The 121,896-nt window shown below is 41.6% G+C and overlaps 1 protein-coding gene across 1 annotated transcript; it reads right to left on the bottom strand.

Annotated features, from left to right (window-relative positions):
* Positions 1-385: 385 nt before the first annotated feature.
* Positions 386-67,603, bottom strand: homer1 (homer scaffold protein 1; the record flags this gene model as incomplete). Its single annotated transcript, XM_080848211.1, has 9 exons — positions 386-574; positions 668-748; positions 928-1,038; positions 1,268-1,427; positions 27,281-27,417; positions 47,739-47,831; positions 48,094-48,225; positions 66,721-66,877; positions 67,590-67,603. 9 exons carry the CDS (start codon positions 67,601-67,603, stop codon positions 386-388), a joined length of 1,074 nt encoding a protein of 357 aa, XP_080704337.1.
* Between the last annotated feature and the right edge of the window lie 54,293 nt (positions 67,604-121,896).

The following is a 121,896-nucleotide window of genomic DNA, read 5'->3' as shown; positions in this document are numbered from 1 at the left end:
CTACATACAATTATAATAATAATGACAAATGAAAATATCCTGAACAGGGCACTGTGTCCCAGCATATAACAATAGGAGAACCATCAAACGTGCAGGATATAAATCCAATCTCACTCAGAGGAATCTTCTTTGAATGCAAACCGGGTAGGGATATGAAAAAGAAACAAAAGTGAAGAGAGTGAAAAAAAACTTCTTAGGTACCAGGGTTAGGGGTATTCTCACAGGGATCCTGTGTGAGGGTGCATGTGTGGAGTTTCTTTCTCTGTGCATGTGAGACACATGTGCACACATATGTGAACATGTACAGGTGTGTATAATGTATTATGTGTAAACAGCATTCAGGTGTGCCTCTATGGCATCATTAAGTCATCTCTGCCCACAGACCCTAGCTGTCCTCGATGAGCTTGGCGAGGGAGTCACGCAGTTCTGTCAGCTCAAAGATCTTGCCATCCAGCAGCTCCAGGAGAGAACGCAAGCTCTTCCTGAAGACTTCCTGCTCAAGCTGACTGCTCTCCAAACGCTGCTCTAGTTCACCAAGTTGTCCCTCCAGGTCTTGATTATGTAACTCTGTCTCCTGAAGGAGACAGCCATGCACATTGACCAAAGATCAGATTATGAAAAATAGAAATGGAAAACTTGTGAATCGTTCTTGTAAATGCATGCTTACCTGAAGTTTCTCAGAAACTGAATCCCTGTGTGTCTGCAGGTGATTGGCATGTTGGACTTTTTCCTTTAGCTCCTCCAGTTCCTGAAGACACAGATGGTGTAATGTTAAAATGTCAGACACTTTTACCCAGAAAGGTGAATGAACAGACAAAGAAAGAATGACAAATTCAGTTTAAGGGTTAAGGATGGAGAGAGAGATGAGAGAGTTTAAGGAGACCAGTAATAGGTGGCCAGTTAACAGCGTTAGGAAGTTGTGGTGACCTCTTCCTTGGCTTTGAGCGTGGCTTCCAGTTCCTCTATAGTTTGATTGAGCTCTGTCTTTTGGATCTTAAAACCACTGGCTTGGCTGCTGACACACTCCAGCTCCGTAACCTTGGAAACAAACAGAAATACAGATTTTGAAACACCTGATAAAGTAAGAGCAAGAATGACCACCCAGGTAAAGGAACTCTCCTGCAGAGAAATCTGTCAGTGAATGCATGAGGATCTCTCTGTGTCTCTGGGCTGTTGGGTCCTCAGGCTCATATGAAACAATATGAACACAAAGTACAGATACAGGATACCCAGGAGTGGCACTGAACGTGCATGATGTGCCTCTCACCCTCTTGTGCAATCGTTCCGCCTCCTCCTGGTAGGCCGACAGCTGCTGCTTCCATTGCTTGACGTTGGCTGTGGACTCCAGCAACGCTGCCGTCAGCTTGGCGTTGTTCCCCTTCAGGGCGGCCAGCTCCGCCTCCCAGTGCTTGGTTATCGTGGCGCTGCTGGAACCACAGAAGCATGAATCAGTAAAGGAGCCAGCAATTCTGGATTGTAGCTCCAGCCATTTTACAACTCATGAATTAATTTTTTCCTAACATTGTTGTTTATGTGCTTCGTCCTCGATAGTTGAGTTCTGTTCATTGCTGAGGGAGCACCTGACTAAAATTGAGTTAGCTGCATTGTTGTTCATGTGCTTCGTAAATCAACTAAAATTGATTTAGCTGCGTTAACTGTTATATTCTTGGTGCGTGATGTCTTCACAGTTACTGTTCTATACTTGGTGCGTGATGTCTTTACAGTTACTGTTTTATTCTTGGTCTTTAGATGTCAAGCAGAGGTCCCTCAAGTAAGTTTTCAGCTACCGCACTCATGCACTCCTTTGACAACCCCTCCGTCATAAAATGTTTTTTTTATGTTGACCCAAAGTCCAAGCATTCTAAGGGAACATTTGTTAGCACGTTTTTGGGCAGTGAATAAATGTGTTTCTGGTGGATGGATCATATTGGACTCCATATTGGATTAGATCGTTTATTTTCTGTGCATTCAGTTCGAATTTGAGTGGGTATGTTTGCTTGAAAGATTTGTGCTTCGTAGTGGCGCTTCACATTGCCTCTTTTAATAATCGTCAGACTCTCGGAACATATGACACATACTGGTTTTGAACTGCCCCTGGGAAGAATGACCATATAATAGTCTGTCCATTTTTTATTAAAAGCTCTGTTTTCGCTGCCTACTTTTCACGCCGTGTGAAATTACTTTTCTCTCTCAATTATTTCTCCAACTACTATGTCACGTCTCGTCTTTCCAATGAGTGTTTATCTCACTCACTGACTCGATGCGCAGTGCTTATCGGGATGGACAGATTTGATTGGCTGAGTAGTATCACGTTCAAGTTTAAGTATTTTAGTTGTAAGTTGCACAGAACAACACTGAGTCAGACTGGGCACTGAAATTCTTTAGACAAGACCCCCACAACAACCTACCACACCATAGCATAAAATACAGTACCTTGCATAAGTATTCACTCCCTTGGATGTTTTACCCTTTTATTGCTTTTATAAATCAGTCATAGTCAATATAAGTTGGCTTTTTGGACAAAAAAATTCACAAAAAAAACTTTAATGTCAAAGTGAAAACAGATTTCTACACAGTTATGTAAATTAAATAAAAATATGTAATGAAAATAAGTGATTGCATAAGTATTCACCCCCTTTATATAGACTGACCTAATTCAACAGAGGTCCAGCCAATTGGTGCTAGAAGTCTCACAATTAGTGAAATGGGGATCAGTGTGCAGTGAATGTGTCTCAAGTGATTGTAGTATAACGACACCTGTGTCTGGAAGGTCCATTCACTGGTCAGTATTCAGTAATACTACAATCACTTGAGACACATTCACTGCACACTGATCCCCATTTCACTAATTGTGAGACTTCTAGCACCACTTGGCTGGACCTCTGGTGAATTAGGTCAGTCTATATAGAGGGGGTGAATACTTATGCAATTACTTATTTTCATTACATATTTTTGTTTAATTGACATAACTGTGCAGAAATCTGTTTTCACTTTGACATTAAAAAGGGCTTTTTTGTGAATTGTTTTGTCCAAAAAGCCAACTTATATTGACCATGACTGATTTATAAAAGCAACAAAAGGGTGAAACATCCAAGGGGGTGAATACTAATGCAAGGTACTGTTACTGTCAGTATTTTGGACTCTGTTTCTGTTTTGACATGCCATGGGTTTTTGTTTTGTTAGCCTTGTGCCTGTGTTGTGGTAGCCATGTGCTACATTCAGTGGCGGACCTACCATTGAGGCGAACTAGGCAACTGCCTTAGGCCCCCACCCAGCAGAAAGCCCACGATAAATTGCCCACCCAGGCACCGATGGGCCGATGCGATGGCACAAGTCTATAACTAACCGGCCCTCCCGCAAATATCGTTCGTTGCGGCAGCTTTCCTTGCTTCACCGAATACATAATATACCTCTAATGACAATCTGAAGGAATTACTGTCTGTTATTTATACTACTCCTAGTGACCTGTATTCACACTCATGGTTACTATTTTCTTACTATTTTCTAATCTCCTCCGTCAGTCTTACTATGTTTATTTGTTATTAAATGTCAATCACTCTAGCCTAATACTTGCGTGTCTCGCTCGTAGACACCTTTAACACCCCTACACACACACATAATCACACACCCAGCATGCAACACTACCATTACCACTGATGTTTACACCCCATCGTATGTTCTGTTCTGTTCATTTCTACAATAAAGTTCTAACCAGTGGCGGCGGACCTTAAGGGCGATTGTGGCGACGAACTGCTTTCAGGAAAGGGAGATTTTTTTTTCTCTGTCGGCGTACTAATTAAGATAAATTGACAACAAAACAATTAGGACTTCCTACACCAAATGTATCGATTCAACAGGTTTCTACAAAGGGTGGAACCCTACATGCAAGAATTGGAACGAAAGAAAATCATGGCTAGCACGCTGTGAAGTGGCTAACGCGGTCTGTATTTCTTTATTTGTAGGCTACCCACTGTCACTTTTCATAGGTTGTACAGTGAGGATGTTTGCTTTTTGCCCTAACACTGAGTTATTTTCTTTGTGAAGACTTATTTAGCTTTTGTAAGCAAATACTTTCGAGACAATAAATACGGTTGGTTTTTACTTATATGTTGCCCCCTTCTTTACGTTGTCACTGGACATATTTTATGTGTCCTGTAAAGCTATGTTGCATCATACAACATTTGAGACATGTGGATAATAAAAAAGTGGGATAATTTAATGTGGAGCCAAATCATGTTTGCTTATGAAGGCTCCTGAATGCAACTTTCATCCATATAACTAGCTACTGTAGCTATGTAGGTAGAGGGGAAATATTTTGATTGTGTGCTGCCATCTACTATACAAAAAGGTATTGCTGTATGAGTTAATCAGCCTACAAAAAAAATGATATTGCTTAATGTAGGTCGCCCTAATCATTATCAAAAAAATTGTGTACTCTTTCTCTGCTGACATGTATTCCTATAGGCTCTGTAGTTATACATATAGGCCCTAACCATCTGATACTAGCCCAGAGTTAAGCATATTCATCTAGCAAACTATACCTACCTTGGAGTGTTACAATAGCCAGTATCATTTTATTCCATGTGTCCATCCAGGCAAATTTGTGGATCCAAATGTTATTAAAAAACATATATAATGTTATTTCTTTGTAATCATCCAAAATTATGTTAAGTGTATGGGTATTTTGCATACATTGAGCGGGCAACGCGCCGTATATTAAGTGGGCCGCTCTGACAGACAACTCCCGGGCCACTTTTTCCCCCCAGTCCGCCCCTGCTTTGAGGTGGCCCTTTTTTTTTTTTTGCATTAAAAGGACGGATGAAGAGGGCCCCTGGCTATGTTCGCCTTAGGCCCCCAAATGACTAGGTCCGCCACTGGCTACATTGTGCTCTGCCCCTTGTCTGTCCTTGATCTGTTCCACCTGTGCTGCTCCTCACCTGCGCCCAATGATTACCCTGCCTGATTACCCTGCCTATTTAAACCTGTCTTGAATCTTGTTCCCTGTCAGATTGTCGCTTCTGTTGTGCCACCCTGTACCGTGAGTTATCGTGTTTTTTGGAAAGTAACTTTGCCTGCCTGCTTTAGTCACCTTGAAGGAATACTTTTTGAACTATTAGCTTACAGAAGCTTTTTTGTGTTTTTTGCCGTGGAAGCTGCCTGCCTGCCTTGAAGGAATACTTTTTGAACTGTTAACTTACAGAAGCTTTTTGTGTTTTTTGGCGTGGAAGCTTACAGTGGTCGTGTGCCCTGTTTTTGTGTTTGCCTTTTTGATCCTCTGTGTTTTTTGTGGAATAAATCCTGCTTTAATCGATCTGCGTTTGGGTCCTCGTTTGAATCCTGATAGTAACATAACATAGCATATAAGTACTCTGAAAATAAATTACACATATAATAAATCTACAAAATAAATATACAATACAATCTGCTGCAATATGCATATAATACACATATAGAAACCTAAACTTACCTAATAAACATATACTAACCTAAAGACAAATGAAGTGTGCCTGGTATCAGGTAGGGGTGGGAATCTCTTGGCACCTCACGATTCGATTCCGATTCAGAGATTTCACAATTTTTTTTTTTTTTTACACATCCATTTAATGTTGAAATGCAAGCTGCATCGATTATTGCATTGCACATAGAAAGTCAAAATTGTGACAAGAAAAAGCTTTTTCTCTAATAAAGCAAATAGAGAAGGTAATTCATCTGTTGATTTTCTTTAATTATCAACACAGGTCGGTAGTGGAGCGCACTTGGTGCTGGCCTTGGTGCTGCTGCCGCAGATGCGGCTTTTGGTGCTGCTCGTGCCGCAGGTGCTGGTGCTTCGGAGACGTGTCTACTACATGCTTCAAATACTTTGCTTTTGCCATTACGCCACCAGACAGGCTTTCTAACGATGTTTTGGCCCGCATCTGCTGTTCCATCAGCAGAACGTCGATGTCAGCTTCACTTTAATTCTTCTGTTTACATGTTTCTTTCTTGCTTGCCACTGTCACAGAGAGTTTGTGCATTGAGGATGCACTCTGTTTGTGCATTAAAAATATGCCGATTAGATTAAATAGGGGCGTTTTGAGGGCAGAGATTCAGTTGCGCACAATTTCACGACCATTTGTGATTTATAACCGAAGGATTGGCGTACACGTGTTTTTTGTGTGTACGTCTGTTTTCTGTGGATCTCACTTACGCTCATTTCAGGAAATGTCTTAGACAAAATGTAGGATGGTTTCTACGCAACGTTTTATAAATGAGGCCCATTGTCTGTGGAAGATGTCCTGCAGGGCTTGGAGCTCCCCGCCGATGATGAACCTCGCAGACCTGACCACACTGCGTACACTGCAAAAACTGCTTTTCTAACCTAGTGTTATAACTCTTATATTAAGATAAAAAATCTAGTTGGTCTTGTTTCTAGCTAAATTGTACTTACCTAGTGCTTTCTTGGTAAAGTTATTTTTACCTATTTCAAGCAAATATTACTTGGGCTGTCTTGATAAGCACATTTGTACTTAATTTTAGTTCTTTAAAACTAGATTTGAGAACTTTATCTTAAAATAATCCACTTTAAGTATCATATTTTAAGTTGAAAACGTTTAATTTCAAGCATAAATTTGCTTGTTTTTTTCTTAACGGAATAAAGGTCATAATTCAAGTTATTTTCAAATAGATATGAGCTTTAACAACCACTTAATTGCACCATGTAGTAAAAGTGACCTAAATCACTTAAAGCCCCATTATGCAACAATTATACTTCAGGATTAGGGTTAAGATAAGCAGTTTAACCTTAAAATCACAGCTTAAAAAAAATTGGGCCGCTACACTGCAAAAATGCTTTTCTAACCTAGTGTTATTACTCTTATATTGAGATGAAAACATCTAGTTGGTCTTGTTTCTAGCTAAATTGAACTTACCTAGTGCTCTTTGGTAAGGTTATTTTTGCCTATTTCAAGCAAATATTACTTATTTTAAGAAATCTTAACAAGCAAATTTGGCTGCCAGTGCGTTAAGCAAATTTGGCTTAAAACAAGCAAATTTGGCTGCCAGTGCGTTAAGCAAATTTGGCTTGTTAAGATTTCTTAAAATAAGTAATATTTGCTTGAAATAGGCAAAAATAACCTTACCAAAGAGCACTAGGTAAGTACAATTTAGCTAGAAACAAGACCAACTAGATTTTTTCATCTCAATATAAGAGTAATAACACTAGGTTAGAAAAGCATTTTTGCAGTGTACAATGACTTTTAATATGGAGGATTGCGTCCGTGCCATTGTCATACGAGGGTCCATAGGCATATAACAGGGTTCTGTAGTTTTGCCTGCCGCAGCCCGCCGCCCTGACTTGTTTACCTTCTGCTGATCTAGTAAGTAGCTTATTTTGCCTTCTTGCTTTGTCTTCTGTTGCACTTGCTTGATGTTTGACTGTGTAAGGACAGTCGCTGAGTAACTACACTGCAAAAATGCTTTTCTAACCTAGTGTTATTACTCTTATATTGAGATGAAAAAATCTAGTTGGTCTTGTTTCTAGCTAAATTGTACTTACCTAGTGCTCTTTGGTAAGGTTATTTTTGCCTATTTCAAGCAAATATTACTTATTTTAAGAAATCTTAACAAGCAAATTTGGCTGCCAGTGCGTTAAGCAAATTTGGCTTAAAACAAGCAAATTTGGCTGCCAGTGCGCAAATTTGGCTTGTTAAGATTTCTTAAAATAAGTAATATTTGCTTGAAATAGGCAAAAATAACCTTACCAAAGAGCACTAGGTAAGTACAATTTAGCTAGAAACAAGACCAACTAGATTTTTTCATCTCAATATAAGAGTAATAACACTAGGTTAGAAAAGCATTTTTGCAGTGTAGTTTGTCATAATGTCAAAGTCAGCACATTTCAAGAGATTTCGTTAGTTTTAGCTGCTAGCATACCTTTAGCGAATAGCTATTGATCCGTTGTGCTGCTTTAAAAACACAGTCAAATATACTTGAGATACTTGTGGATTAAGATGCTCAGTCAGAAGTGTCGTCATAAACCACAAGTTTTCCTCAAACTTGGTGGCACTATCGGATTCCCTCGAACACATCTCAAAACGTCTCTGAGGCTGCATGCCAGTGATGTGAACTGAAGCAAGTACAACAGCTGAAGAAAAGATTGTGCCTTTCGACTTCAAAAGCTAAAGGTAAGCTCACATAATTTAACTTCTGCCTACTTTGGTAATTCGTCAGCAATATTGAAAACCAAAATGTATGTAAATGACCAAGACCTATGGTTGAAGTTATAAACTTTTTAGCAAACAAAGCTAGCACAGTTGGCGTCAGCTAAGACGGCTAACCTAGCACATGAAATTCAATTGAAGCAATTTCGACTGAGCTAACGTCTCTCATATGTTTTAAACTAGTGCCAGGTAATACAATGACAGAAAGTGTCACTATTAGTCTTGTCTGTAAAAAAGTAAGCAAGTTCAGAGGACTAATTTACTGTGAATGTTGGTGATATAATAGCTAGAAGCTGCAGTTAGCTCTTAGCTGGCTAGCTACTCTATGGGCCCTATTTTAAAGATCAGAAACGCAAGTAGGACAGCGCCAAACGCAAGTAGCTGTGTGGGCGGCTCTATGGCGCAATTGCTATTATAACGGCGAAAAAAACACACTTGCGCCCAGCGCAAATGTCAAATTGGTTGGTCCAAAGGAGGTTACTCAGCCATAGGTGTGGTTTGGGCGTAATATGCAATAAACCAATCAGAGCGTCATCTCACATTCCCTTTAAGTGTGAGGAGCGCATATTCCATATCAGCTTGTTATTATAATGGCGGAATTACCTGGAGGAAGACCGTGAGGGCACCAGAACGTGTGTTACCAGAAACAATCACGGCAATATTTTCCCATACTTGTTTGGAGAAATGTTTCTACTTTTCATTTCTCGTTTGTATTTTTGCAGTTACAAGCATTCGTTTTTTGGTGGAAACATATTTGAAATAAAAGTCACAAAAACATACTTTCCGATGTTTTGGGTTCACCCTCACTGAATCACTAGGTTATGTATGCATGGTAATAATATTGCACCCATCGGCACATGCAGTTCAACCTCACGTCTTCTAAAGTCCTCTAATCTATCCTCATTTATGTCATTGACACATCCATGATTCTTGGCAATGTTGTGTAAAACACTGGGGGGGGGGCACGTATGTGAATATGGGTGCAGTCTATAGCGCCAAGGACGCCAGGGAACCCATACTTCTCCCAGAACGCCTGCTTAGTCCTCTCTTGGCTGTCGAGTGTTACGGGATATTTTATGAATTCCGCAGCATGTTGGACTAGACCTGACGTAACTGCATGTATAGCCGAACTTATCGCAGACTGTGATAGGGACAGTGTGCGTCTGTCCCCAGCTCATCTGCCAGAGAGAGAGCGAGTGAGTGTGAGTGTGAGTGTGTGTGTGTGTGTGCGTGCGTGTGTGCGTGCGTGCGTGCGTGCGTGCGGCCAGCCACTGATCAGGCTCTCCTCTCTTCCGATCTCTCCCTCTCCCTCCCTTTTCTCCTTATCTCGCCGCAGACTGTGATAGGGACAGTGTGCGTCTGTCCCCAGCTCATCTGCCAGGAGATAGCAGACATCAGAACCGCCATTACAATTAACCTGAATCATTTGGGTCAATGTGTACGCTGGATGTATGCCTATTTTTAAAATATCTTGGATATGGATATCACAATGATTTCGTCATGTGGTAAATACTTTATTTTCCTTGTAATTATATATGGCTTGCCAAAAAATTGGTGTAAATCTCTTGTGTAGACGAGAGAAGTAAAGTGTAGCCTACTGTGCAGCCAAGCACGCGTCCTTAAAATAGCGTCTGAATACCCGCCACAGACTCTACACAATGCGCCTGTGACCTTAGACTAGCTTTTTTCTGGTCAACGCCGCACTTTCGTTTTGAAACTGCAAGATACCACAAAGGAAGACTTGCGCCCGAGAAACGCCTTCTCTGTTCCGCCCTGCCCATGTCAGCGCAAGTTCATTTCGACGCGCGCCTCTGGAGGTAAAATCCCGCTGTGCGCCGGGTGCAAGATAGGAATGATACATGCGTCGGTGACAATGTCAATTGCGCTGGGTGCAAGATAGGGCCCTATATGTTAAGGATCCCCCACACTGACTGAAGCTTTGACTTGAAGTTCAAGATTTTTTTCTTTCTGAAAGAGTAAGAACCCTTTTCTTGAAATTACAGATGGAGCAATTGGACAAGACAACACAGTCACTTCTGGAAGGTAAGTCTATGATAGTAGATATGATAGAAGATGGTTGTATAGATAAAGCCAAAGATTGTGGCTAGACTGGCTATGCATGTTTTCCCTAGAAGTGAGTAGTTACCTGGCTGGCATGGAGTGGCAGTAAGACATGTAATGACAATAGTAATACAAACTTAAACATGTGTAAGGGATAATGTACAGTGAGGTGGTCATTATCGCCACATAGCCGATATGCTTCCACTCTTTTTCTTGAATCCTCAGTGCTCTTAAGTATCCATAGTTTCAGGGACATAATAATATCGCTGATTAACTCTTACCACTTTGTTTGCAGCTGCACAGATCATTGCCTTGTTGGAGGCGCTCCCAAAAATGTTCCCTTCCCCAGCCGTCCCTCCAAGAAAACTCAAGTCGGCAAGTGATGCATGGGTTTTAGTGACAGTACATAATGCTTTCATTTGTGAATTTCATATGTTTGGTTTAACTTCATTCTGCCCCCCTCCCCCAATTTGTTGCTTTCAGCCATCTGAGGACCCCAATGTCTTCTTGCGTAAAAGGCCGCTTAGCAGTCCTTTCGTCATCATCGACTCCAACAATGTGCTTCCGGCAGTCAGCAATACCCCACTGACGACCTTGCCAAGGGACATGCTTCTGGAGTCCCTCATGATACTGATGGGATGTTGCTATGTGTGCCTGTTCACCTATTCCAAGTGAATAGCTACGCTATTGGTCATAATACAAACAGATGTACTGAAAGATTCTATTGACGAGAGTGAAAAGATGACAACATATAAAAAGGTGCTTGCTAACCGGCAAGAATTCATCCAAACCTAGTCTGTCTCTCCCTCTCCTCTTTGTCAACCTCTCTCTGTATGTCACTCTTCTCTATGGCCCACCCCCCCTCTATCTCTTTCTCTATGTCTGGAGGTCAGGACAGCACACAGTAACACAATGTCCAATGTATTTCCAGCTAAATTTGTTAATTATTTGTTGGCTGTTGGATGATTTATATGGAAAGCCAAAAATGACATAATTAAAAAGAAATACATATGTAAAAATGTGAGTCATAAATAAATAAAATGACTAAAAATGCACCAAAGAAAAGCATTAGAAAAAATATATCATGCAGTTATGTGAATGGAAATGGAAAATGAGTCCTTTTTATTTACTGTTACATTTATTTACGCTTACATTAATTCCCAAATACATTTCTTCCTCCTTTTATTTTTCTATTTATTTACACATTTTTTACCGTACTATTTCCCGTACCGTATTTATCTTTCTCGCGCCTTTTTTAATTTCTTTCTCCTACATTTACATTTCTGGCTGCATTTATTTCTGTATTCATTCTTGTCTCGGTATGCAAATGAGGTGGGCTATCATTGGCCGGCGCACCCTCTCGCTCATTGGTCTCGCCATACCTCTGGCCTGAGTGTAGGTGAGAAGCTGTATCGGAAGAGATTGAAAACTATTTTGATGCAATTTGAATCACAATTTTCTTTTAATGAATCCACCGATCACTTGGAGTATGGTGGCGAGGGAGCTTCGAGGCTTCGCAGAGATGGCTGAGACCTTGACTCCAGATTTCTTACCCTGCTCGCTCGCTACAATACGCCATACTCAAACAAAGATGCCCGCTACCTGTTGTGCTGTGGGATGAAGCAACAAAATAGGGGACCCGAACGTCTCATTGTATAGCTCATTTACGTCTCATTTTATAGCTTTGGTGTATAGTACTTTCGTTGTAGATGCAAGACAGTTCATTTCCACGAGGGATAAATAAAGTTATTACAATCCTCACGTTATGTGTGGCCTGATTTCATGGGTTTGGGTGACAAATCCAGCGATTTTTTTTCTCACTTGTCATTAGGGGGAATATTGTGTTGACAAAGCTCTGCAGAAGCTATATATCACGTCCTGCAGTTCACGTTACAACCGAGCTGACGAGAGCGGACAAGGATCTCAACTGCTGATGTGCACTGGTTGTGGTTAACTTGCTTAGCTTCTGTTAGCTAAACTAACGGTGCACTGTTTAACTTGGTAAGCTCCCGTTAGCTAAACTAACTGTGCCCTGCTTAGCTTCCGTTAGCTAAACTAACTGAACCATGGCAAACAAAACGATAAACCTCATACGTGTAAAGTTGAGGTTGACAGCTTGGGTATGATCAGTGTGTGTGAAGGTGATATGTGTGTGTGAAGGTGACTAACGTGAGTTAGCTGGTTAGCTTGCATAACTTTGGTTATAAGAATACAGATAGGGGAGAGTGGGGTAAGCAGCTCGACCAATGAGCGAGACGGTCAATGATAGCCCACCTCATTTGCATACCGAGACAAGAATGAATACAGAAATAAATGCAGCCAGTAATGTAAATGAAGGAGAAAGAAATGTAAAAAGGCGCGAGAAGAAATACGGTACGGGAAATAGTACGGTAAAAAATTTGTAAATAAAAGGAGGAAGAAATGTATTTGGGAATTAATGTAAGCGTAAATAAATGTAACAGTAAATAAAAAGGACTCATTTTCCATTTCCATTCACATAACTGCATGATATATTTTTTCTAATGCTTTTCTTTAGTGCATTTTTAGTCATTTTATTTATTTATGACTCACATTTTTACATAATGTATTTATTTTTGAATTATGTCATTTTTGGCTTTCCATAGATTTCCGACTGTTTGATGTGTTGCTGAATTCTCATCGTTTATGGTAGATGTCAATGTACCTTATGTCTGACGGTTTACTAAAATCGTTATGTGTAATATGTAATTAAGTACATTTAACACTTCCAACCCCAAGGGCTTTTTTTGACTCTGTTAGGGAGTTTGCCATGCCTGATATTTTTGTATATTTCATCTAACTAAAAACCATTAGGCAAAAGTGGCATTTATGATTATATTCTAGAACAACTCAGCAATAATACAATGAGAGTAAAAGGAATGTAGTAAAACAAGGTTTTGTATTAAAATAAAATATAAAGACACTAAAATGAAATCTAGTTTTAGAGGTGCCTCAGACTTTGTACAAAAACACATTGTAAATATTTTGGAAGTTTTATTTTTTACTCTGAACCTTATAAACAAAGGTGTTTGCTCCAAAAATGTGAGTTTAGCATTCAAAAAGTGTGTGTGGTTTCTATACTTATTATAAGTAATATAGAAAGTGACACTTTTCTTCACTTAGACCACTATGCATATTGATGAGAGAGGTGTGAACATTCTGGGACACCTTGGTCAAAAGACAATGGCCATGACGTAATAGCCCTGGAATGTCTTTGTGCCCCACTACCCCCTACAGGTTTTCTTGACACATCAGGAACCAATGGTGATCACTGAATAACCATTCCCTTATCATATGAATAGTTGTCATTTGCTAATGGGAGGGTCAAAACCTCACTCAGAGGCTGAAATATGCAAGGGATTAGTTATATCCTCCTTACGAAGTGATTATTTATACTTTACTTTCAAACTGTATATATTTAAAAAGTAAAGGGTTCAAGGTTGCTGTGGGTGTTAGTTTTATGTTTGTGGAACAAAAACTCGCGGAGATTTAAAATTCTATTAATAAAAATACCACGGGGCACCTTAGTGCTGGAAGGGTTAAGCATTCTGATGCTTAATATTGTTCATTATTGTCAAATGCCTGTTATTGGTTTTCTTCATTAACAGGGTAATACAACAGTGATAAATAATATGTTGTGAAATGTTTCCTGATTTTAAGAGCTAGTGGTCTGCAATACATGCAATACCCCCCTAATCAACAAAACTGGGCTACAGACAGCGTATGTTGTACCGTGTAGGAAGGCCTTTACGGTTCCCGGGTACAGCATACGGCGCGTGTTGCGACTGTCACCAGCCAAATGGGCACTGCTGCCCTGCAACCCTAACAAAGCTTACGACTAAAATCTCCACATATACCAAACTAAACTAAATGCTCAATGCCAGCAAAACTAAAACATATCTAAACACATGCAATACCCCCCTAATCAACAAAACTGGGCTACAGACAGCGTATGTTGTACCGTGTAGGAGGGCCTTTACGGATCCCGGGTACAGCATACGGCGCGTGTTGCGACTGTGACCAGCCAATTGGGCACTGCTGTGTACCCTGCGACCCTAAAGCTTACGACTGATATCTCCATAAGTACACTACTAAACTAAATGACAAATTGCCAGCATTACTAAACTTATCTTTTCCCTTTCCCTTTCCCTTTCCCTTTCTCTTTCTCTCTCTCTCCTTCCTCTCTCTCTCCTTCATATTGCTTATGCCTACAATAACACTGATAAAATAGCCATATTGCCTACTGTTAATGATGTCTACTAACATAAATGTTCTCTCGCCCTTATAGCATGTTCCAATCGCTGATGGTAATGGAAATATTGCTCCTCACCCCCACCACTCCTCATCTACGCACATGGACAGCTGAACTCTACCCACTCACTTTCTCCCTTCTCTTTCCCTACTAATCAAGACTATCTCCCCATGGGACACTGCTGTACTCTCTACACCTGGTCTACCTGGAGAAACCCTCGGCCAATTGCACCCACCGCCACTGCATTGCCGTACACTCTACCCCATACCCTATGCTAGCATTTATATACAATATTCACACTGCAAAAATGCTTTTCTAACCTAGTGTTATTACTCTTATATTGAGATGAAAAAATCTAGTTGGTCTTGTTTCTAGCTAAATTGTACTTACCTAGTGCTCTTTGGTAAGGTTATTTTTGCCTATTTCAAGCAAATATTACTTATTTTAAGAAATCTTAACAAGCCAAATTTGCTTAACGCACTGGCAGCCAAATTTGCTTGTTTTAAGCCAAATTTGCTTAACGCACTGGCAGCCAAATTTGCTTGTTAAGATTTCTTAAAATAAGTAATATTTGCTTGAAATAGGCAAAAATAACCTTACCAAAGAGCACTAGGTAAGTTCAATTTAGCTAGAAACAAGACCAACTAGATTTTTTCATCTCAATATAAGAGTAATAACACTAGGTTAGAAAAGCATTTTTGCAGTGCACTATTGCCACCACTGAAATGTTTCTCTGTCCCTACCAGTGATGCGCGGGCACGTGTCTAAATGACCCGCGACTGCCAGGCGTTTTCGACTAACTCGACCGAAAATATGAATTATTGAATATGAATATTGAATTATTAGAATTTTGTACCCGCCCCGCTTATTATTTAAAAAAAAAAAAAAGACTTGTTTATGCTGTTGTTTAGCTAGCGGTATTTGGTTATGCAAAACCCAGTAGGCCTACAGATATCGCATTAAACGTGTACAATGACCTTAAATGCTCAGCTGTTTGGCGTGGGGAACCAGCATTATTTGTTTAGCCTATGCCTATTGTTTTCATCCCGCAGCTTTCATGCAAAAGTTAATAAGGATTTCCGTCAAAGTGGATGCTCCGTTGAAACCCTCCCAAACACAAAGGCAGGAATAACATATTTCAAAAAACTTTATTCACGTCAAACAGGTAGGCCTAACCTAGGCTATAATGTGCATTCGTGCAAATAAAAAATAGGCTACACAAAACGAAAACTGAAGATAGCCTATATGATAAGCCTAACCTGGGCTGAAACAAAGAAATAGTGTTAATTGCTGATCAAAATAAGCTTGTAAAATGTTCACAAAACGAAAATGTGTTGGTCAAAATAAGATAGGCTTAGTCACAGAATATTTAAAACAAAGGCAGCGTGCGCAGCATATCACTGCGTGCAATTTTTACACATGAATTAAATTGGACTAATTAGTTTTAGCTTTCCTCGCGCTGTGAAGAAATACAATAGAATGAACTGTCTCTGGGTTGAGACGGTTCCTTCTGGCCTCGATTACACGGCCTGCAGAGCTGAATGCGCGCTCACTGGCTGCACTTGAAGATGGAACACACAGGATCCTCCTCGCCAACGCACGGAGCTTCGGGAAGGTGTGCGCCTGTCTCTCCCAAAATGTATGTTTACAATATAATTAAATACAAACCTTTCGTCGGGAGTTTTTTATTTATTTATTTTCACCGGCTCGACCGAATGCGACCCGAATATAATTAAAAATATTTTTTGATGACTCGTTACCGCGGGTTACCCGTGGGTGACCGCTCATTTTGGATCAGCCCGCGCATCACTGGTCCCTACGTCCCCTACCCCTGTAACAGTAACCCTATTAGTTCAGTAAACTGGTCTTGCCTGTATCATGTATTTACCACCGGATGTCTTTATACATACTATGTCCCGCGACTAATTGCTGGCTGTGTACAACCCCTGTTGCTTCCTTTCCCCTTCTGCCACACAACCCTCCCCCTTTCCCCCTTCCCACCTTCCTGTCTCCACCCGGCCGACCTCAAGCAGATGGGTCCCCCCTTATGTGCCGTGGTTCTGCTTAAGGTTTCTTCCTGCCTAACAGGGAGTTTTTTCTTGCCCCTGTTGCCATTGTGCATGCACTAAGGGGGTCTAGGCTCTGGGCCTAGAGGCAATTGTATTGTTATGGCGCTATACAAATAAAATTGAATTGAATTGAATTGATTTTAAGTAACTTGAAGCTTAAGAAGTACTCCAGGTTTGAGTGATGACAGACTTCTTTGGAAGTTACTATATGACTTGAAATCAGTGTTGTAAGTCTAAATTGTGGTCTTATGTAGAATCCTGAATTGTTTCTTATTTCAAGTACTAATGCCTCAGAAGATCACTAGATTTGAGTGACATCAGGCATATTTTGAGGTAACGACATGGTTTGAAATAAGTATAATTAGTCTTATTTCAGGACGTTCTGTGCTTGAATTGTCTCTTATTTCAAGTACTAATGCCTCAGAAGTTCACTAGATTTGAGGGACATCAGGCTTATTTTGAGGTAACTACATGTCTTAAAATGAGTGGAATTAGTCTTATTTCAGGATATTCTGTGCTTGAATTGTCTCTTATTTCAAGTACTAATGCCTCGGAAGTTCACTAGATTTGAGTGACATCCGGCTTATTTTGAGGTAACTACATGTCTTGAAATGAGTGGAATTAGTCTTATTTCAGGACATTCTGTGCTTTTGGAGTAAAGGGGCAGCCTGTCTTATTTTAAGAAATCTTAACAAGCCAAATGTGCTTAACGCACAGGCAGCCAAATTTGCTTGTTTTTAGCAAAATCCTGCTTAAATATGTAATTATTTGTCTTAAATCTAGAGGGGCATTTTTTGCAGTGTAGGACCTTACGGTCCTTGGCTGTGCAGCTCCCACACTGTGATGCAACTTGTCAGGGTGCTGTCTAAAGGACATCTGTAAAAGTTAGTGAGGATGACTGATTCCATACCAAAATTCTTCAGTCTCCTCAGGAAGAAGAGGCGTTTCAAGGCCGCTTTCACCACCTTGTCCGTGTGAGCAGACCAGGCTAGATCACTACTGATGTTCACCCCGAGGAACCTGAAACAGCTGACCTTTTCCACAACAGATCTGTTGACGTAAAGGGGTGCATGCTTTTACTCCTGTCGTCACCTATAGTCCACAATCATCTCTTTAGTTTTGCTGATGTCGAGAGAGAGGCTATTTTCCTGACACCATGTTGTCAGGGTATCAACCTCCTCTCTGTAGGCTGACCCGTCAGGAAGTGGGCACAGGGATGATGGGGGTCCTTTTGAAGCAGCTGGGAAGTACAGACTAAGGCTAAAGGAGAGGTTAAAGATGTCGCTGAAAACCCCTGCTAGCTGGTCAGCGCAACCCCTGAGGGCCCTACCTGATATGCCATCTGGGTCAGGTGCCTTGCCAGGGTTGATCTTTAGCAGTGCCTCACCTCAGCTACGGTTAATTTGGCAGATCACTGGCTAGGCCATCAGGTACACTGCAAAAATGCTTTTCTAACCTAGTGTTATTACTCTTATATTGAGATGAAAAAATCTAGTTGGTCTTGTTTCTAGCTAAATTGTACTTACCTAGTGCTCTTTGGTAAGGTTATTTTTGCCTATTTCAAGCAAATATTACTTATTTTAAGAAATCTTAACAAGCTAAATTTGCTTAACGCACTGGCAGCCAAATTTGCTTGTTTTAAGCCAAATTTGCTTAACGCACTGGCAGCCAAATTTGCTTGTTAAGATTTCTTAAAATAAGTAATATTTGCTTGAAATAGGCAAAAATAACCTTACCGAAGAGCACTAGGTAAGTACAATTTAGCTAGAAACAAGACCAACTAGATTTTTTCATCTCAATATAAGAGTAATAACACTAGGTTAGAAAAGCATTTTTGCAGTGTAACTCCACTCCACTTCCCTCTCAAAGCGAGCGTAAAAGGCATTCAGCTCGTCTGGATGTAGGATAGAGGACTTGGTCTCACTGTAACTCCTTTATAATCTGTGATGCCTCTTAGTCCACTCCACATGCGCCTGGGGTGATAGCCATGGTAACTGGACTCCACCTTAGTTCTGTAAGCCCTCTTTGCTGCTTTGATGCCCCTCAGAAGGTCGTATCTGGCCTTCCTGTACTGATCAGGGTCCCCAGAGTTAAAGGCAGCAGACCGGGCTCTCAGGTTGGCCCGAACCGTGGCATCAACCCAGGGCTTCTGATTGGGGAAAGACCAGACAGCCTTCTTGGGAACGACATCATCGATGCAGTGTTGGATGTAGCTTAACCTTTCAGAACGTAGTTTTTTTTTTTTTTTTACAAACCTACCGCAGTGGGTGAGGTTTTTTTTCTGGGTGCTTCACGAATGTTCTACAGAATGTTCTATACGGGAACATTCTACAGTTATTGTTAAGGCTGTAAGGAAATTATTATACAGAGTTTGCCTGATCTGATCTGCTATCTTGACGTTTTTATTAGTAGTATATTCGTTACAAATATTGTAGAAAATCCTAGACTAATCAACAAGTGGTACGCTCTCAACCGTGTGACGTCATCGTAACAACGTAGGACTACTGGTACGTGCACGCTTGAAGGGAGTTCGCTCGTGGCAGTTACCAGTTAGTCACACATCGCTGCCTCGCCCAGAACAGTCGATGTTTTTCCTCACTTGAGCAACGGGTAAGTGACCTAATAATTTATTTCGTTATGATATCCAGAAAAACAGCAGAGTTGTAAATTAGGCTATAACGATTGATGTTAAACTGTTTGTAGGTGAATAAAGCTATCTAGTGAATATGACACGTGTGAGTGAATGCAATTACGTTCATGCTAGCTAGCTGAATTTGACACGTGTGCATGCAATGCAATTACCTATATTACCAACCGTGTGAATGCAAAACAATACAAATGTGAATGTAATCCATGTCAAACAGATTGTAGGCAAATAGAGCTATCTAGCTGTTAAATAAATGTGAAAATATACTCCAGAAAGTGAACATCTCATTCCGTCCATTCAACAAACAAGCTCATCCTATTTAGCGCAAATCCACAGCTAATCAGATGAGGCGAACGAGAAGAAAGGTGCACAGATATCACATATCAGTGCATTACTTTGTGAAAGTAATGTAATCAATCTCAAATAGAAGGAAGTTTAATTTAGATGTTGGGTGCATGATAAATGACGAACAGTAATTGTGATGTTGTAAATTTGTAAATACTGAATTGTGAGAAAAAGTTAGGCTAAATGACAAAAAGTGTGTACAACTGTGTAAAAGTCAGTAATTATTTTCAAGAGCAAACTTTTTGATTAATGCAACCAGTACCCTTTATTGTTAGAAGAGGCAAATTACATGTATGCGCTCATATGTGCATGGACTGTTCTCAATTGATTCATACGTGTTGAGACATTAACTTCTCAATGTTTTATTGTTTTTTTCCAGACACAAGGGGGAAGTAGTTGGAACGGCTGGGCTTCAGGATGTGGACTTCACGCTTATCCTGCCATTTTGTGGGACCTCTGCACCTCACCCCTGCACAACCACCCTCACTCATGCACCTGCACCCCCATCCTCACCCTTGCTCCTGCACCCCCATCCTCACCTCTGCTCCTGCACCCCCATCCTCACCTCTGCTCCTGCACCCCCATCCTCACCCCTGCTCTTGCACCCCCATCCTCACCTCTGCTCCTGCACCCCCATCCTCACCCCTGCTCCCTCACCCCCATCCTCACCTCCGCTTATCCTGCCATTTTGTGGGACCTCTGCACCTCACCCCTGCACAACCACCCTCACTCATGCACCTGCACCCCCATCCTCACCTCTGCTCCTGCACCCCCATCCTCACCTCTGCTCCTGCACCCCCATCCTCACCTCTGCTCCTGCACGCCCATCCTCACCCCTGCTCCCTCACCCCCATCCTCATCTCTGCTCCTGCACCCCCATCCTCACCTCTGCTCCTGCACCCCCATCCTCACCCCTGCTCCCCCACCCCTGCACGCCCATCCTCACCCCTGCTGATAACAATCTGCCTCTGTGTTATTATTTAGACGCCTAATGACACCAGAACAGCCCATTTGCCACTCAAAAAATGAAACCTCACCCCTGCACCACCACCCTCACCCCTGCACCCCCATCCAAACCCCTGCTCCCTCACCCTTGGATTTCCCAGTGTACACAATAATGTCCTGTACATACCCGGTCTGGACATCACAAACAATTGAATACCGAAGCGGTGCCTCCCATCCTCACCCCTGCTCCTGCACCCCCATCCTCACCCTCACCCCTGCACCCCCATCCTCACCTCTGCTCCCTCACCCCTGCACCCCCATCCTCACCCCTGCACCATTATTGAGGTTGTCATAAACCGTTTAAAACACTCTGCCTCCCTGGCAAAGGTGAACAAGTGCACAGATATCACTTAACTTTTTGATTGAAGAAACCAGTAACCTTTTTAGTAGAAAGAGGCAAATTACATGTGCTCATGCGGGCATGGACACGCATGAACAATGACCATTTTTTTGTGTGTCTTTTCCAGACACTCCCTGTGGCATAGTTCACTTTTCCCGTCCACACCATGGTCCCAGAATGCCTCATCAGAAGACTCACCTCGCCTGGACAGCGCAAGGCCGCCTGAGGGGTCGTTTGAGGTGGAGTTAGAAAAATGTAGGCACCTCAAGAGCCTCACCCCTCACCCATGAACCTGCCTCTGTGTCAAAGGCAGTGGCGGTCCGTGCATTTCACGACTGGGCCTTCAGCGATGTCCTACTACACGATGTTAAACTGAGCGAATCCACCTCCTAATACTATCATTATGACGCCATGGCTCTCGAACCATTATATTTATCCAGATAGGCAGTATAAGTGAGCATTGCATCACCTTAACATAGTCGAGTACAACAGACTTTATTAATATTTCCGGAGCATTTAAAATCAATACACCCGTATTAACAATACATTGAGAGTAGTAAACTCTCAGTTATATGATCGCTTGGATATTACTGTCACAACTTAAAAATAAAAGGCGATTTTCAGGGATTAGTCTACAAAGTTTTATTAAGTCTACCGAAAGTAGCCTATGAGAGCTTAAACAAGTTTGTCCACTAAACATCGCATTGTCCCACCTGCAAAGCAGTTTCATTAAACTTCCCATCCTCACGATATCCAGTTTTTCTTGAAAGTTCCGTCTTGAAAATGGCGTTGTAATTGTATCAAAAACTGGAATTATGAAGTTGGTGTAAACTAGTTTATTTGAGTTGGTTAATGTAATTATATTTAGTCTTACCAATTGAAACAACTAGCATAATAAGCATTGAAACCGATGTTCGTCGTTTTCCGTTTTCGCATTAGCCAGCTAAACTGAGCACTGAAGCACTGCACCGGTCTGCCTCAGTATCCAATCAAAGGACGTTTACGTGTCACGTTCAACGCGAGGAAAGAAATATTCCGGGCCTTCTAGAAGGCCCAGTGTCGCCAACTCGAAATCTGATTGGTTGTCACAACTGTCTGTTTCAGTTCATTCAACTTAAATGAACTGAAACAGCCAGTTGTGAAAACCAATCAGATGTACACGGGCCTTCAATGTGAATTCTGAAGGCCTCAGGGAAGAATTCTGTTCTCGGGGAAGGTTTCTCGGAGCGTGGCAACACATGATAGCTGAAATATGATTGGATGAAAGCTCTAACATAAATTAACAACGCTGGAAGCTATGAAATGAAGATAATGGACTATGAGGAATAATTTAATACATATTTATGAAAAGAAAATATTAAAATTAAATGTATTTATTACATTTATTTTCTGATGATGTTTAGGCCAGCAGAGAAGGCCTTGAAGGCCCTGACGGACCACCACTGGTCAAAGGTGATACTTTTTTTTGTGCACAGATATCACATATCAGTCTATTATTTTGAGAAGCTACTATAATCAATTTCAAATAGAAGGAAGTTTAGTTTAGATTTTGGGAACATGGAAAACTGTAAAATGTTGAACAGTAATTGTGATGTTGTAAATTTGTAAATACTGAATTTTGAGAAAAGGTTAGGCTAGTAATTATTTTCAAAAGCAAAGTATTTGATTCGAGAAACCAGAAACATTTATTGTTGGAACACACACGCACACAAACACACATGCATGCACACAAACATGTACACAAACATGTACACACACATTTTTTTTTAGTAATGTCAGTAATGCTTGAGGGTGTGGTACTCCTCAAAGCAAGGTGTGACACACAGTGGAATGTCACACTGTACACAAATGTACTTGGTGGCCTTCCGCATCTGTTGACGCCTTGATGTCGTTTGGCAGACCCTACAATGGCGCCTGGTCTTCACACCCTGCTGATCTGTCGGGGTCACCAGCGTCGGAAAATGTCGAGCTGAGAGACGGAGTGGGCCATCCAGCGTGGGCCGCCCACCACATGAGGGCCTTCTGGGAGTGTGGAACTCCTTAATTAGCTGGCTGGCCAAGTTTGGTAGGTCAACTTTGGTAGGTCAGCTCCTGCCTTGTCAGCTGGCGGTGCACAACAAAGCTATTAAACACGGCAACATCCAAAACATAAAAGAAAAGCTTCCTATACCACTTCAGGGTTTTCCGCGCACATTCAACAAATGTGTTGCGCAGGTCCAGGTTGTCCACAGAGCCCATCTTACGGTTATACTGGAGCACACACCAGGCTTGTTGACACTTCTTCCGGTGGCATAGTCTGCTTTGCCTGTCGGAACCATGGACCCAGAATGCACTGTTGATAGCATGTGGACGTCACACTTATCGTGCCATTTTGTTGCCAGCAACTGTCCTTTATTAAAGTGCTCCACGTCCCCCTTGGACATTTTCCCCTTGAACCTGGGCATTCCCTTACGGTTTGGTCTGACTGTGCCACAGGTACCAGTGTGGTTTCGAAGCAAATACCGAAAAAGGGTAGGGCTGCTGTACCAGTTGTCAACATAGAGTACATGACCCTTGCCGATGAAGGTCTTCATCAAAGTCCTGACAACCGACCCCGACATACCAAGGTCTGTATGCATTGAAATGTCTGTGGATTTCCCAGTGTAAACAATAATGTCCTGTACATACCCGGTCTGGACATCACACAGCACGAAGCGGTGCCTCTTTGAAGGGATGAACTGCTTGAAGGACAGCCTTCCCTTCCACTTAACCATGGACTCGTCAATACACAGGTCTTGGTAGGGGTAAAAAATGTCATTAAAAGATTAAAAAATTGGGGTGATAATAGATCGAATTTTTCGGAGGGGGTCGTTTGAGGTGGACTGAGAAAAATGTAGGCACCTCAAGAGCAGGAGGAAGCGGTCTTGGGGGAAAAGAGTTCCAAAGGAAGGAGTGGAAAAAAGGGGATTAGTGGTCCAGTAATCTCAGATGTTATATTTTTTAATAAGACCCATTGAAAAAAAACCTGCCAAAAACACTACATTTCGGCGGCAGTTGTGTCCACCCACTTTGCTAGCTTCCCATTGCTAACTTTTTCTTTGAGGGTCTGTGCATATTTGTTCGTTTCGGCCACAATCATGTTCATGATTGAAGTTGTAATAAATAATTTAAAACAATCTGCCTCCGTGTTATTATCTGGACGCCTAATTACACCAGAACAGCCCCTGACAAAGTTTACTGGGCTTGGGATGAAATTTCCCGTTTGCCACTCAAATGATGAAACCTCACTGTCTTCCAGGTCCAGCCTCTCGTCCACTTCGTTCAAGGCTGTCAAATTTTCTGGCAGCTCATCGTCCGATGAGTAGTCAGTTTCAGGCACATCTTCGTCGGCATCAACGAAGACATCCTCAGGATCGGCCGTGAAGATGTCCCGAATCTCCTCGTCAGTAAGCTGACGCCTCCTCCTGTCCATCTCCATCTGTCAGAAGCTATGTTTTTCAATGTGTTGCATGTTGTGAGTGCGCTGATAATGCGCAAGCAGGATTTGTGATTGCCCAGTGAAGGTAATGTGAAAAGATCGACTGCGCAGTTAGTGTGCATCAATGATGAGACATAAATTATGCGTATCCTGAGGAGAATATGCCTCTAAGCTTGTCAACTCTCGTGAAGCATTTCATGTACGGTATTTTCCCGCTGCGATGCTGGTTTTCATCTCGAGCTGTCGCTGACATGATATTAGGCTGAACATTGAGTAATGTACCACTCATTTTATTTTCCGTTATGTATATTTAATGTACCATTATTTCCCTACGTGGATTAATAAAAGTTTCATGAAAAAAATCACTTGTTGTGCTTGTGTTGTTGTACCGGAGGTCATGTCTTCCCTATACTTGCAAACGTTGTAACTTTGGCTATGTCTCCACGAGCCCGGTTATTTTTGAAACCGGAGTTTTGCTCCGCGTCCACAGGAGTGGTATAATAAAAATACTCCGTACACACGCAACCGTGGAAGCCGCCACCAAGTGACACAATGCACGTGTAATACACATGCCACAACCATAAGTTGCGATGTAAGGTAAAATGGGAAGGCTGTTTTAACCAATGAAAAGATACCGGGAAAAGAAAATCACCAAATACAAACAACAATGGCGCGCAGCAACTGCGTGTGACAACCACATAATGCCGACAGCATGGCAATAAACAACATCCACTTCATTTTTGAAAGAGCTCACGTCAACTTCTGCTAACCGCTGCTGTGTTTTTCCTGTTAACGTCATTGCTGTGTACGTGCTGAAGTGAAGCAGGCTCGCAGCTATGACGTAAACGTAAACGGGAAAAACATTCACGGTTGCAGTGTCCACACGCACCCGGTGAAACCAACCCTGGCCGAAAACCCCACCCTGGACTCCGGTTTCAAAAAACCACGGTTTCAGGGTTCCAAAAACGCGGTTGCTTGTGGACAGGACATACAACCAGGAACATCTGTTCATGGTTTCAAAAATAACCGGGCTCGTGGAGACATAGCCTTTGTCATGTACAATTGGACATGGACCACACAAATATAATAAGCCTTCATATGATCGAAATAATAATGACAAGACTATTTTAAGAGGCATAATGGATGAAGGTGGCTGAATGTACAATGTTAGCTCACGTTAGCGAAGTTAGTAGTAACCCACACACAGGCTAATTGTTACGCGGCTATTGGAACTCTCGTATCGCCAGATTCGATCACACCCGTGTGACGCTACGTCTTTGCGGAAAATTGGCTGCTGTCACACCGGTGTGACACTACGTTCTGAAAGGTTAAGACTGTGTCCGTATATTCATTTATGTCCCCATCGGCTGCCTCCCAAAACATCAGGCAGTCAGTGGTGTCAAAACCGTCCTGGAGAGTAGCCAGACTCTCGTCACTCCAGTTATGGACTGTCCATGCAACAGGTCTGACCTGTTTCAGCTTTTGCCTATATGAGGGGAGGAGAAGAATGGAGGAGTGGTCAGCCTTTCCAAAAGCAGGATGGTGGAGTGGTTTGTAACTGTCCCGAAATGCTGTATGCTGGTTGAGGGTCTGGTCTCCATGTGTGAAGAAGTCTATGTGCTGATGGTATTTAGGCAGGACTTTCTCCATATTGGCTCCGTTGAAATCTCCAACAACAATGAAGGCTGCCCCCAGGTGCACATTCTCCAGACCATTTATAATGCCATACAGTTCATCCAAAGCAGCAGCCTTATCTGCTTGTGGGGGGAGGGGGGATTGATTTTTACAGTTAGCAGCTCATGGGCCGGAGAGCAGTGACATGCTAGTACTGCCATATTCGTAGCCCTTAGAAAGTTAACCATAACACAGACCCCTCCGCCCCTGTGCTTGCCTGAATCAGCTGTTCTGTCCTGGTGGTATATGCTGAATCCCGATCTTCGGGACGAGCCACGTCTCGACGAATGCCAATACACAGCAGTTCCTGATGTCCCGTTGGAATTTGATACGTGCATAAAGTTCATCCATTTTGCTGTCGATGGACTGAAAGTTAGTAAGTAGGATGGTTGGCAAAGCAGGTTTGAAATACCGTTTCCTAGTTTGGACGAGGACTCCAGCACATTGGCCACGTTTCTTCTTCCTCAGTTTTGTAGGTAAACAAATGGCCCACTGCAGTCCGAACTCATACTCTGGAAAGTTGGATTAAACTTTGTAAAATAGTCCTTTCCAAGTGACGATCTAATATCCAGAAGTGTCTGCTGGTCGTACTGAATGAGTGACACTGCAACATGGACGAAAAAAAACTTCTAACAATAACAAAACAAACAAAAAGCTAGGTAGTAGCAACGGAGATCTCATCATTGCGGCCATACTGCAGGCGCAACCACGTGAGATTATTTACAACTAATGCAATTGTACTGTGAGTTTCCTGGGCCCCTAAACCAGTGCCGGTTTAAATAGAAACACTCAGTAAAAATGTTATTATTCTAAGTAATTTATCGGTTATAGGTCCGGGTCAGGATAGGATGACGCCTATTAGTGACCTTGGACATAGTGCATATCCTGGATGTCTAGTGGGAAATACACGGGTGTTTATCTGTCCTTCACATGACCATATGCTATCAAAATTAATTTGAGGATGGTACAAAGACTAGTTACCTATAAAACCATACCTCAAAAAGTGAACCATAGTTCAGTTTGATCCAGACCGAGACCACCTCTTTTGGTTGGCCAAATTTTGACTTTGGTCCGGACTGTGGTCCAAGGCACCTTTCACACGTGCTATTGTGGTTCAAACCAAACTTCAAAGTCCAAAGATCCGGACAAGTTGGGGGGAAAGCACCTTAAGACTATCAGCAGTTGCATGCTGAATTCTGTGCCACTCTGCTTACCTGTGGGGGAAGAGCATTGAGTTGGTCTCTGGCCGCAGGTCTGTGTTCTGGGTGGAATCAGAAATCAGCCTCTCGTCTTCAGTGCCGTTAATGCTCTCTGGCGTCAGAGGTGACTGGAGGTCATGTGTGGCTGATTCCTTTAACAACAACAAACAAGAAAACCATCCATATTACATATTCAACGGTTGGTAAGTCATCTGTACAGACATAGACATTCACTGCATTTAAACGTCTTCACGTAAGAGGTTACATTGGCACCTCTTCCTGTCCACGCTGTTGGTAATGGGTGCTCCCTAGTAGGGAGTTTGGGAGGGAGTTTTCATTTCATGCATTTCTTCAGTTTATCAGCTCTTAAGAGCCTTCAGATGATCATTTGGTTTAACCCTCTGTGATTGAACTGAACTGAACAGAAGTGGATCCAGAGTCTGGTCGGAGGTACCCATTCAGACTTGCACCTTAAGTCAGGGAATTGTCTTGTCTAGGAATTCCCCTTCCCTTCACTGCATTTCATTTGCTCAGTTAGTCTGGCGAACTACTAAATGGAGGTCACTGATTGGACACTCCTTTAACCAATCAGACCAACGATACTATACAACGATCGGTAATAAAGCAAACACATCTTTTTTCTGTATGAATTGTTCCAGGGCAAGTTTCTGTTCTATTTTTTTATGAAAAAAAAACTTGCCTTTGAAAGCATCCAAGACAGCCGCGAGAGCAGTATCGAAGTTTTGCTGTGCTTCCCTCTTTGCCGTCGCTTTTGTTACGTAGTCGTGGATAGTTTAAATCTGCCAATGGCGCGCCAGGTAGCCAATAGCCAGTTTGTGATTGGCTCCAAGGATCCTTACAATGCTGAACTAAGTTTGTATAGCCGCCTCGCCAGACTGAATCTGAAGGTAAAATCAAATTGGCCGGAAGAAGAGGGGCTGGACTTCCCATACTAGGAATTGTCTGCTTGCATCATGTTAATACCAGCAGGAAAAAGACCGGGGCAATTGAATTAAAAAAGAATGGGCCTGAAGTAGGGGTTTAAATCTCTCATGACAAAAACAATTCGATTCGTATCTCGATACATTGGCACGATACGATACAAGAAAAGATGCATGTTGATAAAAAACAATTCAGTACGAAACGATTCGATGCGATGTGATGCGATTCGATGCAGTTCAATTATTGAAAACACTAAGTTGTGAGGAAACAATGGACCTCATTCTCGAACAGTATCTTGAGTGTCATATTAAATATCTTCATACCAACCTCAGAAAAGATCTCCACTGGATTCATGAACACCTGGATATGTGTTCTAAATTGAACGCGCTTTCTCATGCACCTGAACTTGCATACAGAAACCCCGCCGCCAGCTCTTTATAAGGGCATGCTACACAGGTAACGCGAAAGCAACTTCAGAGACTGATCAAAATCATTTCAAAGCAAGCACCGTTAAACCCAGCTGCGTTTCCGTTGTCCGAAAAAAAAAAAAAATCCCCCAAACACAATCGGAATTTCAGAATAACCCTAATATTTAGAGCTATAAAGCAACATGCACTGCTGTTATTAAACAACACGTATGCTGCATTTTAAATAAAGCGCCAACCGTCGGTTATAAACAAGGAGCGATCTGAGTAAGAAGGATCTAACATGGCCAAGCAGACTAGCCTTAAAAGCTTTTTTCAGAGGACAAACGCAACTGATGAGGGTGAACCGTCTGATTAGGGATGAACATGTAATACCTGAAGCCATAGATGTTCGCCCAGCTCCACCAGAGAAAAGCTCTAAGTGTCGGGCTGTTGAAGGTAACGATAAAATGTTCTGTTCGCACTGTGAAAAGGCATGACGACGCAGCGGTTTGACCTGAAATATTTTTTTCTAGCGGAACCTCTGAAACTCAGACCTAATTTCACCAGGCAGAGGTGGAGGTACTGTTGCAGAATGTAGTGTCCATTCTGTTCCACTATGACTATATCCACACGATTGAGTTTAGTGCTTATTCATTTATTCACTGCCATTTGCAGTGTTAAAAAAAGTGCTTGTATTTATGTTAGGACATCACAATGACTCGGCAGTGGTGGAATGTAACAAAGTATTTCTACTTCGTTACTGTACTTATGTATATTTTTACGTATCTGTACTTTACATAAGTAAAAATAATAGTGCATACTTTTTACTTTTACTCCGCTACATTTTGCAGCTATTATCTATACTTTTACTCCGCTACATTTCTACAATATGTGTCGTTACTCATTACATTTTATGAACACAGTTTCGCCAAAAAAAGAAAAAAAGATTGCGTTAATGTTTTGGAAGTTTAAACCAATCAGGCGTAAGCTCCAATGATAGCAGAATGTGCGTTTGGTAGCAGCACTAGTTAGTCTTGCATGTTATACTAAACATTCAACAGACAGCCTGACCAACTGCCTATTCAACATGGATCTAGAGTCAGCCTCAACTGAGCCCTGAATGAGCCACACTGCCCTATTTAAAAGATATGTTTGAGTTCAATGGGCCCAAGAATGATTCGTGTAGGTTTTGATGCGTTTCCTGTCTCCCTCAAAAAAAGGAGTTGCTAGCCTTCAAGAATTCGAAATTTAAAGTAGCATATCTAGGTAAGCAGAGTTCTTGCTATGCTAAGTTAATGTCCCTGACTTTTGATTATTAATTCGGTTACTGACATGATATTATACTGTTATCAAGCGAAATGCATGGTGACATACAGCAATAGCATCAAAATAGCATGCTTGTATTTTTGTGAAAGTGTGAAAAGTATTACAGAGGGTAAGCACAATAAGTACACCAACCTTTCCTATAAACAAATGTTGGGTAGTGACTTCTGTAGTATTACCAGTAGCTATATCTGCATTCTTTATCAAAATGGCACAGCCCTAGAGATTGACAACCCATTGCGTGAGTACTTTTACTTTTAAAGTAAATTTAAAAGTAAGTACTTTTTACTTAAGTAGGATAGTCGTGGTAGTACTTTCACTTTTATTTTCCTGGGTACTTGTATTTTTACTTAAGTACTAAACTTCAGTACTTCTTCCACCACTGTGGCTTGGTCTCAGAATCATGACTTTTAAATGTTAAACATAATTGATAATGATACAAATATTCTCCTATTTATTATTTTATAATTATTTGAATCCGAGGATGTCTGTAGAAACACGCAATCAACAACTATGTATCTTGCTTGGCTGAGGTAGCTAGCATAGCATTGGCCACTGAAAATGAATAACGTAGCTAGCATAGCATTGGCCATTCAAATGAATGAGAGTTGTAATCTGTCATTCTCTCCAGGTCTTGGCGTTAATACTGAGAATACAGCCTGATTGGTTTATGCTATGCGGGCTTTAGCCAATGACAGGCTGTCATTGTTCTGACTGAGATCAAATGCAACAGGCCAGCAAGTGTTTTGTGTTTAAAAAAACGGAGGGACAAACGCTTGTAAACCGATTCATAACTTTTAAGACCAGTTCACGAAATTTTAAAACCGATACGGGACTTCCCCCATCGATGTAGTCGTATCTTACACCCTAAAAATGGATATCGATACGTATCGGTTATTTTTTACACTCCTAACATGAAGCTTATGGCACCAAATCATTATTTGTTAATAATTTATTCTGACAAAATTAAGCTTTCAATAAAACACATTTAAAACTATTTCTACATCTAAACATTTGTTCTCTTTAATTCTAACACAAAAGGGCTTTGCCAAGTCCGGTTGCCTAGTAACGGTAAACAACTCAAATAGAGGCAAGTGATTTAAAGTTACCAGCAAGACTCACCAGAGTAAATGGTTTGGTTGAAGGTAATGCTTTAATTATAGCCTCACATTAGTCTGTCTAGGGTCGAAAAAGCTTGAAGGAAATCAATGAAAACACAAATAACGATTCAGATGTTGAAAATGTTTTCTCTGTTGAACGAACTGTAGCGTGCAGTGTTACTGCAGCACTTCTGTATTTTGATGCTCAAAGCATACAGTGGGGAAAGTAAGTATTTGAACCCCTGCCGATTTCGCAAGTTTGGCCACTTGCAAAGAAATGTGTGATCTATAATTGTAATGGTAGGTGTATTTTAACAGTGAGAAACAGAATATCCAGAAAACTACATTTTATAACATTTATGACTTTATTTGCATTTGATGCAGAAAATAAGTATTTGAACCCCTAGCAAAACATGACTTAGTACTTGGTGGAATAACCCTTGTTGGCAAGCACAGACGTCAGACGTTTCTTGTAGTTGTTCACCAGGTTTACCCACATCTCAGGAGGGATTTTGGTCCACTCCTCTTTGCAGATCCTCTCAAAATCCTTAAGGTTGCATTTTCAATGAGAGGGAATGAGGTTCAAGCCCAATATTCCACGTTACATGGCCCCATCCATAGTCCCCTCGATGCGGTGGAGTCGGCGTGTACCCTTGGCAGAGAAACAGCCCCAAAGCATAATGTTTCCACCGCCATGCTTGACGTTGGGGATGGTGTTCTTGGGGTCATATTCAGCATTCTTCCCCCTCCAAACGCAGCAAGTCGAGTTGACGCCAAAGAGCTTGATTTTGGTCTCATCTGACCACATCCTATCTCCCAATCTTCCTTAGAATCATTCAAGTGTTCATTGGCAAACTTTATACGCCCCTTTACATGTGCTTCCTTGAGCAGGGGGACCTTGTTCTGCAGTACTTCAAACCATTACGGCGTAGTGTGTTGCCAATGATTTCCTTGGTCCCCCTCCCCCTGTGTAGTTCTGGGGTTATTCTGCACCTTTCGGATGATCACCAATACCGCACGAGGGGATATCTTGCATGGAGCCCCAGACCTAGAGCGATTGACAGTTGTTTTGTGTTGCTTCCATTAACAAATAATCGCACCAATAGTTGTATGCTTCTCACCAAGCTGCTTGCCAATGGTTTTGTAGCCCATTCCAGCCTTGTGCAGGTCTACAATCTTATCTCTGATGCCCTAGGACAGCTCTTTGGTCTTGCCCATGGTGGTGAGGTTGAAGGTGTGAAGTATGATACTTTGGACAGGTTTCTTTTATACATCTAATGAGGACTAATCTGTGTGCTTCTTGGGCACATAACTGGTCATTGGGAGCCAGAATTCTTGCTGTTTGCTTGGGGGTTCAAATACTTATTTTCTGCATCAAATAAAAATAAAGACATAAATGTTATAAAATTCAGTTTTCTGGATTGTTTTGTTGATATTCTATTTCTCACTGTTAAAATACACCTACCATTACAATTATAGATCCCACATTTCTTTGCAAGTGGACAAACTTGCGAAATCGGCAGGGGTTCAAATACATTTTTTCGCCACTGTAAGTTGAAACATATAAACCTATTAGCAGCAGTTCATGCATGTCTGTCCCATCCAAACAGGGGTGAATGTACCACTAGGGGCCTATGAAGTGTCTGTTTATGATGTGATTAATGTTTTCATGGGACTACGATGAATCTATGGTGTTGAGGTTTTGCCTGGGGAGGGGCGAAGCCTTAATCGGATCTTGGCTTAGACTAACCTAGTGAATACTCCTGTGAGGTTGAAGGAAGTAGAGCTCTGTAAGCAGGATTTGTAGATATAGCCTGGTAGAGCTAGTTGCCCATCGAGGCCAGTTTGTTTGTTTGTTTGTTGGTTGGTTTGCTTTTTGGACAGGATTTTGTTTGATTTGAGAAAAAGGGGAAAAAATGCACTGCTGGCACTACTAACCTCTGGTCTGTATGTCTCTTTGTTCTGCACAACACTCGGCCATCTTTATGCCTAAAATGGAGGTCTGTTATAATATAGTATAACAGTGGTGTTTTCACACGAAATCCGTCAGAACACTTAGGTCTTTTAATCAGCGCTTCCACCCAGTTCCACGCGCGTTCATAGGCCTAAATGAAAGAGATCTGAAATACTTTATAATATTGATATTATATTATATTATTATTATTATATTATTGACATTAAAAAAGCAGACTCTCCGACAATAGCATCGTAACATCCTTATCCATCCTCTTCACAATCAGCTTTTGTGTTCTTAAGTAAAATATGAATATAAATAAGTATCTGAACATCAGATCTGTTCATTACTAAAATCCTTTACCAAAGAGTTTTTTTTCCAGTTATATACAGGACAAGATATAACATTCCTTGTGCCATTGGTTGGGGACTTCCCACAGTTGTCAAACCTTTCACCCAGTGGTCAAACCAAAATACCTAGACTGTGAATTATCTATTATTGCATCAGGGTGGACCAACACTATCACACTGCTACTAAAATATACTTAATAACAGCAACAACAAAGACATACCTTCAGAGTTGTCAAGTGAGCACCTTGTTTGTGTTTCATTGATTTAGTCCTAGGCTACCTCTTTCAGCAGCCTTGGACAACTTCCTAACAGGTCCTTTAAGTATATATCCTTGGAAACCACGATTAAACAGAAGCAATGGGGTTGATTTAGCTACAAAGACTCTAACCCAGGGGTCTCAAACTCAAATTACCCAAGGGGGCGATAAGCGTCCAGTCTGGTCATTGGGGGGGATTTTTGTTGGCTTGCCTATCACAACACTGTAGATACCACTTTAGAGTTGGCAAATCTACCATATGTGATGAGTGGTAAAATGGTTAGTGTTGTTGAATAACAAGTAGCAAGAGGCTGACCTGAGTTTCAATTCCGGGGCAATGCAAGATGCTCTTTGGATAAAGGTGTTTGTTAAAGTTGCTCTTTAGGATCACTTTGTCCCATTGATAGCACATAACTTACAGCAGTAATAGTGGGATAATGTCTTCATCGACCACTACATCTATATTTTTTCCTTCATACATGCACATCTCAAAGAAAATGCTGTACTGCACCACTTTTTTATGTTGTTAACAAGGCTGCAAACAAACAAAACAAAGCAGAAATCTGAATAAAGTTTCAGCAAAAAGATGGACCATTTTATTTTATAAAATGAATGTATTATTCCACGGACCGACTTCAATGACAGACCAACATGCTCTATTGCGTCACACAGTTTCTCAAATACATCCTTGGCTGTGGTACGGCCTTACATTGTTTTTTACAAAGTCACTTCAAACTGGTTGTTAACACAGCGGGGAAAAAATCGCGAGCTAAGCATTATCATTTATGTCAGTACTCTCGCCCAGAGCCACAAAATACGCACTGAATCTTTTGCCTTTGACACGCAGGTTTATTTTCTGATAATGGCCGCTGGACTGTACATAATCCTGTTTATTATTTGGTTACTTGTCAAAACATTACAAGACATTCCTCCAAAATACCTATTTAGAATGATTTTGTTGCCATTTTGTGACTTCCGCTAAGAAATAGTTCTTCGTGCAGATAGATCTTTAAAATTCCAGGGGCCTGATTTACTAACAGGATTGCGCCCATTTCTGGCGTAAAATAGCGGTCGTAAACATAAAACGGCATTTACTAAGGGGGCGCATTTGAGTAGAGTCGCATATTAACACTTTGGGGGTGTGAACGTGGGAGGGCACGGAAACGTGGGTGGAACGTGGGCGTAAAGCGCAATTTAATGGGAGGAGAGAAGGTAAGTGCCCCTAATGATGTATTGCGTGGTATTTACTAAAACTGCCTAGCTGGCGCACGTCTCTAATTTGCGGGATAATTCTCTGCCTCATAAAAGCACGTCTTAACCAGGAAGCGCATTTCCACTGAGTCTGAATACGTTGATATGGCAGCAGTTATAAGAGCAAGGCGAAGACATAGACAGAGACAGCGCACACAAATATTTTTTTCAACTTGTATAAGAATTTTTCAGTTAAGCGAACCACAAATCATTAGACGGTACAGGTTAACCTTTCAGAACGCAGGTTTTATTTTTACAAACCTACCGCAGTGGGTGAGTTTTTTTTCTGGGTGCCTCACGAATGTTCTACAGAATGTTCTATACGGGAAACATTCTACAGTTATTGTTAAGGCTGCAAGGAAATTATTATACAGAGTTTGCCTGATCTGATCTGCTATCTTGTCGTTTTTATTAGTAGTATATTCGTTAAAAATATTGTACAAACCCCTAGACTAATCAACAAGTGGTACACTCTCAACCGTGTGACGTCATTGTAACGACGTAGCTTTTAGGGATGAAAACGTCGTGACCAGTAAGTCAGTCACACATCGCCTCCTTGCCCAGAAAGAGTCGATGATTTTCCTCACTTGGATTGAGCAACGGGTAAGTGACCAAATAATTAATTTCTTTATGATATCCAGAAAACATCAGTGTTGTAAATTAGGCTATAACAATCGATGTCAAACCGTTTGTAGATGAATAGAGCTATCTAGCTGAATTTGACACGTGTGAGTGCAATGCTAGCTACCTGAGTATGACACGTGTGAAATGCAATGAATATTAGCCTGAATATTAGCTAGCGGAATATGACACGTGTGAAATGCAATGCAATCTTCTGGATGCAAAACAATACAGATGTGAATATAATTAATGTCAAACAGATTGTAGGCAAATAGAGTTAGCTAGATGTGAAATAAATGTGAAAATATAATCCAGAAAGTGAACATCTCATTCCGTCCATTCAACAAGACAAGCTCATCCTATTTAGCACAAATCCACAGCTAATCAGATGAGGCAAACGAGAAGAAAGGTTATTTATTTTTTAAGTGCACAGATGTCACATATCAGTGTATTACTTTGTGAAGCTACTATAATGAATCTCAAATAGAAGGAAGTTTAGTTTAGATTTTGGGAACATGGTAAATGTCAAACATGTGTGATTTTGTTTCTAGGTTGAATTTCTAAATACTGAATTTTGAGGGAAAGTTAGGCTCATTGACAAAAAGTGTACAACTGTGTAAAGTTGGTCACTATTTTCTAGAACAAACTTTTTGATTTAAGAAACCGTTAACCTTTTTCGTAAAAAGAGGCAAATAACATTTATGTGCTCATGTGGGCATGGGCACACAAATGCACAAACACATGAACAATGACCGTTTTTTTATTTATTCTTTTCCAGACACACTCCCTATGGCATAGTCCCAGAATGCCAGCCCACCCTCACCCTGCACCGCCTGGAGGGTCTTGGACAGGAAGGGATGGCACTTCATGGACACTGAGTTTTTCTCCCCTCTCCTCCTCACATCTCCTCACCTTACCTACACCCCTCCTCTCCTCCTCACCTTACCTCCTCCTCTCCTCCTCTCCTCTCCTCCCCACCACTTCAGCATGAAAACATCTAAGGAGCAGTAGGAAGCGGTCCAGTATTTATATTATTCATTCACCCTTCCTCTCCTCTCTCCTCCTCTCCTCTCCTCCTCACCTTACTAACACCCATCCTCTCCTCTCTCCTCCTCACATCTCCTCACCTCTCCTACACCCCTCCTCTCCTCCTCACCTTACTAACACCCATCCTCTCCTCTCTCCTCCTCACCTTACCACTTCAGCATGAAAACACCGACCGTGTTTACACCAGGCTGCTTCATGACACCTGAATCCCCAGTAATAATGACAGGCCTTGGGGTGATGTTTCAGTATTTCTATTATTTATTCACTCCTCCTCTGCTCCTCACCTTACCTACACCCCTCCAGTATTTCTATTATTTATTCACCCCTCCTCTCCTCCTCACCTTACCTACACCATTCCAGTATTTATATTATTTATTCACCCCTCCTCACCTTACCTACACCCCCTCCAGTATTTATATTATTTATTCACCCCTCCTCCCCTTATTCACCCCCAATTGTCCAGGTACAATGTCCCTTGCCTAGAAAAGGCTGAATCAAAGTGGTCACGACTGACCCCCCCCCCCCCCCCCCCATCACCTCATTCCTTCAGCTCCACTCCCTCCTCCATAAGCCTGCCTGGAGGGTCTTGGACAGGAACGGATGGTTTTTCATGGACACCCGAGTGCACAGGTATCACTTATCAGTGTATTTCTAATGTTAAGTTATGCTAAATGACAAAGAGTGTGACAACTGTGTAAAGTAATTAATTATTTCCAAGAGCAAAATAATTGATTTAAAAAATCAGAAACATTTATTGACCCAAGATGTAGGTATGCACACACACACGCACGCACGCACGCACGCACACACACACGAACGCACGGAAGTGGCGGGCAGAGAGTCTGAGTGGAGTGTCCAGAGTTGGCCGTCCACCACATGAGGGCCTTCTGGCAGTGTGGAACTCCTCCAGCAGCTGGTGCACCAGGTTCTCCCTGAACCGGGGGTAAGTCAGATCCTGCCCTGTCAGCTTACGGTGGACAATATAGCTATTGAAAACAGCCACGTCCAGAACATAAAAAAACAGTTTCCAGTACCATTTGATGGTCTTCCTTTGGCACTCAACAAATGTGTTTCGCCGGTCCAGATTGTCGACTGACCCCATTTTTTTATTGTAGGCCAGCACACAGGAGGGCTTGGTGAGATTTCTCCCAGTGGCATAGTCCACTTTCCCCGCGAGCTCCATGGACCCAGAGTGGACAGTGGACAGAACATGGACCTCTCTTGTCCCTCCACTTGGTGGCTAACATGTCGCTGTTGTTATAATGTTCCAGGCCCCCCTTGGACAATTTAGCAGTGAATTTAGGCATACCTTTCCTGTTTGCCCTAACTGTACCACATGCTCCAGTTTTTTGTTTTAATAAATATTGGAAAAGTGTGGGACTGCTGTACCAATTGTCCAGGTATAGTACATGTCCCTTCCCTAGAAAAGGCTGCATCAAAGTTGTCACCACTGACCCCGACATCCCCAAGTCTGTGACAATTGATATGTCAGTGGATTTGCCTGTATAAACAATGATATCCTGGACATATCCTGTCCGGACATCACAAAGCACAAAAAGTTTTACCCCGAAACGGTGGCGCTTTGACGGGATGAACTGTTTGAATGACAGCCTCCCCTTCCATTTCATCATGGATTCGTCTATACATAAATCTTGGCTGGGGTGAAAAGTTTGGTTAAAAGATTTTACAATAGGGGTCAAAACTGATCTTATTTTTCGGAGAGGGTCAGTGGAGGTTTGAAAAATGAAAGCATCTTAGGAGAAGTAAGAAGCTGTCCTGAGAAAATATTGTCCCAAAGAACGGAGTAGCTAGGAGGGTGTTTGTGGTCCAATAATCCCTTATGTTACTTTTCCTGATTAGGCCCATGGCAAAAAAAAAAACAGCCAAAAAAACATATAACTCTGCCACAGTTGTGTCAACCCTGTTGGCTAACTTCCCAGCATTTCTGAATTTAGCCCTCAGCGACTGGGCATAGCCGTTTGTCTCAGCCACCATCAGGGCCATCGTGGAGGATGACATAAACAGCTTGAAACACCCCGCCTCCGTGTTTACACTAGGCTGCCTCATTACACCTGAATCCCCGGTAAAAATGATAGGCCTTGGGGTGATGTTTCCCTGTTTCCAGGTTGTCAAAAACTCACTGTCCAGCCTGTCATCCATCTCCTCCAACTCCAAGGCTGCCAAATTAACTGGCAGCTCCTCGTCCGACGAGCTGTCGGTGTCCGACTCCACATCCTCCACCTCCTCATCTTCTCGATCGTCAGTAAAGATGAGACGAATTTCTTCGTCTGTCAGCTGTCGCCTCCTCCCTTCAAAAGTGTTTGTCTGTCTTTTGCTGTCGCTTTCTCTCTTTGTCTGTCTTTGTCTCTCGTTTTGTCTCTTGTCTGTCTTCAATACATGAATGAGATGCCGATATCTGTCAGTCGCTATGTTTTTCAACCTGTTGCAAGATGTTGATATGTGATAATGCGCAAGTATGATTTGTGGCTGACAAGCAATTGTAATGTGAAAAGGTATCTGCGCAGTTTCTGTGCATCAATGATGAGGCTAAAGTTATGCGTATCCTGAGGGGAATTTTTCTAAGCTAACGTTATTGCACGTGAAGCATTTCTTGTACAGTGTATTCCCGCGGTAATGCTGAATTTCATCTCGAGCTCTTGTTGGCTATGATATTATACTAACTAAACGTTGAAAAATGTATCACAAATTTAATTTACCATTATGTGGGTAATATATGAATTCCCTGCGGGGAATATTTTATCACTTGGTTAGCTTGTTTTGCTGTACCGGAGCTCATGTTTTCCCTATACTTGCCAACGTTGTTATGTATAGTTTGAGCACACAATTACACAATTATTATAACACAAATAGACTTAGTTGGCTGAATGATAGTGACAAAACCATTTTGAGAGGCATAATGGGATAAGGTGGCAGAGTGTACAATGTTGGCTCGCGTTAGCGATCAAGTAGTAGTATATGGCCCACACAGGCTCATTGTTATGCTGCAATTGGAACGCACGTGTCTCTCCATTCAAAGTCACACCCGTGTGACAATACTCTTTTAAGGACAGGCAGAGGCTGTCACACCGGTGTGACAATACGTTCCTAAAGGTTAACCAGCCACCCAATACTTCAATTGCTGAACCAGATCAGAGACGACATCGAACCCTACAACCGGAGATCACATTCCATTCCATCAGTTGTTAAACTCCGGACAACATTGCAAATATTGGCATCGGATCATTTCAAACAGTTAGCATCAGCAGTTGGTATATCTCAGCCTTCACTCAGCCAAATATTCACCCAGGTACACGACGCATTGCTACGGCGCACTGGTCAATACATTTCCCCTCTGCCATAGCTGAAATTAGAGACATCAAACAGGACTTTTTTTGAAATCGCAAACTTTCCGAACGTAATTGGAACCATTGATTGCACCCATGTCCCTTGTAGAAATTATTAATCTCGCCTTGTACACATCTATATTGTTATAATAGACAGTTTATGCATTAATGCCACCAATAGCATATTCTTTATAATCGTGTTCTTTTAAACATCTCGCTGTAGGTGATGGCAGGCAGAACAACAATATAACAGCGCACACATTGAATCAGGTTCAGTGATTGAGCGAACGTGAACCAATATATTTACCTCCTCTTAGCTGAACCTTCATTTTCTCTTCCTAAATAAATACCACGGAAAATACGCAAAAACACTGTGCGTTAATGTGCGACCGCAGATTAAGCTGCGGTCGCAATCTTAGTAAATCAGGCCCTATAGGGCGGATTAAACACAGATTGCCCAGCGCGGATCTGGTTTGATAAATACCACGGAAAATGCGCAAAAACACAGTGCGTTAATGTGCGACCGCAGATTAAGCTGCAGTCGCAATCTTAGTAAATCAGGCCCCAGGTGTTGCATAGCAACACATTACTGGTTGACTTCAATTCAGTTTCCATTTTGTTAAATGACTGGACTACTTGCGGAATCATATGAAAGACGTGAATAAGAAGCACAAAACCCGTTGCCAATGGCAGCGGTAAACGCCCATTAAAATCAACTTTTTGAGGAACTTTCTGCACATTTCTGAGGAGCCGGTGGGCCGGATAAAATCGTTTGTCGGGCCGGGTTTGGCCCGGGGGTCTGAGTTTGAGACCCCTCCTCTGACCCTTTCTCCACTGGTCTTGTGTGTGCTCAGCAAACTCATTCCCTTTCTACAGCTACAAGGTCTGCATACTTCAGCTTCTTTCTTCTAAAGGCTTCCTTATTTGCATCTTCAAAGGGAATCGTCAACTCAATTAAATGGACAATGTCGTCCATATAAATTCATTGGAGGAAGCCTAGTGCAATCCTGTAGCCTCTTCATTACTCAATATTTACTTCCATTGCCATGGTGACAGACAATGGTGCATCCAGCCATGATCATGCACCCCTTTCTTGATGAACGAAGGTATCTGTTAAAATGTTCAAAACTATTATAAATAATAAAATAAAATCAGTGTAGTAATACAAACAAGAAGAACTAGTAGGTCTGTGTCATTCGGGTGCAATCCTGTAGCCTCCTCATTACTCAATATTTACCTCCATTGCCATGGTGACAGACAATGGTCCATCCAGCCATGATCATGCACCCCTTTTTTTGTTGAACAAAGGTATCTGTTAAAATTTTCAAAACTATTAGAAATAATAAAATAAAATCAGTGTAGTAATACAAACAAGTAGAACTAGTAGGTCTGTGTCATTCAGATCATCACTGATCAGACGGTTTACAGAATGACACATTTTGTTTTGCTGAATGAAAATTTTAATCTCGACAGGCAGTTGTTTGGCCTAAACCTCATCACTAACATCTACAGTTTACTAAGACTTTTGACCGAATGACACTTCAGTCTGTGACGTATGGTACCTCACATGGAAATGGTGAAATTGTCTGAAACTTAGTAGCACTCTAACTTGCGTGGTCTTCATAGGTCTTCTGAGTGATGACCAGGGTTGGAAAAGTGTCGCTAAAGTGCCCTTTAGGGTGCCCTTCATGCAATAAATGATGAAGATGTGCCATCTAGGGCAAGGACATTCTATAACTTGGCTTAATGAGTGTGCTCCTAGTGGAGGAAACATGATGCAGTGCCATGTAAACTGCCATTCAAATGTTCTTAACTTGATGATCCCTATGGGTGACCTTCAAATGGAAAAGGGTGCCATTATAAAGTGCCCTCGATGCCGCCCCTATACCTGCCGCCACCAGGGTGCCCTTTCCAGACGTGAGAATGGGATGAGATGTCTGTATAGGGTAACTCCTACATGTGTGAGAATGGGATGAGATGTCTGTATAGGGTAACTCCTACATGTGTGAGAATGGGATGAGATGTCTGTATAGGGTAACTCCTACATGTGTGAGAATGGGATGAGATGTCTGTATAGGGTAACTCCTACATGTGTGAGAATGGGATGAGATGTCTGTATAGGGTAACTCCTACATGTGTGAGAATGGGATGAGATGTCTGTATAGGGTAACTCCTACATGTGTGAGAATGGGATGAGGTGTCTGTATAGGGTAACTCCAACATGTGTGAGAATGGGATGAGTGAAAAGTGAAAAAAAGTGAAAGTCCTCTCTATGGCAGAGGTGGTGTAGACACACACACTCTGAAATCCACCTCTGCATTTAACCCATCCAGGGAAGTGACACACACACAGTGAAGTGAGGTTACACACTAACCCGGAGCAGTGAGCTTCCTTTGGCGGCGCCCGGGGAGCAGTGATCGGGTTAGGTGCCTTGCTCAAGGTCACTTCAGCGTGGATGTGGGCATGGGAGAGCAGTGATCTACCACTTCCCCCGTCCACATTTTCCCTACTGGTCGGGGATCATCCGGCCACCTTACGGTTTCCGGCCTGTCTATATATGTCTATATGAGGTGTCTATATAGGGTACTCCATGTGTGAGAATGAGATGCGGTGTCTGTATAGGGTAACTCCTACATGTGTCAGAATGAGGGTACATTTCCTAATGGATGCCACTCCAGTGGAGAACATGTGATGTGGTGTCATATCTAGGGCTGTCAACGAATATTCGAAGTTCGAATTCGAGTTCGAATAGTATCCAAAAACGTGAATATTAATATTCGAATGTGAAAAAGACACTCCTGCGGTACAAGCGCCTCTATCTGCTTTGTGAATGAGCCTCTGTGTGTTCGCGATGTCCCTCATAATATTCGAATGTGAAAAAACACTCCTGCGGTACAAGCGCCTATCTGCTTTGTGAATGAGCCTCTGTCTCAGCCAATTTCATTACTGCATAGGGTGGGTTAGGTGCAAGTAGGCTATATCTGGAATTCCCCAAACCGATTTATTTGGTTTCTGCGGGGGGAAAAAAGAAATCCTGAGACACACTTAGCAAACAATAAGGCAGTGAGGCGCAGTTGTCCATCTTAGTTCAATTGTCTCACATTCGAAAAGCCCTTTCCCACTTCGCAGATGTCAGGGAAGCAGTGCTGCTTGCGATGATCGTTCTTATAGCCAAATGTTTTTTTTTTCATTGAGAATAACCCAGCAATTTAGCCACGGTTGCACTACATTACAAAATCATATAGCCTACGTTCATAATTTTTGTTCCTGGCGATTTCAATTGGTTGTCTGTGCAAGACAACTGACATAGACATTTATTCTTTCTTATTCACAACTGTTCTGAGCTGGACTTACACAGGCTATGCCATTCAATAAGCATCCGAAGTAGAGCTCAGGGGAGCTAGTAGTCTGGTTGGTGAAAGCTGCTGTAACGCAATGTTCTCGGCAAAGTCCGAGACAGCTTTTTTTTCATGAATCCGAACGGTGCGTAGTTGTGCTGGCCCTTTCGCTGGCATGGTGGAAGACGTAGGCGACATGCATTTTTTTCTTTATCGATTTTAATAGGCCTACTCGATAAATGGTAAGCAAAGCAAGGAAGGTTACCAGTAGCATACTTTGTAACATTCAGAAGCGGGTTTCTTCTTCAGATTACTATAGTTTGCGCGCTTGCAGGTGTGGTGGTGAAATGCAAGCGATACAAAGTTGTGGCTTTTCATGATTAGGCCTACACGTTACTGGGCTGTTTATAGGATATATACAGGGTGCGATTTGTCCAAAAACCAGAGGGGGGGATGTTTTTTTTTTTTTTTTTATCATGAAAAAAAAACAAGCAATACATAGGCCTAATTCTTTTCATATACATGCATATGTCTATCATGATATGATAAACGCTGCTAGACGCTCAGTTCTTGAGCTTCCTCTCATTCACGTTGAAATACTGAAACCGAAATTGAAACTGAAACGCAACTGTTTTGGACAGAACTCGCTAATTCAGTGAACAAATATTTTCATATTCATTGTGCAGTAGCCTATACACGGAAATTAGCAAAGCCAGCGAATTCTGAGAATGCCGACAGTTCGGGTAAGGTGAACGTTAGTGCCAGCGATGTAAGCAAGTGTAAGAAAACGCTATCACAACCGTCTGTTTTTTCATTGTTTTTTTAATAATTGAGGGTTATCCCCCCCATGTATGAAATTCATCCAGCTGAGGTGGGGATGTAAAAACCAGAGCCCATCCCCCCCGGCAAATCGCACCCTGGATATATATATATATATATATATCCCACTAATTTGAACCATGGTTTTGTCGCATTATTGACGTATTGACGGCAACTGCATAAAATAGGCAACCAGATATTCGAATAGTTCGAATTCGTGATTTTTTTCCAAATTACATTCGAATGTCATTTTTGAGCAATTTTGACAGCCCTAATAGGTGCCCATCCAAAAGGATAAACTGGAGGTTCCCTACAGTGCCAACTCACAACGAGCACTCTTAGATACGAGAATGATGAAGTGCCCTTACAATGGGTACAATTTTTTACAAAATATGTCTGAAATAAATCACCTAAACTGCCTTTAAAGCCCTCAAAAATAGTGTAATCATATAATGTTGATCAGAAACACAAGTATATTTTTAAGGAGCTCATCTACTGTACGTCACTTTGTATGCATAGAGAAAGAGAAACAGAGAGAGCACTGGTTACAGGGCTCGTCATTGTTGGCATTTAATGGTAGCTAGCTAGTTAGCTAGCTACTTCATTGAGGCAAGAACTTAAAAACTAAGGATTTTGGAAGCTTTTTCAAAAAGAAAAAAAAGGATGAAGGCAACAGGTGGAAGTAGAGCAACAGGCAACAGGTGAAGGAAGAGTTATCTCCTGTTGCTGACCATGTAGGGTAGTGATGTGTCGTTCGTGAACGATTCGTTCATTTTGAACGAATCCTTACAACGACTCGAGAGTAACGAGTCCTCTCAAAAAAAGATTCGTTCTTTTTCTCGTTCATGACCGCGCATCGGGACAACTGGGACTGTTGCATTGGCTAAGCCAAGGAAACAGAAATGATTTGTTGAATGCAGGTCACGTAAAATGATCCAAAGACCCGTATCCAAGAGACCCAGTCGGAAAAAGAACGAATCATTTCTGTTTCCTCTAGCTGACTGTACTGAGCCTATGCAGGTCACGTGGAAAAGGATCCAACGACCCATATCCGGCAGATGAACGAATCATAGATCCAAAGACACGGTTGTCAAAAGAACGAATCATTGAACGAAACAGACACGTTTGGCAAAAGAACGAAACATTGAACGATCCGGCAAAAGAACGAATCATTGAACGAAATACCCATATCCGGCAGATGAACGAATCATAGATCCACAGACACGGTTGGCGAAAGAACGAATCATTGAACGAAAGACTGATATCCGGCAAAAGAACGAATCATTGAACGATATCCGGCAGATGAACGAAACGTTGATCCAAAGACGGTCGGGAGGTGAACGATTAGGTCATCTGCCGGATACAAGTATTTGGATCATTTTTCACGTGATCTGCATAGGCTCAGCATGGGAAGCTAGAGAAAACCGAAATGTTTCGTTCATTTTGACTGGGCTCTGGATATTTTTTCACGTAACCTGCATAGGCTCAGAAGAGGAAACAGAAAGGACTTATTAACCTAGTTCACTTCCGAGTGTCTATGTTTAATAGACGTGAATGATATTCGTTCACAAGAAATAATTACAGGTTTAGTTATTTTAACTTTTTAAAACTGTACTTACAGTTCAGTGCAGCGTAATTGTTTGCCGTGATCATTAAATGCTTATGTGATAATAAATGACCATTTCATCCAAACTTTCATATAATATTATTTGAATGCTGAAGTATCTGCTGGTTTACATGTAGTAACCTCCATGAAAATATGATACGTATTTGTAGTGGACGCCAGTGAATTGGCTATAAAATGAAAAAATGTTGAGTAGCAAACCCCCCCCCCCCCCCCCCCCCCGTTAAAATGAACGAGTGACTCGAAAAAAGATTCGTTCATTTTACTGAACGAGATTCAAAGATTCAAGTCGGTAAAATGATCCGGACTTCCCATCACTAATGTAGGGCGAAAGCTAGGTAAAAGGTAATGAGAAACTCAAACTAAACCTTAACGTCTCCTGGTTTAAAGTCAAATCTCCAGACATGACTCTTTAGAGGGCCACCTTAACTTCAGTTTACCAAACAAAGGCTGACGTGTTTTCAAACAGTATGATCCTTTGTTCACAGGAAATGACATATCTGCCAATAAAAACCTTGTTAATGTGTCCTCCATTATTAAGAACTTTATAGGTGTCTTATGGCTTATTCCGTCCTTTGCCTGCGTAACATAGCAAGTGTTTTATGTAGTCAAGCATTATGGTGTAATAGATGGGGTCATGTTCATGTGAGACAGACAGACAACAGGCCCTACATGCTAAATGGTGCATTTAGCTGCCAGAATTTTCAAACCTTCACTGGGGGAGGATGCCCCCAGACCCCCCAACAACATTGCATAGTAAAGAGTTCCTTGTGTTTTTTTAATCATAGAGGTTGTGCTTGTGGATGGTTGTACTTTAAATTCAGATCGCCTTATTACATAATATTCATCTTAATTAAGGATTAAGACTATTTCCTCATCGTGGAGTAGGTGCCCTTTTAATTGTATTGCCTCTGGTCCGAGTTGATAGCAGGAAGCATGTTTGTTTTTAAACATACATACCACCCACCCGCACGGAGCATTATCCAGAGTTCAATGTAAATCTAAAAACGCCTTCACATGCTGGACAGCCATGCTCCTTTGCTCACAGGAAATGTTCACAGGAAATGTTAATTAAATTGGCAAGAAGTGGTTTATTTAAGCAATAAGGTTCGAGAGGCAGTACGGTATCGTCAATAATGTACTTGTTCGAGGGAGTTGTTAGGCCCGTCGCGCAGCAGAGGGCCGGCAAACCCTCGAACAAGTACATTATTGACGATACCGTACTAACTCGAGTACCTTATTGCTTTTATAACACGGTTGCCAGCGACTTTATAGATATTAAGTACAATTAAAGTAAACAGTAAGCTGCCTTTCAGCACAAAAAAAGTTGTACACACCAAACGTTGTGTATCGCATTTCAGTAGCCAAGAGACAATAGTCCCCCTTTGTGTGGCTGTTGCTATGCAACAGACAAATAGCATTGGGAAATTCACGTCTGTTAGACCTAGCACAAAAGCTACGTGTGTTTCAATGGGTTTTTGGTCTAAGCGCTAAAAGTCACCTACAAATAATATTCGAGACTTTCAGTAAAGACTTTCAATACTCTGCAACATTCGCGTAGCACAGAAACAACTAACCGAGTCAATTTAGACATATAAAAAGTCGTGTAGATAGCTTAATTCACATGAAACATTCCCCACTACATTAGCCACAACACGCCGCCATCTTTGATAGATATTTCCTTTTGAGTGCGCACTGATATGGAACGCTCAGGTAGATGAAAACAGGTCGTACAGTTACTATACCGTTGAATATAGCACACCCCGGAACTAACTCTCAGAATGGTGGATTCCATCTACCCGTGTTATAATTCCATCTACCCGTGTTATAGAATGATTTATACACCTGTGTGGGAGAGGGAAGAGTTACTTGTGAGGGAGAGGTTTATAATGATTTATACGCCTCTGTGGGAGAGGGAAGAGTTACTTGTGAGGGAGAGGTTTATAATGATTTATACACCTGTGTGGGAGAGGGAAGAGTTACTTTTGTGGGAGAGATTTATAATGATTTATACACCTGTGTGAGAGAGGGAAGAGTTACTTTTGAGGGAGAGGTTTATAATGATTTATACACCTGTGTGGGAGAGGGAAGAGTTACTTGTGAGGGAGAGGTAGCCAGCTCCATCTTCTCTTGGGACTTCTCTTTCGCCAGACGTGCAGCCTCCTTAAACTCTGCAAATTTCTCTGCAAACTATGAAACATACTCAGTCATAGGGGAGAAAAAGCTAAAGTTACATATTGAGTCATCGGGGGGGGGAAAGCTAAGGGCTTCTTTAAGGCTGAAGCTTCATCCTGATGATGTACAAACACACACACACACACACAAACACACACTTACACTGTAAATGCTGCCAACAACTTGCACCAAGAATCACGGACACAGCAGTACTTCTTAAAGCTAAAGCATTCTACATATACCTACAATCAGTGTTGAGACTACATACAGCACTCACCTTAGCCAGTTGACCCTCTGAGGAGAACCCAAGGCCGTAGACGGTGTTGGCTCGACTGTCAGCCCATTGGCCAAACTTCTGAGATGTTTTGGTGAAAGTCATGTTGGGGGTGATGGTACTGTTAATGATGGCCTGGAAAGTGCAAATACTGCATTACATTCACTAATTTACCACATCATATAATTGTTTAAAAATTTTTTTTGCTATAGTCAGCACTGCTCCACAGGAGCTGTTACCACTATACAGTATTTGTTATTACAAAAATGTTCAGTCAGTCAAGCAATACAAATTAAGATTTGGATCAGCTCGGTGAGGCATGCAAACCGTTGACATCATCTTTACAACATCCCATTCACACCAGGGTGTAGTTATAAGTGGTTTATAAGAAACCTCAAAATGTTGTAATGTAAAGGCTTCTTGCAAGACACAAGTTTATTTATTTTAAGCCCACAGTCAATAAAGATGTAAAAAAAATAACATTGTTCATTATTTTGAAAGATAACAGGATGATTCATGCATTAACAATACCTTCTGTATCCGATTTTTGCTCCCCCCATTCTAAAGTGAGCAGTATTTATACTTTATTTAAGCTTCACAGTCAACCACAGCAGGTGGCTACAACAAGCTACAGCATATTTCACAGTCAACAACAGCAGGTGGCTACAACAAGCTACAGCATATTTCACAGTCAACCACAGCAGGTGGCTACAACAAGCTACAGCATATTTCACAGTCAACAACAGCAGGTGGCTACAACAAGCTACAACATATTTAAGCTTCACAGTCATCCACAGCAGGTGGCTACAACAAGCTACAGCATATTTCACAGTCAACCACAGCAGGTGGCTACAACAAGCTACAACATATTTCACACTCATCCACAGAAGGTGGCTACAACAAGCTACAACATATTTAAACTCCACAGTCATCCACAGCAGGTGGCTACAACAAGCTACAGCATATTTCACAGTCAACCACAGAAGGTGGCTACAACAAGCTACAGCATATTTCACACTCATCCACAGCAGGTGGCTACAACAAGCTACAGCATATTTCACAGTCAACCACAGCAGGTGGCTACAACAAGCTACAACATACTTAAGCTTCACAGTCATCCACAGCAGGGGGCTACAACAAGCTACAGCATATTTCACAGTCAACCACAGAAGGTGGCTACAACAAGCTACAGCATATTTCACACTCATCCCCAGCAGGTGGCTACAACAAGCTACAGCATATTTCACAGTCAACCACAGAAGGTGGCTACAACAAGCTACAGCATATTTCACACTCATCCACAGCAGGTGGCTACAACAAGCTACAGCATATTTCACAGTCAACCACAGCAGGTGGCTACAACAAGCTACAACATATTTAAGCTTCACAGTCATCCACAGCAGGGGGCTACAACAAGCTACAGCATATTTCACAGTCAACCACAGAAGGTGGCTACAACAAGCTACAGCATATTTCACACTCATCCACAGCAGGTGGCTACAACAAGCTACAGCATATTTAACAGTCAACCACAGCAGGTGGCTACAACAAGCTACAACATATTTAAGCTTCACAGTCATCCACAGCAGGTGGCTACAACAAGCTACAACATATGTCCCTCTGGTCCCTCACATGGTTTGGACTATATGCTAAATACATTTAGTCTTTAAATCCTTCTGTAAAAAAATTCTCAATAACAATATTCATGGTACTCTTTCCCCTGTTGAAGCAGTCAGACCACTCGATCTTTTATCATAAGGGGCAGTTTGCACATTCTGCTTGGACCCTGATTGCGTGTGGCTATATTTAAACTAATTGGGCCTCATTCTCGAATATTTTCTGAAGTTTTTCTGAAATGTTTCTTACGGACTTCAAAAAACCACCTTAAGAAAAACATCTCTGCCAGATTCATGAACACCTGAAAATGTGTTCTAATGCAGCAGAAGTGTTCTGAGCTATGCTCCCCCGGAAGAGGTTTCTTAAATTCGTAAAGGTTTCTCGTGCTATTTCGACTGCAGTTGAGAAGAAATTAAGAAGGAAAATTCTCTGTGTTAGAAGTGGCTGAATTTGTGAGAAATCGTTGGTGAATGCATTCACATCAACTCTACATACATCCTCGGATTCAAATCGTTTTAATAATAATAAATATGAGAATATTTGTATCATTAACAATTATGTTTCACATGTATAGTCATAATTCTACAACGAACCTTGATGTCATTAAATAAATAAAAGGACTACACCAGGATGCGGCGCTCGTCTAGTGAACGTCGTTTGGCACTGCCGTCTGTGCAAGTACGGCAATCCAGACTATTCTCATTTGTAGTTCCACGTTGGTGGAACAAACTGCCTAGCACTACCAGAGCAGGGGCATCCCTCTCTACCTTTAAGAAACTTTTGAAGACCCAACTCTTCATAGAGCACCTCCCTTCCTAACTGGCACTTCGACTAGTGCTTAACTTGCATTTACTTTGCATTGGCTCCCCGTCGAAAGTAGAATCGACTTCAAAGTACTCCTGCTAACATATAAAGCCCTAATCGACCTGGCTCCAAACTACCACAAGGAATTAGTCGTCCCCTATAGCCCTCCAAGGCTGCTCCGTTCCCAGAGTGCAGGCCCCCTGGTAATTCCAAGAATATCAAAAACCACAATAGGAGGCAGAGCCTTTAGCTACCGAGCCCCTCTCCTCTGGAACAATCTCCCTGCCTCCATCAGAGATGCAGACACCGTGCCTATATTCAAATCAAGACTTAAGACATTCCTCTTCAGTGCAGCCTATAGCCAAAAGTAATCGCGCCAACAAACCATACCATAAACATATCTAAGTACCGCAACATGCAACAGGCAAACCGACACACAGGCGACATGTCCCTGGTTGGTGAAATGTTTCATCTGTGTGTTTGTTTGTGCTGATTCCTGACTGACAGACCTGCAGATTGATTCGTCATTTCCTGTTTGTTAGAATAAACACATCTAAGTACCGCAACATGCAACAGGCAAACCGACACACAGGTGACATGTCCCTGGTTGGTGAAATGTTCATCTGTGTTTTTGTTTGTGCTGATTCCTGACTGACAGACCTGCAGATTGATTCGTCATTTCCTGTTTGTTAGAATCACTGCAACTTGCCGATTTGTCTACCCAGACAACACCAGCATCGCCCACGACGCCCTGCTCCCCATCCTGGGCCCTCAACACAGTCATCATCCCCTCGACGACCTCTCCCGCTGGATGTGACAACCACCACTCTGGTCATCGGCAGCTCCATGGTCCGAGATGTCCACATCCCCCCTTCAACAAGCGGCCCCTGCAAGGTCCACTGCTTCCCCGGAGCCAGGGGCCGTGACATTCAGCGTAGACTCCCCAGCATCCTCGCTGGTTACACCAAGCATGTCCCAATCGCTGATGGAAATGGAAATATTGCTCCTCACCCCCACCACTCCTCATCTACGTATATGGACAGCTGAACTCTACCCACTCACTTTCTTCCTTTTATTTCCCTACTAATCAAGACCATCTCCCCATGGCTCGCTGCTGTAGTCTCTCCACCTGGTCTACCTGGAGAAACCCTCGGCCAATTGCACCCACCGCCACTGCATTGCCGTACACTTATTCTACCCCATACCCTATGCTAGCATTTATATACAATATACATTATTGCCACCACTGAAATGTTTCTCTGTCCCTATGTCCCCTACCCCTGTAACAGTTACCCTATTAGTACAGTAAACCGGTCTTGCCTGTATCATGTATTTTACCATCGGATGTCTGTGTATATACTATGTCCCGCGACCAAATGCTGGCTGTGTACAACCCCTGTTGCCTCCTTTCCCCTTCTGCCACACAGCTTCCCCCCTTCCCACCTTCCTATCTCCACCCGGCCAACCTCAAGCAGATGGGTCCCCCCTTATGTGCCGTGGTTCTGCTTAAGGTTTCTTCCTGCCTAACAGGGAGTTTTTTCTTGCCCCTGTTGCCATTGTGCATGCACTAAGGGGGTCTAGGCTCTGGGCTCTGTTAAGCGCCTAGAGGCAATTGTATTGTTATGGCGCTATACAAATAAAATTGAATTGAACTTACAGCAGTTACATTCCTGCACACCTTTTTTATTTTCTATATTTTTTTTATAATTTATTGTTACACTAGGTCTCTATTGCTCGTAGGTTGACTGTTCTCTCCCTTGTACGTCGCTTTGGACAAAAGCGTCTGCTAAATGACTAAATGTGAATGTAAATGTGAATGTAAATGTACATGAACACTGCAAATGTAAGCGAATAAATAAATAAGCACTAAACTCAATTGCGTTAAAATAGCCATAGTGGAATAGAATGAACACATCTACATCCTGCAACAGTACCTCCACCTCTGCACCGGTTAAGTTAGATCTGCGTTTTGTGCTCGCTTTCCCCTTTGACATGTCTAATAGTGTATTGTTGGTGTTTATTTAAAATCATTATTCTGATAGTGTATTGTTGGTCTATATTTAAATTCATTATTCTAATAGTGTATTGTTGGTGTTTATTTAAAATCATTATTCTGATAGTGTATTGTTGGTCTATATTTAAATTCATTATTCTAATAGTGTATTGTTGGTGTATATTTAAAATCATTATTCTGATAGTGTATTGTTGGTGTTTATTTAAAATCATTATTCTGATAGTGTATTGTTGGTCTATATTTAAAATCATTATTCTGATAGTGTATTGTTGGTCTATATTTAAAATCATTATTCTGATAGTGTATTTTGGTTGTTGTTGTTCGCCTTGCCACTCCAGTGGCGCATAGGCCATCGATAGAGAGTTTCCACCGGATTTGGTACCCACTTATTCTCGTGTTTTGGTAATTCAGTAAATCCACTGAGCGAGGGATTAGCCAACCCAGCTTCAGCTAATAGCACCTGGTCTTCCCAGGCAGTCTCCCATCCAAATACTAACCAGGCCCTTCACTGCTTAGCTTCTGAGATCCTAAGAGATCGGGCGTACTCAGTGTGGTATGGTTGTGAGCTGATAGTGTATACCTGTTATCCACTGAAAGACATTTACATTTTTACATTTTATTGACTATGGGCTTACTATCAATACACAATTCAGTTAAATTCCTTTTTATTTATATAGCCCCAAAACAGTAAAACTGTCTCAAGACACTTTACAGAGCCCAGTGCCTGTACCCCGCTTAGAGCAAACAAAATGGCTAGAGGGTCAAGAAAAAACTCCCTGTTAATCAGGAAGAAACCTTAACAACGGCACATAAGGGGGGACCAATCTGCTTGAGGTGCAAGTATGCTATGCATGAATTAAGCATTTATAACCTTTTTAAAGGTCTTATGAACTATTTTTAAGTAAATCTACTAATGTTATCTTATGTCTTGTAAGGTCCTGTAAATATTTAACTAACCATTTTGTAATAACCTGTAAATGGTTTATTAACACACCTTATTATAAAGCATGACCGTTTGCTGTGTTATAGGCCTGTGTAAAGTCATAGGCCTGTGTAAAGTCATAGGCCTCTGTAAAGTCGTAGGCCTGTATAAAGTGATAGGCCTGTGTAAAGTCATAGGCCTATATATCATTTAATTCTTAGTCCTAGTAGTGCCGACATAGGGCTACATAGGGCTAATCTGTGTAGTGGAGGTCATTTCCTGTGTAGTGGAGGTCATTTCCTGTGTAGTGGATGTAATTTCCGCCTAAATCTAATCTCTCCTTAAACCTCATAACACAAGGTTTAATCTACCATGCACACAAAGTGACCTCTAGTGGCGGTTTCCTGAAACACAACAACTGAACCAGAGTTGAAGGTTAGACCACAGGTGCTGATGAAACATCACTGGGGCTTGAGAAGCCACATGACTTCTTCTGCAACATGAAAAATTGAACCTGTGTTCAATTCTAAAGCGAAGAATAACTAACAACAGAGCCCAAGATTACTACCAAAGATAACACGAACAAAAGGAAACAAACGTGTCATTAGAGTATAAGAAGAACATTAAAAAAGGTGGGCCTTCATGCCTGGACACCTAACTAACTTAACCCCTTCTTAACCTAAAAGATGTTATTTGTCTCCCTTGCTTTAAGGGTGTTTGGTGGTGTAGGAACTAGCAGTCTTGATCGTTTGACTGGTGAACAAGGATTCTCTTAAATACCAGGCAATTTAAGAGTAGAATGTGATACCTTCTTTGTATACATCAAAAGAGGGGTTAAATAAATTGGATTGAAAATGTATGTGTACATGTATGTATATGTGAGAGTACATGTAATAACTGAATGGGTTGCCATGGCGCAGTGAGTGGCAGTCTGTTTGCGTAGCCTGTTTTAGCCGCTTTCCTGCTTAAAAAAGAAAAACCAAAACCGCTCTCCTGTTAAAAAGGAGTTTTTCATAGTCTTGCTTGGTCAGGTGGACGTAATTTTGTCAGAACTATGGACACACCTGCATTATTTTCGCTATTTTAAAAATAACTACATTGGTTGCCATGGTGTCGCCGTGAGTGGGTGCCTGTCTTGGTGGCTCTCTTGCGGGTGGACCATGGCCTGGTGACCTGGATCGCGGACTGCTTTGCCGGCTGACCAAAGTGCCTGGGACTGCGGGCCAACTTGTAAGTTTGCTGGTGAGCACTGCAGCACCGGCGCCCCGCAGGGAACTCCATCATCGGCTGCATCGGGGAAGACAGCGAGGCGGAGTGCAGAGCTCTGTGTGGGGCGGTGTGGCACCGATCGCCTCCAGCTCAGCGTCAGGCAACCGGCGGAGCGGGAGGAGGAGCCCCCGAACTCCTAACTGGATGGTCTGGAGACAGTCAGGGAGTAGAGAACTCGAGAAGGCTGGACTGTTTTTATTTTTGTTGTTTGTTTGATTCCTATCTTTTTTCTGTTGTATGTCTGATTCCTACTCACTTCATAAATCTTGCTGCTAGGACACCTGAATTTCCCTAACTGGATTAATAAAAGTGTATCTTATCTTATCTTATGTATGTATATGTGAGTGAACATGTAAACATAGCACAAAAAGTAAGGACATTTGTGTTTGGTAGATTGTTTCTTTTTTGTAACAATGCTTTTTGGCAATACATCTAATAGCGTTGAAAAACCTGTTTATTTACCTTGTAAATGGCGCCACATTTGTAAGGAACATGCATTTGTTGGATGAGCAGCAGAGCTGAGTATGTGGATTGCGCCCATGAAAAATGTGCCAAATCTTCTCTGCCACTACTAAACAGATTATTTTGCTATTGTTTGGTGTTTGATGGATTGGATGACTGGAGTTTGAAGAAACAAAACGTATTGAACATTTAGCAATTTATTAATTTAACAAGTAGCGTGTGGAAGAACCATACACATCCACAGCAGCCTGGCACCTTCTCCTAATGCTGGTCACCGGCCTGGTCACACACTGCTGTGGGATGGCATCCCATTCTTCAACCATCATTTGTTGCAAGTCAACCAACGTGGTTGTGTTGGTCACTCTGGCACGAATAGCAAGCCCAAGCTGATACCAAAGTTGTTCAATGAGGTTAAGGTCAGGACTGCTGGCAGGCCATTCCAACCTCTCCACTTCCAAATTCTGGAGGTAGTCTCTGATAAACCCAGCTCTGTGGGGGCGAGCGTTGTCATCTTGGAGGATAGAGTTAGGTCCCAGACTGTGGAGGTATGGGATTGCCACTGGTTGCAAAATCTCATCCCGATATCTCGCTGCATTGAGATTGCCTCCAATGATGACAAGCCTTGTTCTTCCAGTGATGGAGATACCGCCCCACACCATCACACTGCCTCTGTCAAGCTAAAAAGGCACCGGATGCCTAAAAGAGCCCGGATGATGTAATGTTGACTTTCGAACGACTCTTGAGTGACAGTTGCTATGCCAACGCCAATACGTCACCCTAACGCGATTTACCTCAGAGCATCTTGCATTGTACTTTGCTACCTGAGACCAGCTTGCTTGTATTTGACCTACAATAAACCAACCAAAACAACCATGTGCTTGATGTTTGACTTTGGTAGGAAAGTGGTTGATTCGCTAGTTGGTTATAGTATCAAAGTAAGCACATTTCATTAGCTAGCTCGTGCTAGTGTAACGAGCTATCTTGTTAGCTTGAAGCTATTCATCTGTTGTTGTGCTTAAATTAAGAAAGTCCTTAATGTGTTGTGATTTTAAGACATATCTGACGGCACCCACAATTAAATTTGAACAAAACAGGGCATTGTTTGCACAACATTTTACTAAAGAACAACGGGGGCTTGCTAGCTTTGACATGCTAGCGGACATTGCTAACTTACAGGTTACCAGCAGGCAGGTGTAGCTAAAACTTTTTATTCGCTTAATATTGTGCCTAAACGGATACTATGTACCCCGACACTTTTTGGCTATCAGTCAGAGAGTCTCAAGAGTAGTTCGAAAGCCATCAGCTACGTTTTAGTCGCTTAATATTGTCGCACAAAAGGAGGAATTGCTATTAGCAATATAGATGCTAGCGCGCGAAACCTGTTGATGTGTGCTTACTTACAAAAGACCGGCAGCCAATATTAAGCGTGTAAAAAGTACCTGATGGCTTTCGAACAACTCTTGAGACTCTCTGACTGATAGCTAAAAAGTGTCCGGGTGCGTAGTGTCCGTTAAGGCACAATATTAAGCGACTAAAAAGTAGCTGATGGCTTTCGAACGACTCTGAGACTTAAAGCTAATAAGCGCCCGGTTTACGTGGTGACCGGATTACGTAATGCTAACGTTGGCATAGAAACTGTCACTCAAGAGGCGTTCGTAAGTCAGCATTACGTCACCCGGGCTCTTTTTGGCATCCGGTGCCTTTTTAGCTTGACACCTCCACTAAAAGCTGTTACTCTATCGGTGCAGCAATCAGCATAGTGCTCTCTGCGTCTTCTCCACACTTTGACCCTACGATCCAACTGCTGTAGGCAGAATCTGGACTCATCGCTAAACATAACATTCTCTACATGTTCAGGTTCCACCTGGGGGTACCAGAAGCTCAAAACACCAAAATAAGCTGTTTACTAGTGGCAGAGAAGATCTTTTCATGGGCGCAACCCTGCTGCTCATCCCCAAAATGCATGGTCCTTACAAATGTGGCACCATTTCAAATGTTAATAAACAGGCTTTCCAACGGTATAAGATTCATTGCCAAGAAGCATTGTTACAACAAAGAAATAATCTACCAAACACAAATTTGCAATAAGCTGTTTAGTAGTGGCAGAGAATATTTGGCACATTTTCATGGGCGCAATCCACACAGGGGTTAAAGTGGGCCGGAACGCTCCGGTACTCAGTACCGGCACCTCAGATAAATTAATAAATAAATAGATTCAAAAAATTTTTTAAAAATTTTTAAAAAATATGTTAAGGCCAGTCTCGTCTCGTCGCGAATCTTTGGTCTGAATTGGCCTTTACGTGCACTGTGAAAGACTCGCGATCCTTCTGAAGGAGTTCATCAGCGTCTCGATCAAATCAAAACGTAATATCGTCCCCTAGCCCCGCCTTGTTCATCCCTCTGACAAACACGCTTCGCGTGAAAAAAAAAAAAAACAGTTAACCTGTCAGTTCAGTTGAGAACGCGACGCTTTGCGGTAAGTGTTTAGACTGTTCCAGTCAGAGCGAGTGCATGTTGGAGTCCAAGGTGAAGTAGTAAGCTAAAGTCTAACGTCTATATTTTAAATAGGGCAACAAACACAACTTACAGAAAGAACCAGGCTTTTAGTTATTCGTTTTCTATCACCCTGGCCCTGACTGAGAATGACGAACATTAACAATGGTTAACTGCAACTAGTTGGTTATTGGCTAGCACGTCAGCTTGTCAGATAGACAAAAACACGTATGGGAACACAAGTGTAAGAGTAGTAGATTTACAGTAGCCTAGGCTCATTTCTTCTGCTCCATTTCATGTAGCCTAATCAGTATTTTTTGTATCATTTTTTTAATGATAAAGAGCTCTGTAACCTTGCGTGGTGGATGGGTGTGACCGGCATGTCTGCAGTAGGCCTGTCACCATTCAGAGAGAAGACCTACAGTATATCACTATACTGTATATGTAGCCTACTAAAGAACTAAGTGGTTTACACATTTACAGTATACAGCATAAACATCTATCTACTATAGGCCAACATTCTAAAATGTGTGAATCGCTTAAATGCTATGAGTTTCAAATCTAAATGTCAGCACTAATTGATCATTTCCAGCTGGCCATCCCCAAAATGCACCAGAATACAGGAAATCATTTTTACCAAATTCAAAACTTTCTCATGGAAACAAATAGGGGCCCAAAGGCTCATGATCCATCCCTGGTTTAGGTCTTTGGTTTGACCTCCTTATATCACTGTGATTCAAAAAATATAGTAATGGGTGATTTCAACGCCGCCGCCACCAGATCCACCAAATACCCCCTGCCACGGCCGCCGCCAGATCCACCAAATACCCCCCCGCCGCCGCCACCACACCGGAAAATAGAGTACCCCCACCTACCAAATCCCACTTTAACCACTGAATCCACATACTCAGCTCTGCTGCTCATCACCTAAATGCATGTTCCTTACAAATGTGGCGCCATTTAAAAGGTAAATAAACAGGCTTTCCAACAGTATAAGATTTATTGCCAAGAAGCATTGTTACAACAAAGAAATAATCTACCAAACACAAATGTCCTTACGCTTTGTGCTATGTTTATGTATATGTGTGTGTACTGTACATGTTTATACAGTATATGTAAGGTGATAATGGCTTAGGTTAACATATAAACAGCAAGAGTGGGATTGGATAACATTAAGATTATCTCTTTATTACCCCAATTCCCTATTCCATTTGTCCCGTCTCTCTCTCTCCATCCTACTGCTGTAATAAATGTGTGGGGTACATCCACCTACACACCAAACGCCAGAGGCAGTAGGGGGCAACAGCTGTTATGGACCTGCCCTCCTAAATACCCCATCTACTGTTCAGCAGATGCCCAAAGTAAACCGGAGGAGTAACTACAGGTTTGGTGTACCTCAGATACTGCATGAAAAACTAAACTGTCTATAGTGTTTAAAACTATAAACTTCAATACAGGTGCAGTCCTCATTTCTGGCCAAAGGTTGTTGATATTTGAGGTTTGAACAGCCAATCAAATGTACCCCTCCCTCCTGTGATCCTGAAGCAGCACAGTTATAACACATGTGTGTGGATAGTGTGGGGCTCAGTCCCAGCTATAGACCCAGAGTTATAACACATGTGTGTGGATAGTGTGGGACTCAGTCCCAGCTACAGACCCAGAGTTATAACACATGGGTGTGGATAGTTACGGACTCAGTCCCAGCTATAGACCCAGAGTTATAACATATGTGTGTGGATAGTGTGTGGCTCAGTCCCAGCTATAGACCCAGAGTTATAACACATGTGTGTGGATAGTGTGGTACCCCAAACTACCCTTGGGGTCCCACTAGAGCTAGGCGGCGACACAGGCCCCTAGGAACAGTTGTCAATGGCATATACTACTCCAGGGCGGTACTTAGCTGCCTTTAGGACCCAGGGGAGCTACCCAGGAGCTGAGGAAAGCCGGCTACACAAATTCAAAGGCCCAGGTGTAACCAATCAATCAAGGCTGCTACTGAGTAGCAACCAGATAAGATGGGCCAGGGTAAAGTGGGCACGAGAGAGAAGTGAGGAGGGAGCCACGCGCTGTGGTTCTCTGTGACTAGGTTTGCTGTGTCTACTAAACCCTGTCTTTCCCTGCACACAGGACGACTGAGGAGGTGAGAGGACAGCTGTAGCCATAAGGGCCCGTCCACCCTCCAGCCTGGAGACAGAAGACTTGTTTCAGTTATCGTTTTGCCAATCTTGGTTTATGAGTTTAAAGTTAATAAAATAACCACATGGTTAACCAGAAAACCCTCTCTCCTGTCTCCTGAGTCTCGTGGGAGTTCACATTTGGTGGAGAATGCGGGCAGTGCGACCCAGCTGACGTAAGAGAGAAACCGAAGACGACCCAGCTGACGTAAGAGAGAAACAGAAGTTACCCTGCTGACGTGGAGGAAGTACGCAATGGATCAGGCATTAAGAGAGCTGTTTTCCACCGTCCTGCAAAGCCAACAAACGCTACAGAAAGCCGTCACAGAGCTCTGCAGACAGACGACAACCAAATCGGCGCACACAGTTCTAACAAAACTCACCGCCCAAGACGATGTGGAATCGTACCTGGAGCTGTTTGAACGAGTGGCCACCAGAGAGAGATGGCCGAGGGAAGAGTGGGCCAACACATTGGCACCCTTCCTGACTGGGGAGGCCCAGCAAGCTTGTAGGGATCTGTCCACGACCGAGGCGGCTAACTACACCCAACTCAAAGCCGCCATCCTAGCGCAGTTTGGCTTCAATCTGCCAAGCAAAGCCCACAGGGTTCACCAGTGGAGCTACGACCCCACTGCACCCGCTCGCCCACAGGTGAAAAACCTACAGCGACTGGTGAGAGTATGGCTCACAGAGGGAGAAGGGCCGTCAGCTGTTGATCGAGTGGTGTTGGACCGAGGCCTTAGAGCACTCCCCAGTGAGGCGAAAAGGTACGTAGCCCAGCAAGGCGCCGCTGACGTGGAACGTTTAATCGCGTTGCTGGAAAACCACAGAATAACCCAGGAACTGGTCAAGCCCCCGAAGTTCGATGCCCGAAGCAGCCCTGGGAGGCCAGAGGAAACTCCCACTGTGCGACCATCTGGAAATAGTTATAGGAAAGGCACAGAAGATTCCGTGAGCAGTAAGTGGGCACGTTCCCCGACGAGAAATCCCTTGTGGCCCGGAGATCGACGGTGCTTTGGGTGTGGCAAAGAGGGCCATTTCGCCAGGGACTGCCCAGAGAAGGATGAGTCCATGCCAACAGCGGGAAGTGCCCTGCAGTCCCTCATGTGTGGAGACCCTGTCGCATGTTGGGCGAAGACCCTTGAATCGGCCCCCCGCTTTCCAGTGAGGGTCATGGGACAAGATACAGAAGCCCTATTGGATTCAGGTAGTGTCATCTCCCTAGTCCGTCCAGAGCTGGTAAAGGAGGCCCGTGGCAAACCGGTGTCAGTAGCGTGTATACATGGGGACACCAAGAGCTACCCCACGAGCGAGGTCAAAATCCAATCTCCCCGCGGAACAGTAACCACGAGAGTTGGTGTGGTTCCAGGCTTGCCGGTGCCAGTACTGATAGGCCGAGATTGTGTCCTCTTCGTGAGGTATTGGAACACTCCTCAACTTACCTGGAGAGAGGGACCAAAGAAAATAGCCAAACCAAGGGAAGCACCAAAGAGACCTCACGCCTGGGCGGCCCCCTCAAATGATGAGTCTCCATCCAGCCCAGGGGAAGAAGAACAGGGACCCCAACGCCCTGTCCGAGGAAGGCTAGCAGCAGAACTGCGTCCACAGGTGCAAGGGGAGCCCTCAGGAAGCGGAGACGGGGATATGGGCGAGTGCTTTTCAGAGTTTCTGCAGATCCACAATGAGGCCCAGGCAGGTGCCACAGAATTCAGCCAGAGGCAACACGAGGACCCGAACTTGGCCCAAGCATGGAGGTCGGCGGTCTTCGACAGAGAAGAACAAGGCAGGGTGAGTCAACTTAAGCGTCCCTGGTTCTCTGTGAAAAACGGGCTACTGTATAGGAAAATGAAGAGAAGAGGAGAGATAATTAGGCAACTGCTAGTGCCGAAATCATATGTCTCTAAAGTGCTTTACTTAGCCCACTCCCATGTCCTTGGTGCACACCGTGGGGCCAAAAAGACTTATGATCGAGTAACCTCCCGGTTCTACTGGCCAGGGGTAAAGAAGGCAGTCGAGGATTACTGCCGCCATTGTGCTGAGTGTCAGCTTCATAGTCCTAAAGTGACCTACCGCAGCCCACTAATCCCTTTGCCAATCATTGACGTCCCTTTCAGGCGCATTGGGAGACAGTCTACTCTGGTTACAGGTCATGCCCCTCTGAAATGGATGTCTCAGAGGAAGGACAGAAATTCTCGGATGACCTGCCGGTTCTTGGAGCTGGAAAATTACAAATTCAAGGTGGAGCCCCGGGCGGGTAAGCGTAATGGGAATGCGGACGCACTGTCCCGAAGATCAGAATGTCTGTGGTCCATTTTCCATGGGAATGGCCATGAGTTGAGGGGGAGGGTATGTGGTACCCCAAACTACCCTTGGGGTCCCACTAGAGCTAGGCGGCGACACAGGCCCCTAGGAACAGTTGTCAATGGCATATACTACTCCAGGGCGGTACTTAGCTGCCTTTAGGACCCAGGGGAGCTACCCAGGAGCTGAGGAAAGCCGGCTACACAAATTCAAAGGCCCAGGTGTAACCAATCAATCAAGGCTGCTACTGAGTAGCAACCAGATAAGAAGGGCCAGGGTAAAGTGGGCACGAGAGAGAAGTGAGGAGGGAGCCACGCGCTGTGGTTCTCTGTGACTAGGTTTGCTGTGTCTACTAAACCCTGTCTTTCCCTGCACACAGGACGACTGAGGAGGTGAGAGGACAGCTGTAGCCATAAGGGCCCGTCCACCCTCCAGCCTGGAGACAGAAGACTTGTTTCAGTTATCGTTTTGCCAATCTTGGTTTATGAGTTTAAAGTTAATAAAATAACCACATGGTTAACCAGAAAACCCTCTCTCCTGTCTCCTGAGTCTCGTGGGAGTTCACAATAGTTACGGACTCAGTCCCAGCTATAGACCCAGAGTTATAACATATGTGTTTGGATAGTGTGTGGCTCAGTCCCAGCTATAGACCCAGAGTTATAACACATGTGTGTGGATAGTGTGGGGCTCAGTCCCAGCTATAGACCCAGAGTCATAACACATGTGTGTGGATAGTGTGTGGCTCAGTCCCAGCTATAGACCCAGAGTTATAACACATGTGTGTGGATAGTGTGGGGCTCAGTCCCAGCTATAGACCCAGAGTCATAACACATGTGTGTGGATAGTGTGGGGCTCAGTCCCAGCTATAGACCCAGAGTTATAACACATGTGTGTGGATAGTGTGGGGCTCAGTCCCAGCTATAGACCCAGAGTTATAACACATGTGTGTGGATAGTGTGGGGCTCAGTCCCAGCTATAGACCCAGAGTTATAACACATGTGTGTGGATAGTGTGGGGCTCAGTCCCAGCTATAGACCCAGAGTTATAACACATGTGTGTTGATAGTGAAAGACTCAATCCCAGCTATAGTCCCAGAGTTATAACATATGTGTGTGGATAGTGTGGGGCTCAGTCCCAGCTATAGACCCAGAGTTATAACACATGTGTGTGGATAGTGTGGGGCTCAGTCCCAGCTATAGACCCAGAGTTATAACACATGTGTGTGGATAGTGTGGGGCTCAGTCCCAGCTATATACCCAGAGTTATAACACATGTGTGTGGATAGTGTGGGGCTCAGTCCCAGCTATAGATCCATAGTTATAACACATGTGTGTGGATAGTGTGGGGCTCAGTCCCAGCTATAGACACATAGTCATAACACATGTGTGTGGATAGTGTGGGGCTCAGTCCCAGTTATAGATCCATAGTAATGACACATGTGTGTAGATAGTGTGAGGCTCAGTCCCAGTTATAGATCCATAGTCATAACACATGTGTGTGGATAGTGTGGGGCTCAGTCCCAGCTATAGACCCAGAGTTATAACACATGTGTGTGGATAGTGTGGGGCTCAGTCCCAGCTATATACCCAGAGTTATAACACATGTGTGTGGATAGTGTGGGGCTCAGTCCCAGCTATAGATCCATAGTTATAACACATGTGTGTGGATAGTGTGGGGCTCAGTCCCAGCTATAGACACATAGTCATAACACATGTGTGTGGATAGTGTGGGGCTCAGTCCCAGTTATAGATCCATAGTAATGACACATGTGTGTAGATAGTGTGAGGCTCAGTCCCAGTTATAGATCCATAGTCATAACACATGAGTGTGGCAGTGTTGTGCACGTTCACACCTCACATGAACTCGTTCAAAGTTCAGTTCATACAAGTAAATATGAATCGTTCACGTTCATAGTTCACCATTTCAATTCTGAACTCGTTCATAGTTCAGTTCAGTTAAGTTCATTTTCATTTTTTTTTTTTTAATAATTGCTAATTTTCCAGGAGGACATAGTTTGCACAGAAAGGTGAGATTTTTTACTGTAGGAAACTTTATCAGATACACAGCCCTGTTGTAGGCTACCATTTAAATAATGAATTATACAGGGAACTAACGGTAAGAATGCAAACCTCTTAAGCAATGATATGCGACTGGCTTAATCTAAGATAGACAAGAGCATGTTCAGTAAATGAATGACCACTCAAAAGTTAGCAAAGGTAAACCCTGTAACACTCGTATTTGTACATTAGCAGTTTATGCTAAGCGACTTCACGAACAGAACCATCCTGCTAGATTCATTAAGTGACGGTGCTCGTAACAATTATGAGCAAGCTAAACTATAACAAACACGTAATGACAAGGTAGGCTACAAAGTCAAACTTACGTATAGGCTACATGGACGCACACAACTTCAACAAAGTGCAACGTTCAATTATGTGAAAATATTCCCGATGTTAACTGCCACTCCAACTAAATAAGCCGTGAAGAGAAATCAAAACACTATCACATGACCAACGCAATTACCAAATATGGTCATTTGCCTAAACATGCTCTGTCTTGGCAACTTAACAAACAATTACTATGGCCTTTTTAACAGGTACTGAGCAATGACAGGTTGCAAGCATTCGATTTAAACATCGTCTCTCCTCAGTAGAAGGAAAACGTCCGTAACGTTTTAGCTAGACCTAAGTTGAACCGGACCCAGATAATATGAACTTGTTCACCGTTCAAATTCATTATTTCTAATTAAGTTGGGTTCAGTTCACCGTTCTCGTAAAAATGAACGTGTTCAATGAACGCGTTCATGCACAACACTGGTGTGTGGTTAGTGTGGGGCTCAGTCCCACTTATAGATCCATAGTAATGACACTAGTGTGTGGCTAGTGTGTGGATAGTGTGGGGCTCAATCCCAGTTATAGATCCATAGTAATGACACATGTGTGTGGAATGGATAGAGTGTGGATAGTGTGGAGCTCAGTCCCAATTATAGACCCATAGTTATGACACATGTGTGTTGATAGTGTGTGGATAGTATGGGGCTCAGTCCCAGTTATAGATCCATAGTTATGACACATGTGTGTGGATAGTGTGGGGCTTAGTCCCAGTTATAGATCCATAGTCATAACACATGTGTGTGGATGGTGTGGGGCTCAGTCCCAGCTACTTTGAGTTTCTCCCATTTTCAAAGCCAGGGCTGTGTAGGAACCTTTCTGCACACTGCAAAACTGCACACTGGACGGACAGATTCCTGCGCCAGCTTAGGAAGTATAACCTCCCTCAGGAGCTGCTGATCCTATTCTACACAGCAGTCATTGAGTCTGTTCTTTGCACATCCATCACCTGTCTGGTTTGGATCGGCAACCAAACTGGACAAGAACAGACTTCAACAAAACCTCCAGAAACAAAAACAGTTTCTTCCCTCTTGCTGTCTCTCTCCTGAACAGCTGGTTGTTAGATTCAATTAGATACATAGGTTTTGGTTTACATAATATAATCTCATATGCCTCATGGCAAGGCCCATTCTGTGAATATGCATATGGGTCTCACAGACGGAGCGTCAGGCCTGTTTCCTCCCTGACCATTTGATGTTTGAATGAAACATCAAGGTAGATCCTGTCTTTTGTCCAGGGCCTTAAAGACAGCTGGAGATCAATGGTTGTATGGGACAAACACTTAATTAAATTAGACATAATTAAATTAGACCAAATTAGTTAATACCTCCTACTTTCATTTATGAACACACCTTTCATTTCTCGGTATTGTTTACATGTTAATTCTATACTATAAAAGTCACAACCTTCTGTAATGATGTTGAAAGAATTCTCTCGTTTACCGCAACTTGCGAGTTGATTGTGTGATGCGTTGGAATAAATGTATTATAAGCTATACATCTTTCCCGAGTTTCCTGATTCTCTGCGACCGAACCTTGGATTAAGGATAACAGAACCAGCTTACTTCTTCAACAGCTAACCTTCTGTGGCACTGTAAAAAATAACTCATTGTACAATTACCCCCGCAACCATATCTATTTATTCCACCCTTCCTGTATAACCGTCATACTCATACCATATAGTATTATTTATTCCTGCTCTTCCTGGACTTTGCACTATTGTTTGTATATACTTTTTAAGACTTATTGGATTGTTGACCATCGCACTGTTGTATTGTATTGTTTTGCACTGCTGTATTGTTTTGCACTGTTGGATTGTTTTGTGTTGTGATGTATATTTGTGTAATATGTGTAAGCACACTGACAGCCACTGCACCAAGACAAATTCCTTGTTTGTGCAAACTAACTTGGCCAATAAAAGCTGATTCTGATTCTGATAGCGAAAAATGGGGAGAATTTCACACAATTCTGTTATTATATAATTATAACCAAGATCTGCTCCTCCTAGTGAAAGTTTTTTAAGGTCCAAATATTCAGTTTGATCTGTGTGAGCGTGAGAAACTGCATTAATTAGTGATATGTGGTGTACCAGTATAACACATATTACATATCCAGTCTCAAATGGACTTATTGTACACAAGGTCAATGCACACACATGTAAACAAACAAATACACACAAACAGACCTTGGAGCCATCGAGGCTGATGATGCGGTAGACATTGCGTGTGCTGTCATAGAAGTATGAGACTGTGACTGCATGCTTGCTGGTCGGTACCCAGTTCTTCTTGGTGTTGGGATCAATCTGAAAGACATGGGCCCGTGTGCTGAAGATCGGCTGTTCTCTAGAGGGAGAGATATACAAAGAAAGAATCAAATGATGAAGTGACCTACTAATGAATCTACACTATGATCATTTAAAACATGTCTGATCCCTTGAATCTCCCCGACTTGTTTTCCCTTTTTTTTCTTCATCCATAATTTACAGGTCTTCAACTGTGTGATGGCCTTACTACTAGAGTCACTGGAGTTATTTTAGGAGTATACAAACACACACACTCACACACTCCACACACACACACTCTCTCACACACACAGACAAACACACACACACACACACACACACACACACACACACACACACACACTCTCTCTCACACACACACACAAACACACACACACACACATAGACAGACAGACAGACACACACACACACACACACACATACACACTCTCACATACACACACACAGACAGACAGACAGACAGACTAACACGTTCTTATTCCCAACTCGTCAAAATGTGAAGCTTGGTCAGTGGCCCATAGAGTCAAAAAGTGACGCTAAAACTACCTTCTAGCGTCATTTTTCAACGTGCAAGGTTGTTTGATTGATTCCTATTAAGCGTAATTTTTCGACGTCCAAGGGTGTTTCATTGATTCCTATTATACCGAAGCTGTCAAGTTCTCTAGCGTCTCAGCCAAGGCTGTGTGCTCAGCCCCCTCCTGTTCTACATGTTCACACATGATGTTGTTCACACATGGCGTGCGGCAACGTACTGTTCCAATCTCATCGTTAGGTTTGCTAGTGACACAACCATTGTCGGCCTCATCACTGAGAGTGACGAGTCAGCCTACAGAGGGGAGGTTTATACCCTGACAACATGGTGTCAGGATAATAACCTCACTCTCAACATCAGCAAGACTATGATCTTAAGATCTTTAGGAGATGGCAGGAGGTGGAGCATGCACCACTACACATCAACTGATCTAAAGTGGAAAAGTTCAGCTGCTTCAGGTTCCAGGTTCCTCTGACCATTTTTCTGCCATGTTTCCCCTCCCCTATTACCACTTCTAAGGAGACAATTTAATTGTTTTTGCACTACATGAATTAATTTAATTGAAGTCAGTGGTTTAACAGCCTTGGTCAGTGAAGGAATCATTCATATGACGAAGAGGTTGAAATTATAATGCTTTTATGTGCGTATCAATATCAATATAAAATATAACCTCTCTGGGAAAAAACTGTAACAGGACAACGTAACATGCTTCTTGTGTATTGTAAATCCTCATAGTCATAATAATAAATGCACGTAGATCATAAAACTCTGAATATAAAAACGACTCGGGTGAGAAATGTAAACGCTATTGCGCCTTTTATTCTGAAAAAAAAACACAGCTCCGTTGCAGCAAACATAGATATATATACAGTGGGGAAAATAAGTATTTGAACCCCTGGCGATTTCACAAGTTTGGCCACTTGCAAAGAAATGTGTGATCTATAATTGTAATGGTAGGTGTATATTAACAGCGAGAAACAGAATATCAACAAAAAAATCCAGAAAAATGCATTTTATAACATTTATAACTTTATTTGCATTTGATTAAAAAAATAAGTATTTGAACCCCTAGCAAAACTGACTGACAAAAATGACTTAGTACTTGGAATAACCCTTGTTGGCAAGCACAGACGTCAGACGTTTCTTGTAGTTGGTCACCAGGTTTACACACATCTCAGGAGGGATTTTGGTCCACTCCTCTTTGCAGATCCTCTCCACATCTTTAAGGTTGCGTTTTCAATGGGAGGGAATGAGGGAATGAGGTTCAAGCCCAATATTCCACGTTACATGGCCCCATCCATAGTCCCCTTGATGCGGTGGAGTCGTCCTGTACCCTTGGCAGAGAAACAGCCCCAAAGCATAATGTTTCCACCTCCATGCTTAATGGTGGTTATGATGTACTCTTGGGGTCATATTCAGCATTCCCCCCCCCCCTGTCAAACACGGCAAGTCGAGTTGATGCCAAAGAGCTTGATTTTGGTATCATCTGATCACATTCTGTCTCCCAATCGTCCTTAGAATCATTCAAGTGTGCAATGGCAAACTTCAGATGGCCCTGTCCATGCGCTTCCTTGAGCAGGGGGACCTTGCGAGTGCTGCAGTACTCTAAAAAATTACGGCGTGGTGTGTTGCCAATGGTTTTCTTGGTGACTGTGGTCCCAGCTGCCTTGAGATCATTCACAAGCTCCCCCTGTGTAGTTCTGGGGTTATTCTGCACCTTACGATTGATCACTGATATCGAACGAGGGGATATCTTGCATGGAGCCCCAGACCTAGAGCGATTAACATTTGTTTGGTATTGCTTCCATCTACGAATAATCGCACCAATAGTTGTCTGCTTCTCACCAAGCTGCTTGCTAATGGTTTTGTAGCCCATTCCAGCCTTGTGCAGGTCTACAATCTTATCTCTGACGTCCTTGGACAACTCTTTGGTCTTGCCCATGGTGGTGAGGTTGAAGGTGTGTAGTATGATTCTCTGGACAGGTTTCTTGTATAAACGTCACCAGTTGAGATCAGGTGTACCTTGTTAGACCTAATGAGGACTAATCTGTGTGCTTCTTGATCACATAACTGGTCATTGTGAGTCAGAATTCTTGCTGTTTGCTTGGGGGTTCAAATACTTATTTTTGGCATCAAATGCAAATAAAGTCATACATGTTATAAAATGCAGTTTTCTGATTTTTGTTTGTTGATATTCTGTTTCTCACTGTTAAAATACACCTACCAATACAATTCCAGATCACACATTTCTTTGCAAGTGGCCAAACTTGCGAAATCGGTAGGGGTTCAAATACTTATTTTCCCCATTGTAAGGGCTAGATGTCTTAAGACGTATATGAGCTCGCCCACCCATAACATTGTGTTGGTAGTGGTATGTACTTTTTAAATAACCGTTACTTGCCCAATTATTCAATGGATTTAAAAATGGTTTGGTTTGTTACAAACTTTATTAACGTGGCTATAATTCTTTAGAAAATAACACAATTATTAATAGGTATGTCCTGTCATAACTACATCTCTGACGTTTATAACAAACAGTTAAAAATCGGTTGAAAATTGAGCAAGTTATGGTTATTTAAAAAATACATAGCTTAGTATAACCAGCGTTATGGGTCCGTTGAGCGGGCGCAAAACGGGCAACCACTGATGCATCATCCCATTCAAAGTCTATGGGCATCTGATATATAGTTTGTGAATGCGCCATGCCATACGACCCAATGCAAGGGTGAGATTATTCGTGTTAATAAAAAGTGACGTTTTGCATCAGAAACGATGTCCTTTATAAACAAATGTACATTGCAGTCGTTAAACACATTTGATGGACGAACTATAGAAATATGCGTTATCGTTGTGTCAGCACAGCGGCACTTATTTGGTTTATGTTTACAGCTGATGGAGGCGAGGATGACCGTCTTGGCGAGGGAAGAAATGGACCTCTGGAAGAACGTTACCCTGGACCTGATGTCCGATGAAGAGGATTGCACAGACAAGGGGGAAACTGGCTGGATTGTGCGGCTGCCAGTTTTCAGAAGCAACGAGCTCTCTGACCTTTGTGCGGCTCTGCAAGGAAGACTCGACCGGGCGGGACCACAGAAGGCTTCATGTCGGCACACCATCGGAAAGACTACCACATTTCCGCCACTATGAAACCGTTCCAAAATGTTATTGTCCCAGATTTCAGTGCTGTGTTGCTGTTATTGCTGCTGATGGTTTTTTTTCTCTCTGATGCAATGTCTGTTTTTCTGTTTAAATAAAGCTTTGGTTTTCAATTCCTGACTTAAGGTCGTCAATGCTCGATTTTGTCTAAAGCAACTGCCTTTCTATTAGGCCTACTATGATTTTGATTATTTAAAGGATTAAGAAATTCATTTATTTCATATTTAACCATTATAATATTATTATACATAAATTATAATGATTTTGTCAGTTGAAAGTTGACCAATAGGGAAGAATCTCTTTCCCCAATCACAAGACGGTTACATTTTAAATCATGGTCATTTTCAACCAATGGCTGCATTGTGTGTGAGGCTACAGTCAATATGCTAATAAGAGCCTTTCACACCTCTGTCAGCGGGAGGTGAGAAGTTAACACATCGCCCCCCTCTCCCCTCTTGGCCTGTTTGCGGGAAATTCCGTGAATTTGCGGCAGACGGAAATTTCGGGGGAATGTCCGATATCAACCAGGAATGCTTATCATTCGCGGCAGTATCACAGCGTTTACGGGCCCGATAATCTTGCTTTTCGTGCAGTGATCTGCAGTAGTCCAGAGCATTCCTCCACACTTTTACTGACTGTAAAAACAACACTACCACCACCCAGGCTCCAAGGTCTACCTCGGTTGTGCTTAAACTTTCCCAGTCATCTGGAACAATCTCTAATTTCACCTTCTCTTTTGAAAGAGAACATTAATCACATTATAGCCATTACAGACCGTTTCACATATATTCCCATTAAAACAAAACACATGTGCGGTCATCTCAACTTTGCAATGCAAGTGATTCCCCAAGACGATCAGTGTCTAATGGACTTTAGGATTTCCCAATTGTTTTTATGTCAACAGAACGGTCAATGGAACAGCTCATTCTCTCTCATTTTGAATTCCAGGCATTCAAGACATTAGCACCAGAGGTAGACCCAGAAGTGACTCTAGTGCCAACTTCGCCCAGTTATCTCCAGCCTTTCTCAACCAATCTAGCCCTGCAGGCAGGTGCACCAAGGTCACTCCAGTCTTACGCCCGACTCACATTGTTGCGTTGGAATGCGTTGATCCAACGGAAGGCAGAGGAGGAGTCTGGCGCATGGGGTTCTGTTGATACCGGAGACGTTATAGTGAGATTGACAGGTCATCAAACCAATCAAGTCACTAGCAAGCTTTTCCCCTTTCAGTAGTAGCATGCTATCATTAGACATGGTGCTCAGAGACCTCGCAAATCCTATGATACGTATTTTTCAGTTACAATAAAGGGGTTTTTACATTGTACAGTGTCTATTTCTCGGTAACTTTTAAAAAATCTAACCAAAAAAAAGTCAAACAACCAACTTGTAGGTACAAATACGACCATCTACGGAGTTTGGCAGCCATCTTTTTTTTGTTTTTGAGTTTGCCGCTCTGTAGACGAGAGCATATACGGGATATGATTGGCTAGCGCCTGTGCTGTCAGTTATGCATGAAAGGCAATATTATTGGCTGACACATGCATTGCCTCTCGAAAAGTTCAACCTTCTTCAACTCTTGCCGCAAGCAAAGCATGAAACGCAACGCACACGAACCATCAGTTCATCATCATCATCAGTTTCAATTCCTAAATTCACCCATGAATCTGCAATCATCAGTTTCAATTCCTCAATTCACTCATGAATCTGCAATCATCAGTTTCAATCCCTCAATTCACCCATGAATCTGCAATCATCAGTTTCAATTCCTCAATTCACCCATGAATCTGCAATCATCAGTTTCAATTCCTCAATTCATCCATGAATCTGCAATCATCAGTTTCAATCCCTGCACAAGTGCACCAGTACAGTTGTGGCCAAAGGTTTTGAGAATGACAAAAATATACATTTTTACAAAGTTTGCTGCTTCAGTGTCTTTAGATATTTTTGTCAGATCTATGGAAGACTGAAGTATAATTACAAGCATTTAATAAGTGTCAAAGGCTTTTATTGACAAGTACATGAAGTGGATGCAAAGAGTCAATATTTGCAGTGTTGACCCTTCTTTTTCAAGACTCCGCCCTGGCATACTGTCAATTAACTTCTGGGCCACATCCTGACTGATGGCAGCCCATTCTTGCATAATCAATGCTTGGAGTTTGTCAGAATTTGTGGGTTTTTGTTTGTCCACCCGCCTCTTGAGGATTGACCACAAGTTCTCAATGGGATTAAGGTCTGGGTAGTTTCCTGGTCATGGACCCAATATATTGATGTTTTGTTCTCCGAGCCACTTAGTTATCACTTTTGCCTTATGGCTACGGTGCTCCATCATGCTGGAAAAGACATGTTCATCACCAAACTGTTCATGGATGGTTGGGAGAAGTTGTTCTCGGAGGATGTGTGGTACCATTCTTCATTCATGGCTGTGTTCTTAGGCAAAATTGTGAGTGAGCCCACTCCCTTGGCTCAGAAGCAACCCCACACATGAATTACTGTTGGCTTGACACAGGACTGATGCAATTAGTTGGATTTTACAAGAAATGTGCTGGTTAAGAATCGCAGACTGCACCTTCATTAAGTGAACCTTCCCCCCAATATATACACAACAACACACACTCACTCACTCACAGAAAGGCTTATTAGGGGCAAAGGGCACCAATTCATAGATGTATATAACAGTAAACTGATGACTATACCAGGTCAGTAGCCATTTGTGTTTTGCTCTGTGATGGTATGAAATATCACTGTAGAAAATGAAGAGGCAACACAGAAAACTAAATGATCTGACTAAAACCTGTTAACTGTATGCATTGCAATGTCCTAAATAGTCTACTTTCTTTCAAAATTATGATCATAAACTAAGATAGCTAATAAAGAGCTTAAGGCAGAATATATGAATATCCCCCCTCAAAAAAACAAGTTTCCAAGAAATTGTCTCCTACATTCTTAATTTATCAGATACCTTACTGTCATTGTTTACAATATCTGTGTGAGCAGAGATTCCACTGTGTTTGATCCTGGAATTTACACTACCCACTTTTGTGCTGACCTGCTAGTTAGAACGCAAGCTATATGACTTTAAATAAGCTCCTGACTGTCTTGATAATAAAAACATTGCTGTATTCATTTTTTGCATATCTTAAATGTTATCAGTATCTTACCATACTATCTTTGCTCTTTTGCGCTAGTTAAACATCTAACTTAGCTCATTGTTTCAGGTAGTATAACATTCAAGTAAGTTCCAAATCTGTCACGCCAGCGCTGAACCCTGCTCCTGCCACACCCCCTCTAACCACAACTCACCCAGCTGCATCACTTTCCCGATCACCTGAATTCTGCACCTGTCACGCTAACTTTAAGAACCCCTCTCTCCCTTCACTCACTGTCTGGCCTTGTTGGCTAAAGTAACACTATGGAGTTTCTGGAGCCGCCAGGTAGGGTGCTACTTTCTGCTGGAATATTTAGTAACTTATTTGCTGTCTTGCTTTTTCTTGAGTTTCACTTGCTTGATGTTTGACTGTGTTAGGAAAGTTGTTGACAAGCTAGCTAACATTACAAAGCGGTCGACGTGAGAGTAATTATTACTAGCATAAATGTCCAAGCGTGTTATAACAAGCTTGCTAACATCACTAACGAGATGTCTTGCTAGCGGCTAAACTAAGCGAAACCTTTTGAATTTTGCGTACATTGTTTATGACAAACTAGCGCGTCAACAACTTTCCTTAAAGTTACTGAATAGTCTAGCAGAAAGTAGCCCCCTACCTGGCGGCTCCAGAAACTTCATAGTGTTACGTTAATGGTCGTATCTTCCTGATTCTCTCGTTTTCAGACAACGCTATCTGATTTACTAATCACCGGTCCTGTTTCCAGTTTTGAGAGTTATTCAGACTGGTTTTGTTTCCGAGCTCCAGTGTTCCTTAGGTTTATTTAAGTTCTCCTTACGTTTTTGAAAATACTTCTGGGTTTTACCTTTTTGTTATCTAAAACTCCTTCTGAGTCATTTTTGTTTATTCTAGAGAAGATCTCCAGTGTTTTGGCCTTTTTAGTTCTATAGTTTTCGTTTGTTTTTTGCCTGTTTGTTTCCATGCTTTCCCTTTCCCCTGGCTGATCATCCATATACATCTGAGTCCTGATGTCATTGACAAAATCGTTAGCTAACTTAACCATAGATATCTATAATAAAGGCTAGATAAGTTGCCCGCGTTGCTGGCCGACGGAGTCAAATGTCCGCACAATTCGGCCATTTTGAGACGGAATAGCTCGCTCAGATAGGTGCCATAAATACACATGCACAAGCTATTTATGTAAAATCAATAGGCTACTACTCAGCATACAGAATGGCAACAGGAGATAAATGTATACTTTTATTATCAACTTTTTAAAAGCAATATTACTGATATAATTAAATACAGGTGATCCCACGGGATCTCGTTTCAAGGGAACGTTCAATAGAACAGACTGCACAAAATTCTGGCATCTTCATTGGCAATAAAGTCAGCAATTTCCTGTGGAATTCATAATGTAGATGTTTAACAAACCAACCCGATTGGAAATCATGTGCAACTTCAGTTTTATTATGTGCAACTTAAGTTGAATTGAAAAGAAAGAACAATTATGCCTCGCCAATTGATGTAAAATGATTGAAACACAATAGCCGTGATACACAATAAAGCTGCACATTTTTTTCATGTTCAAGGTATTACCAAGGTAATGACGTTTGTAAATGAAGTAATTTGTAAATCCGTCAAGATTTCCGCGAGATATGAGTGTAAACGATTGTGAAGATCACTGATGTTACCTAACGTACCACTGATCCCTCCCGGAACTATTCCGTCCTTAAAATGGCCTCCTGTGCGGACATTCACGAGTCCGTCGTTGCACCCCCTTGAACTTAACCACACAGGCAGTTGGAAACAAGCTAGCAAGCAAACTGTCACCTGTTAGTTAAATCGTCCAACAAGCAAAACACAGATGTTTAAAGATGGCTAAAGTGATGAAAGTAATTTGCCTATTTGTGTAATTTATTATCACAATGCAATCAAATGAAGCATGTTTACTTACCTTTACTTACCTACCGCCATTCTCCTAAAGACCCTAACGACTCTGTTGGACTGTTTTCTGACTTCCAGCATTCTACTGCAGGGGGCGCTGGGGGCCTTCGTGTCCACTCCATGGTACCAGGGCCTTCAGTTTGTGGTTGCTGGGAACAGCTAACCACTTGAGGGTGAGGGTAAGGGGGCGCTACGTATATGTGTGGATGTGGCTAGTTGTGTGCGTGTAGTTACTGTACAGTGTAATGTGTCATTCTATGTGTAATGTTTGAATTAAGAGTGTATTCACGTCCTCCTCTTACGTTAAGGTCGGCATCTATCTTCTGTTGTGCCTCGTTTCCTCATGTATTACAGTCTGTGTCCTCCCTTACCTGTGTATGAGACCCAGAATCTTTCCCTCATTCTACATCAGTTGTCCTCCATCTTAATAAATGTGTGAGTGCCAAAGAGAAGCCTTGACTCCACTCATCACTACACTACTGTAGATGACATCGCCACTGCATTGGACCTTGATTTCCTGTCTACGTTGCCATTTGGTACTGTGGATAACATTACCACAACAGTTTACCTTGGTTGCTGGATAATGTTGGCACGATCTCATACAGTGGTGGCTTGTAGACATTATCATTTGGTACCGTGGACAACGTTACTGCAACGTCATACCATGGTTGCTCAGAGATGTAGCTTTGTAGAGTAGAGTTTATAATGCCCATTTAATTTCCTGGAATGACTAGCCAAAACAAACTCCTATTTAGGCGCCAACTGTACACTTGCATCCATTTAGATCTTTCCCGCACCTCCAAATTGCAATAATAATAAAAAAAAAAATCTGTACGAAAAACATTACTCAGTCACTGAATACAAATCATACCAAGGTTCCAGTGGTGGCTGGTGACCAAGGGTTTTAAGGGAAGCAACTCCATTTACACCATACCCCACCACACATGAACACACACACACACACACTCACCCCGCATTCAGGAAACAAGATTAGTACCGGAAATTACAGCAAGTAGTATAGTCAAGTCTCAGCCAACAAATAGCAATGAAAATCTTCGCCTTTGTCAGGCATTTTAAATAAATAAAATGGTGCAACTTCTCCTTGAGGTCATTCAGTTATTTGACTGCCCAATGATGTTTTGTTTTGTAATAAGTTGCTATTTCAGTGTTGACTACATTAGATTAGACTACCTAGATTCTGTGTTCCCGCCTCCTGTATACATTTTTACAATAAAAGCCTACCCATGATTCAGGACTTCTTTTCTTTTTCTTTTTTCTTGAAAGGCACAAAAAAAAATTGGAACCACATTCAGACCACCTGAATATATTTAGTGCATTGATTGATTATTTTTTCTTTTCAATTCATATACAAATACACACACAAATTGGTGGTTTCAACTTCACATACAAACATATTTTATCGTTTCTCAATGACAATTTAACAGTTTAAATATGTTCATTACATGCACTGATGTCTGTTGGAATTGACATTATGCGGAACGATCAACGTTCCAACCGGAAAACAGACTTAGCCAGATGTATTCATTTCCGCTCCTCACTTCCGTACTCAGGTTGACTACAGCAGCGGTCGGTTATCTCCTCTGAGGTAACTTCTAAGTGTCGCTTATTATAATATTTTTTTAATTTCTGGTCAAACTTTAGATCATTTGTTTTAATTAAAATGTCACTAATGGTAAAATATCAAAAACGGGAAAATCTGAACAGCAGATTTCGTTGTGTGCCGAGCTGTTATGTGTCGGAGAGATTTAACTCTATCGTAAGTTTCCCCCAGTTTTCCGAAGGATGACAGTCAGGGCGATATGGGTCCAAAACATTAGGCGTGATCATTTCGTTATAAGGAGACACACCACTGTCTGCAGTCGGCATTTTATGCCAGAAGATATGATTGAAGGGGACCGACGCCGTTTGAAACCCAGGGCGATTCTGGTGTTGTTGGCCTGGAACAACTTCAGCCCGCCGGGCGCTCGACAAGGTAGGAAACAAGTTATTCATTCACTTCAGTAAATGCTGCTCCTCTTTCAGTGCCTGCCAGTTATGTTACTGTTGCTTATCATTAGGCTGGCTATTTCAAACAAAGCCAGAAATTAATTCTAGACTAGGTTGAAACATTACGTCGTCTTTATGAACGTGTTTGGGCAAGCTACTCACAAATGTTAGTGAGCTAAGCTGTCAGTTACTCTGCCATTAGTTACTTGATCAATGAAGCTACTGAAAAGTTATTTAATTGAGGAAGTAGTGAAGCTACCGATAATTGTAGTACACTGAGTGACAAGACAGTCCTAGCCCAGACTTTTTTTTGCTTAATTAGCTTCAGCACATTGTGTTTGGTCATACTGGTGGGTCAGATGAAGACCAGATTCCATTTAGTGACCAATTTTTACAGAAAATCAAATAATACCATGGGCTTCACAAACTCTCAAGTAGGACTGTATACCACTTATCAAAGAAGATTCTAAGACAGAAGCAGAAATGCAATCTATGTGACATCATGCACTACTTCATGGGAGACACATTGAAAAGTTGCTAAAGAAAGAGTCATGAACATTTCAATTTGAATATTTTCAATGTAGTGCTATGCTGTTACATACACTTTTGTCTTGAACATGTCTCTACATTTCTACCAACAGAACCGTTGTCTACCGCTGATTGATGAGCTGAAGGAGATGGATCCGGCGTACCGCTTCAACGTACATCATTTAACTGTTAGTAGAACAATTAGAACCTGGGCTTATTTTCTGTACACAGTTTTGGGTGCTGTGGGCATTTGGATGGCCCCTGATGCAGTCCATGCCATGATGCCTAGCGAGATTTAAAGGTAATCTGACACACAGGTGATAGTAGACTACACTGAACTAAAATGTCAAACCCCTTCCTCACTCCTACTCAGGTTCTATTAGTGATAAGAACTGTTTAAGCAATCTGAAATCATCCCTTTACTAGATGAAGACATGGCTCTAATGGCTGATAAAGGCTTTACAATAGATGATTTAGTACTGGGCAACGTACACAGACGACATTTTCTGGGAAAGAACTTTCAGCTGTCTCGTGACGATGTTTTAGCTACTCAAGAAACTGCCCGGCTGAGAATACACGTGGAGAGTGATTAGGCTCATTAAAAAGAATACATTGTTTGATTCCATCATCCCTCTGACTATTGCTGGTAGTATCAACCAGCTTTATGCAGTAGCCTACCTTCTGTCAAATTACCAGAACAAGCCACTGGTCAAGGCTTGGGCCAAGTGAATTCTCTATTGTGCCTATTGTAAACAAAACCATTGTACCTATTGAAAATACATGAGTACATGAAGTATAATTGAAACATGTTTGCAGAAAATGATTTTAGTTTTGTCAAATAAATGTATTTTGTCAAATAAACCTCTGGGTCAACTATGATTTGTTGAACTAGCATGTCTTCTTGGGCACAAATTACGAAGTAATTCCTGTTAGCATAAGTAACCCCTGCACCTGCCAGTTATAGATGTGACTTTCCTTAAGAGCAGTGTGCCTTCTTTCATATTAAGGTACTTGCAGTCAACATAGCTGGTGACATTGGGGCACTTGACCTCTACTAGGCCAAAAGGTGGCTGTGCCAGGGGGTCGAATACAAGGTCATCTGGTGAGGTGCCAAGCCAAGGGTCGTCAGGATGAACAATTAGGCCACAGGGCATGTAGTTTACATTCCTGATTTTGCTGTACTCTTGGGCTGCTGTAAACTCCATAGCTGCCCCTGTTTGAGTAAACGATGTTTCTAAATTTGAGTCGAATGACCGCAATATGGTGATCATAATGATAGATTATTGTAATTAGGAAATGAATGTCATTGCAAGGTAATAGTTCATTTCATTTCATTTCGAAATGGACAGTTATGTGTGTGTGCACCTCTTTTCATGTCAACTGTCTGCCTCGTTCCTTTCAGGATGCGTTCAGCTAGAGACTGCTGAACCATCTCCTCTCACAAAGCACACCTCCCTAAAGTGAGATGAGGTGTATGTTGTATGCACAGTCTGATAGCCTCTTTTGCAACTGCAATGTGTGGAAAAAGTAGTAAGTGCTGTCTGAAAGAGCAGTGCAGCAGTGTGATTACACTTTGCCAGCTTTGCATGTACACTGACTGGAGTTCATGACTACAGGTTCTAAATCACAAAGCACTATCTGTGTAGAATACACAAAGAGACAATTGGACAGTTGGCAGAACAGATACCACTGAATAGACTTCCTACAAGTCTACTACTATACAAATATATTACACAGTATAACACTACCCAAACCCATCCCTGAACATTAGCCTAATCTAAAGCTGTGGGGTTTTTCATTCTTCTGCATGGACCTGTGACAAGCTGCGGCTCTGACACTCACAGTACTGTCAACCTGTTTTTGTTTGACACTGGTGGAAAAGAAGCTACATAACAGCTACATACCCTCATATTTATGAATAAATGAGGAGGCGTAAAACTTAAACCTTTTCTAACAGAGTACCCGGGGCTCTGGACGTCCGTTTGGCAATAGTATGTACATCTGAAATAGTTATTTGTGGTAGCTCCTGTAAACACCGGCTGTCGCCATAATACGCTCGTCTGTATTTACCACAGCAGCGGCCGGCCGGAAGTAGATACGTCTGTCTAGTGGACCCCGGAAGAATGTTCCGCATAATGTCAATTCAGCCAAACAAACGGCTGCTTGTCATCACAGCAAATGTCAGAATGTATTTTGGTGTGATTGGCTTACATGGCTCACAAGACACAAATTCAAAATTAAAAAGAGAAAAACTGACCAACTTAAAATAAATAGGCCATTCCACATGGCAGTCCATGGCAGGGATCCCAACCCAGTTATTCAGACTATTGAGCAGAACTGGTTGATCAATAGTATTGAATATGCCACCAAGGTCTCGCCACATAAGCCCAGAACATTCGCCTTTATTAGATGACAATTAATTTGTAATCCCCTCAAAACCATGTTCTTTGTAGAAGTTGCCCAAATTACTTTTAATGTTTGGTTGTAAAGGTATCTTGGGGATCTGAGCTAGGTCTTAAAAGGTGATACAATGTTCATAAATGACTACATAGAGTTGGCTTAATGTACCCGAACATGTTATGACTGAAATAGGACCTATCCATGGCAGAGTTTGACTTAATGTCATTCCCCTTTCCCCAGTCAATTAAAGTTTGCTTGTTTAATATCTTTAAAAGCTGATCCTTAATAGAAATCTGGTATTGTGCTGATTAGATGAGATAAGGTTTGGGAAGCTTAAACAAACCTAACAAACTGTTATTACCTCCAGCAAGGAGGTTATGCGATCGGGTCCGTTAATTTATTTGTCCGTTTGTCTGTCTGTGGACAAGATTTCTCAGAAACTACTGGGCGGATCTTTCTGAAATTTTCACAAGAGGTGGATCTTGCTCCTGGGACATCCCCATTAAAATTTCAATTTCTGACCTCCAGCAAGGGTTGACGTTGATAGTGTTTAGACCAGGGGTTTTCAACTGGTTTTGTCCCAGGGACCACCATTCTGACTAGAAAGTAAACCGCGGCCCACTGATATGCCTGCGCGTTCGCGTGTGTGCGTTCGTTCGTGCATGTGTGGGGAGAGGGGAGACGTGTCAGTGTAATATCTGGGCATGGTGAAGTCCACACAGCCTGTCTATTCGTGGCGAAATGGTAGACAGCGACAGTCTCATATCATTCTCTTGCCCTGTACTTATTCTTAAAAAAAAATGCTCTCACACAGGTAGTTTGAAAGTTTGCAAAATACACCTCATTGCTTTTGCAGCAAGCTCTGGAAATTCGGTCTGGCAACTTATCCAGAACTTAGCACGGGCTACCATAGACTGGATAGGTGCAAGGCTACATTCTGTCAGCGTGAATCACCTTTATATTATTTTAGACATATTTTTCTTATTTCAGACATTTTCAAGAGTAAACTGGAAATGTGTTGAAATATCAAAGCAATTTGAATTTTTTAAATCGCGGACCCCCTGCAATACCGAACAGAACCACCAGGGGGCCGCGGACCACCTGTTGAAAACCCCTGGTTTAGACTAATACACGATCTTTCTCTCAATGTCCCAATACGATATTGATCCTAACATTGCTTCGCATGACTACTTAAACGTATGTGATACGTTGTCACTGTAATCGAAAACTGTGCATTGGGATCGAGCAAGTGCTTGATACAAGTTTACACTGAGTTTTGGGTGTATACAACGTCACTTTGTGAATACAACGTTGTTGAAACGCAGTACTGCAAATATGCATACGTCAGCACAATGTATGGGAAAAACCCGGTCCCGGAAGATTTTGTCTTCAGAATGGAAGAAATTGTGTTCTAGTTTTTGCTACTTCAGGGGTCCCAGTATGCGAAACAAATTAACGGACCCTTGCTGGAGGTCAGAAATCTCGGATTGCTCTTGTTATATAATGCAATTTGTGTATGTGTGTGGGTATTCACCAAATCACAAACGTAAAAAGATGGAGCAGCAGTGTAGATGCAAACACATATGACTGTTCTCTGAGACCAGATTGAAGTGAGAAGTGGATCATTCCAAGTAGCTGCAGATGAATGGCAGCCTTGCCATAGCAGTGTTTCAGTAGCATTTCAGCAGACCACGAGCAGGGCCAAATTCAATCAAGTTATCAAGTTATCTATATTAACAGCAGTGGTGACATGTCTCCCAACCCACAATGGTAATATCTAGCTCTTTAGCAACTTCTGCGGACATTTTTTCACATGTTGAACTAATGGTCTTTATACTGCTAGTACCTTGTTCTAGTAACTCGGCAAGTGAAAGGTATGAAAGCTGTACAGTCATGCCGGAAAGTCTGCACGTTTTATTATGTTACAGACTTATACTACAATACATTGAGTTCATTTTTTGCCTCATACATTTACACACAATAGCCAATAATGACAAAGTGAAAACAGATTTTTAGAAAAATGCTATTTTATTTTACTGACAAAAATAGGTTATTAAGGGGTTACATATCTGTACACACCCTTAGCCTAATACTTGGCTGCTGCACATTTGTCGCCAAAGTAACCATTACACAATGATTTTGTTGCCATAGTACCATCGAATATTGTACATAAATCAAGATACTTGACCCACCACAGCAAACATCCCAATATTTATTGCAGCCGATTCCCCAGATTCTAAACACAAAATGGTGTTTATTAATTAGACTTATGCTGAACAACAAAATTCTATTTGTGGATTTTAGTTTTGGATGTCACTGTCAAACTTCAAGAACATGAATTCGAGAAAATGCCCTTTGCGGTTTTTGGTAAGTTCCTGTTTAAATTCCATTTAAGCTATACACAGCCTGCAAGATGATTAGGTTCACCTGAATAAAAATTGGACTGTTTGACATTAACATCAAATATTATGCTGTATTCATTAAATTCAGGTTAATACGTGTGTATTATGCATCATAATTTCTTTTCAATCATTTTTTTGTAAACAACAGTTTATTTAAACCAGTACAGTCGATGATGAACCATTTTTTTTTATGTTGGAGCATATCAAAATTTTGAAGTGTTTACTTCTCTAAACATTTGTGCACCGACTAGTCAAACCGTGGAAATGGCCAAACCGGCAGTCAGAATCCAACATTGAAACCCAAGCTAGTTTGTTAAAGGTTAACAAAAACATTTTGTTATTTAGTTGGTTCATCTAGCTAGTTCACAGCAACTAACATTACACAGCATCTGCTCCCTGCTCACTCTATGATACTCCTGCCTCTACTCTCCTCAGCACATGCAGCCAACTGCCTCTACTCTCCTGCCTCTACTCTCCTCAGCACATGCAGCCAACTGCCTCTTCTCTCCTGCCTCTACTCTCCTCAGCACATGCAGCACACTGCCTCTTCTCTCCTGCCTCTACTCTCCTCAGCACATGCAGCACACTGCTTTAACAAACCAGGCATTTCTTCCGTGTATGAGACAGACTGCTACGGGATAAGAGCCTGTTGTGTGAGCTTTCCTATGGTGGGTCATTGTTATGATAGAACATAGTTCACTGATTGTTTGATAAAGGTGACATCACACAGTAAATAGGCAAATACTAATGGATTTGGATCAATGACTCATCAGTGAACTTCAACCTTATTTGTCACATATTATATCACACAATTGCTGTCTGACAAATTTGTTTGGAGAGAACATTACAGTTTCCTTCCAGAGTGAGAGTGTGAGTGTGTGTGTTGCAGCACAAGTAATCCTTTCCACAATAGTTGGCTCTCTGTTAGACAGCACTTTGGAAATGCAGTACTTTGTCATGTGCAGGTGATGTTTCCTTTGTACAGGAGTCTGCGAGCGAGCTGGGTTTGATCATATCAGGGCTTAATGCCTCATCTCCTCTCAGGCCTGCGTCCCTCTGGGGCGTCATGTTTGCATAAAGGCAGACAGTTAAATATGCCTGTCCAAAAGGAATCGCACACAGCTGCTCTGGCCATTGATGGTCTCTATCATGATGTTATCTTTAGACAGTCATGGCATTCTACAGCACGTCTGCGGCAACAGTGATTCTTAAAGGCATGTGCTGTTTAAAGGGCAGGAGCCTTTTATCTAGTGATCACAGAGGACAGTTAAGGCTGGTCGCAACCGCCTAGAAATTTGACTAGGGACAGGACAATAGAATGATATGTCAATAGAGATATCCTCCCAAATTACATCGGTTACTTGTTCTCTTGTGTGACACCGGTGATCTTCTCATGGCAAGCAGCCTATGTATATTTTCTTAAATACACTGTGTTTGAAATGGATTTCAACTAATAACCCCCACTATCAGTTTGAGTGTCACTGATTTAAGACCTATTATAATGGTAGTTAAAAGAATAGGGGGAAGAGATGAGGAATAATTTAAAGTCGCATTCTGAGAATGAAAAGTACTGGCAAAAATGGCTATTTGGCGAAGTTGCATGTTTTAGCCATGTTCTATTTCTAGTCTAGAAGTCTAAGACACTGAATTATACCATGGAAATATATCAATATCTTTTTATATATCCCCTATATCCCTTCAGCTAGCAATAGTAGGCCAGCATAGCTTAATAAGTTTGAAATGGTGTGGGGGCTGGAAACTGATACCATCATAGCACCCTACATTTTTCGCTGGGAGGGAATGTATGATAACATTTAGCAGGGCTCACTGCATCTTGCAACAGATCAGCAATAATTAAATTCAATTCAATTTCATTTGTATAACGCCGTAACAATACGATTGCCTTTAGGCGCTTAACAGAGCCCAGAGCCTAAATAATGAAGCCATGGGAGATTATTGCATTGTTTTCCAAGTTTGACACTATGTCATTCAGCCCTCAAGCTATCAGAAATTTGCATTAGCAAATAGACAAACGTAAGTAGACAATATATACTTTGCGTTTCATATGTCATTCCTTCCGTAACATAGTAACAACTTGAATTCAACAACCTCATGAGTTAACAGTAGGTGTTCGGGGTGTAAATCTCTCATGACAAAAACGATTAAATTCGTATCTTGATACATGGGCACAATACGAAACAAGAAAAGATGCATGTTGATAAAAAACGATTCAGTACGATTCGATTAGTTTCGTTTCGTTTCGATTCGATGCAGTTCAATTATTGAAAACACTTAGTTGTGAGGAAACAATGGACCTCATTTTCAAACAGTATCTTAAGTGTCTTATTAAATATCATCATACCAACCTCAGAAAAGATCTCTGGATTCATACTCGCCTGGAAATGTGTTCTTAATTGAACGCGCTCTCATGCACCTGAACTTGCATACAGAAACCCCCCGCCAGCTCTTTATAAGGGCATGCTATTGCAACGTGTGCACACTCCACAAGCAACGCAAAAGCAACTTCAGAGACTGATCAAAATCATTTCAAAGCAAGCACCGGTAAACCCAGCAGTGTTTCCGTTGTCCGGGAAAAAAATGTAATGTCCCCCAAACACAATCGGAATTTGAGAATTACCCTAATATTTACGGCTATAAAGCAACATGCACTGCTGTTATTAAACAACATGTATGCTGCATTTTAAATAAAGGGCAAACTGTTGGTTATAAACAAAGAGCAAACTGAGTGAGAAGGATCTAACATGGCCGAGCAGACTAGCCTTAAAAGCTTATTTCAGAGGACAAACGCAACTGATGAGGATGAACCGTCTGATTAGGGATGAACCTGTAATACCTGAAGCCATAGATGTTCGCCCAGCTCCACCAGAGAAAAGCTCGGAGTGTCGGGCTGTTGAAGGTAACGATAAATTGTTCTGTTCGCACTGTGAAAAGGCATGACGACGCAACGGTTTCACTTTGACCGGAATTTTTTTTTCTAGAGGAACTTCTGAAACTCAGACCTAATTTCACCAGGGTAGAGGTGGAGGTACTGTTGCAGAATGTAAATGTGTCCATTCTGTTCCACTATGACTACATCCACGCGATTGAGTTTAGTGCTTATTTATTTACTCACTGCCATTTGCAGTGCTCATAGTGCTTATATTTATGTTAGGACATCACGATGGCTCGGTCTCGGAATCATTACTATAAATGTTAAACATAATTGGTAATGATACAAATATTCTCCTATTTATTATTTTATAATTATTTAAATCCGAGGATGTCTGTAGAAACACGCAATCAACAACGATGTATCTTCCTTGTCTGAAGAAGCTAGCATAGCATTGGCCATTCAACTGAATGAGAGTTGTAATCTGTCATTCTCTCCAGGTCTTGGCGTTAATACTGAGAATACAGCCTGATTGGTTTATGCTATGCGGGCTTTGGCCAATGACAGGCTGTCGTTGTTCTGACTGAGATCAAATGCAACAGGCCAGCAAGTGTTTTGTGTTTAAAAAAAAGGAGGGACAAACGTTTCCGACAAACCGATTCATAACTTTTAAATCGGGCAAAGACCGGTTCAAGAAATGTTAAAACCGATACGGGACTTCACGCATCGATGTAGTCGTATATTACACGCTAAAAACGGATATCTATACGTATCGGTTATTTTTTACACCCCTAGTAGGTGTATTGACCTGTTTTCATAGCATTGTCAGCCATCATAGTATATTAACTAGAGATAAAGAGCTGAGCGTACACGGAGCAACACTGTCGGACAGTGCATCAGTTTAGTAAACGAAAACATGAAAGGTATACATAGAATATCTCACAAAACAAGTTCAACAATCTGAGACTAGAGGGGCACTCGGAGAGTGCAGACCTCTACCAGGTCCAAATAGTGTATCTCACAACATTAGTCTAAGTGAAACTAAATACGTGGAGCCGGTCCATGATTTGGATTTGCTTCAAAATTCAGTTTTCCCTTTGCTACAACTTTCTTCCAAGTTTCATGAAAATTGGGCTGGTAGTTTTGCATAATCCTCCTTGGTGGAGCTCAATATACATTCAATAAACTACAACCATAATAAAAATGACTATAGGAAATATTAAACACGATTCAAGAGCACTTAACTGCTATGCTTTTTTTAGTTTAAGACTTTCAAAAGACAACGTACATGTGAGCATTGCTTTGTCATTGTTTTGCAGACACAATATGTGGTTCACCAAAGGAATCAAAGCTGATATATATATACAGTATATATATATATATATGAGTTCCATAAACCTAAAACTGTGGAAGGGTTTTTGGTTTTGGAATGTGGCAAGGTTTTTGACAACCTAAGTCCTCAGACTTGCTTTTTACACAATAACACTAGGAGCAATTTACTGTAGATGAGTGCAACAATACAGTGAGTACATTTTTTGACCACTAGAAGATACTCTTGATCACAAATAAACTATATAATATGATTGTTATCAGATACACTGTAATGCATTCTAATGCACTGCATTTGTTTCAATGTGCCCATCTGTTTAGATACAAAACAGTACAGCTGCACCCAAAATAGATATGGGGATAATAAGGCAAACTTAGGTGCATCCTCACCATGACAACAACCATGTCAATACTGACTAGTCATGTGCTTAGAGTGTTCTCCACCTCCCTCTTCAAGCCAGGCAGAGCATGGCGCATTTTAAATACCCACAGTAGGCCTAATATACATAAATAAACACATGCATGTTTTCCCTCTATGTATATATATATTTTGGTATATGTTCCACTTAAATGTCTCTTAACATGGTATCTGTCTGGTAAAGACATAGGCCTACAAATGGCACAAACATACACAATGGGCTACACAAACAGAGACCAACCACGCCAATTTGCGCAATCCTGTTAAGCTACACTTTTGAAATATAACACAGGTGCTTTAAGTTAAGTCTTAGACTACATTTACATTTAGTCATTTAGCAGACGCTTTTGTCCAAAGCGACGTACAAGGGAGAGAACAGCCAAGCTAAGAGCATTAGAACCCTGGTGTAACAATAAATACTACTTTGCATAGGAAATACAATTTAACAAAACAATTATTGGCACCCCTAGAAAATCCTATAATTAAAATCTAACTGAAGTATATTAGCAGTCTTTTTTTACATTTTTGAGTTCACCTGTTTGATTAGGAACTCTTAAGTGGTCAAACATGGCTTCCTGCTTCACAGAGGTATAAATATGAGGTGAAACAGGCCAAATACCCTTAGTCATTCATCAAGATGGGAAAGACAAAATAACTCAGTGTCAAAGTGTGCCAAAAAGTTGTTGAGCTGCTGGAACCCGGATTTAGGGATATAAGAAAATATCTAAACAGTTGGAAATACCCACTTCCACAATCAGGGCTATAGCTAAGAAGTTAAAAGCAACAGGAGATGTAAGGAATCAGCCTGGAAGAGGACCTATCTGTAAATTGACCCCACGCACCATGAGGATGGTTCGACTGGCAAAAGAATCTCCAAGGATCACAGCTGGATAATTGCAGAGGTTAGTTAAGTCCTAGGGTCGGAAAGTCTCCAGAACTACCATCAGACTGCACCTACATCACCACAAGTTGTTTTTGAGGGTTGTCAGGAAAAAAGCCTCTGCTGTCAATCAACAATTAACACATTGCCTCAGGAGCACGGAAGGGAGGAGTGTACCTTCTATGGCTGTTGAGCTCAAATATCAACACCCATTCTCCAGAATCATGGACTGGATTAGGGGTGGGCGTAGGGCTGGGGTAAACGATTATTTTCTAAACGATTAATCTGGCGATTATTTTATCGATTAGTCGACTAATCTAACGACTAATTGGACGATTAGTCTAACGATTATTTTTCTGTTGCTCGATTAAAACCATAATGTATCTCAAATAAATACCAAAAAAACCTTAATAATATACTTTATTGAGCACCGTTATGAACAGCAAAAGTCCAACAATGCATTTCATGTTTATCTAGAGGCACAGTAAAAATGTTTGGTACTCAAATGAGCCCTATCACACTTGGATGTGGTGCTCATTAATTTAAATGTTTTCAGTGCTCATAAAAACATTAATTCATTCATGAGCACTGCGCACCACCTTATGTGCAGCCCTGGCCTGGACATTGCTTGGCGCCATTAGTTGACATTGGCGATCTAACATAGTGAATCATGATACTGTAGCGTCCGAGTGCTCTCTTAAGAACTCACACTGAGAAGGAATATCTTTGGATGAGACGGTAGCTCTCCGTTTAATAAAGCGTATCCTACTTCTGCTTAGAACAATCACACGTATCTTGACACCGGAACCACACACAAGTCAACCCATTACCATGGCAACTCCCCAAAACAAATCCCGTTTCCACTAGTCCCATATAGAATGCTACAATACTATAAGCTGGCCAACGTTAGTCTAATGTTATGTGTTTGACTCGCAAATGACCACAGCATGAGTTAGCTCTCTGTGCCGTTTGTTCGTGCTTGGTTGCCGTGTTGTGCAGCCGTAAGTTAGATGCTAACTAACGTAAGGTGACCAGACGTCCCCGGTTTCCGGGGACAGTCCCCGTTTTGGGTGGCCTGTCCCCGGCTGGAGCTGTCCCCGGAAATGTCCCCGGTTTTCACAGACAGACCCGGGATACAAATTAGAAAGAAAGAAAACAATGAACAAACGTTTAGTTGCGTAGCCTACACGCCACAGGCTCAAACATGCCAGCCAGCAGCCAGGGCAGCAAGCTCTTTTGATTGGTGGAATATGCAGCACTGTAGAATCTTTAGATACAGCCTCGTTGAACACGAACGTTTTCGTTTTATATTGTATAGGCTACGTTTTCAAATAGCCCTGTGCCAGGCTGTCAGATGTCTATTTTATCACTATAACATTACACTAAAGATGTCTTTGTCAAGTTTAGTAAAACAGCTGATGTTATGGCAGTGGGTTGCGTTCAAGATGAGGAAGCAAAAACAGTCTCACCAGATTTTCACGTAGCCTAGAATAAGGGTAGCCTAAGCCTACATGACCTAAAAACTAAAAAAAAAAAAAACGTATGTTCTTGTGTCTCTTAAAAGACACAAATGAAATGTGTTTTTCCAGTCAGTGTCCCCGTTTTTCGCTTACAAAGACAAAAACATTACATGTTTTGGAGGTGTTAACGTATCTAAACTGAAATTGTCCCCGGATTTCGTCTCAGAAATCTGGTCACCTTAAACTAACGTTAACTAAACTGACACGGCTGTCTAGCCGCTAGCTAACGTTAACTAATAGCAACCAAGCACGAACAAACTGCACGGAGAATTAAGAAGATAGTAAGCTAGCACCACCGAAGTGCACAGAGCTCAAGCTACACAACACACTGAACAAACGTTAAATTAATTTATCTCCCTCTGGAACGAAATACTGTTTTCTGATTGGCTAATGGGGTGTACATTAAGTTCGTATAACCGGACACCTTGGACGTAGTCCCAGTAGAAACGTTAAATCGCCGTTCCAAATCAATGCTCTTGAATGGTTACCATTGACAACCAACGTAACGTTTATTTTTTGACAGCTAGGATAATTTGAACAAAGATGGCGGCGTGTTAGGACAAGTTAGTGGGCAATGTTTTATGTCAATTAAGCTGTCTACACGACTTTTTATACGTCTAAATTGACTCGGTTAGTTGTTTATGTTCTACACGAATGTTGTAGAATATTGTAATTCTTAACTGAAAGTCTCGAATATTATTTGTAGGCGGCTGTTAGCGCTTAGAAAAAAATACTATTGAAACAGATGGTAGCTCACGGCTAACTAGCTGGCTCGATTGTGAGCCTTCGACCAAAATTACTAAACTTGACCTCCCTGTTGCTCTGTCCAACTTCACCATCAACGGAAACGTGGAGTTCAACTGTAAATAGTAAAACCTTATGAACAATACCTGTGTCCGTGTGTCCGTTTACTTTACAGAGGTGAGCTCATGAGTGTCACTTTGCAGCAACGCCCGGGGAAACTAAAGGTCCAGTTCCACGCACTACTTTCTCACTACTTTCTCTAACGGGAGCACTAGGCTTCAAATCAAGAATTCATCAGGTTATTATGCATATTACATTTCCTAAAGATAAAGGAAATTCTAAATAATAATAATAATAAAAACATTTTTGGATGTTGTAAACGGGAGATAAGCGGGATAACGGCCTCCGAGCTGTCCAGTTCTACGAAGTTAATGGACTTCTGCACTCCGCTCCGCGTCGTGGTGTTCTTTGCCCCGCAGCGTCCATTAACTTCGTAGAACTGGACAGCTCGTCGGCCGTTATCCCTTACGTAACCAACGTTACTTATTGTCCCCTTCACGAGAGACAATGGGGTGCCTCCGCTTCAGATGCTCCCACATCGCTGTTGTGCTGGTGTGGTATGCCAACTCCATTTGGCAAAGACTGCAAATAACGACACCTTTACGTTTGAGACTGAATTTGAAGTATTCCCATACCTTTGATGATTTAGGGCGAGGTATTTGGACTTTTTCTTTTAATGGGGCTTTTTGCAGGGCTGTGAGGTGGTTGGCTTTTCTATCTCCATTCTAATTGCGCAATGTTTGTTTCTGTTTGGGTCAGCCACGTGTATGTGGCGAAGCGTCGACGTAAAAAAAAGGCGTCGACGTAATTTTGAAATCGACGCGTCGACATCATCGACGCATCGCTACAGCACTAGGTGGGCGATATGGCCAAACTCTTCTATCACTGTATTTGTAATTTTATATCACGGTTACGGTATATATCACAGTATATTATACGTAGGATGACCAGATTTGAGTTTGTAAAAAAAAGAGGACACTTCAGCGGTGGCTAAATGTGTCCACAGACATAGGCTATACAGCATGATCATTTATTTATTGACCCTTATGAACACTAAGTTGCAGAAACAATACTGCCTCAATAGGCTATTGGCCTAAGCAATAGTGTACTGAACTTTATAGTAAGATTAAAACAAAGTGCATGTAGTGGCATTTAGTCCACTGCTTATGTGGCTTTCAGTGGTTCTTTAATGTACTTTCAGAAGATAAAATGTTGTTCATATGATAACGCAAAAATGATGAGAATTTTTTTTTCTTCTATGGCCACATACAAAAATTAAAAAAAATGAAGAAAATATCTTCCCTTCACCCTACCACTTCATTCAAGTGTTAAAGGATTGAAATCTTTACCTGCGAAATGGGACAACGTTACTTGGCTACTCTCAGCAATATAGACAGACGTTCATTTGTGAAATAGCGATTTTTTTCTAAAAATCATATTCTACTTAACTGTAAAGAAAATTATTTTGCATAATGATCAGCTAGACACTCCGATGTGTTTCAGATTTTTTTAATAGTTATTTGCGAAGATATACTTAAATTTGTAAACTTATTTTTCTGCACTGGCAGCCATCTTTATTCAAAATGTTTGGAGTGTTCGCAAGGTGTTCGAGGGTGTTGTTAGGCCCGACGCGCCTTTCAGCACAAAAAAGTTCTAGCCACCAAACATTGTGTATCGCATTTCAGTAGCCAAGAGAAAATAGTCCCCCTTTGTGTGGCTGTTGCTATGCAACAGACAAATAGGATTGGGAACTTCACGTCTGTTAACCTAGCACAAAAAGTTTGTTGATGATTAGCTAGGAGATCGACATTGAATAAAATGGTGCGAGATCATTCACATTGCTCATTTTATAAAGTTGCCATTAAAATAACAAAAACTACAATGGGACACTTTCAACTTTGTTAATATTTGTTTATATTGATTTGGATATCGCCACTAACTCGCGTGTGAGAGCTACGTGTGTTTCAATGGATTTTTGGTCTAAGCGTTAGCAGTCACCTACAAATAATATTCGAGACTTTCAGTTAAGACTTACAATACTCTGCAACATTCGTGTAGCACAGAAACAACTAACCGAGTCAATGTAGACATATAAAAAGTCGTGTAGATAGCTTATTTCACATGAAACATTCCCCACTACATTCCCCACAACACGTCGCCATCTTGGTGATATATTTTTTTTTTTGAGTGCGCACTGATATGGAACGTTCAGGTAGATGAAAACAGGTCTTACAGTTACTATATCGTTGAATATAGCACACCCTGTGACTCACAATCAGAATGGTGGATTCCATCTACCCGTGTTATAAACCGTCATACCGCCCAGCCCTAGACTGGATCTTTAAACCTCAGATCAATTGACCAAATGCTGCTTACCAAAGGGTAGTTCCGATGTGTGGAATGCAATCCATTTTGCCAGTTATAAATGTTTGTAACTGATTACTAGATGATAATGTGTTTCACACTTTACAATAAGGCTCGGTTTTGCCAGTTATAAATATTAGTAACTGATTAATAAAGGGTGATTTGTGGTGTAATGAGTAGTAACTTGATTTTGGATGGATGGATACTTTATTAATCCAGAGGGAAATTTTAGGACATCCAGGAGCATCCAAACACAACATCCACAAATCACATCCACATAGGCAGAACACGTTCAAAATGAGTGGGAATGGAACGGAAACACAAGAAGCCCCCCCCATATAGGCAAGATATAAAACTCAAGCTCCCTATTTGCCGTGGGCGCACTGGTCTGTGACCTTCTGACCTATTTCGTCACGTCACTAGCTAACAAAGAAAGCACAATTACATTTTTGTTCTATATCAGCTCTGGAAACCCAGATAAGACCATAGTGTGCATCCCATGTAATTCAAATTCAAATTGAAAAAAAAAATGGATGTTGTGTCTGGATGCTACTGGATGTCCTTAACCCTTTGATGCTGTAGCGCCCCTATCGGTAACGTCGACGCTAAGAAACGATTACAACAACTGGTATAAACATATTTGTATGAACAAAATGTTTCAGAAAGAAAATCGATATACACAACTAATATACACACTTGCTTCTACAAACACAGAAAACCCAAAGATTGTAGCTGCTACGGTTTGCTCTAAATCGATTTCAACCGAACGCTATGTTCATTGACAATGTAAACAAATAGTCCGACCTCGTCAAACTAACATCATATATATGGATAATAGAATCGTTTGAAACGGTCTGTCACAACATGTAAAATTAATTTATACCACCACAAGAACAAACCTTAAGTGTGAAGACTTAAAGTTTGAGTTTGATGTGTTATTAGCTTGCCTACCTTTAGATGATAAAAGTAACTGCATCTCCCCCTTTGAAATAAATCACGGAGACCTCGACATTGTGATGATAATAAAATCCTTTATTCCTCAAAAGTGTGGCTGTACAATGAAGCCTTGACTTGTTCTCTGTTAGAATCCATCGTTTCTGTTCGTTAGATTTCATAATTTTTTGTGTTTGATTAACTTTTGTCAGGCGAGGTCTACACGCAAAATCTACTTCCGGGTTTAGGCAAGGTGGCATAAAAGAACTATAGACCAAACCATAGCGTGTAAAAGTCAATGATATCTTATTCGGCCAATAGTGTTGGCCCATTTGGTTGACAAAATCGGGGGATTGCCCACCTTGGAGCGAAAAGCAAACGCGATTGGTCCATGCGTAACCATCATGTTCGGTTGCTTATGTTTTGGTGCGCCATGTGCGTTTCGCAGTTGAGCATAGCGGGGTTCCCCAACAGCGCGAAATTTAAAAAACCCAGGAAGATGCCGCGTCGCTATTTTAATACGGATAAAGTTCTGCAGATGTTATTTGACGACGACATTGATGACGACATTGATGGTCTCAGTGATGGATATCCTGAGAGCATGAACTCTGCTGAGGAGGAGGCATTTGACGAGCGTATAGATCCCGTTTTGGACGTGTAAGTACATGTGTCTGCACACTAGCATGACTGCACAGACTGTATGCATGCATGCTTGCACCCACTCACAGACAGATAGATATGATTCTAAATAATAAATAAATAATATTAAAATAGTAATTCTATATTATATGGTCATATAACAGTTATGCACATTTACTGTGTATCTATGCATATAATATAATGCATGCAAATGTATAATACTGTATGCACAATATAATACTGTTTGCACAATATCACTATATTATCCAGAATGGCGACGTAGATGTAATGCATTTGATGTAATGCACAATGGTAGTTAACTTTTCAACTATCACAGCATGAGCACTGTAATAGTAGTTGAAAAGGTCACTACCATAGTACTGCCATTACACTACACAGAGCCTTTAGTAATGCATTGCATCTACCTTGCCATTCTGGATAATATAGTGATATTATGCTAACAGTATTATATTGTGCATACAGTATTATACATTTGCATGCATCAGCATGCATTATATAATAACTATATAAGACATCAAGTTAATGTTGCTGTTCACATCAATTCCTTGTTTGTGAAAGTGTTCATTGCAATGAAATAAATGTAAATGGTCCTTATTGTAAGAACCTAATAACATGTAGTATGTATGTTCTTTACTTAGAGGGGAGTCTGCTGTGGATGTGGATGTGGACGGTGTCTGTGGTCCAAAGAGGAGAAGGACACCACAGTCTGCTAGTCACCGGCTACGGCCTACCACGGCCACTGCTGCTGCCGTAGCCCCGTCACAGCCTGCTGCTGCCCCCTCACAGCCTGCTGCCACTGCTGCTCCTGCTGTTGCCCCACCACGGGCTGCTGGTGACCTGTCACGGCCTGCCACCGCCTCAGTTGCTGCTGCTGCCTCCTCCTCACGGCCTGCTGCTGCTGCTGCTGCCTCCTCCTCACGGCCTGCTGCTGCTGCTGCTGCCTCCTCCTCACGGCCTGCTGCTGCTGCCTCCTCCTCACGGCCTGCTGCTGCTGCTGCCTCCTCCTCCTCACGGCCTGCTGCTGCTGCCTCCTCCTCACGGCCTGCTGCTGCTGCCTCCTCCTCACGGCCTGCTGCTGCTGCTGCTGCTGCCTCCTCCTCACGGCCTGCTGCTGCTGCCTCCTCCTCACGGCCTGCTGCTGCTGCTGCTGCCTCCTCCTCACGGCCTGCTGCTGCTGCTGCCTCCTCCTCACGGCCTGCTGCTGCTGCCTCCTCCTCACGGCCTGCTGCTGCCGCTGCCCCACGCCGCAAGGGACCTCCTGATCTGACTGTCAGCCTCTCCCTCTCCTCTCCTGCCAGCCGTCGCCCTCCAGTTGCCTCTGCTGCCCGCCGCAAGGGTCCCTCTCCTGCACGCCGCCGCCCACCAGCTGCCTCTCCTGCACGCCGTCGCCCTGCTCCACCGCAAAGCCAGCTATGCAACACGGCAGATGACGACCCTGATTGTTGGCAAGACATTAATGTCGCTGATGTTCAGCCAGCAATACCTCTTTTCTCCTCCAAACGCCATCCAGGAGTCCAGCTGGACTTGTTCCAATCATACTCCCCACTGGACCTTCTGCAGCATTTTTTTTCTCCCTCCGTCCTTCGTACTCTGTGCACCCACACCAACAGCTATGCTGCCCAGCGCATTGCATCAGTCACAGATGCGTTGGAAGGACGTCACCCCCGATGAGCTGAAGCACTGGATGGCCATGGTGCTATACCTCGGGTTGGTAAAGGTGTCGGCAGAAATCCTGTATTCTCTTTCCCCTTCCCACCCTCAGTGATGGCAGGCTACCGTTTTGAAATGATCAGTGCCATCCTTCACATGAGCGACCCCACTGCCACTGCCCAAAATGACCAGCTCCGTGGGCAGACAGGATACGACCGTCTCTTCAGGGCCAGGCCTCAGATGGACGACATCAAAACAGCATGCCTGTCTTACTACCACCCATACCAGCAGGGAGCAGTAGACGAGCGTATGGTGAAGACAAAGGCGCGGATTGGGATGAAACAATACAATTGCAACAAGCCCACGAAATGGGGGTACAAGTTGTTTGTGCTCGCCGACAGCCGTAATGGATATACTTGTGACTTCAACATCTACGAAGGAAAGGCTCAGTCCCCCAGTGGCATGGGGCTGAGTTATGACTCTGTGGTGTCCCTGATAAATCCTTCCTTCCTCGGCACTGGCTACCACTTGTACATTGACAATTTCTACACCAGTTCCTTGCTGTTCCGCCTCCTGAGCAGCGTGAAATTTGGCGCTTGCGGCACGATCCGGGTAAACAGGAAGGGCACAGGTCAACACACTGCCAAGGAACGCAGAGAGGGGCGACATGCGGTGGATCAGGGATGGGAAGCTCCTGTATGTCAAGTGGGTGGACACACGTAAGGTGACCATGTGCTCCACCATCCACCGGGCGCATGATGGGGACGTCGTCCGCCGCAATGTCCGCAAAGACGGGGTGTGGAGCAGGAAGGCGATACCGGTACCAACTCCAGTGCTGGAGTACAATAAGTACATGGGTGGTGTGGATGTGTCCAATGCCCTCATAAAGTATTACACTGCTGTCGGCCGAGAGCAGCCAGTCGAGCAGCCACAGAGAGCAGCCAGTCGAGCAGCCACAGAGAGCAGCTAGTCGAGCGCCAGCGCCAGCAGCAGCAGCTTCCACAGCAGCAGCCTCCCACTTTCCCACCACAGTCTGTGAGCTGTCAGATGACCCCTATCTGAAAGCCACAAAGGGGAGCAGAAGGTGTGGTCTCTGTGAGCGGACCACCATCTACAAGTGTGAGACATGCGGGGTGCCTCTCTGCATTGTTGCAGACCGTATCTGTTTCACACAGTGGCACAAGGACCGGCAGAAGGACGGCTAAACATTACATATTGTAAATAGTTTTTGTTCCTGTTCCTGTTCCTGTTCCTGTTCTTGTTCCTGTTCTTGTTCCTGTTCTTGTTCCTGTGCCTCTTAAAATCCAACCCCACGTCCACGCCGTAGGAGGTGGTAACAGTAACTTTGTGTTCTGGCCAACGGGGCTCTGGTGTGCTTGCCTGGACTATGCTACTCAATTCATCAAAAAATGGGTTTATGTAGGACTAAATGTAAATGTAAGTGCAATCACACTTGATTTTTATTGATATGGCTGTTTTTGCATTTGGGTACTTTTGGAGAGGTTTGGAGAGGTTGGGTAGAGACTTTGGGAACGCCTATGTCATATAATGGATATTCTTTTGCAGCTCTTACAAACCTTTGTCTATTGCCTTCAAACTTTTTACACATGTTGCCAACATATAGGTATATCATGTTATGTAATTTTATGGACCTCTGCCACTCAGAAACGATTTTACACTATAGAATCCAAATAAATCATAGGCGTTTTTTGATTTTTTTTTACACTTTTACTGCTGTGCCAACTGTAATATTGAATTCATAATGTTCTCATTAAAACACTTAAACTCTTTGAACATGATGTCCCAAGTGTATTCTGTTATGTGGTTCATAAATTATGTAAATAGCATATGTAGAACCAGAGATATTCTACTGTACATATCAAGTGTCAAATATAGGCGGAAATTGCCATTTTTTGCATCTGCATCAAAGGGTTAAATTTCCCTCTGGATTAATAAAGTATCCATCCATCCAAGATCAAGTTACTGCTTACTACTCTTTACACAACAAATCACCCTTTATTAATCAGTTACTTACATTTATAACTGGCAAAACGGAGCCTTATTGTAAAGTGTGAAACACATCATCATCTAGTAATCAGTTACAAACATTTATAACTGGCAAAATGGAGCCTTATTGTAAAGTTGTTTTGGGGTTTAATCTCTAGTAACAGATTCAAGAATGGTAGGGAGTGTGCAATTGGGCTAGTAAAGCAAGTTAAGGGATAGACAGTGGGTTGCCAAGATGGGGATCTTCCCAAATAGTGGGCCCGCATCAATGTATAAAAACTATGTTTATAACTAATTTACAAGGGCTTATTAATGACTTACAAAGGGTTTACAACCTAATTAATAAACTATTTATAAACCATTTATAATGGAGTATTATTGTAAAGTGGTACCAATAAACTCATTGTGTGTTACACCCACAAATGTAATAAACCACAAACGTAATACAAATCTGCACTTTTAAAATGCAATAATCCCACAAACCTTATAATTTCCCACAAATGTAATTGCTATTGCTTACCACAAACGTAACCTCACTTCCCACAAATGTAATAATTATAACGCTTTTGGAAAGGTAACTTTTTTACTACATTAAAAATAGTGAAATTCCACCTGTTGTCAGTTGTAAAAGTATGTTATCGAAAATCCTTAAAAAGTCCTCAAAATATTATCCTTAGAATGAATTACATTTTTAAAGTGTTGTGTGTCCTATGTTCAGAACATTGTTAGGCCCCAAGTAGCCCCTACTTGTTATTTTCAGTTGCAAATGTTTTGTCAAAATTGTAATGACGGACAAACGCAGTACATTACTACATAACAATCTGTAGCTTAACCAGAACAGAGTGAATGTCTGTCTCATTGTTTATTGAATAATCTTACTGAGAGTTTCCTCTGCCAGTGTTGGCATTGTGCTTTCCTAATTGGTATTGGGGAATTCATCTGGGCAAACTGGAGTGTTCGGCTTTAGCAAGACTGGACAGTCTATCAGCAGCATAAGGGAGTCTTGGGTGAGGAAATCCGTAAAACAGTAATGTTCTACAGTTTCTTTACAGTTATTGTGGTAAACAGACACCGGTAGGGGTGCAACGGCTCAAAAAACTCACGGATCGGATCGTTCCTTCTGCATTCAATTTGACAGGGAAGCCTAAATGCTCCTAAACAGGGGATTTAAATGTGGGGCGTTCAAATTCTTCTGTTCCTCCGCTCGCCATGACCACGCTGTGTTGCAGGTTTTTCTTTATGTCAGCTACGTGTTACGTCTGTGTGGTAACCTAGGCGACAGGTTTGTGTGGCAGCGCGAGTATATGGAAACAGACGTAGCACTAGAGGCAGCAGTTATCGTTACAGTAGTCACCGAAGTCTAGCCTACTTTTATTTTCCATGCCCACTGTTCTACATGTTGTACGCTGAGGACAATAAATCACAACGAGCCATAGGACTGTTTGCTTATTGAAAAGGGAAACTGTTGCAGACTTTTACCCAGAGCGTGTTAAGTAGCTCTGTCCCTGGAACTAGCAGGAATGGTTACGGTTGTGTGTGGACTGAACATGCGCACAATTTTTTTTTTTCATAAATCAATCCGCGGATCATGCGTGTGCCGAACCGAAATAGATGATCCGAACGGATCACGGATCAATGATGATCCGTTGCACCCCTAGACACCGGCCTATCTCTGTAGGGATCCTTTCCATGTCGTCAGACATTTATAATAGCATTATGAGCCTGTCAGTGGTGATAACTAGCAGTTTACTTTTACGCAGATGCTCGCCCCATGGGATTACATTGTAGCTATAACCGTTTTGCGTTTGCTGGTTATAGCAATCTAATTCAATTAGGGCTGTGAAATGATTAAAATTTTTAATCAAATTAATCACAGGTTTCTGTGGATTAATCATGATTAATCACATATTTTTCTCAGAATATTTTTGTGAGAAAAAGATGTATGAGAAAAGACGGATATTTAAACATTTAAATTATTTCCTTTTTTCATTCATAAAAAACAAAAATAATAGTGCTACAAATGCTGCAAAGCAATAGTCTTTGCTATTCCATATTGGACATTAATACATCTAAAATGATGATCCTTATGTAATGATATGGCTTTGTATCTAATCAATGGTTATTGCTCTCAGGTTGTGCCTTATGCATACTGTTGTGTTCTGTAATACTGTTCTATATTGTGCTACCACTAGGAGGCACTGTTCCGCAATCAATCCTAGCTAACTTACGTACATAGAGCAGAAGAAAAGTGAACCTCAATGCTACCAGTCACGTACTTTCATGCTGCTTTGCTGACAGTTCTCAGTAAAGAGTGTTAATATCATCCTGCTTGTCGTTATTCTGAAGCTTCACTAAACCACACATACCTTGGGATACTCAGGAGCAGGTTGGCCGTTTACAAAATGCTACAAAGATTAAAATAAAATAAAAGTTCATAATGGCCTTTTGGGACGTTTTGTTCAAGATTGATACAGTATATTAAGCTAGCTCGTTTGCTATCACTAGCTAAGTGTGCAACCTTACAGACGGTAACATTAACATTTTATTTGAACATTAACACATTAGTTGGAGAGACTAGTTATGTACTTGTAGTCGTTATAATACTAGTTCACATGAACCATAACTGCTTGGGGGTGTTCTCTCAACTAGAAAGTTAGCTAGATAGCATAGCTAGTTCGCTAGCTAGCAAGCTCAAGAAGCTTCATTTACTTTGGAGCAGACATGTGTGTTTGTGATCTTTGATACATTGAGTCTCCCACACTGTTAAATGCACAACGGGCTCCTTTCCTCCTTTGTTTTGAGCTTTAGAAATGCGGGAAAAAACGACGTGTCGCTATAAAATCTCAAGGTACCTTGTGTCAGATCTACAAGTCCCGTATGAACACCGTTTCACCATGCTCATCAGACCTCGAGGTTGTCTGACCCTCTTATTTTATATTAGTAGAGGTTGCTCAGGTAGGATTGGACAAGGGCTGTTCTAGGGAGGAGTTTCGCGCACGGTCGATTGTGGGTTTATTGGAAGCTCATTCGGCACATGCGTTAAATGAGTTTAAAAAAAATACGGATTAATCCTGTAAATTAATCATAACGCGTTAACGCGTTATTTTTCACAGCTCTAAATTCAAAACAGGGCGGATTTTGAAAAGTTTTGTCCTTAAAGGCACCCAGTGCAACTTTCGAGGCTTAAAAATAAACATTCAATTTCTAGTCTTTTTTACGCATAGTAAGTTTCAATAACTCCATACCATTACATATCAACATTCAAGGAGCTAAGATGAGACGTTGTTGTGTGGTGAGAACTGATAGAAAATCGTAAACAACAACAATCGCCGCCATTTTTTCCCCAAATCTTTATTTATTGGTGCCACCAATAAATAAAGCAGGATTCCAGTCAATGGAAAAATGGCCTCTCCCTACCGGCGATTGTTGTTGTTTACGATTTTCTATCAGTTCTCACCACACAACGACGTCTCATCTTTGCTCCTTGAATGTCGATATGTAATGGTATGGAGTTATTGAAACTTACTACGTGTAAAAAAGACTAGAAATTGAATGTTTATTTTTCGAGTCTCAAGCCTATAAAGTTGCACTGGGTGCCTTTAATAAAACTTTTGGACCTAAAAAGAAGGGAATGGATTAATGGTGTGCAAAAAAAATCGATTCACATTCGTATCGCGATTCAAGTGCTCCCGATTCAGAATCGATTCATAGATTTCCAAAAATCGATTCATAGATTTCCAAAAATCGATTCATATTAAAAAAAAAAAAAAAATGTTTTTTTTTTTTTTTTTTTAAGATTAACATTCTTTTTGGCTTCGCAAACTGTGTAGTAGGCTAACGTTACGGTTTGAGTGATGGTGAGCGCGATACGGCGAAATGGTTGATAAAAAGCTTCTGAATAGAAAGTTTACCTTTAAAAGTTGTGTTGTGCAAAATGTTCACAGCAAACTTGAAAAAAATTTATATTAAGCCATGATTTAACTGCACTATAGGCTGAGTCTGAAATGTGCACTTTATAATTTTATTTTGTACCGCCCTGTTTGGCAAAGTTATTTTTCAATAAAATAAAACATTGGATAAAGCAAGCCAATCCACTTTTCCATGATAAGAGCATTAAAATAAAATTTGCGATTAATTAATTTGCAATTAATCGCGATTCATTTTGAGTTAACTATGACAAAAATGTGATTAATCGTGATTAAATATTTTAATCGTTTGACAACACTAACATTTACATACTGTGAATAAATTTTTTTTTATCGAGAATCGTTTTTGAATCGAAAATTGATTTTGAATCGAATCGTGAGCCTAAAAATCGGTATCGAATCGAATCGTGACATTTTCTGAATCGTGCACCCCTAGAATGGATACATGTTAATGTAAATTTCATTTACAAATTTCATTTACAGTTAAAACCATCAGATTTGAAAAATAAATCATCATTGTGAACATTCTGTGGCAACACTGACAACTATTCAAGAGGAATTGCAACCCTTCCATTGCTTTGATATTTACATATTACAGGCTTTTATTAGATGTCATCACAATGAAAATGAAAATAAATTGTACAATATATAGTTTTAAAATTATTATTCATGATCATGCTTTCACTTAACTGTATTATTAAATACAAACTATTTTTTGCAGTCGACAACTGTTTAGTCTGGTGTAACCTGAAATGGGATCAAAATTAGGGGTGTCACGATACCAAAAATTCAGTAGTCGGTACCAATACCAGTAAAATAACACGATTCTCGATACCAATTTTGATACCACGGTAAAAAAAAAAAAAACTTGAACTTGAAACATGAACTTCTTTATTAAAATATGTGAAAATAGCTAAATGTCATAAGACATACAAAACATGTGCAATATAGCATAGCACAACATAATAGAGTGCAATTAATGGTTAAAGTGCAACAACTAGTAACCCCAGACACATTCCAGACTTCCAGGCATCTTTTCAAAAGGTACTGTGCAAAACCAACTACAGTGCAAAACAAAACCCTGGATATAACAGTGCAGCCATTCAGCTAACAAGATGGACATGAGTTTTGAGCTTCTTAAAGGACGTATTTAATAGAAAACAAATCGAAATGTTCAGTGTGGTCGCGGCGAAATACCAGCTGTCACTCGCAAAGTGTCTTATACATCGGCTACAATGAGTCTATGGCATCGAAAACAAATAATAAATTGGGTAATCGTGTTTTGTCAAACCAATTACATATTTATGTGCAACTATATTAAACTAGGACATTCTGTGAATTTCCCTAGTTTAGTCATGATACTTGCAAGATACATGCTCTCTTTCTCTCTCTATCTAATTCTAACCAAGGTAGGCTAACGTTAAAACTACAGCATAGCTTACCTAAACTACTTACATAATATTAGCCATTGTAACACACGTGCCCATCATTTTAAACATCATGTAACGTGTATTTCAGTATGACAGATTTTTAAACTGCATTATTTGGATGTTGTTAATATGAATCAGAACTATGACTGTCTTTCAGGTGCTTTGCTAAATTGAAGGTAGGCCTACTATCTCCCTTGGTCTGAAGAACACGTTAACATCGTTTGCATAATGTTCAAAAGTAGGGTGACTAGACGTCCTGTTTTACCCGAACATGTCCTCTTTTCGAGACCTAAAAAATACGTCCAGCAGGGATTCCAAAAGCGTCCGGGATTTAGCCTCGTCGGATATTTGTGTTTTCTGGGTGTTTCACAAACTAATATTACGTCTTTTGGAAAGGGTATCTCCGTTACATTCAATCTTTTTGCGCGTGCTCTCATTGGTCGACCGCCTTCCCAGTGTTGCCAGATATGGTAATTATCCTCCAAAATGAGCCTAAGATACGATACGCCATTTCCAGTCTGGCAACACCTTACACCTGGCAGCCTCCACTAGCTTCATCGTTTACAATAGTAAATGGCAGATCTGCGTGTGAAAAACATGACAAAACTTCGACTGGAACACCGAAGTGTATACTGCGCCCGTCAGTTCCAGAAGTGTCACAGCACCGATTCTAACAGCTGGCACCGGCGTTCACGGTACCTACGGTGCTTAAAAAAAATGGGTATCGTCGGTGTTTTGTTATTTAAGTACCGAAAGGTACCGTAAGTATCGGTTCTCGTGACATCCCTAATCAAAATGTGGATGGGAATGATTCCAGCATGAATTGCATTTCAAATTTAACATCATCCCAAATGCCTGAAGGTATGGCTTGAAAGATTGACTGGGGAATGCAGATGTTACGGCTATGTTTTACAAAAAAAAGCTGCAGGTGATGCCATTTATTTCATGACACTGAAATTGCCCATTCTTATACATGGGTTTCTTGTATACAAACATTGAAGGCTGCGCGCGCAAATCCGCGGCAGAAAGCCATCTACCCTAATACAAATGAATACAGAAAGCCCAGTTTAAATGTATTGTTTATTACTTATTTAGCCTACCGATCCCTATTCTGTTGCCATGAATGCTTGCACACACCCTCAACATATTCCCAAACGTAACCTTGTACATTGTTGAGCCTTTTTCTATATTTTATTTGACGTTAAGATGCTAGGTTCCTGGCAAACGGATGCTTCCTCCTAGTATACTGAACATCTTACCAACTCTGTTAGAGCAGTTCACCACTCAACAACTCCCTGTCATGTTGCCAATCTTGCTTCTTTCTGCCGCGAGATTGCGCACGCAACCAGTGATGACGTAGCCGAGAAACCCATGTATACACAGAACTCTGTCCATAATAAAAAAGCTATTCATGAAAAAAGAAGCCACTGAAAAATTAGACTGTGACTACAAGATAACCTTGCCAAACTTAAATTCAGGAAATTAAATAGCATGTTAAATGATATGATGTGGTCCATAGAATTTTCAGAAAACCATCTTATATTTGCACACTCCATCCACTTTTTTCCACCACTTCAACCACAGACAGTAAAAAAACTAAATTCTAAAAAAAAAATGAACAGAAGTCGAGTTCTCTCCAAATCAGCAACAGACATGGTGACACGCGCAACTAATGCAACTACACTGTCATACACTTGGATAATGTAAGGCAAGCCACGATATGCTGATATACATTAGAGGCAATATAGTTAATGATACATCATTGCGAATTTCAGCCTGCCCACTTGGAACTGGTCACTGTAGACTACTGTATCGTTAAGCCTACTTACTTTTCGCGCTTACATTATAGCACAGAAATGTCCAGACCAGTGAGATTTCAATGTGAAAATCACTAGGTTTTACTTGATACTGTGACGAAAGAGATGGGTGGTCTTGTCACAATGTCTTAGATCTGGTCTACTTATTTCTCTTCTGCTTAGCTAGATCATTTCTGGCCCTGCGCTCGCTGTTTATGCTATTTGACAGCTAGCTTAGCATGCCGCTGTGATCAGCTTGGTAAGGCTGTGTGTTTATGCTTCAACGCAAAGCAACTACCCTATTCTGTACCACGGACTGACGGCCAACATTTGTTATACGCCAGACTGTCTAGAACATGCCGAAGTGATATGAAACAACAGTTTTGTCTGAAACTAACATACAAAAGTGTAAGGATACGTACCCCATTTTGCTTGGTTATTCAAACTGATGTAGTCGTGAAGCAGTGGAGAGAGGCGTTTATGTTTTCCTCTCCAAAGACAGAGCACTGGTGGGGTGGATGGATTGAAGGTGGTTGCAGGATCAAGTTCCTTTCAGTCCGACATAATTTCCAATAATATTAGATCATGAAATTCCCCGATAAAACCAAATTCCAATTAAGGTATTGTTGCATGATGGCAAGCATCAGTGCAGATGTAATACGACAGGGTTTCGCAATTTTCATTCTTAATCGCGCATTCTCAGTAGCCTACTCAGATGATGATTGGCAGACCCATTCCAACAGTGTCCAGGAAGCAACACACTGCTTTATTCTCTTAGTCGGTGCTGGAATGGAATGCAAAGCAAATGTACTTGAGTAAAGTGGGCACAACCTATCTCCAACTAACGTGAATATCCACTAGACACAAAAGCCTATTTGCATCTCCGTGCTCATGAGGATGAGTCCTTGCCGAATACAGCCTGTATGTCCAAGGATATACCAGGGTTAATTCACCAGTGAGCCCAGCCGAACCATAGAAAATCCTCCGAGCTAGCTGTATGCCTCAGTCACGTTGGAAAAAACCGACGAATCCAACGCAGTCTCTGAAAACTGCACGGCATAGGCTACAGCATCTCCTGGATAGCCTAAAACATCCATAGCAATGGACCTTTTCGAGATGACGTCACTCTGTCACGTGACTTTTGTTTATATCGCCATATTCCCGGTGTTGCAGTTTAACTGGTTGTCGTTGTCGTGTCAAATGGTGATGTGCATAGATATCTATAATAAAGGCTAGATAAGTTGCCCGCGTTGCTGGCCGACGGAGTCAAATGTCCGCACAATTCGGCCATTTTTAGACGGAATAGCTCGCTCAGATAGGTGCCATTAATACACATGCATAAGCTATTTATGTAAAATCAATAGGCTACTTTTATTATCAACTTTTTAAAAGCAATATTACTGATATAATAAAATACAGGTGATCCCACGGGATCTCGTTTCAAGGGAACGTTCAATAGAACAGATTGCACAAAATTCTGGCATCTTCATTGGAAACAATGTCAGCAATTTCCTGTGGAATTCATAATGTTGATGTTTAACAAACCAACCCGATTGGAAATCATGTGCAACTTCAGTTTTATTATGTGCAACTTAAGTTGAATTGAAAAGAAAGAACAATTATGCCTCGCCAATTGATGTAAAATGATTGAAACACAATAGCCGTGATACACAATAAAGCTGCACATTTCAACATGTTCAAGCATCGAGAATTATTACCAAGGTAATGACGTTTGTAAATGAAGTAATTTGTAAATCCGTCAAGATTTCCGCGAGATATGAGTGTAAACGATTGTGAAGATCACTGATGTTACCTAACGTACCACTGATCCCTCCCGGAACTATTCCATCCTTAAAATGGCCTCCTGTGCGGACATTCACGAGTCCGTCATTGCACCCCCTTGGTGATGTGAGTGTACTATTGTAGAAATTGCAGGTGTGCACGGCTGCATATTCGTCAATCCTATAACCTTGTTTGAAGTCAAATCTAATGCTCTACTTTGCTGTTCAATAAAGGTTTACAAACATGTTGGGAAAGGGAGATGGAGACACATGACCTTTACAATTTATTTTTAAATATTAGGCACACACATATTAGGTATCATTACCGTAGACGGTATTATTTATTTTAGGCCTACATCTAATAGATCAAGAAAAAATTATAAAATGATAAAACACAATAAAAATCACTGTTGAAAATGATAGTAGCACTGGTCTACCTGGTGTTTCTGACCAACATAATGGCAGTGTAAACATTCGTTTATGAAACGTGACAGTGAAGCAAAATGAAGATTTTTGTTTCTTAAGATTATATTTGATGTCCATTTCTTTCTCAGGTTGGAGCTAGACCTACAGTATTTCAAGGCTTTATCGACCGTGTGGCTTACTAGGTTCTCACTCTTGCTAAGGATTACAAATCCCTGTCCAAACCAGCCTAAAAGTCATTGTCAGATGTAACTTTACCTGTGGGTTACTGAAGAATGAAGGTTTTTTTTTTTTGCTTAAGCATTTCTAATCCAAACTATGGCCTATCTGCTCTATGAATCCTCAGTTTGTTTAGGGGAGTACATACTGTCCTCTCAAACAAATCAAGCCATGTGTACTAGCACCCATCCAGCTCTCCATTTTCAGTTCAAACACATTCTTTGTTATTGGAGTTGCTCACTTTCTTGATTAGGTCTCACTTAAGTCTTCTTTTTGATAAACTCTATGGTTATAAACTCTATGGTTATTGTAGAATTACCGAACATGAATAATAAGCAGGGGTTATTTCTTTAGACTGGTTTATTAAGTAAATAAACAAATCATATAAGAGAGCACCAACTTGCAGCTTGTTCATCAACTTGTCAACTCCTCAACTGACGTAGATCACACATACTACGTTATCGGTATTCATATCAATGCGCGCTGCGCGCCGCACATCAACTAGTGCCATTACATTACATCTCCCTTTCTTTGAGTCTGTTAAGACATGCAGAACATTAATGATTCTAAAACAGTTTAAATTCAACCTGGTCAGTATTCTTACTCTTCTGTAACATATTACTTTAAACATGGAATTCATAACACATTTCTATTCTAATATCACACACTGCATATTCAATATCACATATGGTATTTTACTCCATAAAACATTTTGCATTGTCAATCTCATAACACTTGCAACAAAACACTTTTAATGCTGATATTGTAGAATACTACACATATTCCCCGTATCTGTCTGGCGGTTTCACCGCTTTGCCACTGCTTCTCTGAGTCCACGGAAACATGGGTGCAGTGAGACTGGGAGTGACTGGACCGTAGGTAGGTGTGTCAGTCTGTGTGTCATTCTCCTTGTTTGTGTGTGTGTTGTGTATGTGTTCTTGTTGAGGAGTCTGTGGAGCTCCCAGGATGGGTCTGAGGTGGTGCCTGTTTCTCCGCAACTGTCCTTGCTCGGTCTGTATGATGTAAGACCGTGGAGTGTGGCACTTCTGCACCACTGTAGCAGATTTTGTCCATCCCCTCTCGTTGTCCAGCTTCACTGAAACAAGGGATCCAAGCTGAAGTTCAGGTAACGGTCTGGCCTTGTACTTGGAGTTGTAGTTGTGACTGTAGCGCAGCTTGGCGCGTATGGCGTCAGAATAGTGCCAAAACTCACACGCGTAATAAACATCTACTCAAGCAACTTTCAGGAAGAATCTGGGTACACCTCAAGTGGCATAACAAAATCCTGGGGAGGCAAGGGGTGCCTCTACATCATGCCGATCCAACATGTGCTGGACACATCTCCCCTTCCCTTTTCGGCCAAGGAGTTCAGCGCTATGCCCAAGGCCAAATGCGTGGCATGCCAGCAGGACTTGCCACTCCAACTTTTGAGCCTCCATGCTGAAGCATGCTGCCCAGATGTTGAGGAGGTAAAATTAATTGCAAGCTCCTTAGCATCACAGAACTTATATTGATGCCTCTGTTTATACACAGTGTAAGGTCTGTGCTCTTTTTTCCCTGTGCTTTTGCTTTGTTCTTGAACTATTCTTTGTCATTTCAGGTGCACCCTGTGTGGGATGACGATTTTGAGGATGAGAATCGGGTGAGCCACATAATGGTTTTGAATCTACCAAATATGGCTGTAATCATTGGCATTATATATAGTTTTTGTATTTATTTTTCATAGACTGAACCATCAAGGCAAATATCCCTTTCCCTTTCACCCCCACATCTGATATGCATGTCTTATCTTTATCTCCCTATATTTGTAGGGTTTTACAGAGTGTCCATCTGCCTCTGTGTGCTCTACTGAAACATCTGATAGAGTAAGTACAAACCCATGTTGCCTTTCAATTTTGGTGTTAGTCAACTCGGACTATGCTGTCATTTAAATTTGAGTTCAGTGACAGATAGGCATTAACAGAAACCCAATATTTGTGTTATACTTCAAGACCACTTGTCCCATCTGTCAGAAGGAGATTGACATTGACTTGGTTGAACTTCATGCAAGCTCTTGTGGAGAAAAGTATGTTTCAAGTTTACCAAGCACTTTCGGAAGTAAAATACCACATTTGCTGCTTTTTTGCCTGAGTTTATAACTTATGAAATCATGTTCAATTAATTTAGATTGACTGTAACTGACATTGGGAGAGCAGGACATCAGACTCAAAGGTACTTTCTGAAGGCATGATTTAACACATTTAACATTTGAAGGCATGATTTCAATTCTATCTTCTTATTTGTTTATTTTGCAATTCTCCCCTTTCCCCTACATTCTCCTCAGTGTGACCAGCATATCACAGTTGATGGAAAACTTAAAAATGCGGATCGACGACTCTGCAATTTTTAATATATGCATCACCAGGGAGGACCTTGTCGAAAGGGGAATCAAGCAATGGAAAAGGCAAAAGAAGGCCTCTCCCAAGAACCCCCTTAGAGTTACCTTTATCGGAGAGGCGGGGATTGATAATGGTGCTCCCAGAAAAGAGTTTCTTACGGGTATGTCCCATATGCCCTTAAGCAATGTAGTGTTCTATGCACACTATATCGGTTTCAAATTAGAAAAGTAATCCAACTATTGTTTACTTTTATTGGGAAGACATGATGACAGGAATCGCTCAAAGATTCTTTGAGGGTGGAAATCAAGGGAAGGCACCCAAGTACACCCTGATGGACCTTCAGGATCAACATTTCAAGTAGGTCCAAAGTAAATGAGATGTATTGTATAAGCACTGACTACTCACCTGCATGGAGGAGACACGAACATTACCTGCTAATGAATGTATTACTTTGTTTAGAGTATCTCTGTATTGTGATTGCAATTATAATGCAGGACTGTGGGGGAGATATTTGCCGTCAGCATTACTCAGGGGGGACCTCCACCTAATTTTCTAATGGAGTGGTGCTACCAGTACCTGGCCACTGGGGAAGTGCAACATGCCTGCACTGAGAGTGACGTCTCAGACCCAGAGTTAACCAAGTTAATTCAAGAGGTGGGTTTTTCATCTATGTACATTGTAATTGCAGAAGTTTCTACCAATATGAATTCTTACTTTTAAGCATTACATTTAATTCTTGTTCATGTTAAACTGTATTCCAAATATAAAACTCTAAGACCATAAAAGTGTGAGTTTTGTATCAAAAGTCAAGGGTGTGCCAAATGTCGGGGGTAAACACTTTATAAGTGACTCTGATGATACATGTAAATCCAAGAACGTTTTAAAACAAGCAGAAATTATGTTTCTGTTTTTTGGATATTTTAAATGGTTAGGTCCGGGAAGCCGACAGGACCTCTTTGCTCAACTGCACCGAGAGAATTGTGGCGTGTGGCTACAACGGTCCCATTATCGACCGAAAAGATGACATTGTGCGGTAAGACTTTTCTTTGCGCTTAGTGTTACCTGTTTTTTAAGCAATATAGAATGTGTTAAAGTGACTGATGGGAGAGGCACAGCAGTGGTTTGTCCATAACCTACAACCATGTTTTACAGGTGTATCATCTTGCATGCAACGGTTAGGTTGCAGCCCATGCTGCAACAGATCAGCTGTGGTCTGGAGCTGTATGGCCTCCGACCTATGGTCCAGGCAAATAGAGCCCTATGCAGGGAGCTATTTGTTCCAGGGCCTTTGAACGTGGTAGGCAGTGCATCTTATACAGCCGTTTATAAATATTTTGGAGTCTTTGATTGTACCATTTCTACAAAATAACAGCCAAACCTGCATTCATACACAATGAATAGGAAAGCAAACTTCAGATTTCTATTCCTCCTGATGTGGCGAGAATAGGATCTCACTACACATTTTCTTCCAATCAGAAGACCAGAGGCAGGATGTAGAAATCTGGAGGTTTATTATTGTAATCAATAAGCTACAATAAGGAGATGGTCCATGGATTAGCTCGATCTCATTGTATGAATGGTCTGCAGGCCATTTTAAGGCCTGTAAATTGTGTTCTCTCTGGTTGTCTGCCAAAACCAATCAGAAATAACTATTCCCTCCACTATCTCTACCCTTAACCTCCTCTGTGTGTCGTGACAGGTCTCCCCAATTTCTGTGAGACCTCCTCCAAACAGGAAGTTTCTTGGAATGTGTCTGTGTCTTATCTTTATTGCTGCATCTGACATCAGTGAATCCTTTCTAAGGCTAAGTTACTATTTCCCCCTAGTCTGTCTTTCCTAAGTGAGACTTTCATTCAGATGAGTTAATCCATGTTCATCTAATACATAAAATAGATCCCACATATCCCCCCTATGTGTCTTATTGACACACAAAATATTTTATGATATCATAGAAAGTACACACTATCAATACACTTTCAGAAATAAAAGCCCATCTTAACGTCTATACAGCAAAAACCAATAGCTAACCTTATTTTAAATATCTGTAAATTTAAGCTATCAATACGTGATCATACTAAATTCCATTACACTCCATTATAACATATTATTGTTCCTCCAGATTAACACACATTCAACAATTATGAAAGACCATCGGGTCAGTCCCGAACGTTTAAGGCACATAATATGATATACAACATGTGAAAGCATATAAAAACAAAAAACATAGATCTTGTGAACACACATATTCTTCAATAAATCTTGTAAGAGGTATATAACTGTCTGTATCCCGTATTTCACAGACAACATTAGAATATAGTACCATTATATTTGTAAATCTTTAATTTTCTAAAACACTTCATCATTCAAAAATCATTATAGCAATAAAATGCAATCATCCCCAGACAATTTTCCTGGAGAAGTCTTTTTACGCAGAACGGCAACTACTCTAACAATACCGAACCCCCCTATGTATACAACATATGTGATCCCATTATATAAAACTACAGCGTACTAACCACCATCCCATCAGTCTATGAATTGTCCAGTGTATGTATTCAGTGTATATTGTATAACTACCGGTGTGCGAAGTCTTCAGCTTCTGTAAGCCGTCGAAGGGCAGAGGTTATGGCTGAGTTTTCACTCATGACCATCCTGCTGGCAAGGCAGGGCCAGCACTTAACCCTGACGTGTTATTTGTTTTTTAAATTTTTAATCCAGGATTTATGTGGTCTGGTCACCCAGTTTCCACACGTCACCGTTGGAGTCAGGTTTGCCTCCTGACCCATCTTGTTCTGAGCTGCACAATACCTGTAACATTTCCAAAGCCTTATCTTTTGCACATGACATTGTTAAACCAACTTTATTATCGTCCAAATAATCAAACATCACAATCATTTAAGTGAACCTAGAGGCTATTGCCCGTACTGCAAGGAATTTAAAACAGGGAAGACCACAACACACCACTGCTTTGACCATGTTATGTGTTGCATCAGTTCCCTTCCCCCAATGATAAGAAGCATCCATTCACTGCAGCATTTCCATGACCTAACAGCACCTCGCCCAGATTGAGCTGCTGCAACAGAATGCTCCCCCTTCTAACCCTGATACTATAAATTGAGGTAGTCCCACCACCTTGTGATCCTGAAATTCTGCAAAAAGTTAGTACAATATTACACAGTAGAACCTTGACTTCTTACCACCATTGGCTGGAAGCTCTTTTTGTTTAAAACCTTCACCTATACCCAGTCTCCTGACTGGACCAGTCCATATGCGTCCACCTGTGTATATGTAATCTCAAAAGAATTAGAAATAACAGATACACATTATTTCCACACACCCTCTAAACATGCTCTAAAAGTGTGTTATATGATTGCCAACAGTTGCAGTACGTTTATTTCATACTTCTCATAAATTCTTATTGTTATACTAAAATCATTACTGTAATGCTAAAAACATAATAATGTCACATATTAAAAATATACTTACCCTCTCTCAGTTTTGGTCCTGTCCTCAGACATTCCTCAATCATATGAATCCATTCATATCTCCAATACCTTTTAATATCTATGTAGTACATAACTACTTACAATTGCACCTTCCATTGTAACATATTACCCAAAAGTTTTATTGGTACTCCTTTTCTCTGATTAAAGATGCTACAAACATAGCATTATGCAAACTTTATTTTCCAAAACTTCCCATAAATAAAATGACCAAAAGCCCATAAATCTTATTTTCTGTAACCTCCCCGCTTACACACTTAAAACTTAAAGTGTGTGCACATAAACAAGGCAGATAATATGTATGGAATTACCATGTGGCCACAATAGTAAGTCCATAATTTACCAAGCCTGCATTTTAACCCACTTTGAAATACGCTTGGTCTATTCTCCTGACCTAATGTCATCACATATATACACAATATCATTTACTACTAAGCTTGACTATAACTGAATTACTGAGGACACTGTTTTGCAAGACATCCTGCACACGTGGCTTATCAAAGCATAAAGGCTGACCCCCCTTAGTCACATAATAATAACAAAAGGACTTATACTGGGTACTGTTCGGTGACGCTCGCTAAGCGGTTTAGCAAGCTAAATTCCAGGCTAAAAAAAGACAACACCGCTTTAGCGAGTTCGCCGTAGCAACTTTTGCTCAATAACCATGGTAATTAATCGCTTAGCCTTAGCCTGCTCCAGGGCAGGCTAAGCAAAGTTTAGCTGGCTAAACTTGCCACACCCACGCCATGTATGAGTGCTACCGATCCACCCGACAAGGAATAATTAATTTAAAAGACCTTCTCGAGTCATTTATTGCATACACCACCATTGTACATTGAATGTCTTCTATTTTTGTAATGTCGGCGATGCGGAGAACCAAGCACTCATAATTATATGACATTGGTAGAGTTGATAAACCAGAAATAACTTTCATTCGCAGCCTGAAACGTGTTTAGTTTGCATATATAGCCTACTAACGTTTTCTTTGATCCCAGGAAATTTGAGCACATAACCCATATCCATTACGGAGATATTGGCTAAAGTTGTTTTACCTACTTTAACGTACATCATTTCAAACGTTTAGTTTTGCAAACGTGTCTAATTTTTGTGCAGTAGTGAATGGTGGATGGTGGATGTGGATGGTAAGGTGGATGCATGATAAGAAGAGAGAAATAAACACAATTTATTTGCATTGCTTCAATTTATTGAATTTCTCACATTTAGTCATTTAGCAGACGGTTTTATTCAAAGCGATTTAAAACTATAAGTCTTACGAAGGTGAGGGGAGTTGACCCGGAGACCTGCTGCATGCAAGTCATACGCTCTACCCACTGCACCAAAGTCTATGTTCGGCAGGTGAAAAGATGCACGCGCAATTTAGCTGATGATTTTAGCCTGGGATAAATTAACGAGAGGTTAAAATAAATTAGCGCCCGTCGCCAGACGGGCCTGGCCTCTTCTCAATTAGCGAGTTAGTTAATCTCCAGTTGCGAGCTAAATTAATTATCTTAGCTTCAGTTGTACGCCGAACAGGGCCCTGGTGTTCACAATCAACCCTACTCATACCAAGATATATCACTAGTAAACTTAAACCTAACAGGGCATGGCATTCCTTCCTCATGCCCATCACACACTGAAAGTACAATTATTCATAGTATACCTTCCTTTGATGCCATTTCTGTTCCTAAACCAAAATCACTTATTGTAGATATTACGGCCAAGCCTGTAAGAGACACTTAAAACCACATATTTACATATACTTTTGAGAAGTTAACACAAAACCAAAACAATTTCTCATGCAGATCTTTAAAAATAAGCCATTTGACTCCATACTCAAACTGGCCTGCTTCTGTCAGTATTTTGGACTCTGTTTCTGTTTTGACATGCCATGTGTTTTTGTTTTGTTAGCCTTGTGCCTGTGTTGTGGTAGCCATGTGCTACCATGTGCTCTGCCCCTTGTCTGTCCTTGATCTGTTCCACCTGTGCTGCTCCTCACCTGTGCCCAATGATTACCCTGCCTGATTACCCTGCCTATTTAAACCTGTCTTGAATCTTGTTCCCTGTCGGATTGTCGCTTCTGTTGTGCCACCCTATACCGTGAGTTATCGTGTTTTTTGCAAAGTAACTTTGCCTGCCTACTTTAGTCTCCTTGAAGGAATACTTTTTGAATTGTTACTTACTGAAGCTTTTTGTGTTTTTTGGCGTGGAAGCTTACAGTGGTCGTGTGCCCTGTTTTTGTGTTGCCTTTTTGATCCTCTGTGTTTTTGTGGAATAAATCCTGCTTTAATCGATCTGCGTTTGGGTCCTCGTTTGAATCTTGACAGCTTCTAAGTTTCACTGACGCATGCACAGGGGAACCCCTTCTCTCTGTCATTCTCTACCCAACTCTATAACTAAGAATACTTGAAACTTTGAAACTTTCCACAATTTACTTGTCTTTTTTCTCCTTCTCTCTTTTGCCACGATATCTGTCCGTTTTAACATGTCTATCTTTCAAAATATAAATGGATATCCGGTTAAATCTGTTAGTGTTGGTGTTGAGCATCAACCCTCAACAATCCTATCTATATAACGTAATATGTATAATTTACCCTTAACCTGTGTGTTTCTGGTGTAACAACAGTCTGAAGGACAATAGTATCACCTGCAGTTTAGTTCTCTATCAGCTTGGTTTAATAACATATGTGGTGTGGGAAGTGCTTGAAGAATCATGGTGAGGCGTGGTGTCTGATTAGTCAAAGAAAATCCATCTGAGGTACACTCAATTTCAACTCCCATACGGCAAAACACATAGTGCCCTAACAGATTAATAAGAGTATGATTTTAAATCAATACAGGCATCCTTACTTTCTTCCCTCTCACTTCAATTGACACTAGAGCTGTTAAATTCCCCAAGCAGCTTGAAAACTGCATACCCCGTACAGGGAAACTAGACCCCCGGTTTCACCCATTCGTGGCTGAGCATATCCCCGTCCTACCACATCGTACCTCTAGGTGCACATCCTTGAGAAAAGTCCTTGTGTGTGGTCATGTCGGAGGCCTTTTAACCTGCCACCTCCCTTCACCCCTTTTCCTCTGAATTTCATCTGAGGAAGCCCTTTCCTCTGAGGGCTGCTGCCACTGTTGAGATGGCTGTGTCCAGTTAGATTGTTCATATGGGGGTGGAGGCCCATAAACCTGTTGGGGAGGGGGTTGTTGTTGCAGACACCAGCCCAAGGCCCGGTGCAGAGGTTTGAGGTGGAACCCCCACTACCGGAGCCTGTATCGGCATCTTTTTATTCCTTTCATATAATCCAGTTCACTTTGAATCAGCTTGCGCTCTCTGTCAATGTCCTGTTGTTGCAGACTGTCCTTTTTTCTGTGCAGACTGACATGAGTTACATCATCTTTTAATTCTGATCTTGGCATAGATCCAAGAAAGATGTTTCCCTCCATCTCACTCTCCAGCTGAGTTATGAAGGTTTGAGCATTTTCTTGCAAAATGGGTAGTCCTAGAGGTCAGCCCAGCCACAACTTGATGTCCCCAAAGTTGCTAATTTGTATGTGTGCAGACCTTTCTTTTATCCTTTCTATCTACACTTCCCTCAAAACCTATTTTCTATTCAGCTGTTATAAAGCATTGTTTTGCTATTTCTGATTCTTCCCCTGAGTTACTGCCTCTCTGTCCTTACTCTATTCTTGAATTCTCTCAACACTTTCCCTAATGGACTTTGTGCTGTCTCTTTCACTGCTGTTTTAAACCTTAATGGGAGCACTAGTGTTAACAAATCAGCTGTGGACATTTGTCCTTTTCCACCTCACTACTAAAATTACCCAAAAGTGCATCAATTACTCTTTATTTTAAGTTGTACTGTTTCTTGTCTTGCTTTCCACTACGTGTTACCTTTTCTGGACTGATTGACACCCAGACACGTCCACACCTCATCCTGCAGTCTCCTCAAACTTCTTAATTGCCTTATCATTGTATCAAACATCTCATGTCCTAATCCTACTTTCCTAACTTTAATCAGTGAAGCCTGCCCTCTTATTGCTTGTGTTACATGATCATTCAATTCAGTATACCTTCTCTCTCTCTCACCCCAAAATGACATTCCTCCTTGGGACCCCTGTGCCCATCCATCGTCTAATTCTGTCAATACTATGTCAACCCCCATGACCTTGTCTCCAGACCTCTCTCTTGCCTCTTTTTCCTGCCTTGTCTTTGTCTCTCGTTTCTGAAAAACCCTCTTCTGGTCATCTCTTAATAAATAACCATAATTCTTTTCACCTTCCTGTCTCTTCTTCCAAGCATACTGGTGGGGATGGAGTCCCCTCTGACCTCACCTCCTCTCCACTGTTTACATTTTCAACATCTTTATGACTGGCATAGTCGCCAGATGGCTCTGCGGATCGCTTTCTCAGTGTTGGCACCCTGACCTCACAAACATCTGCTGGTGATATCTCAATACTTATCTCCCCTTCTAACTGATCCATCCTACAAGCCATCAGTTTAACTGTGCATTAATGTTCACTGCTTCTTCCAATCTCCGCTCTCCACTGACCTCAGCCTGACTCTTTAAATCCCCTCAAAAGTATACAACAGGACTCTGCATTTCAGGTAATTGTGGATACAACTGTTTAACATGGCCTAATGAATCGTTCACTAAAACATAGGGTTTCTCCAAAATTCCTCAATTTATACTCCCCTTGCTTGCTAGTGTCAGTGATACTCCAAAATGTTCCTCTTCTCCCCAGCTTTCTCCTTTGTTAACTTTATAAATTCCTTCAAAGTCTGCAGTGTCACATTTGCTTATGACTAATACAATACAACTACCTACTGTAAAAGTGTATTTGGTTCCATGTCTAACAAAGGCATTTCTAAATTCAAAAAAATATCACAACACTATATCCAATCTGACTTTCCTCTCACCCCCTCTCCTTCTACATACGAACGTGTGTGTGAAGGCATTTTTATACTTCTACGATTCTCTCCGATTTGGTCGTAGAGGGACACTTTGGCACGCCTTGGCACGCCTTGGTAACACCTTCACCCAGGTGTTGCCGCCCATCCGACCCGTCGGAGAGCCGTCGGAGAGCTGGTCGGAGACAAACGCTTTTTTCTAACTTTTCTTAAAGAGACGGAGAGAGTCGGAGACCCCCTTGGCTGTGATTGGCCAGTTTACGACATCATTTCCAAACAACATCATTTCCGGATTCGCACATGTCAGGACCTCACATTTCCTGTTTTCTGTCAAAATGTTTTAGTACGACTTTGGTAAACTACAAAGCTGCACAACATGCAGCATTAGGCTACCGTATTTTATATAAACCCTCGAAAAGTACATTTCTCCCGACCACTGTTGGTCTCTTGGCTGGTGGCTCGGTGTTGAAAGTGCCTTCTCCAACCAGCTTCAACTGACATCTAACGTAATTTGCTACGGAGTAATGCTGGCAGCATAATTACTTTGCATCTATTAAATAGGAAATGTATTTCATGTATGTGTAGAACCTATTTAGAATGACTGACTTTACATAAAATGGCAGTGAAAGACGTTTGAGTCAAACATTACTTTTGCCTCAATGAGGGTGGCGTGTGAGAGCATAATCGGCACGACAACATTGTACTTATTAGCAGCGAGGCTAGCTACATTAGTAGTACACTTTTGAGAGTTATTGTGAATACGCTAACGCTTGATTTAGCGGAAAATCTAGTAAACGTACGTACCACCTGTCTCCTGTTCTGTTGTTGTTGTAGTTGTCGCTCAAATCGCTACAAGCACGTCCTCTGCTTATAACTCAAACTAGTCCAGCTCCACCATCAACCATTGTCTGTTAGTTGCCATCATTCGCTGTTGTGAGAATTCCCGGGAGGAGGAATTTATACAATAAACGACTACCACACACACAACGATTTCTCTAAGATCGTCTTCTTGAAAATTGGGCATTAAAGGTGTCCAGTGAGTGAGATAATAAGTGAGTGTGCTCCTGTATGCGTTTTTCATCATATTCATGGTTGAAAAGGCAGTCTCACAACTGTATGTTGAGGTATCAGAATCAGAATAATGTTTATTGGCATGTATGTGTATGCATTCTCTTGTTGTGTTTCTGATATAACTATAACACTGCATGTAGATTGGTATGAAGACTGCAGTGGGTTTAATTTTCTGCCCCTTACTTCATAGTTCTACGGGTATTTCTGTTCGAAGTGTGCATGCTTTGTTTTATAGTGACGTTTCACGCTAACACTTTTGACAAGGGCAACCGTCTCGTTGCAGATTAAACACATTGGTTTTGTCCTGCCCACAAGCAGCACAAATGCATAGCCTACTTGTCAGTCCACTCTGTCTTAAATTCGAGCGTTTTGGAATCAACTTTTCGTGTGTGAGAGCCTGGCAGAGGATCATTAGTAAGTGTGCTAATGTAGGCTATGTGTTTTTCAACATATTCATGGTTGAAATCGCAGTCCCACAACTGTATGTTGAGGTATGCATGTTCTTGCTGTGTGTCTGATATAACTATAACACTGCATGATGTATGATGTATGATGAATACCGTGGGTTTATTTTTCTGGCCCTGTCCTCAGAGTTTGGGGGGTAATTTTGTTCGAAGTGTGCATGCTTTGTTTCATAGTGACACATTCACGTTACCACTTTTTGACAAGGGCAACCGTCTCGTGGCCAATGAGTGCATTGTCACAGCGTTGTAGTTATTCAAAGGTTACCCAGCGATCATTGCAGTATGAATGTGACAAAAATACCAAAGAAAATAAGAACGTATTCATTTTATTGGATCGTTTTATAATAGTTTCTGTATTGTATGTAAGATAAGCATATCGTTTTGTTATAAATCGCAATGTTTCTCACAAAAAAATGACCACCACGATGGAGATACATTTGCCTACTCAAGTGAATATATAGCATTAGACATGCTAATGTTTACTGAGCTACATGTCTCCAAGGCCCATGTGACGGCACCTGCCCGACAGGTCCTGAAGCAGCATCCGTGTCATGTCAGTGACAGTTGGGAGGAAAAACAATCAATGACTTCCAATAAAGAGTTTATGTGGTAGCTACGGGCTCGACAAACAGTCGTTACCCCACCCAGCGGTCCGGCGTTGAATAGGTTGAATAGGCTTTAGGACGCATAGCCGTCGGAGTAGTATACAAGCCCGACCAGTACGTTCAATTTTTTCTGAATCAACCGCCTGCCCCCGCCCGCCCATTTTTTTTTCGAGGACGGAGAGGGATGCAGAAGTATAAATTAGGCTTGAGGCCACAGTCCTCTGTCCCCCTGAGCTAATAGCCCCCACCTGTGTGCTTCTCTGTCCCTGTCTTCCTAGTCCAAACTATCAACAAGGTTTTCTTAATAATCAATCACAATGGTTTGTTTAAAAGTCAAAGTTACCTGTTAACAATGTCACGTCTTATAATCAACACAAATACAGCACTTCGGGCAATGTTAGTCATGATGGCACTCAGTACTTTTGCGCAAATAATTGGTCTACACATACACAACACAATTCCTACTTCCACTTTTCCCAATTCAAAGTCTTATGTAATCACACAACTTCCCTGCTAATCAAAAACTATTTCAAGACACAAGGTCTTACATCTATTTCTGATTCAATAATACTTTGCATCTGTCTTACACATGCTCTACATAAAGAAATCTCCTTTTTATCTATGTTTGTCAAAGCATGTATTTTCCAATCAATTGTTCCTTCAAACCATTTCCAAACCTTTTCAATCTCCTAACTTACTTTAACACACAAGAACAACGGTAATCAAGTAATTCAATTTCACAACTTATGCAATGACACGTTTTGCCAGTCACAACTTATCCAAAAGATAACTTTCCACGTCTGTTTTTCACACACTGTGTAAAAATTGAAGAATCAACATGAATGTTTTGAACTGAATGTGTCTTGCATATGCCGGAGATTTCTCATTCATTCATTTACCCATCATCCACATCAAACTAGAAGCATTTAGCCCTTCCAAAACGATGTGCGCCCGTGGGGCGTTTGGTGGTATTTCTATTAATAGAATGTAAAATCTCCGCGAGTTTTTGTCCTCCAAACATAAAACTAACACCCT

This window comes from Sprattus sprattus (assembly GCF_963457725.1).
Source record: "Sprattus sprattus genome assembly, chromosome: 11".
Lineage (NCBI taxonomy): Eukaryota > Metazoa > Chordata > Actinopteri > Clupeiformes > Clupeidae > Sprattus > Sprattus sprattus.
This window is presented reverse-complemented; position numbering and strand designations above follow the sequence as displayed.